Source organism: Maylandia zebra, unplaced genomic scaffold, assembly GCF_041146795.1.
Source record: "Maylandia zebra isolate NMK-2024a unplaced genomic scaffold, Mzebra_GT3a scaffold02, whole genome shotgun sequence".
NCBI classification, from domain to species: domain Eukaryota; kingdom Metazoa; phylum Chordata; class Actinopteri; order Cichliformes; family Cichlidae; genus Maylandia; species Maylandia zebra.
This window is the reverse complement of record NW_027490032.1, coordinates 3534034-3677856: the sequence shown is the minus strand read 5'-3', so window position 1 is coordinate 3677856 and position 143823 is coordinate 3534034. Positions and strand designations below refer to the sequence as shown.

The window sequence follows — 143823 nt, the reverse complement described above, 5'->3', positions numbered from 1 at the left end:
TATCATGGTTCCGAATAGGTAGATATCTTCAGCGTCCTCGATAGACAGTCCCGCCAGGCACAAGATCCTCCAGGTCTGCCACCCATCCATCGTGTATCTGGCAGGGAAAGTCCCTCCAGGGCACTCGGGCTCTCCCGAGCCCAGACTTCTCGTTGAGAAGAGGGTGTCAATATCATTCAGAGACCAGTTATCAAATTCATAATTCTATTAGGTTTTAGAGAACGACAGTGAGAGACTGTTCGAGGGAAAAGTAATGCACACGAGACAAGACAAGGACACAAGAGGCTAAGCAGGGAAGATAAGGGGAAGAAGGAGAGGAGAAAAAGTGCGACCGCCTTCACCGTTATTACATTATCAGGATGTTCTTTTTTGTGTTGGGACACAGGCAGGATGCGATGGCTGCTGTTTTATCCATGTGTGGATGCACATACCCAGCTCCCAAATTGTACCCAAATACTGTACGTCCCTCCATCCAACCACACACTTTAGGGACTGTGACCACCCACTGCACATGCTCCACCGTGGTATCACTATGAATGACATCATCCAGGTGGCAAACAGCATATGCAGTGTGAGGACGCAGCTATCGCTACAGGAGGTGCTGAAAAATGCCCGAGTCTTCAAACAAACCTAACAGAAGTGTGATGAATGGTACGAACCCTGCACTCACTTCTTAATTACCTGGAAGCACCTTAAAGACAACCGGCCCCTCTCAACTGCGACAAATCATCTGGAGAAAAGGTAAGCATAGGAGACCAAACACTGAGGAACAAATCCTCATTTCATCCTATGATAACAGCATTTTCACCATTTCAGCCAATTCCTTTTGCACAATTTGTCTCTTGTGCTTAGGCAACCTGTAGGGCCATGAACGCACTTTCCAGGCTGCGTTTCAAATTGGTGCTGCATGAGAGTCTTGCAGATGGTCGGGGGATGAACACATCTGCAAACTACTGTTGCAATGCAGGAACATCTGCTTTATTGGAATGTGTGAGATGCTAATCACAATGCATCTTAAACACACTCATGTTCAAACTTCATGCCCACATCTTGTTTTTAAGAAAAATTAATCATCTTTTCCTTGAAGATCATTTCAGAGTTTTTAATGAGCTGCAGGAACCGTGCCGAGAGCAGCCAAGTCTCCTCCTCTGATAAACCTCCACATGTACCACTAAAAACATTTAAATTAGTTTGAATCGGAAATCATGGCTCAAACTACTTGCTGTGAGACCATTTCTTTATTTTTCACACCAAACTGTTTAATAAACTTTACACAGAGTTCATCAATTATAACTGATGCTTTAACAGTATCAGGATTTCATAATGCAAACTTCAAATCAAAAGGCAAACAGCTGCAGAACATGTGGATCAAAATGAATTCATTAAAAAAACAACGTGGACTTCAAGGATACAGTAAATACACTAAAGTGAAAGGAGGAGCCAAAAATAGATGTTTAATAGGATTTGAATTAACTAAAAGTAGTCACCTGTAATCTTTAAAATGGTTCTGATGTGTGCTGCTGTTTTTAACTTTTAACAGTTCTTTGCTGCCACTGTGAATATTGTGTTCTTTCCCTAATTAAATAAAGGTTACACAGCATCACTGCTCCATCTTCTGGGAAAAAAAAAGGTATTACATGGAAATACAGCCCAAAACCAGTTCAGCTTGAGTTTCTTTTTTCTGGACATAAAGTCACAGCAGGTGTTGTTTCAAAGCCGGTGGACAGATTTAGTTCATTTTGGAAGTTTTAAGAGCAACTGCTGTGAAAATATTTGCAGTTTTGGGAGAAAAGGATTTAAGAGAAGATTTTACCACAGCAAAAGTTTAAATATGAATGAAGGATTGAAATTTAACTGAGGTGAAACATGCAATGAATACATAAAAAATAAGTTAATTTTGGAAAAGCTAAAAAAGTTCAAATAAAAGAAATGATTTACATATCCATATTTGATTTTTGATAGAATACCAGTTTGGTTAAAAAAAAGAAAGAAAAGACATTCCTATAACTTTAATAGTACAACTACTAAACACTACTGTGTCCTAAGGGAACAAAGGTTAAAATGTAACTGGGATAACATTTTAGAGAATTAAAATCCCTCAAAGGAAAAAAACATAAACTTGATATACATATCTATACATGCAGCTTCCTAAATGTAACATTCAGGATTATTCACTGCAGGGGTCCGTTCTTCGTACCTCGCTAAGTAAGTTAGCTGGATTTGATTGTTGACGATTTCGCGTGATCCTGGATCGTTCGGTTCCCCGAAGCTCATCCGGGACTTGCTGTCATAGCAACAGAGCCGTAAGCGTAAACCTGCTCTGGAGCAGGTTTACTTTATGTAAACAGGATTAGATCGTGGCCACGCAGGTATGTCCGCTTCATTTATACGAAAGCAACAGCGATATTCCACCACTGTTTCACCATAAATAAATAACATCAATGTAACTAAAGATAATGCAGCACTTGATCCTTGTATTGATGTCACACAGATACATACAGGTCATTTCCTAAAAAAGGGAAATGTACTATTAACATTCTATTACATGTATGTGATTATTACAGATGCAATTCATATTTCAGAGTAGTAATAGTAAATTACTTCGTGTAATCAAGATGAGACCATGGCTATAAAAGCGAAGGTGGATTTGGGAAGCCTGTCGCAGCCATGTCCTGTCCGTATACGCGAGCCACCCATTGCGGAAGGTGCAAGATTGATAAGGAGAGTTTTCTGAATCCAGCGTATATTGCGGAATAGACAGGATCCTTTAGCTCAGCGTGACAGTGCGCTCATTGAGAGATATCGATTTTCCCGTGAGGGTATTATTCACTTAACCAACTTGTTGACGAGGGGGTGCAGGACCACCACCTGTCTTTTTTTGCTCTGCCCTTTTCTTGGTTGCTGTTATGAACAAACAAACAGAGTATTCCAGGGTCTCTTTCCAAGAGACGACAAGCAATATAAGTGATAAATATTACCATTCTGTAGAATATTCTTATATTTCACTTTTACTTGTTCCCATGTTCTAGTGGGTCCTGTTGTGGCTCTAATGTGAAAGGGGATATAATATAACATATTATAATATAATGTAATATAATATTGGATAATATGGTGTGATATGATAAATCTACCCTACCGCCTACTGGTGTTGGCCAGAGGGGCCGATGGCGCAATATGGCAGCCTGGCTTCTGTCAGTCTGCCCCAGGGCAGCTGTGGCTACAACCGTAGCTGCCTCCACCAGTGTGTGAATGTGAGAGTGAATGAATAGTGGCATTGTAAAGCGCTTTGGGTGCCTTGAAAAGCGCTATATAAATCCACTCCATTATTATTGTTATTATTGAATTACTTACGAGTTTGATTTGTCAGCAACTTTCTGCCAGCCCTCTCTCCTTGCTTTTGCAGCCTTTGCAGTGTTCCCTTGCGTTTTAATTAAACTCTGAAACTCCTGAAATCCCTCACTCAAGAGTTCTTGCTCTGCTGCCGAAAAACACCGAGCGCGCCCCTTCGACATTTTCGCTGACCAATCAGAGGGTTGCCGATCAATGTTTCTACTATCGATGCGTATCCCCTTTTACGGCACCCAGTGATCTCACATCATTTCATCCAGCTGTACTAATCGTCAACAACAGGTGTGTTCGGGGAACCGGAATAGCGAGCTCACGGTTAGCGCGATGATTTGGTCTTGGATGTTTCATTTGATCTTGGATGTAGTAAGCGACGTACGAAGCACAGGGCCCTGTGCTCAGAGTGAACCAGCTCTAATCTGTGAAGACAACAGGACACCTCATGCTAATCAAGCTGCATGGTGCTGGTCATTCCACCTACACTGAGTGTATTTCAGAAACAAGTTACCTGCTGGGGGTCATTTTGTAGCACTCTGGCAGTACTCCTCATCTTCCTCCTCACACAGAGGGTCAGACATTGGTCCACTCTTGAGAATGTGCTGGGAGACACAGGAACTCTTGTAACGTTGCACATGTTTATGCCATCCTAGAAGAGCTGGATTTCCTGTGTGGCCTGAATAGGCTGTAAGTACTACCCTGTGATAGCAGCAGTGACAAGGCCTCTAATAAAAATCTAAACTAGTCAGAAATTCAGAGATACAAGAAGAGATCCTTGGCCACCACTGGCAACCGCTCCCTTTTTGAGTGTTATCTTGTTATTGTTTGGTTAACATCAAAGCAAGATAAACGAATTCACAGTGGTTTATGCTTCTTAACTGAGCAGCCTTTTGTTTTAGCTGCTACCTCGAGCACATTCTCTCCAGGAGGCTAACACACCTGAAGAGTATTACCTATTGTAAATCATTTAAATTGGACTTTTCCCCACCTGATTCCTGAGCCTTCACTCTTATCTCCAATATGTAATTAAAGCAATGTTTAATGACCACATAATACAGTATATACATAATCGTACTGTACAGTACACACAGTACAGTACATAATTACCAGTACATGATGAAGAACAGATACAAGAATTAAACAGATGTCTTAAACAACTTAAACAATACTTTTGCTGCAGGTATTATTTTTGTTCTTTGTTTAAATCTGCAAAAAGCTGAAACAGTTACAACAAATGAAACAACTGGGACAACAGGGGGCAACACTGTGGGGCTGCTCTTACAAACAGACATATTTTGAACTGCTCTTTGTGTCTTATCCACGCTGAAAGTTATCTGAGTGAAAGAATATAATACAGAGTGTGTATTGTGCAGCTCTCACAAACATCAAATAAACATGAATAAATGAGGGGAATGCAGCTCGGTAGGTTTTGGATGAGTCAGCCTCTCAAACTTGCTTGAAGTGAAGGCATGTGGCCTATTTTGTTGTGGCTGAATAGTTTTGTCCAAATATGTCCCCATACTGCTTCCTTCCTGTTTCTGTGTCTACAAAACAAGTAGAGAGTATACCTCTTATATATACAATGACTGTTTATATATGAAGTATAAGCTTCCTATTTATTTATTTTTTCAAGATTTCTGTGACCTTCTGTGTACACGTCGATTCAGATTCTGACACTTTTTGATCTCTCCAAATCCAAAATAACGTCTAACTTATATGTAGTGATTCATAACAAAACACAACTGTACTGTATAACCCTCAGTACCTCAGTGCAACAATCCTGAACCCTCATGCTTTATAAAGCAAGCAAACAAAAAATGCGTCCTCCACTCCAACAAAGCACCATCAGGAACAAAACCACGTGCACTGTTCTTCTTCAGTTTTACATAAAGCGACTATAAAACCACAGCAACACCCACACACCTCCTCTTGGGAGTTCCCGATTTTGATATTTGGGTCCCTTTCTGTAGTTTTATGAATTTTCAAGGAACCTTCTCACTCACCCTGACTTAACAACCCAAGACAGCAGCAGTGAATGTAAAAGAACATTAAAACTGCAAACCCTATTCTTTACTGCCAGTGTTGTAGAGAATGCAAAACTCTGACCACAGGGCTGCACTATGAAGTAAGTTCCACATGCCTAATCTTGATTCACCTCAGCAGTCAGGAGACACTTCCAGGCTTTCCCCTGCACGTTCATGTTAAAGGGGTGACAGTGGCTCCAAATGACTAATCACAAACTAGTTTTAAAAGTGAAGATAGCACCGTATGTGCTATCTTCATATATATATATATAATATATATACATATATAGATATATAGAACAAAAAAAAAAACAGGACACTATTCAGTAAGACAGGACAACAGCTGATATATTTATAATGATGAGGCTATTTAAAGCCAGTAAAGACAGTAAAAACTGCCAGCACTGCTAGTTCACAGACTTGTGATTCACGGCTCATTTCAATTTCTCATTAGAGAAATTTTGTTGGATTTAATCAAATGAAGTTTGAAGGGCAGCTTTAGTTTTCAGCTTTATCTTTGGGTTTTAATGCTCTGGAAGTAAAAAATTAACATAAAAACTGAATTAAGGGAGTGTCCAAATTCATAAGCTGCATCCACCTGAGGACTCTGCCTTTGCGGCCTATGTGGGCCGGGTCCTCAGGAGGATGCAGCTTATGAATTTGGACAACCACAATAAGAAGGTCAGAATTTGATATGAGGACAGCAAGCACAGTGTTTTGCCCTATTTTATAGTTTGCTGCCAAATGAAACAAAACACACAGTATTATCTCAAAATTGTGATGTCAGTTTCCGGATCGTTCCATGATTGTAGTGATAGGGGCTACAGCCGGTATAACAGGCAGGTTTTTCTGTGATTACTCACTGACTTGTGTTCTGACCGAAGAAGAAGTCAGACAGACTTAGATGTCAGCGAATTTCATCACAATGAAGGCGATTTAAACTAAAAGAACTGCACAAGGTAGGCTAAATGTCCTGTCCTCCTCATCTGCTGCGTGCAGAGTGACGACTATGACACCCCGTGTCGATGCTCGGGTCACTTTTTTAGATCGTGGCTGATAACATAGATGCTCACTACATCCATTCATTCTGAAATGAGGTGATTTTAGGAGGCGCTTAATTTAAATGTTTATATTGGTATATGAGCTGTAGAAAGGGTTTATATATATATATATATTTATATATATATTGCATATATATTTTTAAAAGGACGTTAAGTGTTCTTATGACTGCTTTATTGTACTTGATCTGCGTTCTTTATTAGCCTGTAATCCAAATCATCCAGAACAGTTATGGTATATTTAAAATTTCTGCTGCCATCTTAGCCACATCTCACTGAAAAAGAAATAATATTAGTAATGATAATAATAATAATAATAATAATAATAATAATAATAATAAATTAATATCACTGAGACGCTTTACTTCAATTAAATAAATTTTTTGTAGAGTTAGACGTTTTTCTGTGGTGTGACAAGAATGTTCTTCCTCACTTAATATTATAGATTTTATGTCATTTATAGCAGTTTAAATATAGTACAGAAACATGTTGTTGCTATCATACATTACTTTTATCTTTTATTTCTCAGCGTGCGTTCCAAAAATGCCCCTATTCCTAACCAGTGATGGGAATAATGGCGTTACAAGTAGCGTTGTTATTAACAGCATGATTGCTGCTGTTACTGACTGAGGAAGAATAAATGAGTCGTGGTAAGCCAATCCTACGACCACTTTAAAATGACAAAGCAACAAGGTGATATATACCAAGTTTTAAATTGTGTTGATGGGCCACGTAAAACCAGAGTCATGATAAACAGTAAAAATATAACGTTTTCTACTCGGATTTTGTGTTTGTCTGATTTTAGATCAAATGTGTTAATACAGTATGTCAAAATAATAACATAACCGTAAATTCAGACACGTGAGGTTGTGCTGAAAAGAATGAGACCAAACAAGGCAAGTAAATAGTTTTTAAAGGTGAAATGTAGAGGTCAAATCAAAAGTAGTTAAAAATGGCCAATTATACCCTAGGCCCCAGAGGGTTAAAGATTTTTTTTTAAGTAACGCAATAGTTACTTTTCAAGTAATTAATTACTTTTAGTATCTTGTAACTCACTAACTCAGTTACTTTTTTGTAGAAGTAACTAGTACCTATAATTAATTACCTTTTCAAAGTAACTTGTCCAACACTGTTCCTAACCTCTTTTTATTGATCTCAATACAAGCACCATAGAGGTCAAGGAAAAGTGCATACGAGAATTGCTAAGGACTTAGGAAAAGAGAAGAGTTGTGTGTTGAGGTTTGGAACTACCTTACTCTAGTCTATCCCTATAAATGTGCTGCCGTATGTTTTGAAAATGCAATGTGCAGAAGATGAACTGCAAGACCAAAGGTTTCTAAACCGGAGGTCTTGTAAGGTCATGCAACGAGAACAGCCTGTGAAAAATATCCTTCATTATGAACGGTGGAATTTTAGGGGCCAGATTTATTAAATGCTAACTCTGCCTCTTGATTGACTGAAGAGGCTCATTGTCACTTTATGACTGACAGTTGTGAACAGGAGTATTTTTACAGCTGAACTTGTGTCGTATATGTTTTTAAGAGTTTCATTTCACAAGAAGAATAATTCAATTTCTTGTTTTATTGCCAAACGTTTGGCTCTGTCCTAATAATCTTAACTCAGTCCTCACACCAAACATTTAGATCATCTTGTTGTTCCTCAGTAACGCTGGGAGTTTCATAAAACAGAGCAGAATGAACTGAATGAGCTAGGCTGTTGTTCAATTTATACATTTCTTCCTTCAGGTCAGGTTGCAGCAACTCCACTGTCTGCACGACCCGTCATAGATGAATCCTCTCACTTTCCTTCTCATTTTGTCTCTGAGTTCGGCATCTACAGGTGAGTCAAAAAGGGGACGTTGATTTTAGTTCGTTCAAAACAAAAAACTCATGAGGAAAAAAGAGAAATGTTCTAAACAGTATTTGTGTATCTAACAGGGTTGTGTGTAGCTTGTCTGTCATAATGATATGATTGGAAAAAAAGGTGTTGTTTTTCTACTTGTTTCTGCATTTATAACGTCACAAAGACTGTGTGTCCCACTTCCTCATTCTGTCTTTTGCTCAGGCTTAAAAGAGATAGATGTGCAGGCAGACAGGAACGCCCAGCTGGAGTGTCAGGGTCCTAAAAAAGCCAAACTTGTCCTGTTAGAGTGGAAAAGACTTGATCTGTTGTCGGATGGATACGTCTTCTTCTACCGAGATGGTCATCTTCATAAAACCTTCCAGCATCCAACTTTTAGAGATCGAGTGGAACTGAGAGATCCGCAGATGAAAAATGGGAACATGTCCATCATTTTGTCCAACACCACAATTAAAGACACTGGAACGTATGAGTGTCGTATCATCGCACAAAACATAAGAGACAGTAGCAGCTCTACCTTTGAGATCAAGCATGAAATCAAGCTGACAGTTGTTCCTCCAGGTGAGTGAGGAGAGTTGAGTGTGTGTGTGTGTGATCAAGCAGCTGGTCTGAGTGATGTGATCAGAGTGCAGTAGATAATGTCTGACAGCAGCTTGAAGAGGAAATGGATTCTGTTCTGTTCTTCACTCATCACCTACCTGACAGCTGACACCTCACACCTGTTTCTCACCTGCAGGTCGGCCACAAGAGGTCACCGCACTTAGAGATGAGGAGAATGGAGGTATGGACGTTGGGAACAAGGATGAAAGAGATGGAGGATTTATTGGACTGGCAGGTGGTCTGTTAGCTTTGGTGGTGATTCTTGTTGTTGTGTTCTCTTCCTCCTGTTGGAAAAGAAAGTTCATAAAGCACAACAGATATGTTTTTGGGAAGATATGGCAAAACGGTCGCGAAAGTGACAAACTAACAGCAATTTTTTAATTGCCAACATGCATTTAAAATATTATATGAATCATGTCATTAAAACACACATTGCGTGCATCTTCTGTTTTCTTCTAAGAATGTGCAGTCGTTTGCATTTTTTGTTCCATCACAGTATTGTTTCCCCCAACACAAGCCCGTGGGGAGTAGGGTTGCTGAGGTTTGCTGCTCCAACCCTTGTCGCAAAAACAAATGTCTTCAGAAATGTTTTATTTAGGAAGTGGAATTAATTAATGAAACAAGTAAAAAAAGTCCCCCCCCCCCCCCGTAAAGCATTATAGTCAAATAACATGCATACTAGATACAAGTACAAGTGGTGTATTTTACAAAAAGAGCTAACAGACAACAACTGCCACCAGCTAAATGCTCTCCCTAACATTTTGAACACTTTGGACATCACTGCTCATCCTGAGGAAATTTATCACCAAAACTTAAAGTCACATTTAGAGTATTAATAGCACACACTCAGACAAAGGTTACACTTTAGCTTATTATGAGATGTCATCACAAAGTTTAACATTATACTTACGCAATAATTTCACCTTCCCACTTTTGTTTCCAAAGGGTTCTTGACTATGTGTGTAAATTTGACTTTTGGCTGAGTGAAATATCCATATATGACTTGGTTCTGTTACATTTTGGCTCTTTATGTGAGCACCGGGATCTGTAACTGGGGCTACACTGACTATAGTACAACAATCCAGTATTGAGTAGCACAGAGCTGTTGCCTTAAGTAGTGGCAGGAAAATGCAGGAACACGAGTTACTTGCAGGTGCATAGGTCAAATGCGGGAACCTGTAATGAGGAGTGGAAGAGAGAGAGAGAGAGAGAGAGAGAGAGAGAGAACAACATAACAAAAACCCAGCTGACATCAATTTGGAGGCAATTTGGAAGGATCATGACATCTGCCTGTTCATCACTGGGATGAGAAAGTGTTGCAGCTCTCAGTCTGACAAAACCTGCAAATATACACATTGTTCAAATGACTTGATATCTTCCACAAAAGATATGTTCGACAAGTTATGGGCCATACTGGAAATCACTTTTTGGCAATTTGATAAATAAATTAATTTTTGGGAAAACTGTGAACTATGAGATTTATTTTAACACAGTTAGATGCTTTTTTTAAAAATAATTTTATTACTGGTCCTGGTGGCAATAATAAACTTCATAAACTTACCTTTCTAAATGCTGTAACACTTTCATTTGTGGGCACTGACTCTTAAAATGAAAACACAGCTACCTAAAACTAATGTTATTCCTTTTGTGTTGGAATTGCAATCAGCTGGATGCGTGAATCATTTGAAAGTTTGTGGCTGCTATAATTGCAGCTGACCACCAGATGTCACTGGTAGGGCCTGTTTTTGACTCTTGGAACTTTCATATCTTTTACTTGTACAATGAGAAAGAAGTCACAGAAGCTTCACAAGGCTTCATGGGCCTATCTCTAATATGCGGAAGAAAGTGAATGGGTTACAGCATTTGTAAATTATGTGCACTTGCGACATTCATTCTCCTCATTCATTCTGATTGAGAGGAGGAGTGTCTGAAAGTGAAAATATGCAATCCTGCATCAGATCTGACGCACAAACACCCACAGTTAAGCTGCTTTTACGTCACTCTGACATAGTTCATCTGTCAAGGAATGCATTTACCCAGTTTGTTTTTCAAACCTTGTCTCATGTGATGAGGCACATGATCAATTGTGGGTCAATGAACCTCTTATGGGACAGACCCACAACAGTTTGAATAACTAGGACCATTTGATTTTTGGAGTTGAGGAAGCCTCTTGGATGAGAAGTGAAACATCTTCAAGAAACTTAGAGAACTCCAGCTGCTTTCTTTCCAAGCTCCTTAGACACTGAAACAGAGTGAACTTCCACTGCTGGTTTATGTCCCTCACTCAACTCACTCACACTTATACACCAATCACCATAAGGCAAATACGTATTTTCAAAATACCATCTTTTAAAATGACAAATATTTCAAGATTAATTTTGCAGAATAATGAAATCTCCCTTATTCAGCTTATAGCTTCTCTCTGATTTTTTTGCTGTAGAAGTGATTTTTTTCCACCATAATTTCACACTGGATAAATTGAAGGTCCTGTGCTTCCACCTGGTGGCTGCATATATACAACATTTTGATTTAAAGGCCTGACAGTGTGTCTCTGATTCACACTCACAGCAGATATTGTTAACCAAGATTTAACTGATAATTAAAGGTGCACTTCAGACGCTGCAGGAGGAGTAAGTGAGGAGGATGTGTTTTCCGCCACTGCCACTGTTATCAAACCTTTTGGGGGTGACCATTCTACTTCAATATCAACTTTCATGATTTTCTGAAGTTCAAGTTCCCTACTTGATAAAGCTCCTCTAGAAGTCTTACAAACAATCAGGCTGGGAGACATCTAACTGATTTAAATGTCACCCCTTTGAAAATTTTCACTTGTCTGACCCTCAGATTTGTGAATGTGATCTGAAGTTTGTGGTGGGTGATCGATCTCCACGTGAGGACACTGCTGTAAGTATCTCTGTTTAAAAACAAACAAACAAACAAAAAATCATCTTTTAACTGACCGCTTTATTATTTGACTCTCATTAATATGAAACAATAAGAACATACAATCAAGTATGTTTGTGTCTGAAGACGTTACATTAAAAATTGACATTATAAAGATTGCACGTTTAGAGTATTCCAATGAAATGCACATGTTTTTCTTATTTCTCTTTAAATCAATGAAGACCTTCAGAAAAGCAAAGAACACATACTTGTCACAATGTTGTCACCTATGACAATAGTGGTCTCAACATGATCTCAACACTTAGAAGATTCTTTAACCATTCAACCAACCATTTAGAGTTTGATATGAGTTTGACAATCAACTCTTTGAACCTAATTAAATTATATGTTTGTTAAACCTGCTGTTAACAAACAAAACAGCTACATCAAAATAAAAGTCTCAGTTAAACTAACTTAAAGAGTTAAGGTGGGCTATTTATATGGATACACCGTAATAACATGGGAATGGTTGGTGATATTAAAGTCCTGTTTGTGGCACATTAGTATATGTGAAGGGGCAAACTCCTCAAGATGGGTGGTGACCATGGTGACCATTTAGAAGTCGGCCATCTTGGATACAACTTTTGTTTTTTCAATAGGAAGAGGGCCATGTGACACATCAAACTTATTGGTAATGTCACAAGAAAAACAATGGTGGGCTTGGTTTCAAGCAAGAAATTCAGAATGCTGAAGACAAATAATGAGCTGCAACAAGTTAAAGATGATTATTTTCGTGTAAAGTGGGGAGCAAATTTTCCACCAGTAATGTTTTTAATTGTGACGGATTCTCTGGCTCAGCATGCAAGAAGTTCTGAGACGCTGAGGCAACCATTCTCCGGTTCATAGAATATTTTCTGTAAATCAAAAAAATAAGAAAAAGAACAGCAGAAACTACCAGACCCACTCTCAGTCCAACAGATCCATCCTCTGTGTGTCCTCCTGGCTGAGCTGCAGGTGAGAAACAGGTGTGAGGTGTCAGCTGTCAGGTAGGTGATGAGTGAAGAACAGAACAGAATCAAACTGCTGTCAGACATTATCTACTGCACTCTGATCACATCACTCAGACCAGCTGCTTTCTACAAAGTCTCATCAACAACATCTTTAGAAACAAACAACAACAACCAGGAAGCAGCTTCACCTCTGATCACACACACACTCAACTCTACTCACTCACCTGGAGGATCAACAACACTCAGTGTAAAGCTGCAGATAAGATCCAACGATTGTGTTTCCTCCATGAAGACACGACACTCGTATGTTCCATTATCAGCACTCGTCACATTCTTCAGAATCAAAGACACGTCTCCATCCTTCATCTGTCTGTCCTGCAGATCCACCCGATTCTGAAAAGATGGATGCTGGTTGCGTGGCTCAAAGTGCCCGTCCCGGTACAAAAGCACATATTTATCTCCCTGGTCAGCTCTGCTCCACTCTACAGCTATGATGTTGTTGTTTGGAGCTCGACATGTCAGAGTGACGTTCTGTCCAGACTCAGCTTTGATGTTTTTCTGGTCTGAAAGAGGAAACAACACAGAGCAGATATTTCTATGATATATTTCTGGAGATTTGGGGAGATTTTCATACACCTGTTAGAAAAGAGCCAATCAATCAGAAGTAGGAATTATGAGCCAATTATGGTGGTGCGTTAATGCACAGTGGACGTTTGGGACAATGTCAATTACTGGTTATTGTTGGGTCTGTGTTTCCACAAGCCCCGATAATTCTAGGGACTTATTCATCATGAAAAAAACAAGACAGTCGATCGATCGATTATTTGCGCAAGGGAGGCCTCGTCTGTGTCCACCACGAAAATGACCTCCAGATCTGACCTCCTCCTGCTGCCTTTTATTGAGAGACAGTTCACACAAAACACGTCAGAACAAAGCCACGCCCAGACAAGGCATTGTATGTATATGTGTGAACTTCTGTATCTAAGTAAGAATGTGTGTGTGTGTGTGTGTGTGTGTGTGTGTGTGTGTGTGTGTGTGTGTGTGTGTGTGTGTGTGTGTGTGTGTGTGTGTGTGTGTGTGTGTGTGTGTCAGACCTCCTGCTGACCAAAGGGTCGTAAGTGCAGGAAGCTTACATCAAAAGCACAAGGATGTGTCTGTAATAAAAGACTACAGCCCCCCACCTAGAACCTCGAGAATCTGGGGGGAAGGACAGTAGAATTTATTTCATCAGAGTTAAAACAATGTACAAATGGTAAACATAAAAATGACAAACATTTAACAATTCACTCTAACTCACAGTTATGGTAATAAAGATGTCGTGGAGTACTTATTGGAGGAGCAAACAAGGAGGAACCGTTTACATGTCAACTAAAACTTGTCACACAAGATTCAAGTGTAACATTCTTAATCCTTCTGGTAAAAAAAACAATCTCATTGAGATTAAAAATTGCATTTCAAAGAGAGACCTGCATGATCAAAATAAAAATAATAAAAAATAATAAAATGTACATAAAAATCTATCAGGTTTTAATGAATAAAACGTGTAGAAAAACACAAAAGATCAAGATGTAAAATAAATTAAATAAAACAAAAGCCTTACGATAAAAATGAGACTGAAGTAGCGATGCAAACGAAGACAAGTTGCACAGTTGAGCTCTAAGAGCAAACGCTCGATCGCTGTGCGTCTTTACGCGTGAGGTGGGAACAGTGAACAGGTTTCTGTCTGCAGGATCTGGGGATAGACGCGGTGGCTGTTACGGGAACAGCAGCTCAGGTACAATATTCTGGAGCCAGACCATGAAGGACTTTAAAAGTGATAAATAAAACCTTAAAGTCAGACTGCCTTCTTTAAGTTACCTCAGCATTATTGAGAGATATTACTTTGTTTCGATCAGTCAGGTATAAGTTCAGGTCTGAGGCTCGGCTGATGTCAGAGCAGCAGCGCAAACCAGGACGCAGACGCACAGCACGCCCCGGAAAAGTGACGCAGGTTTAAGATGTTTCATTCCTGCTAACAGTGAACCAGAAAAACCGTCTACTTCATGCCTTTTCATCCACATTTAGTCACGAAATCCCGAATAACGTTGAGGAAAGCCTTATTTTAAGCTTTGGCGTGGGTGGCTTCAGCTTCTGACAGTAAGCTGAAAACTCTTTTGCATTTTTCATATAAGATTTTAGCATTTTATATACTGGTGTTAATGTGATTCAACTCACATTTGGCTTTCTGTGGGTTCACACCGCAGACATAAACACGAATCTTACATTTTCTTTTGTTTTTTTGTTTATTTCTTTGTGGGTTTTTTTTGTTTTGTTTTTCTCGAGACAAATTCCCTTCCCTTTTTTTCCAGTGATGACGCTTTTTAAATCTGACTCGTCTTATATACGGGCTGACTCGTGTCCGTACATAAACTAAATTTCACCTTTAAACGGGGAAAAAATCCGCAATTTGGGGTTGAAGGGCTTGGTGGAGCCGTTTACATCACGCACAACCGTTCGCATTTGGACCCGATTTTCCCAAATCATTTGCATTACTTTACAGAAAATGAAAAATAATACAACTGAGAAGTGAAAATCAAATCATAACTGACATTTTACGTTTTACGTTAAGACAAAAAACAAACAAACCAACATGAAAACCTAAAGTTTGAAAAAGGTTCGCGTTCATCAGCGATACTCTGGTGCAGTGTTGAGTGTGCTGATGTGGAGCTGTGCGCATCGTTGCTCACAGTGTGAAGAAACGCAGAGCTCACCTTCGGCAGCGCAAATCAGGACGCAGGCGCAGAGCACGGCCCGGTACAATGAAGCGGCTGTAAATGTTTCCATTGTGGCTGAAAGCAGATGAGGAGAGGTGTCGCCTCCATGCGTTTTACCAACCAAATTTCGATCAACGTTACAGAGTCGGTAAATTCTCGGCTTTGGCTTCGGAGTGGAAATAATGGTTTGTCTGTGAGGGTATGCTGAAAAGTACTAAGTATAGATTCATGTACTTGCTATAAATATTTATTGTAGTATAAATGACGTTCAGAAGTTTGAACTTTTAAAAGTTAATTTAAAAGAAACAAATGCTAAATGATTGAAACGTTTCTGCAAAACTAAACACAAAAACGATAAAAAACTAAATGTGAAAATCGTCACTTCATCCTTCTGCATTTTTTTTCTTGAATTCATAGATTCTTTGTTTGGATGGGAGGTTGATTATTTTTATATTAGTCACATTTTTCAATGGTAAAGTGAATGTATTTGAGGAATACATCCTAAAGAGATTTGTATTTGGGATAACTTGAAATGCAGCTGGGGTAGACTTCATCTCCCTGTGAACCTGAGCTGGACGTGCAGAAGCAAATGAAGAGCGGACTTGAAATATCTCTTCAGTAATTTATGTGAATATGAGGAGTACCTGAGCCACCGTTAGTTTCTGTTGTACAGACGTGATTATAAAAGCTGTTGTTCTGCTCTGTGTTCCCTCTGGACTCCTGTTGAATCATCAAACAACACACAGCTCACCCTCCTGAGCTTTGCTCCAAGCAACCGACAGTGGAAACTAGAGGGATCACTGATCCTCCTCCTTAACCACAGCGCACTTTATGAAAGCAGTCTTAAATGTCTGTTTGATAAGCTTTTATCAATCAGGGACAATCAGACTCATTGGTTCTGTGTTCACTTTTAAATCACAAAGATTAAACAAAATATAAGCTCTTTACTGTTATTGTTAACCTGTTATTGTGTGCCTGGGAATCAAAGATGTGATCTGGCTCTAATTGGCTGCTCTCGGCCTTTGGCTGTCATTAGAGGCACCAAAATGAAGCTGCTGTTACAGATTTCAGCTGTTACACTTCTTCCTGTGATCTGTCACTAAGTCAGTTTAACTAACTTTTGCAGGATGTCACAGGTTGTTTTTAAGTGTTTCAAAAATACTTTGTTTTTCTTTTTGTTCTCTCATTTTTAAAACTTGTATGGCTTGTATGGCTATGATGTTGTTGTTTGGAGCTCGACATGTCAGAGTGACGTTCTGTCCAGACTCAGCTGTGATGTTTTTCTGGTCTGAAAGAGGAAACAACACAGAGCAGATATTTCTATGATATATTTCTGGAGATTTTCATACACCTGTTAGAAAAGAGCCAATCAATCAGAAGTAGGAATTATGAGCCAATTATGGTGGTGCGTTAATGCACAGTGGACGTTTGGGACAATGTCAATTACTGGTTATTGTTGGGTCTGTGTTTCCACAAGCCCCGATAATTCTAGAGACTTATTCATCAAGAAAAAAATAAGACAGTCGATCGATCGATTATTTGCGCAAGGGAGGCCTCGTCTGTGTCCACCACGAAAATGACCTCCAGATCTGACCTCCTCCTGCTGCCTTTTATTGAGAGACAGTTCACACAAAACACGTCAGAACAAAGCCACGCCCAGACAAGGCATTGTATGTATATGTGTGAACTTCTGTATCTAAGTAAGAATGTGTGTGTGTGTGTGTGTGTGTGTGTGTGTGTGTGTGTGTGTGTGTGTGTGTGTGTGTGTGTGTGTGTGTGTCAGACCTCCTGCTGACCAAAGGGTCGTAAGTGCAGGAAGCTTACATCAAAAGCACAAGGATGTGTCTGTAATAAAAGACTACAGCCCCCCACCTAGAACCTCGAGAATCTGGGGGGAAGGACAGTAGAATTTATTTCATCAGAGTTAAAACAATGTACAAATGGTAAACATAAAAATGACAAACATTTAACAATTCACTCTAACTCACAGTTATGGTAATAAAGATGTCGTGGAGTACTTATTGGAGGAGCAAACAAGGAGGAACCGTTTACATGTCAACTAAAACTTGTCACACAAGATTCAAGTGTAACATTCTTAATCCTTCTGGTAAAAAAAACAATCTCATTGAGATTAAAAATTGCATTTCAAAGAGAGACCTGCATGATCAAAATAAAAATAATAAAAAATAATAAAATGTACATAAAAATCTATCAGGTTTTAATGAATAAAACGTGTAGAAAAACACAAAAGATCAAGATGTAAAATAAATTAAATAAAACAAAAGCCTTACGATAAAAATGAGACTGAAGTAGCGATGCAAACGAAGACAAGTTGCACAGTTGAGCTCTAAGAGCAAACGCTCGATCGCTGTGCGTCTTTACGCGTGAGGTGGGAACAGTGAACAGGTTTCTGTCTGCAGGATCTGGGGATAGACGCGGTGGCTGTTACGGGAACAGCAGCTCAGGTACAATATTCTGGAGCCAGACCATGAAGGACTTTAAAAGTGATAAATAAAACCTTAAAGTCAGACTGCCTTCTTTAAGTTACCTCAGCATTATTGAGAGATATTACTTTGTTTCGATCAGTCAGGTATAAGTTCAGGTCTGAGGCTCGGCTGATGTCAGAGCTCACTTTCAGCAGCGCAAACCAGGACGCAGACGCACAGCACGCCCCGGAAAAGTGACGCAGGTTTAAGATGTTTCATTCCTGCTAACAGTGAACCAGAAAAACCGTCTACTTCATGCCTTTTCATCCACATTTAGTCACGAAATCCCGAATAACGTTGAGGAAAGCCTTATTTTAAGCTTTGGCGTGGGTGGCTTCAGCTTCTGACAGTAAGCTGAAAACTCTTTTGCATTTTTCATATAAGATTTTAGCATTTTATATACTGGTGTTAATGTGATTCAACTCACATTTGGCTTTCTGTGGGTTCACACCGCAGACATAAACACGAATCTTACATTTTCTTTTGTTTTTTTGTTTATTTCTTTGTGGGTTTTTTTTGTTTTGTTTTTCTCGAGACAAATTCCCTTCCCTTTTTTTCCAGTGATGACGCTTTTTAAATCTGACTCGTCTTATATACGGGCTGACTCGTGTCCGTACATAAACTAAATTTCACCTTTAAACGGGGAAAAAATCCGCAATTTGGGGTTGAAGGGCTTGGTGGAGCCGTTTACATCACGCACAACCGTTCGCATTTGGACCCGATTTTCCCAAATCATTTGCATTACTTTACAGAAAATGAAAAATAATACAACTGAGAAGTGAAAATCAAATCATAACTGACATTTTACGTTTTACGTTAAGACAAAAAACAAACAAACCAACATGAAAACCTAAAGTTTGAAAAAGGTTCGCGTTCATCAGCGATACTCTGGTGCAGTGTTGAGTGTGCTGATGTGGAGCTGTGCGCATCGTTGCTCACAGTGTGAAGAAACGCAGAGCTCACCTTCGGCAGCGCAAATCAGGACGCAGGCGCAGAGCACGGCCCGGTACAATGAAGCGGCTGTAAATGTTTCCATTGTGGCTGAAAGCAGATGAGGAGAGGTGTCGCCTCCATGCGTTTTACCAACCAAATTTCGATCAACGTTACAGAGTCGGTAAATTCTCGGCTTTGGCTTCGGAGTGGAAATAATGGTTTGTCTGTGAGGGTATGCTGAAAAGTACTAAGTATAGATTCATGTACTTGCTATAAATATTTATTGTAGTATAAATGACGTTCAGAAGTTTGAACTTTTAAAAGTTAATTTAAAAGAAACAAATGCTAAATGATTGAAACGTTTCTGCAAAACTAAACACAAAAACGATAAAAAACTAAATGTGAAAATCGTCACTTCATCCTTCTGCATTTTTTTTCTTGAATTCATAGATTCTTTGTTTGGATGGGAGGTTGATTATTTTTATATTAGTCACATTTTTCAATGGTAAAGTGAATGTATTTGAGGAATACATCCTAAAGAGATTTGTATTTGGGATAACTTGAAATGCAGCTGGGGTAGACTTCATCTCCCTGTGAACCTGAGCTGGACGTGCAGAAGCAAATGAAGAGCGGACTTGAAATATCTCTTCAGTAATTTATGTGAATATGAGGAGTACCTGAGCCACCGTTAGTTTCTGTTGTACAGACGTGATTATAAAAGCTGTTGTTCTGCTCTGTGTTCCCTCTGGACTCCTGTTGAATCATCAAACAGCACACAGCTCACCCTCCTGAGCTTTGCTCCAAGCAACCGACAGTGGAAACTAGAGGGATCACTGATCCTCCTCCTTAACCACAGCGCACTTTATGAAAGCAGTCTTAAATGTCTGTTTGATAAGCTTTTATCAATCAGGGACAATCAGACTCATTGGTTCTGTGTTCACTTTTAAATCACAAAGATTAAACAAAATATAAGCTCTTTACTGTTATTGTTAACCTGTTATTGTGTGCCTGGGAATCAAAGATGTGATCTGGCTCTAATTGGCTGCTCTCGGCCTTTGGCTGTCATTAGAGGCACCAAAATGAAGCTGCTGTTACAGATTTCAGCTGTTACACTTCTTCCTGTGATCTGTCACTAAGTCAGTTTAACTAACTTTTGCAGGATGTCACAGGTTGTTTTTAAGTGTTTCAAAAATACTTTGTTTTTCTTTTTGTTCTCTCATTTTTAAAACTTGTATGGCTTGTATGGCTATGATGTTGTTGTTTGGAGCTCGACATGTCAGAGTGACGTTCTGTCCAGACTCAGCTGTGATGTTTTTCTGGTCTGAAAGAGGAAACAACACAGAGCAGATATTTCTATGATATATTTCTGGAGATTTTCATACACCTGTTAGAAAAGAGCCAATCAATCAGAAGTAGGAATTATGAGCCAATTATGGTGGTGCGTTAATGCACAGTGGACGTTTGGGACAATCTCAATTACTGGTTATTGTTGGGTCTGTGTTTCCACAAGCCCCGATAATTCTAGAGACTTATTCATCAAGAAAAAAATAAGACAGTCGATCGATCGATTATTTGCGCAAGGGAGGCCTCGTCTGTGTCCACCACGAAAATGACCTCCAGATCTGACCTCCTCCTGCTGCCTTTTATTGAGAGACAGTTCACACAAAACACGTCAGAACAAAGCCACGCCCAGACAAGGCATTGTATGTATATGTGTGAACTTCGTGTGTGTGTGTCAGACCTCCTGCTGACCAAAGGGTCGTAAGTGCAGGAAGCTTACATCAAAAGCACAAGGATGTGTCTGTGATAAAAGACTACAGCCCCCCACCTAGAACCTCGAGAATCTGGGGGGAAGGACAGTAGAATTTATTTCATCAGAGTTAAAACAATGTACAAATGGTAAACATAAAAATGACAAACATTTAACAATTCACTCTAACTCACAGTTATGGTAATAAAGATGTCGTGGAGTACTTATTGGAGGAGCAAACAAGGAGGAACCGTTTACATGTCAACTAAAACTTGTCACACAAGATTCAAGTGTAACATTCTTAATCCTTCTGGTAAAAAAAACAATCTCATTGAGATTAAAAATTGCATTTCAAAGAGAGACCTGCATGATCAAAATAAAAATAATAAAAAATAATAAAATGTACATAAAAATCTATCAGGTTTTAATGAATAAAACGTGTAGAAAAACACAAAAGATCAAGATGTAAAATAAATTAAATAAAACAAAAGCCTTACGATAAAAATGAGACTGAAGTAGCGATGCAAACGAAGACAAGTTGCACAGTTGAGCTCTAAGAGCAAACGCTCGATCGCTGTGCGTCTTTACGCGTGAGGTGGGAACAGTGAACAGGTTTCTGTCTGCAGGATCTGGGGATAGACGCGGTGGCTGTTACGGGAACAGCAGCTCAGGTACAATATTCTGGAGCCAGACCATGAAGGACTTTAAAAGTGATAAATAAAACCTTAAAGTCAGACTGCCTTCTTTAAGTTACCTCAGCATTATTGAGAGATGTAGATAACCTGCTGTTAGTTTGGTATTTTGTCCTAATCCGCTTGCCGTACCTCCGTGTAGGTGTGTGTATGTTTTGAGTGGTATAGGCGCCATTCCGTTATTGAATCCAAGCATGTAAGTTCTCTGCTGCTGTGCTGGTTAATAAAACCACGTTAACTGAGATTACTGCTTCATCATTATCATACTGGTGAACATACAACATGGTGTCAGAAGCGACGGAACACGTACTTCGTAGTTGACGGTGTTTTTTTTCCCCGTCTCAAGTCTATTTTGTGGGTGCGTTTTTTGTATCCGGACTGCAGACAACATGGCGGAAGGATTCAGGAGGCCCGACCCGCTTGTTTTCGATGGTAATGTTGCTGAAAATTGGCGCATTTTTGAGCAAGAGTATGACATTTTTATAGCGGCGGCACACTCTGACAAGCCAGCGCGCACACAAGCCTACATATTGCTCAACTTAGCAGGTCCCGAAGCTGTAGAACGGGAGCGGTCTTTTGTTTACGCGCCAGAAGTGAGAGAGCCCGGCGAGGGAGGACGAGTCCTCATTCCTGCAGAATCGAAGGAGGATCCTGAGTGCCTCAAAAGGAAATTCAGAGAAACGTGCAGCCCTCAAACCAATGTCACGATGGAAAGACACAAGTTCAACACGCGGAATCAGAGGACTGGCGAGACTGTTGAATCCTATGTAAGTGATTTACGGATTAAAGCAAAAAGCTGCAGATTTGGTGATCTGAGTGAAGAACTAATAAGAGACAGACTAGTTTGTGGCATCAACAATGACAATTTAAGGAAAGTGCTACTGCGTGATAGTGATTTAACGCTAGCAAAAGCCATATCTGTCTGCCAGATTCATGAAATGACTGAAGAGCATAATAAAACACTTGCTTTTCCTCAACAATCTGCATCAAATGTTGATGTGCTCCAGCCCACATTTACGAGAAAGCACAGAGGAGATAAAAAGAAAATACAAGGAGACAGGTCTGAAACACAGCATGTCACTAACTGTACTAACTGTGGGGGTGCTCATGCTGCAAAAAAGAGCAAATGTCCAGCTTTTGGGCAGCAGTGTCATGCATGCAAAAAGTGGAATCACTTTAAGAAACGGTGCAGAGCTGTTCAGCCTACCCAAAACGTAGCAAGACACAGAAAGTCAGTTCATCATGTGGAACCAGACCAAGCTGATGACAGCGGAGACGACACATTCTACGTTGATGGTGTAAATCTGCAATATGCAATCCATGCGACTGATGTGGATGTGGAACACAAAGAGGAAGTTTTTGTCACCGTGCAGATTAATGGGATTCCTGTTGAAATGAAGGTGGACACAGGTGCTAAATGTAATGTGCTTCCCAAGAAAACGGTTAACATTATAAGAGCAGATAAACAAATGAAAGCACACCCCAAGTCCGTTAACCTAGTAGCATTTGGAGGCAGCAAGATTCAAACCTCAGGTGTAATTAAGCTGCAGTGTTTTCTGCATGGGCAGCCACATGTGCTATCATTCTTTGTTATTAATGAAGATGTTCAGCCAATACTTGGACTATGTGCATGCAGAGAAATGGGACTTGTATCATTCAGCAATGACGTCCACCAATTGAGCATGTCTGCAGATGACCTGTCACAACAGCTTATCACAGAATACAGCGACTTATTTTCTGATGAGCTTGGGAGGTTGCCAGTCACCTATCGCATGACACTGAACCCAGATGTGAAACCAGTTGTTCGCCCAGCACATCGCATCCCTTTGGCCATGAAAGACAGGGTCAAGGCAGAGCTGGTCAGGATGGAGAAATTAGGCGTCATTACTCCCGTCTCAGAGCCGACGGACTGGGTGTCTTCCATGGTAGCCACCAACAAGAAGGGCAAAGATGAAATCAGGATATGCATAAATCCTCGAGATTTAAACACTGCTCTGAAAAGACCACACCATCCCATGCGCACAGTAGAAGAAGTGGCTGCAATAATGTCAAACGCTACTGTGTTCTCTGTTTTGGATGCTAAGAACTCTTTTTGGCAGGTGTCATTGGATCAAAAATCATCCATGCTAACCACCTTCAGCACTTGTTTTGGTCGTTTCAGGTTCCTCAGAATGCCTTTTGGTCTTAACGCTGCCAGCGAGGTGTTTCAGAGAGCCATGGAGCAGATATTCGCTGGGTATCCATGTGCCATCATTGTTGATGATATACTCATCGGCGGAAGAACCATGAAAGAACATGATGACAACCTGAGAAAAGTCCTTGATCGTGCCAGAGAAGTAAACCTGCGACTAAACCCATTAAAGTGCAAATTCCGGCTGAATCAGGTCAGTTATGTCGGACACATTTTCACAAGCGAGGGGCTTAAAGCAGACCCTTCCAAAACAGCCGCAATCAGAGAGATGCCAGTTCCAACAGATGTCCAAGCCCTGCAGAGGTTCCTGGGGATGGTCAATTATCTTGGAAAATTCATTCCAAACTTCAGCCATCTGTCAGCTCCTCTGCGACAGCTCACACACAAGGACAGCGAGTGGATGTGGGACACACAGCATCAGACTGCGTTCAAAGCACTTAAAGAGCACATGTCTAATCCACCTGTTCTGTCATATTATGATGTCAGCAAACCTGTGACACTAACGTGCGATGCATCACAGTATGGTCTTGGTGCAGCTTGCTTACAGGAAGGGCGACCTGTGGCATATGCTTCACGTACTCTGACAGACACTGAAACCAGATATGCTCAGATAGAAAAGGAGCTGCTGGCTGTTGTTTTCGCATGTACAAAGTTTCATGACTACATATATGGCAAGCCTGTGGTCGTAGAAACAGACCATCAGCCACTGGTCACCATACTAAAGAAACCTATTCACGCTGCACCAGCCAGATTACAGAGGATGTTGTTAAGGCTCCAAAAATACAACATCACCCTCACATATAAATGTGGAAAACACATGTATCTGGCTGACACACTGTCTCGTGCTCCCAACAGCTCCACTTTCCAGCAGCCTGAAGAAGAGGACAACTTTGATGTCATGACGGTGAGCTGCATCTCTTCTTCACGCCTGGAGGAACTTAAAGGACACACAGCTGAGGATGAGACACTGCAAGTGCTCAGCTCGTTCATCAAACATGGTTGGCCACAACGACTCCACAACCTTCCCACAGCAGTTCATCCATATTTTCCTTTCAGGGATGAGCTGATTGTGGATGACGGCATCATTCTTAAAGGTTCCAAAGCTGTGATCCCAAAATCACTGCAAGGAGACTACATCACCATCATGCACAGAGGACATCCCGGCGTAGAAGCTACCAAGCGGAGAGCACGGGGGATCGTCTTCTGGCCGTTCATGTCAAGAGATATTGAACAAACAGTTACTTCCTGCTCGGTGTGTAACAGCACTAAACCTCATCAACAAAAAGAGCCCCTTCATCTGCATGAAGTTCCAGAGCTTCCTTGGTCAACTGTGGCTACAGATATCTTTGAGTGGCACTGTCAGCACTATTTAGTAGTAGTCGACTCATACTCAGGCTGGTTTGAGATTGACCTGCTAAAGGATTTGACATCAGCGACAGTCATCAAAAAGCTGAAAAGACACTTCTCAGTTCGTGGTGCTCCACACACTCTGATCTCAGACAATGGCAGGCAGTTTACAAGCCAGCGTTTCAAAGACTTCGCTTCACAGTGGGACTTTCAACATGTCACCAGCAGTCCAGAGTATCCTCAATCCAATGGGCTTGCTGAGAGAGCAGTGCGCAGTGCTAAACAGCTGATGGAGAAGTCACACAGAGATGGCACTGATGTATTTCTCAACCTGCTGAACCTCAGGAATGTTCCACGTGATGTGAACCTGGGTTCCTCTGCAGAACGACTTCTATCCAGACAGACTCGAACTACGCTCCCAATCACAACGAAACTGCTCGAACCACAACACCTTGAATCTGAGAGAGTGAAAGCCCAACTACTCAACAAGAGACTGACTCAGAAGGTCTGTTATGACAGATCCAGCCGACCACTTCCACCTCTCAACGAAGGACAAGTAGTGAGGTTACAGACCCCACAGGGTTATGACCGCACAGGTGTGGTAAAGGAACTTTGTAAAGAACCTAGATCCTACCTGGTACAGTCAGATGGAAACACTTACAGGAGAAATCGCAGACACATATTGCCTGTGTCTGAGCCTATTACTGTTCAGAAAGACACTGATCATCATCATTATGATGGACTGCAGGTTGTGGGTGAAAACAATGATGTAGAACAGTTTAAAGACAGCACTCATGTTGAGAGCTCTTCTGATGTTTTGCATTCTCCAAGACCTTCCAAGAGTGATGGTGTTTACAGGACACGCTTTGGTCGTGTGTGCAAACCAAATCCAAGATATAAGGATTAATTGGGTACTAGTTAAAACACAGAACATTTTCAGGTTTGATGTATGAGCCATCAGTAACTGATGTCAATGCTTCAAGTTAAATTCTGTTTGAGGTGATTTTCAGTAGTAATCATATTTAACTTTATACAGCAAAATGATATTCTTGTCATGTTTATTTCTTCCATCTGGTTGCAAATTTAAATGTTCCTAAGGGTCAGCGTATGTCACCTTTTATGCTGTGATTATTATTATTCAGTATGCATTAAACTTTATGTCCGGTTGGGGATGTACTAAAGAAGGGGGATGTAGATAACCTGCTGTTAGTTTGGTATTTTGTCCTAATCCGCTTGCCGTACCTCCGTGTAGGTGTGTGTATGTTTTGAGTGGTATAGGCGCCATTCCGTTATTGAATCCAAGCATGTAAGTTCTCTGCTGCTGTGCTGGTTAATAAAACCACGTTAACTGAGATTACTGCTTCATCATTATCATACTGGTGAACATACAACAAGAGATATTACTTTGTTTCGATCAGTCAGGTATAAGTTCAGGTCTGAGGCTCGGCTGATGTCAGAGCTCACTTTCAGCAGCGCAAACCAGGACGCAGACGCACAGCACGCCCCGGAAAAGTGACGCAGGTTTAAGATGTTTCATTCCTGCTAACAGTGAACCAGAAAAACCGTCTACTTCATGCCTTTTCATCCACATTTAGTCACGAAATCCCGAATAACGTTGAGGAAAGCCTTATTTTAAGCTTTGGCGTGGGTGGCTTCAGCTTCTGACAGTAAGCTGAAAACTCTTTTGCATTTTTCATATAAGATTTTAGCATTTTATATACTGGTGTTAATGTGATTCAACTCACATTTGGCTTTCTGTGGGTTCACACCGCAGACATAAACACGAATCTTACATTTTCTTTTGTTTTTTTGTTTATTTCTTTGTGGGTTTTTTTTGTTTTGTTTTTCTCGAGACAAATTCCCTTCCCTTTTTTTCCAGTGATGACGCTTTTTAAATCTGACTCGTCTTATATACGGGCTGACTCGTGTCCGTACATAAACTAAATTTCACCTTTAAACGGGGAAAAAATCCGCAATTTGGGGTTGAAGGGCTTGGTGGAGCCGTTTACATCACGCACAACCGTTCGCATTTGGACCCGATTTTCCCAAATCATTTGCATTACTTTACAGAAAATGAAAAATAATACAACTGAGAAGTGAAAATCAAATCATAACTGACATTTTACGTTTTACGTTAAGACAAAAAACAAACAAACCAACATGAAAACCTAAAGTTTGAAAAAGGTTCGCGTTCATCAGCGATACTCTGGTGCAGTGTTGAGTGTGCTGATGTGGAGCTGTGCGCATCGTTGCTCACAGTGTGAAGAAACGCAGAGCTCACCTTCGGCAGCGCAAATCAGGACGCAGGCGCAGAGCACGGCCCGGTACAATGAAGCGGCTGTAAATGTTTCCATTGTGGCTGAAAGCAGATGAGGAGAGGTGTCGCCTCCATGCGTTTTACCAACCAAATTTCGATCAACGTTACAGAGTCGGTAAATTCTCGGCTTTGGCTTCGGAGTGGAAATAATGGTTTGTCTGTGAGGGTATGCTGAAAAGTACTAAGTATAGATTCATGTACTTGCTATAAATATTTATTGTAGTATAAATGACGTTCAGAAGTTTGAACTTTTAAAAGTTAATTTAAAAGAAACAAATGCTAAATGATTGAAACGTTTCTGCAAAACTAAACACAAAAACGATAAAAAACTAAATGTGAAAATCGTCACTTCATCCTTCTGCATTTTTTTTCTTGAATTCATAGATTCTTTGTTTGGATGGGAGGTTGATTATTTTTATATTAGTCACATTTTTCAATGGTAAAGTGAATGTATTTGAGGAATACATCCTAAAGAGATTTGTATTTGGGATAACTTGAAATGCAGCTGGGGTAGACTTCATCTCCCTGTGAACCTGAGCTGGACGTGCAGAAGCAAATGAAGAGCGGACTTGAAATATCTCTTCAGTAATTTATGTGAATATGAGGAGTACCTGAGCCACCGTTAGTTTCTGTTGTACAGACGTGATTATAAAAGCTGTTGTTCTGCTCTGTGTTCCCTCTGGACTCCTGTTAAATCATCAAACAACACACAGCTCACCCTCCTGAGCTTTGCTCCAAGCAACCGACAGTGGAAACTAGAGGGATCACTGATCCTCCTCCTTAACCACAGCGCACTTTATGAAAGCAGTCTTAAATGTCTGTTTGATAAGCTTTTATCAATCAGGGACAATCAGACTCATTGGTTCTGTGTTCACTTTTAAATCACAAAGATTAAACAAAATATAAGCTCTTTACTGTTATTGTTAACCTGTTATTGTGTGCCTGGGAATCGAAGATGTGATCTGGCTCTAATTGGCTGCTCTCGGCCTTTGGCTGTCATTAGAGGCACCAAAATGAAGCTGCTGTTACAGATTTCAGCTGTTACACTTCTTCCTGTGATCTGTCACTAAGTCATTGTTGAGTCAGTTTAACTAACTTTTGCAGGATGTCACAGGTTGTTTTTAAGTGTTTCAAAAATACTTTGTTTTTCTTTTTGTTCTCTCATTTTTAAAACTTGTATGGGAGGATTTTGAAATCCAAAAATCACATATTGTGGTAATGCAGAGTTAGAGAGGTAGAGGACTGGCTGAGGTGACCTAATTCTCTGCTTCTAAATTCAGACAAAACTGAGGTTATTGTAGTCTGTGCTAAAACTCAGATACATACTTTTTACGGCATTAACTTGCCATGTAGTAAACGAGTATGGAGGTGCAATCACATTTCCGGTCCTGCATAGGTCAAACACAGCTAGATATAACAGAAAAAAGAAGCAGTTGTGTGTTACACAACTAAACCTATGACCACACTGTTCATCGCTTTTCTCTGCAGTCTTGTTAAATGTTAAACTCAAACTGCTGACCTCATTGTTTACCTCCCCATGACTCTCTTGCTTTAACCTCTGTTAAAAAAAATTCTGATCTTCCGCTTACAGGAAGTGACTTCATCATCTCCATGGCAGCAGAACCACCCAAGCACACTGAGCAGAGATTGGCTGAGGGGTGCTGTGACTGCTCAGCATCACTTTTGAGCTGCACAGACTCAGAGTCACAGAGTTCATGTTCAGTCAGCTGGGTGTAACTTGAGCTTTATTCACTGAATTTAAATGAATCCTGCCTTGTTCCATTTTAATGAATTCTGAAAGGAATACAGCTCTGAGCTTCAGGGTCTCTTAATCTTTCCTTCGTGGAAACATGAACTTCCAGTAAGTATCTGCAGTGAAGTGTAGTGATGGATTATCTTTAGTTTAGAAGAGCACATAATGTCGAAGCCTCCACAGGAACAGAGGGAGAGACTTTAGGGATCGCACTGGAACTGTTTTTACAGCATCAACCAAGAAGGTCAAACTTTTCTGCTACAGAAACTGTTTAGTTTTAATCCTTCAAACATTTAACATTTGCTAACATGGATTTTATTTTGATTTGTATTAAGTTAAAGTTAGTAACGGTCTATAAATCATCACGGTACAGTTGGTCTATTTTCCACCTCGTGGGTAACAAACGCAAACACCTGTGTGGTCGTCCAGGTTCAAGTTTCTGATCCTCAATCTTAGTGTCATGTGCCTGCCTAGTCAGCCCATCATGGCAACAAATGTTTTGGTTTTGTCTCTCTCTCCTCTCTCTTGCTCCTGTCACTCTGCCTGCTCAGACTGAGGTCCCGCCCTTGCCTCACGCACCTGCAGCTGATCACCGGTGATTCCTCACTATTGTTTGCTGGCTCTTCATAAGGCAGGGGCGCGGGCTACACGTCGCTGGGATATTGAGTAACTCAAGTTAGTGTTTGCCCAGCTCTGCAGAAAGCTGTCATTTGTTGTGTTTGCTTTGGAGTAATTCTCGTCTCTGTATGTAGACTTCCCTGATCCCTCTCATACCCTCACCCCTGAGCGTGAGTATGGCTCATTGCATGGAGTTTTGTGTGGGAGGGATACCCTGTGAAGAGCGAGAGGAGTGGAGCATGTGTGAAGATCTTGTTGCTCCATGACCCTGTGGAGCCTTGGAACTTTTTCCCCCACGTGTATCTAGTGCACCCAGTGTGGATTAATAAAAGACTGTTTAATTGTATCTCTTAGTCTGCACCTGAGTCCTTCCCAATTGCCTTGACTCTTAGCCAGTTTGAATCTACTTTAGCATCTATATTTTAAATAATTTGGAGTTCACGTTCCACTCACAGTGAGAGATGTTGACATAAACGTGGAGCAACAAGCAGCTCAAACAATGATGCACATTATTAGCAGTAATTTTAATATAGGAGACACTAACAGTATCTCCCATATTATACATGACACATGCTGCTGCTTTGTGAAAACTTGTTTATGTGGGAAATGCACATGATTAATAACATGCCACCCTGAAAACAAGGGTCAGGAAAGGTTGCATGGTTTTAGTTAAGAAGCAGTTTTAAGAAATTTCCAACAGGGGACAGCAGATCATCTCTTTAGTTCCTTTTTTTTTTTTTTTTTTTTTTTTTTTGTTAATCACTTATTTTAATCAATGAACAAAATGCAGTGAATAAACAAAAGAGAAATCTAAATCAAAACAACATTTGCTGTGACCACCCTTTACCTTCAAAACAGCATCAATTCTTCTAGGTGTACAGCCCGTGTAACATACCAGTTTGCACTCTCACAAACATCTCCACGTATTTATAAATCATCCAGTTCAATTAGACTGTAATATACAAGTTTAACTTTTAAACACGAAAGAAACACTAATGAAAACTAAACACTCAAAATTAACACTCATTACTCACTCACTTATTACTCATCCCTCTGAAATTGACATTAAATATTCTTCAGGGGAATTAAATTTGCATTGTTTTTAAGTGTCAAATCTAACCTTACAATGGAAGTGGTAAGCCTGCATTTTATAATTTTATAATTTAAAATAACCTTGCATGAGAAGTGACTGAGGATACCTAATGTAAAACTTAAAGGTACAGAGCTTTAGACACCATTCAATATAACATATCCACTACTGAGAGGCTTGAAAATGACCAGAAAGTGGAACCAAAGCCTCTCTTACATAATGTAAACAAAAACTGAAATTTTTACGTTTAGGACAGGTTGCTGAAATACATTCGATTACATGGGTGCTTCTGATGTCACATCATCATCACATCACTTTTTATTGTCACATCACATGTGCAGGTACATTGGTACAGTACATGTGAGTGAAATTCTTGTGTGCGAGCTTCACAAGCAACAGAGTTGTGTAGAATTTGTCAAACTGCTTTTTAAGCAGTAACTGAGCAACAGCTGTGATGGAGTGAAATGTTACAAAGAGCCATCAGTCTACTCAGATACTTTCTTCGCTGCTCACTTGGAACATTTAAGCAATTTCTCTCAACTACTAGAGTGCGACTTTATCAGTGTCCCTGCCCAGCCGGCTTCAGTGCGTCACCACAACCCCTCAGTAATGAAGTCCGAACATCTAAGGCAAGATGACCTCACCAAAAAGAGCCAATCTGCCACAGCTAAAAGAGTGTAACGAGGTATCTGTCATGGTTATATGAGCGTTATATGTTGAGATATAGTGTTGTAAAGTCTTCATTTTCATGGAAAGGCAGCACGAAAAAAATCCAATTTTATCCAATATAATAACAGCTTGTGCAACAATTCTTTCTTGGATTTGTTCTTTTGTACTCAGCAACACCTTAGAAGGTTGCGCTGCAGTAGAATTTACATAAATCAACTCTGTTACTACAACTTTTACTGTTTATATAGTTTTTCTTAGGGCCAAATAAGTCAAGCTGATATATGAAAAACACATTCTTATTTATAATGCCATTGAATTTAATGATCCTTGTCTTTTTCTAAATGAGGAGACTTTGTTCATGACAACAAAATCATCAGTTGAAGTTATGAAATTTTGTGTGTTGGTCGATTAATAGATGACCCTTGAGAGTTAAAAACTTTTTCCTCCCTAAAAAATATTGTATTAGTTAGAACTTAGGAATGAGTCATTACTACATTTTTGCTAATTAATTATTGTCCAGTTACTTTTGAGAGTCTGAAAATGGGAGACTGTACAAAAACCAATGCAATTCCTAAACATTTCATATGACAATATAAGATTTATTAAACCCACTGCAATGAATTAAAGCTGAATCTTCACTTTCTTTACATCTTGATTGCCCGATTTAAAATCAGTGTGTTGGTATACAAATGCAAAATTACAAAAATTGCATTTTTGTCCATGTATTTAAGAATCTACCTGTAAACATTTTACAAGGGCAACAACCTGCCATGGAAGAAGAAGAGGAGAAATGATGTGGACTGCACATTCTTTTAGTATTAGAAACATGCTTATAAGTCCAAGCTTGTTAAGCAAGTGGGTGCCATGGTCTTCAGTGTTTGACCCAGTGTTTTGAGTTTGTTATTCTTTGTTCTTAGTTAAGAGTTTTTTCTCATTTATGATTTCCTGTGTTCTTGGAATGAAGGAGTTTTTTGGTTCTTGGTTGTAATTTAGTCCTCAAGTTTCAGTTAATGTCTATTTTCAACAAGCATTCTACTTAAGGTTATTTGATTTAGTCTCTTGTTATTTTCTTAGCTTTCCTGTTTGTGTCAATTTTGTATGTTATTCATTGTCTCAGTGTTTTTATCTTTTATTTTGCTGGTCACTTGTCGTGTTAGTTAGATTCTGTGGCTGTTTCTTTGCTCCCTAACTATACCTCATATGTGTATTTAGTTCCAACACTGAGAGAGATAGAGATTCACTATTTAAGTTCTGTGTAGAGCAGGGGTCCCCAATCCCAGTCCACGAGGGCCAGTGTCCCTGCAGGTTTTAGATCTCACCCTGGGTCAACACACCTGAATCACATGATTAGTTCATTACCAGGCCTCTGGAGAACTTCAAGACGGTTATTTATCTATTTAAATCAGCTGTGATGGATCAAGGACACATCTAAAACCTGCAAGGACACCGGCCCTCATGGACTGGGATTCGGGACCCCTGGTGTAGAGTCTAACCCAGTCAGAGTAACAGACACTGTAAAATGAGGTTGAAGGCTCTGAAAGCTGTTTTTTTTCCTTGTAGCTACAACTTTGAAACTGACACACAGAGTCATCAATTCTGGACAAAAACAACATAGGAAAAGCCCAACACGTCTCTACACTGCAAATCTATTCCTGAGTGTCCCTCTGTGGTTAGTTTGAAGTCAACTCATAGTATCTTTGTTTTAGTATTTGGTGCCTTTGAAGTCATTTCTGTTGCCAGTATTGTAGTTTTCAGATTAGAGATTTAGTCAAACACTTTTTTAAAAGTTTTTTTTGCTTGTTATTTTTATTTTGCTGTTTATTCTTTTTATTTTTAGTATATGGTGAGAAGGCAAAAAATGAAATGGCTGCTCAATTCTTAATGTCAGAAAAATGAATAATAAAAATAAACATTATAGAATTTATTTATTGTTTGCATTTTAAGCCACTTAACAGTGACCTCTGAATTATTATAGTGTAAAAAGCCACCACAAACAAGGGAAGAACTGTATGCTAGCTACACATAGAAGACAATTTAGAAACTGAAACATGTTTTAATTGTACCTTTGCATTTTTTTGTTGTTTTTTTTCTATTAACAGCCTGCAAAAATACACGAACTTTTAGAATGATTTTTAACTGAAGCTAGAAAAATACCCCAAGTAAGATCTCATTGATTGTTTTACACACTTGGTGATTCTCACAGAGCTGTTAGCTAAAAATGTTTCACAGCATTTTCTGCAAATCTGAGGAAACTGGATACGCAGAGCACAAACTATCCACAGCAGATGAATAAACAAAAGTCACTTTTTAAAAAATATTTTTTCATCATGGAGTTAGAAATGATTGAAACATTGGGAATACCAACACCAATAAGGATGTTTCTTCTCAATATTCAAAGTTCAGTATTCAAAAAAATTACAGAAAATGAAGAAGAAAGTATAATCTCTAAATTAAAAAGTTCAAAAGCAAGGGATGATTTCCTGATTTCCTGAAGCATTGTAAATCGTGTCTTTTGGTGCCTGTGACCCATCAATCACACACGTAGTCATTCCTCTGAGTTGGAAGGTGGAAAAAGTTACACCAATTTATAAGATAAGATAACCTTTATTAGTCCCACACGTGGGAAATTTGTTTTGTCACAGCAGGAAGTGGATAGTGCAAAAGTTAAGAAGCAAAAATTAGAATACAATAAGAATAAATACAGTACACAACTGTACAGAATAGAATAGAATAAAATACTATATACAGTAGAATAAAATATACAATAAGATAAAAATAGAATAAAAATGCTATATACAAGTGATTAAAAATACAACGATGCCAGAAAAGATTATTGCACATGTGTGGATGTGTGTGTTTGATCAGTTAAAGTCTTTATTGTGGAGTCTGACAGCAGTGGGGAGGAAAGACCTGCGAAATCTCTCCATCCCACACCGTGGGTGCCGCAGTCTCCCACTGAAGGAGCTGCTCAGTGCTGTCACAGTTGCATGAGGTGGGAGATGTTGTCCAACAGGGATGACAGCTTAGCCGCCATTCTCCTGTCACTCAGGTGGCATCCTAGAACAGAGCTGGCCCTTCGGATCAGCCTGTTCAGTCTCTTCCTGTCCCCGGCAGAGATGGACTGGTTCTTATATGGACTGGTTCTTATACAGCGCTTTTCTACTCTTCTGAGCGCTTTACACAACTTGTGCATTCACCCATTCACACCCATTCACACAAGCACATTTTTCCTAGGTGCTTTCTAACTGACATTCACACACATTCATACTCCGATGAATGCATCGGAGAGCAATTTCGGGTTAGTATCTTGCCCAAGGATATTTGGCATGCAGACTAGGGGAAGCCAGGAATCGAACCACCAACCTTCCGATCAGTAGATCACCTGCTCTACCACCTGAGCTACAGCCACCCTTCTGAGCTACAGCCACCCTTGATGCTGCCACCCCAGCAGACCACACCATAAAAAATAGCAGAAGCCACCACAGAGTCATAGAAGGTCTTCAGGAGTGGGCCCTCCACTCCAAACGACCTGAGTCTCCGCAGCAGGTACAGCCTGCTCTGCCCTTTCCTGTAGAGGGCGTCTGAGTTATGAGTCCAGTCCAGTCTGTTGTTCAGATGAACACCAAGGTACCTGTAGCTGTCCACAGCCTCAATGTCCATACCTTGGATGTTCAGTGGTTGCAGTGGAGGATGTTTGTGCCTGCGGAAGTCTACCACCAGCTCCTTGGTTTAACTGGCGTTGATCTGGAGGTAGTTCAGCTGGCACCAGTCCACAAAGTCCTGAGTCAGTCCTCTGTACTCCTTGTCGTCCCCATCAGTGATGAGGCCGACTATTGCAGAGTCATCAGAGAACTTCTGCAGGAAGCACTGGGTGGAATTGTGGGAGAAGTCTGCAGTGTAGATGGTGAAGAGGAACGGAGCCAGAACCGTTCCCTGTGGGGCCCCCGTACTGCAGACAACCCTGTCCGACACACAGCCCTGAGTCCTCACATACTGTGGTCGGTCGGTGAGGTAGTCCAAAATCCAGGTAGTGAGGTGATGGTCCACTCCAGAGTTCTCCAGCTTGTCCTTCAGAACCGAGGGAAGAATAGTGTTGAAGGCACTGGAGAAATCAAAGAACATGATTCTCACAGTGCTTCCAGCGGTCTCCAGGTGAGCGAGGGAACGATGTAGGAGGTGAATGACGGCATCATCCGCTCCAATGCCAGGCTGGTAGGCAAATTGAAGTGGGTCCAGTGATGAGCTTGTTAGGCACCGAAGCTGAGCCAGGACCAACTACTCCAGGGTCTTCATCAGGTGGGATGTCAGAGCCACCGGCCTGTAGCTGTTGAGGTCCTTGGGACGTGAAGTCTTTGGCACTGGTACAACATAGGAGGTTTTCCAGAGCTGTGGGACTCTTCCCAGCCTCAGGCTCAGGTTGAAGAGGTGCTCCATCACCCCACACAGTTGGTCCGCGCAGGACCCTCGAGCTGATGCAATCTGGGCCCGCTGCCTTCTTGCCATTAATCCTCCTCAGTTCCCTCCTAACCTGGGTGGTTGAGAGAGACAGGTTGGAGCCTTGTGTTGAGTGTGTATTGGATGCTGTTGTTGGGGGTGGGGAGGAGTGAGCAGGGTGAATAGAGGAGGTGTGAAGTGTCTGAGGTGTCAGAGGTGGAACAGCAGCAGTGGGGGTGGGTGAGTCTGCAGCCGATGTTGGAGACTGCCTCATGGCTGAATGAAATCTGTTGAAGAAATGATTCAGTTCATTTGCCCACCTCACATCCCTCCCAGGCAGAGAGTTCTGATGTTTGTGGCCCGAGATGGTTCTGAGGCCTCTCCAGACTTCACCAACGTTGTTTTGCTGAAGCTGGTTCTCCATCTTTTGCCTCTAGCTTTCCTTCCCATTCCTTATCAGTCCCCTCAACTCTCTCTGCACCCTTTTCAACTCCTCTTTGTCTTTGGATTTGAAGGCCCTCCTCTTCTGATTGAGGACAGCTTTAATTTCTGGGGTAATCCAAGGTTTGTTGTTGGAGAAACACCGTACAGTCCTGGTAGGTACGGTGCTATCCACACAGAAATTAATATAGTCAGTAATGCATGTAGTAAGGCTGTCGATGTCCTCTCCGTGGTCGTCACAGATCACCTCCCACACAGTCGACTCAAAACAGTCCTTAAGAGCCTCCTCGCTCTCCTCTGACCATCTCTGCACTGTGCGGGTGGCTGGTGGCACCCTGCGCACTAAGGGCTCATACACAGGGACAAGGTGCACCAGGTTGTGGTCAGATTTGCCCAGTGGAGGGAGAGGTGATGAACTGCATGCCTCGTCTGCATTGGCATACAGTAAGTCCAGTGTTTTATTGTCTCTGGTTGGGCAGGTCACATACTGGGTGAAGGTGGGCAGTGTGGAGGCATGATTGAAATCCCCTGATATTATGAGAAGGGCTCTCGGAGATTGTGTTTGCAGTCTGCTGACCACTGAGTGGAGAGTGTCACAGGCTGCATCCGCGTTGGCCGAGGGGGGGACATATGCTGTTATTGCGATAACATGCGAGAATTCCCGGGGCATGGAGTACGGACGCATGCTAACGGCTAACAGCTCAATGTCTCTGCTGCAGAGTTGTTCTTTCACAGTGATGTGCCCAGGGTTACACCATCTGTCATTCACAAACACTGTCAGTCCCCCTCCTTTCCTCTTACCGCTCTCTCTCGTCCTGTCCGCTCGCAGCACAGCATCTGAAATCCCGGTAGTGTCACGCTCGTGTCCGGAGTTAGCGGTGTTAGCCACGACTCCGTTAGCATCATGATGCTACATTGTCGGTACTCCCTCTGTGACCAGGTTAGCGACGTGAGCTCATCCATCTTATTGGGCAAAGATCTTACGTTTCCAATAATTACAGAAGGAAGAGATGGTCGATAACGTCTCCTTTTCGGGCGACGGTGCTCCTTCCCAGCACGACACCCCCGTCTTTTCCTCCTCAGCTCGCTGGAAATGTCGGGTCTGTCCACTGGCAGTACCGCTGCGGGACGCAGCGCTAACAGCTGATCCTTACTGTAAACAAAGGATCCCTGCTCTGGGTCCCCAGACACCGGTGAAAAAAGTAGAAATAAACTAAGAAAAACGACCAGAACTAGCACAAAACGGTAGAACATGGTTGCAGAGTCTAATTACTAATACATTAGTTATAAAAATTACGAGAAGAAAAAGATAAGAAAGAAAGAAACTCAGAATGAGCAGAGCTGCTGTAACAGGCTGCCGCACACGGGGGGCGCCGAAATAAATCGGGTGATAAATAAGACCCTCCTAATTATCGACCTATTAGCATACTCCCTAGCTTTTCAAAGATAGCAGAAAACTAGGTTGCCAATTCTGTCATTGAACATCTGACTCCAATCCGAGTTTGCACCATATGCAAATACCAAATGCAATTTTGCACTCTTCATTCAACTGAAACGGCTGTCTGTATTTTTTGTTGAGAGAGTGAAATCTTACTTAGACAAGAGCAGTTATGTTGCGGCTATTGTTCTTGATTTCAAGCGTGCGTTTGACACTGTGAATTATCTTCAGCTCTTGTCTAGACTGTCAACATTTAACTTTAGTAATCACACCGTTAAATGGATACAGTCTTATCTATCAGATAGAAAACCATGCATGCAAATAAGTAGAGCAAGTCACCCGTTGTTAATGTAAGCAAGGTGTTCCTCAGGGTTCAATTCTAGGCCCCCTGTTATTTTCACTTCATGTAAATGACTTGCCCAATCTGGACACGATTATCTCAACACGTTCTCACTCCCAAAGCGTAACATTTTGCGCTAGGTGACAAATCATCAATATATTACGTTTTCTGCTACCCAACACGTTCCTAAATGACAACCTCGGAAAAATGAGGAAATATGAGAACCGTTTGGACTCAATCTACACATGTTCACTCTTTTCCTTCAAATAGCTTCGAAACACGCTATTTAACGTCATTAAAGTCCTGGTTAATATCAAGAATAAGGTTATGGTTTGGGCTAGGGATAAGGTTAGGTTTAGGGCTGAAATACAGGGCTGGAACGTCTATTACCGCGGGAGCGTCATTGCACTGGATTTCAGCCATAACCCTCCGCGTACCATAAGAACGCTGAAGGTCTCCTTTCGCGTTCCCCAGGAACGCCGCGGGACGTGACAAAACGTCGACATGTTACGCCTCGGGAGTGAGAACGGGCTGTAAAAGGAGTTAGCTTTACAACCACAACCACAACCACCCACACATGCAGGGCCTTGGAGTAGGGGTATGTCACCAGGGTGCAGAGGAGGCTACCCCCCCCCCCCCCCCCCCCCCCCGTCCCCTTCTGGCTGCCTCTGCCTCAATTTTATCCCACAACTTAGACATTCACATTACTCACACTCTCATTACACATACATATGGGGGTGTATGGGGGGTGGGCACGATACACGGAGTCCAAAGTACCATCAGGGTGTACACCCCACCCCTGGCATCGTTGCCCACCTCTCAATTTTAAATACACGTAGACATTGAGGGCTAGCAGGAGGGACCATGCGCTTACCTGCTGCTCTCTGGCAGGTAGCTCCAAGCCCTCCTGGGTTTTAAATGCACCTTAGAACACACATGCATCAACATTACAATGAGCGGGTGGAGGGAGGTTCGAAGTCTTCTCTCACCCCCGTTCTCTGCGACCTGCTGGAGCAGGGGGGCTAGGACTAGGAGGAGGAGTTGGCCGTCCGACTGCGGTCTGGAGTGTGGAGCCTTCCTGCTGCTGCGGAGTCGAGGCGGTCTGCCTCCCCCCACCGCAGGGAAAAGGGAAACACCACCTGGGTCTGGGTGCAGTTCCCCCCTCCAGGGGCGGGGGCACCTAGACCCGGTTTGTAGAGTACGCTTGGGGAGTGTGATCATGTGTACAACGTCTCTTTATGTCTGTCTCCACGTTGGTTGAGTGTGGAGTAAGTGCATATGAGAGCATGAGGGTGGGAATGGATGTTTGTATCTATGTGTGCCTGTATGTCTGTGTCTATATGTCAGGTTGGGTGTCAGGCGCCACCTCCAAGGTTTGGAGGCCTATCTCCCCCTACCACCACTTCCCCTGCCAGTGGCGGACCCCCTCAGACATCGGTGCGTTGGTGGTTCTTTGTGTCCGGGGATGGGCGTCCAGGTACACACCGGCTCACTCCTTGGCGGCCGCTTATCGGGGCCTGGGGCCTGGGGCTCGCTCGGGCCACTTCGGAGGTGGGGTGCCCCCGGCCTCTCGGCCTGGGGCTCGGTCACTCAGGCGCAGCTGGCTGCCGGCGGAGCTCACGGGCGCGTCACTGCAACTCCCCCTGGCTTCTGCTCCGCGGCTGCTGAGTGAGCCCTCATCTGGGACTCTCCTCAGCTCTTTCCGGGACAGTGGCGCAGCTGCCCCTCTGTTGGTCTTCCTTGGTCTCTTGTGTTCTGGGGGCCTCTGGATGTCTGGAGTTTTGATCTCCTCCACACCTGCTTCACGCCCTGGAGGACGGGGCTGTGGCCCCCCCCACACCCTCTAGCAGATTATTACATGAAGGAACCTTTTAAAAAAACAAAAAACAAGCGCGTCCATGCTCACAGGTGTACACACGGGTGATCACACCCACAAACTACACCCTTTTTGGCTCCTACCTCAAAGCACACTGTGTTCTGTTGATCTTATGTGCTGCACAATAATGTTTAACATTTAGTATTTACTGTCATATTCCCATATATCATTGTGATGTTGTTTATTCTATTACTCTTGTTCTCTTCTGCTTGCTTTCTTTTTTCTTTCTCAGCAGGTGATCCAGGTGATTGATATATGCATTTTTTTTTCTTATTTTTTTTTCTGCCCGTTCTGTTGGTTTTTGTCTTTTGCCCTTCTCCCCCGTCCCTCTTCTCAGCTGTTTCTCTTTCCCTCTTTCTTTCTCCCCTTCTTTCCCCCAGTCAAGTCTGTCCCGTATTCAGTAAGTGAAAATAAAATAAACAATAAAAGGTGAATCAAATGGACCATTACGGCAAGGCTGGGATGGTCAGTTTGGTAAAGTAAATCCGTTGGGCATCTTTCTTTGCCTTTAGACAACAATTCTGATGGCAAAAGAGCCAAACGGGACAGGCCAAAAAAAACAAACAAACAAAAAAAAAAAACAAATGAAGAGGAGGACATTTTTTGTGAAGCTTGTGTTGAGGGCAAATTATCAAGAAAACCTTACAAATCAGTGGGAGAATTACGAGCAAAACGCAAGTTGCAATTAATGCATAGTGACGTTTGTGGTCCTTTTCAAACTGAGTCACTAGGAGGAAAAAAGTACTTTGTTACTTCCATTGATGACTACTCCAGATAGTTGTAAAGTGTATTTCATAAGAGAAAAAATGGAAATCCTGAACAACTTCAAAGTGTTTGAAAGAATCTTCTCGAATGAATGTGGACAGGGAGTAATAAGACTCAGAACTGACAATGGTGGGGAATACACATCTAAAGAGTTTCAAGAATATTTGAAAGCTCAAGGCATCCACCATGAAATGACTGTACCACATACACCACACCAAATTGGTGCAGAGAGAAAAAAACAGAACTCTTGTGGAATCTGCTAGAAGTATGCTGTCACATACAAAGTTGCCAAACACATTCTGGGCAGAAGCTTACTGTACACACAGAATAGGCTCCCGACATCTGCTTTAAAGAATGAAACACCCTATCAGAGATGGTATGGGAAAAAAACAGAACAGACATTAGCCATATGAAAGTATTTTGTTGTGTTGCTTATGCTCATGTTCCAGACACAGAGAGAAAGAAGCTGGATAATTGTAGCTGCTAGCTATAAGCTAGCTAGCTATCCTGCGCAACGTTAGAACTGGTTACCAGAAACCGACCATCACAGTCGGGAATACAAGTTAGTATACTGGTAAAAACGGCTTTTTGCCTAACTAGCTAGCGTTACCACGATGCATCGGTGGTGGATAAAGCTAGCTAGCATAAGTTCATAGTTCATAACATTCATAGTATAACTCCGTGCTCCACTTCGTTTGAATTTTTCTGGTGAGCTCGCGGTTTCTAGACACAAGCTTGTGTTTGTGCGCGCACGTTTGTCTCTCTTCATATAAATATCTGTGTGTTATGTGTGTGTACACCGAGCGCAAAAGATAATTATTAATGTGCATGATTTAGAGACAGAAATAACATGCCAGCATATAAGATCAATGACATAAGACTAATTCCTTCAATTGACTTTCAGGCGCGGCTCGGAAAAATGTGCATTTTCTGAAGAAATTGTAATTTTAACAGCAAAAAATTGACCCTATGCCAAACTTAGTCGCTAATGGCTGGTCTGTAGACTGTTTGGTATGTCATGTTACGTATTTCTTGGTTTTTCTATGTAATGTGTTTTATAGAGAAGTAACATTATTCTTTTTTTTCTGTATGCTTTCAGAACCACAGATCGCTCCATCCATTCCATGGCTGAAGCATACATTTTCATTTAATCTGAACAGGTATCATTTTGCATTTACACTACACATCCTTTTTAAACATTTCATAATAATCTAGACTCTCCCTCATTATCCTCTCATTCACCTTGCTGATGTGTTGAGGACTTGATAAAAGAATACATGGTATGTCCATATCTGTTCTGTCTCTACATGAGATGCAGTCTCTTGATGTAAATTTGACAACTCTGCTATTAAATGCAGTGATTAATGTAGGACAGCAACGATTAATCAACTCATCAAGTTAATATCTTAGGGTTCTGTATTGTTTTCTTTTTTTTTTCTTGGGCTTTGTGGAACATTTATGAAAATGTTCCACCATTGATTTAATTTAATGATTATGCAATTCACAATCTGATTAGTCAAATAATTGTTCTAATAGTCTGTGACCAAACAACTATCAAAATAGTAGTTTATTATGGTCAAAGATTTATCAGGTGTGCCAGACTTCAGTTCTTCACTTGTACATTTTGTTCCATATTTTACCTCAAGATATCCCAGAAAGATGAAGCTGAGGAAGAGCTGCAGAGTACCACCATGGCACTCTTCGTCTTCAGGGACAACTCAAGCCTCCTACATCAGCCTCGAGACATCGGGATAATCATTGATGGTGTGGAAGTCCTGAATGAGTTGCCTTCTGTGGCAGCTGGAGTGGCAATGGTCTTTGGACTCTGTTATGCTCTTAATATGGAATATCCACGAGGATTCAGGTTCACCTTTGAGGCTCTTCAAAAGATTATGATGGAGCTTGACTTTAACAAGATGACCTCTAAGATTCGCAAACTTAATTGTGAACTTAACACTGCACAGTAGTGTGTTTGCATGCATGTGTGCATGTGTATGTGCACATGCATGTGCATGTGTGCTTGGTTATTTTGCTTGGTTGGCCTGCAGTGGTATTCTACATTCAAAATTTATAAGAACACCCATTTGAAAGGGAGATTTAAGTTGATTTCATTGATACATGTGTAGATTTTTTTTTTTTACATTGTACAGGCACAGTGCACATATAAACATTTTTGAGTACTTGCAAATTGGTTTAAAAAGAGTTTTTATAATGGTTTTATGCCAGTTTTAGACAGGTTGCAGGTTTTATACTGGTTTTCAAAAGATTGCAGGTTTTATAAAACAAACATTTCTCTAATCATTTCTGCCGTAGCACTAAATCTGTATATTACTAATCCTCTCTATTGATTATAGTTAAAATGGTTTGGAACAATAAATAATTTTGAAATAATTGGTTGGCCAACTGTCTTGTTTTTTATAGGAAATGCAGAGCATTTTTGAACTGAAATAAAATGAAATGTAAAAAATATAGTTTGAATATATGTAAATCAATTACCTGGCTTCAACACAAACATATTAGTTCATGTTAATTTGGTTCGATGTGAATACATTAGGTTGGTTAAATTTCAATATATTAGCTTGGTTCAATAATTAAAATATGGTTCTATGTAAAAAAATCAATTTGGATCAATGCAAAATTTAACGTTTCAGTCAAGTCTAGTAATATTGTTTATATCAACATAAAAGTATCAGGTCATATCAAGTGACTCAATTTGGATTCTATAAAGCCAAATATTTTGGATGTGACAACTGGACATCATTTTTTTTAATTTGAATAGGGTTATTCTTTTTACAGTGTAGAGGAGTTTGCTGATGTAGCTACAGTTGATCATTATGCAAACATCTGTTGTGTCACAGAACCAAATACACTGGAGGAGGCTATGTCAAGTCCAAATGCAAAGGAGTGGAAAGAAGCAGCTGATTTGGAATAAAGTTAAGCATCACAGTGATGGACAAGTGGAAAGATACAAGTGCAGACTTGTTGCCAAAGGCTATTCATAGATTTATGGTGCAGACTATGATGAAACATTCTCTGCTGTTGTACGATTTGGTTCAATTCGTACATTGTTATCATTTGCTGTGCAAAACAATCTAAATGTGCATCAAATGGATGTTGTGACTGCATTCTTGAATGGACACCTGGAAGAGGAAATCTACATGGAGCAGCCAGAGGGTTACATCAAACCTGGTCAGGAACATCTAGTGTGCAAACTAAAGAAGTCAATATATGGACTAAAGCAGTCTCCACGTTGCTGGAGCAAAGCTTTTACAGAGTTCATGAAAAGCATTGGTTTTACACAGAGTACTTCAGATCAGTGTGTGTTTGTTAGAACAGGTCAGGAGTTGGAAATATTGGCTTTGTATGTTGATGATCTGATTTTGATTACAGAATCAGCAGAGAGCATGAAGACCTTAAAGGACACTCTGAAGAAACACTACAAAATGAAGGATATGGGTGAACTATCCTAATGAAGAATAATAGTTTTGTCTAAGATGGACACAGTACATTTTTTTTGTAAGTTCAAACCAAAAGAGAAAATGTTTTATTTTATTTTTTTATTTTTTTATTATTTTATTATTATTTTATTTTATTTTATAGTAACACTGTGATATAGGTGCATAATGTTGTTGTTTTTTTGGAAAGAAATAAGCAATGGCAGTCAAGTAAGTGAACTCCATGGTAAAATTAAGTGGGAGTGTTGTAATAGTAATTTTACAATGTATGTTGAAGGGATATTACTGCCCTCTGTTGGTGTGTCTGTGCATTACAAGCAATAAAAGGTGTTGGTTAAAAACATCATAAACTTGTCCACCCCAGCTGTAAAACACAGAAACCAGTCTTACTTGTTATCATCTATCGTCCACCTGGGCCTTACACAGAGTTTCTGTCTGATTTCTCAGACTTTTTATCTGATTTAGTGCTCAGCTCAGATAAAATAATTATTGTGGGTGATTTTAACATCCATGTAGATGCAAAAAATGACAGCCTCAACACAGCATTTAATTTGTTATTAGACTCAATTGGCTTCTCTCAAAATGTTAAAGAACCCACCCACCACTTTCATCACACTCTAGATCTTGTTTTAACTTATGGCATAGAAACTGAACATTTAACAGTGTTTCCTGAAAACCCTCTCCTGTCTGATCATTTCCTAATTACATTTACAATAATTGATTACACAGCAGTGGAGAGTAGACTTTATCAAAGTAGATGTCTTTCTGAAAGCGCTGTAACTAAGTTTAAGAATATAATCCACCCACTGTTATCATCTTCAATGACCTGTACCAACACAGAGCAGAGCAGCTATCTGAACGCTACCCCAACAGAGGTCGATTATCTTGTTAATAATTTTACCTCCTCACTACGTACGACTCTGGATATTGTAGTTCCTGTGAAAAATAAGTCCCTAAATCAGAAGTATTTGACTCTGTAGAATAATTCACAAACACGTAGCCTAAAGCAGATGACTTGTTAGCTTCTAAATACAAATTTAGAAGATCATCATTTAGCGTGGAGAAATCATTTGTTGCTTTATAAGAAAGCCCTCCGTAAGCTAGAACATCTTACTATTCATCACGGATTGAAGAAAATAAGAACAAACGTAGTCTCCAAAAGTTGATTCTGTTCATATGGATGTAGCGTTTTCAGTGGGACAAACGTTTCGTCACTCATCCAAGTGACTTCTTCAGTCTCAGCTGACTGCAGGTTTCCCCAATCTTATAACCAGTACATTTGCATAATGACTGAAACCAGCCCACTGAAGGAACAATGGGCTGGGAGGTCAGTTACTTCGTCATAATTATGCAAATTATGACGAAGGAACTGATAAACAACCACTAATCAAAGACCACTGATCAGGTTGTTTGATTTCCAATCATAAAATGATTATGTTTGTTTTTACATTAGAACATTAGTATATCTGTGATGTACTTGAAGTCAGCCAGTTGAGCCTCCATCTACATGTCCTCCAACTTCTCTCTAAGCAGCCCAGGCTGGATCGTATTAAACAAACTGTAATGCTGGGTCTACAGAGGGAGTAATACGCTCCCTGCAACAGATGTATCACTGCATTGTCCACCCCCGAGTGGGACTGGTGTGCAAACTGCTAAAAGTCATGTGACTTGCTCACCAGGGGTCTGAGGTGTTCCATGATAACCTTCATAATATGAAGCCACAGTACATCAGTCCTTATGCAAGATACTAACCCCATGTTGCTCTCCGATGCATCCATCGGAGTGTGAATATGTATGAATGTTAGATAGGCACTAACAGTGCCTATCTACTTAATAAAAGTGCTGTGTGATTGGATGAATAAATTAGTTGTATAAAGTGCTTTGAGTGCTCAGAGTAGAAAAGCACTATATAAGAACTGGTCCATTTACCTCTTTGGTGGGAATTGAGTTGTCAGTGTCATATAGACTCTGTTAAACCATCAATGTCACTGCCATGTGTTTCATCATTTGTTTATATGACTATAATACATTTATTAATAACCTGAGAGTTTATCCACTTGTCACTGATGGGTCAGTCTAGCACAACCCCTCGCTAGAACGAGACAATTCAACAGTTTCTCTGTTACTATCAATAATTAGCCGGTCTTCGTTTCTTCCTCTGTGAAAAGTTTGGGTGTCATCCTCGATAGTACTCTATCTTTTAATTCACACATTAATAATGTCACTCGGTCCGCATATTTTAAATTGCGCAACATTAATTGTCTCCGTCTTTTTCTCACCCCACATGCCACTGCCATTCTTGTCCATAGCCGTGTTACTTCCCGGATTGATTATTGTAATTCACTTCTTTTTGGTCTTACTCAAAAATCCATCCACAAGTTCCAACGCGTCCAGAACTCTGCTGCCTGTATCATCACTAGGACCCCTTCTATCCATCACATCAATCCTGTCCTGCAGCGGCTTCATTGGCTCCTGGTACGGTGTACATTTTAGGACATCGTCAGGTATCAGACAAAAAATTGTCAGGTGTCAGTTGTCAAAAAAAAAAAAAGTCAGGTATCAGAAAAAAAATTGTCAGGTGTCAGTTGTCAAAAAAAAAATTGTCAGGTATCAGACAAAAAATTGTCAGGTGTCAGTTGTCAAAAAAAAAATTGTCAGGTATCAGAAAAAAAATTGTCAGGTGTCAGAAAAAAAATTGTCAGGTGTCAGTTGTCAAAAAAAAAAAAGTCAGGTATCAGACAAAAAATTGTCAGGTGTCAGAAAAAAAATTGTCAGGTGTCAGTTGTCAAAAAAAAAAAAAAGTCAGGTGTCAGAAAAAAAAATGTCAGGTATCAGAAAAAAAATTGTCAGGTGTCAGAAAAAAAGTTGTCAGGTATCAGAAAAAAAATTGTCAGGTGTCAGAAAAAAAATTGTCAGGTGTCAGTTGTCAAAAAAAAAAAAGTCAGGTATCAGAAAAAAAATTGTCAGGTGTCAGAAAAAAAATTGTCAGGTGTCAGAAAAAAAATGTCAGGTATCAGAAAAAAAATTGTCAGGTGTCAGAAAAAAAGTTGTCAGGTGTCAGAAAAAAAATTGTCAGGTGTCAGACAAAAAAGTTGTCAGTTGTCAAAAAAAAAATTGTCAGGTATCAGAACACAAGGTACCAGAGAGAAAATCTTCCTGCAGGTGGCGCTGTTGTCATGTCCCACCCGAATTGATTTCCAAATATGTCATCAACGTGTGACCGTGGGAGAGCGTAAGGTCATTGACCTCACCGGAGTTTTACCGTGGTTCAGGCTCCTAACGACACAAGGTAAGTTTAACTTTTTCTCCCTTTTGTTCATATTTTTGCCACAGTTGTGTTATATTAAGTTGCAGTTATGTTGTGAAAGTTACATATCAGAGACGGAAAGCCAGTTTTGTACGAAACCAAATCAGTACTATTTTTGTCTGGCTAATTCATTCTAGCTAGCGACAGTGGTGAAACGTGATTCAAATTTAAACTGTTCAGTAATTGTTTTGTATACATTTCAGCAAATGGACAAGCTGAAAGCTCACGAGCAGCCTGCATCCTTTCTGTCGCTCTTTTTCTTTATTTCTCTTTTCTATATTGCTACTGTCGGGATATTTTTTGATCCCGATATGTTTTTTTCTGTTGTTGTTTTTAGACTTTGCTGCAATATGTCATCTGACGATGATGAAAGGAGTATCCGACTCTGGCTGGTTCCCATGACTGTACCAAAAATACTTTTTTTTTTTTATTAAAAAAAGAGCATTAAAAATAAATGACTAAAGTACAACTTATTTATTAACTACTGTTCACCTCTTTCATATCAAAGAAGTGTATTTTTTGCTACACATGTTTTATTTGTGGGCACTGAATAGACGATGCTTTTAGTGTAATTGCCACATAAAAAGATTTAGTACTTTACTGGTTAATTACTTATGTTCAGTGTAAGAGGTGGGTGATCAATTAGACTGTTGTTGTTACACTTAACCTTTCAAGATATGATGATAATAACATTGTTCAACAAAGGCTTAAAACAAAAGGAAATCAGCTGTGCACTGAATTCATATGGGCATAAAATAAGGTAAGTCTGCATTTCAACAGTTTCCGTGACAACTCTCTAAAATGACAAAACATGCAGTTTGCATTTAATATAATGTAAGTCTGTGTTGTCTTTTAACAGTGAGAGGCATCTGAGACGAGTTTTAAAACTTCTAGGGTTGAAGCGAAGATGCCCCCAACGACCTTTTACTGAAATCCACAAAGCTGTGGAGGTAAGCGTTAAAACATCAGTGCAAAAAATATATATTTTCCTGAAGTCTGTGTCATGAGCTATTGTAGAAACAATAAATGTTATTTTCTGTAGTGATTTAAAAAAAAACAAACATTCAATTGTCTGTTTGTTTGTTTTTTAGAGTGAGATGAAACAGTGGTCTCCTGAACAAGGAATCAGGGCAATGGTAAAGCGGGTAAGGGATGTCAGAGGAGTGCGGCCTTGTTATAGGTTGGTTAAATAGTGTGTATATGATCAAGTGTTCTCTTGTTTTACTGTTGAGCTCAGAGTAAAATCTATTGTTACTGTAGAGACGATGTTGCTAATATAATGAGGTATATGGATGCAAGTGGTCTTCAGAGGAGATCTCCTGGAAAGAAGAAAATTCCCCGTCGGAATTACATCAGCCGTGGTCCAAATGACACACGGCACATTGATGGTATTTATTTTATCTTTTCAATTAACCTTCCAAACATGTTTTGATGGTACTTCTGTTGAAACAAATTGTAATTATTATTTGTTGTTTCATATAGGCAATGATAAACTGAAGTTCTTTGGAATGTGGATACATTTGGGGATTGATGGGTAGGTTTGAATATGGCATTCGCTACTTAATTTATTATATTCAGTGATAGTACAAAGTTGCTTCAAGATAAGGATGTGCGGTAAACTGAGGTGTTATCTCTCCTGAGTAGTCTAGGGCAGGGATGGGCAAGTCCAGGCCTCGAGGGCCGGTGTCCTGCAGGTTTTAGATGTGTCCTTGATCCACAGCTGATTCAAATGGCTAAATTACCCTCACAACATGTTTTGTAGTTCTCCAGAGGCCTGGTAATGAACTAATCATTTTATTCAAGTGTGTTTACCCAGTGTGATATCTAAAACATGCAGGACACTGGCCCTCGAGGTCTGGATTTGGCCAAGCCTGGTCTAAGGGACCAAGATAAAGTATGAATAGTGAAGGAGGATTCAAGATGGCGGTTTTTAAAAGGCTTATTTCCTGCTAGTCTTAAAGTTCCATTTCAGACTGGCAGTTAATTTCAGGGAGGGCCAAGACCAACACAACAAACAAAACATCCCTGATATAAAGTAAACAGAATTTAACTCCAAAGAAAATAAAATGTACAATTTACGATAACCTACCTAACCAACACATAAACAGGAGAATACAAGGGATTACAAAACAAAAGGCAGCTCTCCCCTCGCGTCAGTCTGAACACAGTCAAGAGTCACATTCAATTCCAAAGGCATGTAAGCCTACACAACTATGGCAGTCAAAATGGCCGGAGGAACCAGAAACAACGCCTAGACATAATACAATGGAAAACCAGCATACTCTTGGGGAATGTAACAAAAACCAAACATAGTGCCAAAACATGATTAAATCATATGTACAAGTGGCCACTTTTCTGTTTCTTTCTTTTCAGATTTTCCAGGAAGGTTCTATGGCTAAAGGTGGGCACATCCAACCGCAAGCAAAACTTTGTGGCCAGATACTTGTTTGAGGCTGTTCAAGAACAGGGTGGTATGCAATATACTAAAAAATGGGGGGTTAAAAAAGATTACATTTTGTTAATAAATTTATTTTTTCATCATTCACTAATTATCTTCAGTTTGTGTCTTTAGGCTGTCCTCAAATGATTCGGGGGGACAGAGGAAAGGAGAACCTTGTTGTGGGTCAAATGCAGATGGCATTTCACATGCGAGATCTTGGGAATCAGGCATGGAGGTGCTTCAGAATGGGGACATCAGTGCACAACCAGGTATGTCTTTAAGCTGGTAAATGACTATTTCTAAAGTAACAACCTGACAACAAAACTGATAATGTCATGTTTCTGTTGTTTAGAGAGCTGAATGTTTCAACAGTATTTTAAAGTGGACATGGATTAAGAAATGGCTGACAACATTTGAGGTAAAGCAAATCTTTCACCTGTAAAACCTATTAACAAAGAGTAGCCATCCAAATTTCGTTAAACATACGATGGATTAGTTTATCTGAAAACACAAGGCCAGAATCTGTGTTTATGTACATCTGTACCTTTTCACTAATGAAATTCTCACCTTCACAACTTATGTCTTTTTCAAAACAACATGCGTAGGCCATGATGGAGTCTGGGATCCTTGAACTGGACAATCCTGTGCACATGTAAGTCAATATTTTTAGACATGAAAAATAATCAAGCAGCAGTATGAAAGTATGTGGTCTAGGAATGCCTTTGTTTTTTGAGTACTGATTAAAATTTAGCTTTTACTTATTCTACCTCAAAGAAGCAGATGAACATATTAATTTTTTAATTCTCCTTTTTCATAGCAACTGCTTGCAGTACTCACACTTGCCACTGCTTCAAAGAGACTTAAAAACGGAGCAAACAGTTTGGAACACCCATGACATCCGCAAGCAACGCAATGCACCTGGTCCATTTGGGAAACCCGACCTTCTGTTTACCTCACCACCTCCTGATATGTCATTTGAAAGCCTGTGGGGTTTTATTTTTTTGTTTGTTTTTTAACTTTCATTAGTTTACTTTTACTTTGATATAGCACTCTTCACAGGATAAAAACCACAAAGTGGCTTCACAATAATATAAAACAGATAAACATAAAACAGCACAATCGAACATACAGAATAAATGCAATCAAGGAAACGTAATGATGGAGGCAGAGCATTCCATGACCTGGGAGCCACCGCTTTGGAAGATCTCTTGCCTCTGGTCTTCTGGTGGGACTACTAACAGCCATTGATTAGATGATCACAGGCTGGGAGAGGGAGCGTGGGGTTCTATAAGATCAGAAATTAAGGCAGGAGCTTCACGATTCGGAGCATTGAAAGTCATTACTAAAATTTTAAAATGAATTTTCTAAAATATACTGGAAGCCAGTGTAATGAGCGTAAAACTGTTATAATGTGCTTTCTCTTTTGTGTCTTCCGAAGAAGCCTACTTGTAGTACAATAAGAGATTTCTGAATTTCTACTGTCAATACTAAAATGGCTTCATATTGACACCTTTAACTAAAAATTTATCTAAATGTTTGAGTGATATTTCCATCTTTAAGTTTCTGTAATAACATCTGTAAACACTGACTGCTTCTTATACAGGTTCTAGAACAGCTTTGTCATTATTCATTTATTTTTAACATTCAAAGTGAACATCTTTTCAATATTGTCTTTCATTCGCAGGATATGGCAATGTGCTGCACATTGTTGACCCAGACCTTTTAGACTATGCCAAGCAATTAATCTGTGAGAGGGAAGAGCCTTCACTGGTAGCAAACCAGGAATTCAGAGACATGTGCCAGAACATTTTAGAAAACAGCCACACCTGATGGTTGCCTTGCTGCATACCTCATGCTAGTCCAAGAGCTCACAACTGCCATGAACAGAAATGCAGTTCCTACACTTTCTACGTTTGCCGAGGCAAATGACATATACATCTTTCTGAAGAGAGAGAGGATGGAAGGTGCACCAGTAAACATTTCCAATGACCAATAAAATCATACAACAGTGTTTGTTAACATTTATTTATCCTTGTTTAAAATCAACAGGTAATTTGAAAACTGTCTGACCAACAAAATGTACAATAAAATGTTGAAATACAATTGACAAGGTGCCATCTTTCATAATGATTCAGTGTTTCATTTACCACAACTTTTGTTAACAATAATGTAGAACATAATTCACATTGAAAGACTTTTGAACTGCAGACTGTAGCAACATTACCACTTGTAGCCATATCAGCTCGTAAGATCAAGGCCTGACTTGAGAAACTTAACAACATCAGATGCGGAAGGCCTTGAGTCTGGGTCATAGCTCACCAAACCACCAAGAAAACTGTTTTTGTCACTGAGATGTGATAGGGCATGTGGTGGGGTTTTGGTGGCCATTAGTGCAGCCAGTTCTCTTTGTTTTTTAACCATCCACGGAGCGGAACCCGTCAGGATCTCCAGATATGTGGCTCCGAGGGACCACATGTCTGTCTGGAACGAGGCCTCTTCAAACATCAGTATGCATTCAGGGGCCATGTAAAGATATGTGCCACCAGCTGGACCAGTAGCCTGGGCAGTGAACTTACTCCCTTGACGAAGCATCACAGTGTCTCTTATGTTTGCCATGCCCCAGTCTGTCAGGACTGCCTTCTTAGAAGGGTGGTGAACCTATAAGGTTGAGAACTTACCAGGTTGTCTAAAATTTCACAAATGTTATCAAAAATGTCATTCCAAAGACCACAGCTCATAATTGGGGAAAAAAAAAACCCCTCAAAGCTTTTAGCACCCAGATCACCCAATCACTGCAGATTTATTCTGAGATTGTTTATTATACCCAACATTAAAATTAACAGATTGGTTAATGATCCAACCCGGTTTTATAGTCCTGTGCATTTTTTAATCCCCATTCCACTTAAGCAAGTGGTACAGACTAATAAAATAATAGAAACTTTCAGTTTGTAAAGCCTAAACTTACAACATGTTTGGGAATTTTGTAGGTGTGCAAGAACCAACATATTAAAGAAAAATTGGACTATTAAAGAAACAATGTAAGGCTTCTTACTTTAAAAAAAAATCCTTTATATGAATATGCCAGGAAAGTTTCTCATTTTTCAAATGTAGTGTTTAATAGACTGAAGAGAATAAAGTTAAATAAATAATATACTATTTTTATTTTGATCTTCAAAAACAAAGTGGAGAAAAAGAAAAATACAATATGGCTTACCATGACATTTGCTGGCTTTATATCCTGGTGAATGATTCTCTGTGCATGGATGTACTCTACTGCCATGGATAAGTCCAGTGATATGAAACCGGCATCATCCCCTTCAAGCTATCAAGACAATATATAATATTAATAAAACAATGCATAGCCAGGTGTGACAATCTAACATGTCTACCACTGGAAATGTATTACTTCAAATAGGATTAGTATTCAAATGCAACTGCTCGTAAGCTTTCAGCTTGTCCATTTGCTGAAATGTATACAAAACAATTACTGAACAGTTTAAATTTGAATCACGTTTCACCACTGTCGCTAGCTAGAATGAATTAGCCAGACAAAAATAGTACTGATTTGGTTTCGTACAAAACTGGCTTTCCGTCTCTGATATGTAACTTTCACAACATAACTGCAACTTAATATAACACAACTGTGGCAAAAATATGAACAAAAGGGAGAAAAAGTTAAACTTACCTTGTGTCGTTAGGAGCCTGAACCACGGTAAAACTCCGGTGAGGTCAATGACCTTACGCTCTCCCACGGTAACACGTTGATGACATATTTGGAAATCAATTCGGGTGGGACATGACAACAGCGCCACCTGCAGGAAGATTTTCTCTCTGGTACCTTGTGTTCTGACACCTGACAACTTTTTTTCTGACACCTGACAATTTTTTTTCTGACACCTGACAACTTTTTTTCTGACACCTGACAATTTTTTTTCTGATACCTGACAATTTTTTTTTTGACAACTGACACCTGACAATTTTTTTTCTGACACCTGACAATTTTTTGTCTGATACCTGACTTTTTTTTTTTTTGACAACTGACACCTGACAATTTTTTTTCTGATACCTGACAATTTTTTTTTTGACAACTGACACCTGACAATTTTTTGTCTGATACCTGACGATGTCCTAAAATGTACACCGTATTCTGGTCAAATATCGTATCAATTTCAAAATACACTTGTACACATTTAAGGCTATTCATCATCTCTCCCCTCCATATCTCTCCGATCTGGTTGAGATCACCGCCCCATCTCGTTGTCTCAGATCTACTTCTTCCCTTTCACTCTCCGTCCCCTCCCCCCGTCTTGCCACCATGGGGAGCAGGGCTTTCAGCTGCTCTGCTCCACGACTCTGGAATTCCCTACCTCCTCTCTCTTTAAGTCCCAACTCAAAACTCACTTGTTCAAAATAGCTTATCCCACATAACCTCTTCATTCTGCTATTTTAAATTTGTTTACGTCTTGTGCTTTTATGATTGTGTAAACTGCTTGCTTTTATGTTGCTTTTTATTCTGTGTACAGTGACCTTGAGTATTTTGAAAGGCGCTTTCAAATAAAATGTATTAATAATTCAACTACAACAGCAAAAAGCAAGACGCAAGTCACCAGAGTTCTTTGTGTTACTCGTGCACCAGGGAGAGAACCGCGACAGTGCCGTTCCTTCGGTTGACCCCAGTTGCTCTTGTCTGCTCCCTCGTAACACTGCTCTTTTATTGAGGTTACATGAATATGCATAAGTTATGTACATAAGTTTTGTAAAATATGACATTTTACATTGGCGTACACGTAAACAAAGGGTACCTTGTCTGTGTGTCATGTAGGTGTGTGTGTGTGTGTGGGGGGGGTTAATCCAGCAGTTCATTTAAAAAAAAGGAACTTATACTAAAACAGACATAGATGTGTTTATCCTACCATAAAACAATAAAATAAGGTACGACCTTAGGATCTGTGTGTGCATGCCAGTACACTCTGGAAGGCACACAGAGTCTTTACAGACTGCTAAGGATCAAACCTCTATCATTATGCAATCAAACTCTATGCATATATGGGTAAATATTTCTAAGCATAAATGACAATCCAGCAATATAAACCTGACAGTCATTTGACATGAACTGAAACAGAATAGTTTTAATTATATTTGGTGGTGGTTTAAAAGTCTTCCTTCTTATTCCCGCTCTGCCAACTCTCAGCCTCATTCTGTCTCTGCGCTTCCTCCTAGCCTACAACAGCTAGAGCTTCAAGTCAGGGTCTTCTCTTTCATGTTCCTTGCAACATTCTCCCTTTCTTTACGGGTCTGGCTCTAATACCTATCACTGCCGAGATGGGCCATCGGAGTCTGCCAAATATCTCTATAAAAATTGTGTACATCAACAAATCATGTTCATTCTTTGTAATGATCTCTCTTTATTTAAGTGGCCTCTAGGCCACTTTTGACAAGCTCAAGCTTTTTGGAAGCTTTGTGTGTTTTCCAGACTTACCTCAAACACCCATATTGTATGGAGTTATGGAGATCTCAGTTATTTACTTTATAAATTTCTCATTTTTATGTAGTGTATTACAATTATGGGGTGTTTTTGTTACCATTTTTTTTTCTTTTGTTCCTTCTGTTTTGTTTCCTTGATTATAGTCAGAATAATTTTTGTTCACCCAGGGCTTCCATGTCTCCCTAATTGCCTCATGCATGTATTTATGGGCTCAGTCTCCCTTTGGCCTTTGACAGAGCATCTGGTAATACAGGAAACTAAAACAACTTTAATAATAAACATTTACAAAACAAATTTAGAGGATTCATATTTTTCCACTAGTCTTAAAACACATCTTGGAAATTTTCAGGGAAATATAGAAATTAAATTTCTTGATTTCAGACTTTTGATGGAACCATGCTTTTCACTCACACACAATGTAACACATACAATGATTGCGATGGTTTTAACACTTGAACCAAAACCACACTTTCAGTACAGTGGATGTCTAGGTCTGGGGTCTTAACGTTCTGTTGAGGGAGTCATTTCCAATGTCAATGATGTTTCTCATGGCGTTCATTATTATAGCATCAATGTCAGGATTCAGTTCTCTTTCTGAGTGGTAGTTCTTCACTGGAAAAATAAAGTTAATAGGGATGCCCACACGTTTGCTGAACTGCTCAATCTAAATTAAAAAACAAACAAGAAATATAAAAAATATGAGAATTATTTTGACAGTTTAATTATAATGCATTCCTGTATACAGTTCTATTAAAATAATGTACCCTTTGCTGCAGACATTCGCTTCTGTAGACATTTGTCACATCATGTTTTATCTCAGGAAAAGCCTCGTCAATTTTGGTGAAAATTGCCACTTGTGGAATCTCTGACAAAATAAAATACAAATATTGAGTAAATGGATTGTGATGTGAGATAAGTTTTTCCTAACACTTCTAGTTGTACATAAAAGACGGTGGTCCAATTTCTATCTGTAGTGATGTGCGATACCACTGATTTCCTTTCCAATCCGATACCAAGTAACATTCAGGGTGGTATCGACGATACTGATTTGATACCGATACTTTGTACAAAAACTTATTTTATTTATTGTATCTCAAATGATAGCATCATAATGATTACAGGATATCAGATTACTTGTTTTTATCACTTAATAATGCAGAGTTCATCATATAGAAATAAAAAAACATGAAGTTGCTTTGAACACCTTGCCAGCCTACATCACTAAAGGACTCCATGAGAGACGTCTGTCTCGCCCTAGCAGCACCTGTCCCTCTCTTCAGTTCGCCTCAACATAGCTCGTCATATTCTATGATATGATTTACTCTGAGGTGTTTGACAAGGTTAGTGATGTTGCTGCAACCATACATGCCGACCCTCTCGATTTTTCCGACAATCCCGAATTTCAGTGCCCCTCCCAAACATCTCCCGGAGCCACCATTCTCCCAAATTTCATTTCTCCCGATTTTCAACAAAATTGAAAAACCATATCGCAGAATTCAAAGCGCGGCCCGGCCAATTCCAGTTTCCAACAATGACGGCAGCTACTTAGTTTTAATATTACTCTTATTTCTCTTTCTGGGTTGCAATTTTTTTAAACATATTTTCAGGTGAGAATGTAGCTGTGTAAACTTCAAATATCTGAGCCGATCGACACATCGTCTTCAAACCCCGCGGTCTTTCGCTACTCGGGTTAAACATGATATATAAGTCACTTTGATAATTTAAAAATGTTATTGTTTGGCTTTTTCAGTGTTTTATTTGTTCGTGAGTAAATCGGTTTGGCTGATATTAAAGTTAGATTAGATGACATTAAATTTAACTTTATTAATCCTTCGGGTGGGTTCCTCCGGGGTTTTCACACAGCTGAATAAACGTCAAACAGAAACTGATTAAACAGAAGAGTGAGGCGGTCGAGAATTTACGTCAGCGCCCGGTTATATTTTAGATAGCAAGGAGCAGACGGCAGAGTTTCACTCCACCGAGGGAGCTCGTGACGTACTACCCGGCAGGGCCGTGCAGAGAGGTTTAAAGGGGTGGGTGCTCAAAGTTAAAAAGGGGCACATTGAACCAGGCTGAATAACAACAACACACATTCATCAAGAATCTAATACGGGAAGGGCAGGGCTGTGTTGATCTGAGACTGTAGACATTAAAACGTCCATAAGAGAGATGGTAGCTGATTAAACAAGTGTCATGAGATAATAACTAAATGCAAAGATTGGTGACAGCGCTTGGAACCATAAGGCAACAAAAAACTGTGAGAAATAAACTCGGCTCTGCCTGTGAATCACTCTTTGCTTCTCTTCTTCCTTCCATCCCATCTTTTCATATATCACTCTCCACTTGCTGTCTATCTGAGAACAAGGCACAACTTGCTATTGCAATAAACTATAATTTAATTATCCACACCTAACAACTCTTGCACTTAATCTATAATAAAATGATGACAGAAAATGTTATAGCCCTGCCTTTAGTAGCCTCAAACAGCTCCTACTGTTTCCTCCTCATGTCCTTACCAGGCATGTCTGGACAATGTTATATCATGAGTAATAATTTTTTTTTAATCCATCTAAATAAAACACACACATGCACACACAGGGACATTTTAGACCTTCTTCAGAATACTGTATATACTATGGGCATCACGGTGCTGATCCAGAATCCTTACATTATTATTTATTACTAGAGCTACAATAATAAAGCAATGAGGAGGGGGAAGTAATAAATATGAAATAATGTATTTATGATGATTCCATTTGTTTCACTATCCACTCTGTGCAGGGCAAAGCTTATTACATTTTTAAACTGTAGAGATACAATAATTTTACTGCTGTAAAATCCAAATTTTGTCTTATTTAAAATATAAATCTAATATAATCTGCGTCTTAATGTATGTTCTTTAAAATACAGTGTGTGTTTTTTAATATATTATAATTATAATAATGCATAATTATGTGGACATGCATATTAGATCGTTTTTTAGTGAAATATAATCCCTCCAGAAAGGCAGGAAAAGCCCGGAAACTTACTTTAAAACTAAATATGTTTCTTAATACCTTAAAACTAAATATTTTCCCTAAAACGGTGACAGAGCTACAGACCCATGACAGCCTTACACAGGTAGCCAGCAGCTATGACCAGCACTACTTGTGCAGTTAATAAAAGGACAGGTAATGTTTGTCGCGCTGTTGCACACACAGCACGCTCGTTTGTTTCAGTTCGTCAGTTGCCACAAGACAGCTTACCAACGTGTACGTAATAAGCTAATAATAATAATAATAATAATAATAATAATAATAAATTTTATTTATGAGCGCCTTTCAAGTCACCCAAGGACACTTTACAATAGAATAAAACACTTAGTAAAACAATGGGAGAATAAGAACAATAAAATACAAGCACAAGATAAAATGAACAAACAGTGGATTCACAGTGAATATGCAGATTTGAACAGATGAATTTTGAGTTGGGATTTAAACTGGGGGAGAGAACCAATATTTCTTATTTCAGGGGGCAGAGAGTTCCACAGCCTGGGAGCAGAGCCGCTGAAAGCTCTGCTTCCCATGGTGGTGAGGCGGAAGGAAGGTACAGTAAGCTGGATAGAAGAAGAAGAACGAAGTGAACGGGCAGAACAAGTGGTGGTTAACAGGTCAGAAAGGTAAGAAGGAGCGAGGTTATGAAGGGCCTTGAAGGTGAGCAGAAGAAGTTTGAAAATTATCCGGAATTTCACAGGGAGCCAGTGAAGTTCCTGAAGAACAGGGGTGATGTGCTGGTAGGAGGGGGTTCTGGTGATAATGCGAGCAGCAGAGTTCTGAACCAGTTGAAGCTTATGGAGGGATTTTTGGGGGAGACCATGCAGAAGAGAATTGCAGTAGTCAATACGGGAGGTAACAAGACTATGTACAAGAATGGACGTAGACTGGGTGGAAAGAGAAGGAAGCAATCTGTTAATGTTACGTAGATGGAAGTAGGCAGAACGGGTGAGATTATTGATGTGAGATTTATAAGAAAGTGTACTGTCTAGGATGACACCAAGGCTCTTAACCTGAGGAGAAGGGAGAACTGTGGAGTTATCGATGGTGAGTGAGAAATGGTTTGCCTTCAAAAGGTTTGGATTTGGTGCCAATAAGGAGGATCTAATACTCCTGTTTGCCACACACTACAGTGTACGCTGTACACCTACTTACTGGTTTTGTCGTCTGTGTCTCTGAGTTAACTTGTGTTTCTCCTACAGCTCCGGACCGCTAAAAATGCGCGTGCTCTTTGTGAGCTCGTTCCTGGCTCGTAACCAGCGCGTTCTGCCGTCAAGGGCGATCGTTGGTTAAATGTGATCATGTGACTGATGCAAGCCAGATCCTTTTATTTAGCAAAACTGTGATTAATAGTATATATTATTCACAATGTGAATAAGTGTTATTCTTTATTGATGGGTGTTTACACTGAAATGGCAACAAACAATAACAACTGATGGCTTACATTAGATTTTTTAAGGCAATTGGTCCCATTGTAAAAAGAAGGAGTGATTTTTGCTCACCCAGCTCAGTGGCTTCATCTCTGACGTCCTGTATTGCTTCCACAGTGGCATCATTCATCAGAGATGCAGTGTTGGCATCAACAACACAAACCAAAACGTGCACTTTGTCGTTCTCAGTTGGAGTTCTGTTGTAGTATCTATCGCCTTTTGACAGTTTATTTTCAGGGTTGAACTAAAAGATAAAGCGTAAACATAAAACAAATAATGTAAAATGATGAATTACCTAAAAATTACCAAAAATAATATGAAAATCTTTTCTTTTAACTGAACGTCAGAATTTTAAAAATGCAGTAACTCTACCACGTAACCATCCTTTATGTGGCCCTTCAGCGCCTGTTTGACATGTTTCACATGAATCCTTCTGTTTCTTCTGCTGGTTGTGAATTTCAACCCTACCATGTCATTTAGGAAAAAAGGGTAAAAGGCATTTCCCTTTTTGATCTTGTAGGTTGTATACTGTGGATCACATATGGAGAATACATTTATTTATTTTAACATTCAAACACTCTCAGAAACAGGTCCCATAATGATTATAAATTCAGAAGCAATTTACAGTCTATTGAGCTCTTGTTATTTTTATAACTTGTTGCCACCACAGCATCACCACTGGGTTAGTGGAATTTCATACCAAAACTTCAATGTGAAGACTTAAGTTATTATTTTGGCCTTTTGAAACCAGAAGTGGTGAGCAAGGGGCGAATCAGATAGAGAAACTAAAGTGCCACTACTACTAGAAAGCGGCATTGGTACCATGAGCTGGTGAGGCAGGAGGGGCTAACAAAATTAGACAACAATAGCTATTGTATATAGTAATAGCTAGCTAATTAGCACTAACTATTTCCAGGTTAGCTCATTGACGCTACTGATAGGATAGGAACAGGGTGCATTCATTTATCCAATTCTAGTTCTCCACCACAAGTTAACTTCACATACATGACAGTAAAAGATAGATAATAGCCTTCACCAACTTGCACATTCATGGATAAAGCCAGATCACTGCTCTGCCTACAAGTTATTTAGTGAGTCACATATTAACTGTTACTGGCATAGTTGTACTTTGTCCATACCTTTTTGGTGAAACAGTCACAAGAGTTAGCCACCAAAGCCTCGCAACATACTCTCTTTTGTAAGACGCTGTTTACAGAATTGATGAAACTAGATTTTCCAGCTCCAACTGGACCATGAAGAAGGATCCTAAGATTTTGTTCTTCAACCTCAGGTTTGTAGTTCTCCACAACATGCTGATCAGTTGGGTTCTCTCTGCTCAGGAAAGGAAATATTACATTATCTCACACCTTACATGGAAAAAATGAATAGACATGGAAAATCTGGGTAGTTTACTGACTAAACAGAGGAAATAATTCAAATGTATTTTTTTTCTGTGAGCTTCACTCACCCATTGTTAATTTTCCTCCATGGTTTTTCAAGAACTGACAAGAAACAATTTAATGAGAAAATAACATCAATGTATAGTGCATTTTTTTATTGGATGACAACTCGTATAGCTTTTGAATAAACTTACGTAGAGATGGAGCAGCTGTTGTTGAAGACGAAGAACCCATAACTGAAACATGAAGTATTTATTCTATTTAATTCAAAGTTTACAGAAACAATTTAATTTTTGCTTTGGATTAAAATGAACCTACCTTTGCTGGAGAAAGCCTGCCACCCAATGCCAGAATGTGAACCTATCTACAGTTTTAAAGTCTTCCAAATCTGTTTTTACTTTCAATTTGACTTCTGGGAATTCCCCTTGATCACAGTTTACTTTAATTTTCATCCTGTTTATAGATAACATCAAAACAGCAACATGTTGATGTTTCCACTCTCACGTTCACTGAGAATATTTAATCTCACATTTCATTTGGTTGAGTTTGATATACTTCCATTATATAAAGTCATGTATACCCACAAGGGGTTCTGCAAATTGTTAGTTTTTTTATCTTATAAGTAACATGTTTTATACAGTACTTTCTAAATAAAAGATCACAAAATGCTTCTCACAAGGATAACAAATCATAATTACTTTGCTAATAGTTGAGCTTGTCATGGGCGACTAGGCTTATTCAGGGTTAGGATTTAAATGCAGACATAAACAGAACAACCATTCAAACTTTAAAATGTTCTTAAAGTATTGGGTTATTCATGTACAATTCAGATTTTTCATATCTGTTACCATTTTCATCCTATCCCTCTTTAAGTTTTCAGTTTCATCTTTGTGATTTTTTAGATACAAATACATGCATTGTTATGGTTGCTATGCACTTGGCTTTGAGTGGGCCTTTCGCAATATTCTCTTCATGTCCAAACAACTTCTTGTTCAGCTGACACTTGCGAGACTTTATCAAAGGTGTAAGAATCACAGCAGATGCCTTTGTGTCAAAGTAACTAAGAATAGAACACAGGAAAAACATAAATTTTTAGATGGGAAACTGTTCTTGAAGTATACTGTGTGTGTGTGTGTGTGTGTGTGTGTGTGTGTGTGTGTGCGTGTGTGTGTGTGTGTGTGTGTGTGTGTGAGACACCAACTCTCTGCCATCTATAATCCAGTTTTGAGATCCCTTCCCAGACGCCTTAATGCCCACTCACATCCTGGGCCATCTGATCTCAGGAATTCGCATGATAAGATGGGGCCAGGTTTCACAATGAACTCACCCGAAACTGTTCTTGAAGTATACTGTGTGTGTGTGTGTGTGTGTGTGTGTGTGTGTGTGTGTGTGTGTGTGTGTGTGTGTGTGTGTGTGAGAGGGAGAGAGAGAGAGAGAGAAAGAGAGAGAGAGAGAGAATGAGAAGTGTGCATGAAGTGTGATTTTATCGTGGTAAGTACTGCTAAGTACAAGTCTGCCACTGTTTTCTTCCTTTTAGTTACTTCCGAAAAGAAAACCTAATTTCTGCCGTTAAATAGGCTTCTGAACAAATTTAAACTTTTTAAAATCATGCAAAATGCAAAATGCAAAATACATGCCCCAAAATGTATTCTGTAACGTATTCCGTTACGTTACTCAATGACAGTAACGTATTCTGAATACTTTGGATTACTTAATATATTATCATGCTTTTTACAACAACGTGAATGTACTATTGCTGTGTGATTTATTGCCATTACTGAAGGTACGCGACTCCGAACTGTAGTAAAGGGACCTCTGACTAATACGGCGGGGTCCCTGTCGGCTCGTAGCCGAAAACTAGCTTTACTTTGTTGTGTGGGTCAACTTTTCTTGCGAGAGCCAGAGAGAGGCGTTGAAAGGCTGCTCCGAAGCAGAAACCCGCATTGCAAAGCTGGAAGACCGGGTCCAAAACGCGGAACAGGTGATGCTAAAGATGTTAAAAATTATCAACGAGCAAGAAAACAAAATTGTGGATCAGGAAAGCCGGGCCCGGCGAAAGAATCTGAGGCTGTATAATGTCCCTGAAGGAGTGGAGGGGTCTTCGATGACAGTTTTTGTGGAAAAAGTATTGACGGAATGCCTCGACCTCCCCCAGGGCACAGAGCTTGGTATTGAGAGATCACACCGGGCCCCGGGAGCAGTGAGGAACCGAGAGGGAACCCCACGTTCGATATTGATTTGTTTTGCACGTTACAACACCAAGGAAGAAGTTTTGCGTAAAGCGTGGGCCAAGAGGACTGTTCTGTTGAACGGTCAGAAAATATATTTTGATCAGGATTATGCACCAGCTATTCTGCGAAAACGTAAAGGCTACGCTGAAGCTAAAAGAGGTCTGAAACAACAGAACATAAGGTTCCAGACTCCTTATCCTGCTAAATTAAGGGTCTTCTATCAAGAGGGAACCATGCTCTATGCGACGGCGGAGGAAGCAACCGCGGACATGCGGACAAGGGGATTTCAGATTGATAAAGTTGCCCAGAAGCAGACCTTAACGGAACAGCTGTCAAATTTGACGTGGGCGAAGATTGGAAAGTCGCAGCGGTGTGACTCGGAGGGACATAGAGAAAGTCCCAATAGTGAGCAGCTTCAGCTATCTAGAAGGTGCTCTCCCTCTACGACAGGAGACTAATGGAGATATACTGTGCGGCCGCAATGGGTGAGATAACAAATACTTTTCCCTTATTAGATGATTAAGATTGCAGAGAGACTGTGGAGAAATGCACCTTAAAGGAGCTAGCAGGGGCCCTTGCCCTCCAGTCAGGGGAGGTTTCCCCCTGTCTATGGGATATACGTGCCAGGGTCTGTTAGGACTGACCCCAACCTTGGAATCACATATTATTTTTGTTTTTTTGTCTTGTTTTGTTTTTTCTTTGTCCGATTCTGGACGATTGTGGTTGTTTATTATTTGGGTTGTTAAAGGGAGTTTACCAGTTGATAAATTAATTAAGTCTGGATATTTTATTTCGGATAAATGACTACTAGAGGAATTAAGGTTATATCTTTTAATGTGAATGGGCTCACGAATCCCATTAAACGAAGTCGAATCTTGAATAAAATGAAGAAAGATCGAGCGCAGATAGTATATTTACAAGAGACACACTTGAATAATAATGAACATGAAAAACTCAGGAGGATGGGTTTTACAAATATGTTCTCCTCAGCGTATGAATCAGGCCGCAGACGGGGCGTGGTAATCTTGATTTCCAGGGCACTGAACTTTGAAAAGTTATTTGAACTTAAAGATAAGGATGGGAGATTTATACTGGTACGGGGAACAGTTGATGGTAATCAGGTTACTCTAATGAATGTGTACGCCCCACCAGGAAGTGACCTAAGTTTTTTTAAGTACATTGTTAACATAATGGTGACAGAAACTCAAGGCCCTTTAATTTGCGGCGGTGATCTGAATATACGCCTACAACCGGACCTAGATAGCTCTAAAAGAAAGAAGCCGGGATCGAGTACATTATATAAAAGAATCTCAGCACTGTTCGATGAGGTGGGTTTAATTGATGTATGGAGAAATCGCTTTCCTACAAGGAGGGATTACTCTCATTTTTCAGCCCCACACTCACTTTACACGAGGATAGATTATTTTTTAATGTTTGGAAGAGATAGGGATAAAATCTTAACATGCGAGATGGGCTTGATAGATATAAGTGATCACGCACCGCTGTACCTAACGATTGATATGAATGTACACCCAAAAGTTTCAATTTGGAGATTGAATTCATCCCTGCTTAAAGATGTAGAATTTAGGAAAGTAATAAAGGCAGAGCTCAAAGATTACCTTGAAATTAATGATAATGGGGAGGTTTTACCCCCGATACTATGGGACGCATTAAAAGCTGTTATGAGGGGGAAGATTATAGCATTTGCCTCCTTCCAAAAAAAAGCAAGAGAGAAAAAAATGGAAGATTTACAAGCGATTCAAAAACAATTAGAAAGTGAGCACAAACATAAGCCTTTAGCGGGCACCTTGCAGAAACTAACAATGATTAGAAATGAAATAAATACGCAGAGTATACAGACGATAAAGAGAAAATTGTTATATTTGAAACAGAAACATTATGATGGAGGATCGCAATCAATGAAAATTTTAGCATGGAAACTTAAGAAGAAGATAGCGGAGAATACTGTAACTAAAATCAAACACCCAGAGACGGGGAATATAATGACTCATCCTTGCAAGATACAAAACGCCTTTGAGTCATTTTATAAAACATTATATGCGGGAGTCCCAGGGGGGGCTGAACAGGAAATGGACAACTTCCTGAACTCTTTATGCCTACCAAGCTTTAACGAGGAACAAAATAAAACGATGATAGCGGAGGTGACGGAAGCTGAACTTATGAATGCCATCAATAGGCTGAAATCAAATAAGTCACCAGGCTCCGATGGTTACACCGCGGAGTGGTATCGGGAATTCAAACAGGACTTGATCCCTACACTACTTACTACTTTTAACTGTGTGTTAAAAACAGCGCAAATTCCACCGAGTTGGAAGGAGGCAATTATTTCGGCTATTCCGAAAGAAGGGAAAGACAAAATGGAGTGTGGCTCATATAGACCTATTTCTGTCCTTAACATAGATTATAGATTGTTTACTTCGATAATGGCCAGGAGAATGGAAGAATTTTTACCTGACTTAATTAGCAATGATCAAACGGGGTTTATAAGACGACGACAGACCCAGGATAATATACGTAGAACTCTTCATGTAATACATCAGATACAGACATCTAAGAGTACAGCCATGCTTATGAGTATTGATGCAGAAAAAGCCTTTGATTCTGTAAATTGGGACTTTCTATATAAAGTCCTGGATAAATTCGGCTTACATAAGGGAATTGTTGATACGGTGAGGGCACTATACACTAACCCCACCGCAAGAATTAAAGTTAATGGTTCTCTCTCAAATAGCTTCGTTCTGCAGAGAGGAAATAAACAAGGCTGTGCTTGGTCCCCGCTCCTGTTTGCATTGTACTTAGAACCCTTGGCACAATCAATTAGACAAAATAAAGACATTAAGGGGATCACTATTGCAGGACAGGAACACAAGCTCGCTTGTTATGCGGATGACATATTGATCTATTTAGATCAGCCCACTAACTCCTTGCCTTCGCTGATGAATCTGTGTCAAAAATTTGGGAAACTCTCTGGATATAAAATTAATATGTCTAAAACTCAAATTCTCAGCTATAACTACAACCCCCCAGCTCACATGGTTGTTCAATATCCAATGAATTGGCAAGCACAATCATTGAAATATCTAGGAGTTGTTATTCCCAAGGATTTAACTAAACTATCTGAGGAGAATTTTGGTTCTCTACAAAGGAGAATAGTGGGTGATATTAGGCGATGGAACATGATCCCCTTTCTTTCTTTACACTCACGAGTTGAATCTATTAAAATGAACATCTTGCCAAGAATATTATATTTATTCCAAACACTACCAATATCCATTGATCCAAGTCGTTTCAATGAATGGGATAAAATAATATCGCGGTTTATATGGGGGGGGGAAGCGGCCGAGGGTTTGTTTTAAAACTTTACAATTACATAAGAAGGTGGGAGGATGGGGGTTGCCATCACTAAAAAATTATTATCGGGCTGCTCAGTTGAAAACGGTGGTTAATTGGTGTGATACAAGCTACCAAGCACACTGGAAGACTATAGAGGAGAATATGTTTTCCTCCCCAATACAAGCTGTCCTGATGGACTCGAATATTCGAAAATATATTGACCCTGGGTGTCGTGCACACTTAATATATGGAGAAAAGTCGTGAAAGAATTCAAACTTGAACAGGATTTGGCTTTATTCAAATGGTATGCATATGATTCTGACTTTGCCCCGAGTAAATTGGACTCACGTTTTAAAAGCTGGCCTGCTAAAGGGTTATCTACATATGATAGTTTGATAAAGGATGGGAACCTTATTAGTTTTGACACGCTGAAACAGAGACACAATCTAGAAAAACAGGATTTTTTTCGATACTTGCAAATAAGACACTATATAAAGACAACAATCGGTCAGATGTCAAATACTAACGTGGAATTGGTAACTTTATTTAGACAGGCGTACAGTGGGGATGTTGACACAAGACTCATTTTTTTTTGGTACAATTTTTTTATGAATAAGCTTCCACACTCAACTGATTATGTGAAGATGTTATGGGAAAAGGAGGGAGGGATGTGTATTTCTAGGGAAGAATGGACTCAGATGTGGGAATGGCAATGGAGGAGTACTTCCTCCAAAAGCTGGAGGGAGTTCGGATGGAAAACTCTGATAAGGTTCTTTATCACTCCATGTCAAAAGGCTCACTATGATGGGAATCCTCCCGTGTGCTGGCGAAACTGTGGATACCAAGGAGCCCATCACACCCATATTATGTGGGACTGTCCTGTGCTACGGACTTACTGGAAAGACATTCATGGTATATTACAAGGCATTTTTAACTGTACATTCCCTCAGGATATGAAGACAATTTTTTTTGGCTGTATACCGCAGAACTGGTCCAAAAATGACATATGTCTGTTAAGAGCTTTATTGGTTGCAAGTAAGAAATGTATAACAAAGAAATGGTCCTCGCAAGACATACCGACTTTGTCATTATGGTGGGAAATTACGTTAGAGATATATAGGATGGAGGAAGTAACAGCTCATGTTAATGACAGGATGGCCTGGTTCCATCTGTGCTGGGATAAGTGGGTCCAATACGTTAATACCTATAAACCGAATTTTCTCTTTAAAGCTTGAAACCACCAATTTAGTTAATTGTTTACTCCCGACAGAGCTTTCTCCTTTTATTTTATATATATATAATTTTTTTTCCTTTTTTTTTTTTTCTTTCTCTTTCTTTCTATCTGTCTTTCTTCTCGTTTTGTTTCGTTTTTCTCTTGTAAACTGTGTTAATTAATGCCTGTAATCATCTTTATGAGGTAATATTGTAGAAATAAAGAATATAAAAAAAAAAAAAAAGAAAGGCTGCTCCAACAGAACTTATTGTTTTCGGAGGAAAACACGAACACGGTGTACAGTCGAGTCTTAATAGCTTACTTACAACTGGGCTCGTCAGGCACTCTTCTTGGCTGCAGTGGTTATTATTATAGTTACATGCTTCCAGCTCCCGTTTTTCCTCGACGACAACTCGTACCTTTCCACTCCCCTTTTTCTCCCTCCTCGCGCTCACAGACCCATAACGTGTATGGCAGTCCATTCTCCCTGTAACACGGACTACACTGCCCATGATGCTACATTCTAAAGAGCTATGCTTGTAGCAGTCTGCCTGTTAGCTTAGCACAACAACAACGAAAAGGTGCTCTCTCACCCAGGAAACACACAGTCGCAGAGAGAGAGAGAGCGTCGCCCTGTAACCATGGCAACCATAACGCTGCCGCCTGGAACAACAGAACGTAGCTGTCAAACAAAACCCAAACAGTCCTGACCCGCGACAAAATGAAACAGGAAAGTACCGCAGTGTAATCCATTTATTTCAACAAAGTAACTGTATTCTGAATACCACCTTTTTAAACGGTAACTGTAACGGAATACAGTTACTCATACTTTGTATTTTAAATACGTAACGGCGGTACATGTATTCCATTACTCCCCAACACTGGACAAAAGTATATGTATATGCATGTGTGTGTGTGTAAAACACTAATACCTCTGGAGAATTTATATATTTCTATTTTATATTTATTCAGTGACATAAATTATTTATCTGACATTGAAAGTGAGAGGCATTTAGTTTCTGTTCTGAAGAAATGAAAATGAGAGATATGAGTGAAGTTGGCCCCCCCACCTTCTTCAAATACAACAAAAGTGGTATCAGATGTTTGTGCTACTTTTGTGCTGCAAAAATTTTCATTTGTGCTCCTGTCATTTTAAAGATATTCAAGAAAATTTCTAGAGGTCATCAGAGGTCAACCAGCCCCCCACATTAATGGAATCAAACAAAACTGGTGTCAAACACAAACTGGTTCACCCGAAAGACAAAACTCCTGTTACGTTTCAGTGTTGTCAGTGTGTTGTTTTTGGCGTGACTGTTATGTGTTTCCTGTTTACTTTGAAAGTCTGTGTTATCTTAGTGTTTTCAGTTTACGTTTCCCTGTCTCGTCAGTTCTAATTTGCCCCAGCTGTGTTTCCCTCCTGTTGTCCATTTTCCTGATTGCTCCCTCTATGTATTTAAACCCTGTGTTTCAGTGTGTCATGGTCGCGATCTCCCCCGTGTTGTAAATAGTTTGGTGTTTTGTTGTAAATAAATAGTTTGTTGTAAATAGCTTTAAATAGATTTGTCGATACTTTCGTTTTGGGATTTTGGTGGTGAGCTTTAGTGGGGTTTTTTGTGTGGTTTTTTTTTTTCTTTATTTTTACTTTTTTTCGTGTTGCACTCCGGTTGCCTAGGCCGGGGTGTAACATATGGGGGCTCGTCCGGGATTGCCTTCGCTGGGGGGTCCGGGGACCGCCCCAGCCTTTGTCGTCTGCTGGAGGGTCCGTGGGACCGCTCCAGCCTTCATTCGCCTTCGCTGAAGGGTCCGAGGGACCACTCCAGCCTTCATCCGCCTTCGCTAGATGGTCCGTGGGACCGCTCCATCCTTCGTCGTCTGCTGGAGGGTCGGTGGGGCCGCTCCAGCCGTCATCAGCTTCGTCTGCCTTCGCTTCAGCCGTCTGTCTCTGCTGGAGGGTCCGAGGGACCGCTCCAGCCTTCATCCGCCTTCGCTGGAGGGTCCGTGGGACCGCTCCAGCCTCCGTCGTCTGCTGGAGGGTCAGTGGGACCGCTCCAGCCTTCATCAGCTTCGTCTGCCTTCGCTGAGGGGAGGGTCCGTGGGACCGCCCCAGCCTTTGTCGTCGCTGGAGGGTCCGTGGGACTGCTCCAGCCTTCGTCGTCTGCTGGAGGGTCAGTGGGACCGCTCCAGCCTTCATCGGCTTCGTCTGTCTGGATCAAACTTTTCACTTGGTGTTAAATGTTTGATTTTTGGGTGGGGGGAACTGTTACGTTTCGGTGTTGTCAGTGTGTTGTTTTTGGCGTGACTGTTATGTGTTTCCTGTTTACTTTGAAAGTCTGTGTTATCTTAGTGTTTTCAGTTTACGTTTCCCTGTCTCGTCAGTTCTAATTTGCCCCAGCTGTGTTTCCCTCCTGTTGTCCATTTTCCTGATTGCTCCCTCTATGTATTTAAACCCTGTGTTTCAGTGTGTCATGGTCGCGATCTCCCCCGTGTTGTAAATAGTTTGGTGTTTTGTTGTAAATAAATAGTTTGTTGTAAATAGCTTTAAATAGATTTGTCGATACTTTCGTTTTGGGATTTTGGTGGTGAGCTTTAGTGGGGGTTTTTTGTGTGTTTTTTTTTTTTTTTTTTTTCTTTATTTTTACTTTTTTTCGTGTTGCACTCCGGTTGCCTAGGCCGGGGTGTAACACTCCAAAACACAGACAACACTAGGAGTCCCAGGCTTCTACCGTTTCTACCTTTAAAAGCCGGAGAGCAGTCAAATGATGGAAGTGGAAGCTAAATTGGCTAGTCATTCATATGTAGATTAGGCTGTTACGTAGGAATTCTGGAGGGAGGGGAGTGGGGGTGAGTGATTGAGGGGGTGGGGGAGTGGAGTGTTTCAGTTTGCCATCTTAGGGAGAAATCAACACACATGGGTGTATGTCCTTTGTTGCTGACATTTATTGATGAAAACAGTACAAAAAACCCACCATTTGTACACATATTTACAAATAATGATAAAAAGTGAGTGAGTATATTACAACATTATCAGAAATCACTCACAATCCTGGCACTGCCACGGTATCTGTCGTCTGCATTTACCACATGTGTATCTGTAGCAGTGAACACATCGCACAGTGACCTGATTTCTCTTGCATTTGTGTTTGACCTGACACGTTGCTCTTTTTCCAGGGCTCGGTGTGGAGGGTTGTGTCCGAAGCAACTGTTCTTTTCTTGCCTTCTTCGCAGCTACATGAGAGCGAGCCAATTCTGTTGCAAGCGCCACCAGGAAGTCCACCCGTCTTTCCTTCGTCCCGGTGCATGCTTGATACAGCACATGTGCATTCAGTGCTGCCATGTCAATCATGTTATAAAACATGGCAACTGGCCAGCGCCGTGTTCCTTTGCGGACAGTGTACTCCCGAACCATCTGGTCCATCACATCCACGCCACACTTTGTTTTGTTGTAAAAGGGTGACAGTGTTTGGCTTCCTTTTGGTAGTGTTATCAGTCTGAACCACGCTGTGCATGCTGCTAAGAATGGTAAATGGCCTGCATTTGTATAGCGGTTGTATAGCTTTTCTAGTCCATAGGACCCCAAAGCGCTTTACACTACATTCAGTCATCCACCCATTCACACACACACATTCACACACTGGCGATAGCAAGCTACATTGTAGCCACAGCTGCCCTGGGGCGCACTGACAGAGGCGAGGCTGCCGGACACAGGCGCCACCAGTAGGCAAACACGGGGTTAGTATCTTGCCCAAGGATATTTGGCATGCAGCCAGGATGCAGCCTGGGATCGAACCACCGACCTTCTGATTAGTGGCTGACCTGCTCTGCAACCTGAGCTACAGCCACCCATATAGACTGTCTTCTTCCGTTTGGCCGCATACGCCGTCAGCGTGGCAGCAGAGGTTGAAAACACCTAAGAAATAAGATAAATTGTTATTTCCATAGCCCTTTTACACACAATGAAACACATAAACATAAAACCACAAAAGACCTGCAACATACCTGAGTGGTGAATTCATTGCGATCTGTCTGTCTAGTGGATTGGGGAATTTCCCTGCGAATCTTGTTGACTGTGCCGAGGATGGTGGTTTTCCGTCCAAGAAGTTTTTGCGCAAGTGAAAGCGATGTGAAGAAATTGTCCGTGGTAACATTTCTGCCCTTGTCTAGGAATGGTTCCATCAGCCTCATTACGACATTTTCAGAAAGTCTCTCCCCAGTGGGACGATTGGGGTCCTTGCCAAGATATGGGAAGGCATTGCAAATGTACTTGGATTTTAGGTCGCAAGCCACCCAAAACTTGATCCCAAACTTGTCCGGTTTACTTGCAATGTACTGCAGGAAACAGCACCGAGTCTTTGATGGGAAAAGCTGTTCATCAACGGTGATATGTAGACCAGGGTTTTAGCACGTGATGCAGTTGGTGACAAATGATCCCCACACACTGGAAATTGCAGCGAACTTAACAGTCTTTGCTCGATCACTGCGGGTGGACTTGTCATCAAAGCGTAGGTGTTGCATGATGTCTTGGAAGCGGTTTCGTGCCATAGTTCCAATTATCTGTGGGATTCCCAGGTTTGCTGACCAGCAGTCATTTACAGATGGAACCTTGTGAACCCCCCGCAAGATGACAATTGCAATAAATGCCATTAGTTCAGGGAGGTCCATGAACCAATGAACATGCTCCGTTTGCTGTGCATGTTGAATAGTCCATTCTTGAATGCTATGAAGCATGTCAAGAGTGATGTAAAGAAAGAGTGATATAAAGAATAAAGTTATGTTGAAATCAAGCTCACCATTGTTTTTCTTGTGACATTACCAATAAGTTTGATGTGTCACATGGCCCTCTTCCTATTGAAAAAACAAAAGTTGTATCCAAGATGGCCGATTTCTAAATGGCCGCCATGGTCACCACCCATCTTGAGGAGTTTGCCCCCTCACATATACTAATGAGCCACAAACAGGACTTTAATATCACCAACCATTCCCATGTTATTACGGTGTATCCATATACAGTGGGGCAAAAAAGTATTTAGTCAGCCACCGATGTGCAAGTTCCCCCACTTAAAATGATGACAGAGGTCAGTAATTTGCACCAGAGGTACACTTCAACTGTGAGAGACAGAATGTGAAAAAAAAATCCATGAATTCAGATGGTAGGATTTGTAAAGAATTTATTCGTAAATCAGGGTGGAAAATAAGTATTTGGTCACCTCAAACAAGGAAAATCTCTGGCTCTCACAGACCTGTAACGTCTTCTGTACGAAGCTTTTCTGTCCCCCACTCGTTACCTGTATGAATGGCACCTGTTTGAACTCATCATCTGTATAAAAGACACCTGTCCACAGCCTCAAACAGTCAGACTCCAAACTCTGCCATGGCCAAGACCAAAGAGCTTTCGAAGGACACCAGGAAAAGTATTGTAGACCTGCACCAGACTGGGAAGAGTGAATCTACAATAGGCAAGCAGCTTGGTGTGAAAAAAATCAACTGTGGGAGCAATCATCAGAAAATGGAAGACATACAAGACCACTGATAATCTCCCTCGATCTGGGGCTCCACGCAAGATCTCATCCCGTGGGGTCAAAATGATCATGAGAACGGTGAGCAAAGATCCCAGAACCACACGGGGGGACCTGGTGAATGACCTGCAGAGAGCTGGGACCAAAGTAACAAAGGTCACCATCAGTAACACACTACAACGGCAGGGAATCAAATCCCGCAGTGCCAGACGTGTTCCGCTGCTGAAGCCAGTGCATGTCCAGGCCCGTCTGAAGTTTGCCAGAGAGCACATGGATGATACAGCAGAGGATTGGGAGAATGTCATGTGGTCAGATGAAACCAAAGTAGAACTTTTTGGTATAAACTCAACTCGTCGTGTTTGGAGGAAGAAGAATACTGAGTTGCATCCCAAGAACACCATACCTACTGTGAAGCATGGGGGTGGAAACATCATGCTATGGGGCTGTTTTTCTGCCAAGGGGACAGGACGACTGATCCGTGTTAAGGACAGAATGAATGGGGCCATGTATCGTGAGATTTTGAGTCAAAACCTCCTTCCATCAGTGAGAACTTTGAAGATGAAACGAGGCTGGGTCTTCCAACATGACAATGATCCAAAACACACCGCCCGGGCAACAAAGGAGTGGCTCCGTAAGAAGCATTTGAAAGTCCTGGAGTGGCCTAGCCAGTCTCCAGACCTCAACCCCATAGAAAATCTGTGGCGGGAGTTGAAAGTCCGTGTTGCTCGGCGACAGCCCCAAAACATCACTGCTCTCGAGAAGATCTGCATGGAGGAATGGGCCAAAATACCAGCTACTGTGTGTGCAAACCTGGTAAAGACCTATAGTAAACGTTTGACCTCTGTTATTGCCAACAAAGGTTATGTTACAAAGTATTGAGTTGTATTTTTGTTATTGACCAAATACTTATTTTCCACCCTGATTTACGAATAAATTCTTTACAAATCCTACCATGTGGATTCATGGATTTTTTTTTCACATTCTGTCTCTCACAGTTGAAGTGTACCTCTGGTGCAAATTACTGACCTCTGTCATCATTTTAGGTGGGGGAACTTGCACAATCGGTGGCTGACTAAATACTTTTTTGCCCCACTGTAAATGGCCCACCGTGTAGAAATTAGTGACTATACCCAGCCGTAGTGCTGCCATCTGCTGACAGCAATTATCCAGTACTTTAAACAGATTCAAAGTCAGTTGATTCACATCTGATTCACCCACTCTGGGCTGTGCTGGGAATCTTGCATACAGTGGGCTGGTGTAAGCACTGACGGTTAAATGTTTATTTCTCTGTAGCATGTTGCATCCATCCAAGTCTGTTTTCCGTATAAGTTTGGTATGTCCTACATTATTGAACTGATTACTTTAACTGACGCGCCCTTGAACGCACCACAGGTGTGTGGAATGGCATGCACTGAATGTTAGTCTACTACTACTCCCGACACGTGTATCTGTTCCCCTTGATCATTTTACTGTCAACCTGCTGTGTGTGAATGCCACAGCAGAATAATTCAATCCTAACTGGAAATCTGCATCCGTGTCCTTGACTTGAATGCAACGCCCCAAACCTTGCCACGCCAAACCTATTAAACATCCTGGAGACAACGACTGATCCTTTTTACTGACGGCAGCCCATTGGTTCTTTTTCATCGCTGACACTGGATTGCCCAATCAAATATCCCTGTGTGCGCTAGAGTTTAGAGTGGTTTGGAAGTGGCTCATAAAGAAGGACAAACAAAAGTGAAGAGGCAGAGCTAAAGGGGTTAGAAAGAAAAATAAACTTGAAATAGATCCAGCACAATGTGCCAAATTAAGCGACACGTTAGCGTCTCACCGTCAACAGTAGAACCAGCAACAACTATTAAGAAGCCCTGACTGCAGCAGCCCCTGTTTAATGCCTCCTTTTACCATGAGCCAGTGCTAATAGCTAAAGTGTAACTTTTAATTGTTACAGTGCGGGGTAATTATCCCAACAACTGTACCAACCTGATCAGTTAGAAAAAAAAAACTGCTTCAGTAACAGTAATCAAACTCCAGGACTGATTTGTATTCCCAGTCTTACCTACTGTGCATCAACATTAAAGGTGCAAAATAGATTTTCTTCAGAAGCTGCAGGGAGAGCAAGCAAGGAGGATGCATTTTGGCTTTCAGGGCCCCACAATTATCAAACTTTTTGAAAGTGTCCTTTCTACTGCAATTAAAGGTTTATGAGCGTCCAGTTAAAGTTAATTTGGAAAACATCAGATTAGGATAGATTGCCTTTGTGTTGAGGTGGATCAGGGATCTTGTCCGTCCATGTAGAAAGACATGACAGTGAGTAGACTGCACTTGAATCTATAAAGAGATCCAAACTCCAGTTTCTAAATTCTAGTATTCATTCACACCCCCAGTAAGTATAAAATTATTTATTATTATGTCAAATTATAACTATCTGGACCTCCTGGATCTGGCTCTGGTCCAGTCTCAAGCTGTAATTTTATTCACTTTGGATACATTCTGCTCTTTAAGTGGATTCGGATGAAGACCCAGTTTGTTGAATCTGTTCAGATTCAATTGTGTGTAAATGCCCACAGCCTTTGGAACACCGAGGTTACTTCATTGATATGAATATGATGCCAGGCATATGTGGCACTATGATAAATATGCCAGTCACTTTAAATCTCAATTGTAAATTTTAGGTTGTTATTAATCCTTTTGCCCTTAAAGTGTATATTTGTTCCTCAGTCTCAAAGTGTCTATATATTTTATTCTTACTCTTCCTATATTTATTGTGGTTCTTTTGCACTGATATCACTAATCTGCATCATTCTGGACAAACCAGTCAATGCTTTTCATCAGCACCATGAAAGAAGAGATACAAGGTTTTTGCTATTTTTTTATTTGCAGGTGTGTATCATTTACTTTTTACTGACTTTGACAGAAAGACCTCTTTCTACATATAAATGTGTATAAAAGCTTCCTAAAAATAATCCAGATGACTTGTAAGTGGATTTTTCTAACAGACTATTAGATTCTGTAAATTATCCATAATAATTTGCATGTGAGTTGAAAATTTAAAATGCATTTGCGTCAGAAAATAAATAATTTTATGCTGGACACTTTCTTACCAAGAAACGGTTTGACTGTCAAAGAAATGAAACAAAAACTAAATTAAAACCAATGATGCCTATCAAATTCTTTCCATGACAAAGAAGTTTGCCAAGACATGCCATGACTTTAGCCAAACAGGACACACCCACAAATTTTGCTTTTAACTTTCATGTCCTGCACTGCTGAGCAGTGAATCCGGTAAAGGGGAAGCGGAAAGTTTAAGGCTGACTCGACAACTGATTAAAACGATTATAAAACTGTTAATCAAATTATTCCTTGTTGGAACAATCACCGTTTTGCTCTACAGATGTGCACTGTATAACTTATTCAAAGTAAATATCTTAAATTACAGTAAATGCAAATCATAAGGGTAGGCTTGGCAGGGAATTCCCTTGTGACGGGGCAAGGGCAGGGTTTGTGAAAGAGAAATCCAAGGGGCAAAATAAAAGCACTGAACCAAATACAGAGAGAGCCAGCAGATCACCAGAGTCTTCACAAATGCACATCATCTGCAATATTTCTCATCATGTACAACAGGTCAGTAATAGATTTCAAAAACATTGCATGAAATATGAATAGAATAAGCAAGTTTCAGCTGCTCGCTTGTCACAAAGAGTCGCCAGAGCATTGTGTCTGTACATGTTTGATTTGGCTTTGAGTTTTCACACTGAAAGGAGATTGGCATCCATCATTAATCAAACCAGCAATCTTTTCCTTACTAAGCAAATATATTGAGAGAAATGTTGTTACGTGTGTTAGATTATGATTGTCATTGTAATAATACAATGGTGCAAATAAATACAGCCTGCCTGGAAGTTTGTACAAATTGCATTGTGTATTTTCAGAGTAACAATCTCAACACATTTTTAAATGTGTTTTTGAACAGATTTTTCTTATCTGATTAAGAAAATGGATGAAGATGAAGAAATTCTACTCAAGAAGCTGAAAGCACTGGTTACAAATATCAAATGGAGCCCAAAGGAGGTCGCTGACTTGTTTGATGCTCTTTTGAAGAGATTTGAGTCATCAGTAAATGACAAATCACATCTCCTCATGTGGATGATCAAAATGTTGCACTGCATAGAGATTCACTTTATTACTTCAGACTGGAAAAATGAAGATGGAAAAACACTTCTGGAACTGCTCCAAGACAAAGCTGTAACAGATGAAACCTTGAAGGAATATTTAGCCAATGACAGAGAGAAGACTCTGGAGGAAATACTTGATGAAATTCGGCAAGAAAAGTTGAACCAGATTGATGAAAACATTTTAAATAATATCAAAGATATTGTATCAACAGTTAATGAAGGGCGTGATATTCCTGAGGACGGCTCACAGAAGAGTGAACTGAAAACCATCTTAAAGAAGCTCTGTTTGGCAGTGGAAAAAACTAAAACTAAAACTATTAAAAAGCCATTTCGGCCACGACTGACACAGATGGTGAGCTGGTGTCTGATGGCTCTTTCAGAAACAGGGCGATTGATTCAGGTTGGCACAGGAGAGGGGAAGTCTTGCATTGCGGCCATGTTTGCAGCTTTTCGAGCTCTGAGAGGAGAAAAAGTCGACATCATGTCAAGTTCATCAGTTCTTGCAGAGAGAGATTTTAAAGAATGGGAAGGATTTTATAAAGAGTTGAATATCACTGCTGATTATAACTGCAACAGGCCTGATGTAGAACTAAAAAAGTGCTATGAGTGTCAAGTTGTTTATGGCACTGCAGAAAACTTTGCTGGTGACTGGCTTCGGCACCACTTTCAGAGGTTGGACATATTAGGGCAGAGGAAATTCCAGTGTGCAGTAGTGGATGAAGTGGATTCCCTGATGCTAGACAAGGGTCATCATGTAGTCTATTTAAGCAGTAACATGCCAGCTTTACAGCATCTCAACCCACTCTTGGCATGTATATGGGCCACTGTTAATCATTACAAGAAAACTGGCACAGATACAACAGTAGGACCAAAATATCCTTTTTATCAAGTGCTGGAAAACATGATGGACAAAGATGGTGATGAGTCCATCATTTGTCAGATAGCAGAGGACACAGGTATACTGTCAAAAGGATCAGTCAAGGACCTGAGAAAGAACCCGAGCCTCTTAAATGAAATGACTAAGAGTGCGACTGCTGACCAGCTGGGTGAGTTCTTTAAAATGATGGAAAGGAAATTTCCATCTTCCCAGTTTGCTCTCCACCTCATAAACAGCAATGGTGAAATAGACAAACTCAACAAGGAGCAGCTGAGTGAAAATGTGGAAAGCAGAAGAGTGTCACTGCTTTTACTTGATGGTGGCTTCTGTCAGTACATGTACTCTGATCACAAAAGTGTGGTGAGAGCTGTAGAAGAGGAAGTAAAGAGATCAATTCATTTTACACCATGTGAACTGAACCAAGCTAAAAGCAGCTGCTACGTCCCAGGCTTCTTTTCAGAGCTGGTCAAATCTAAACTAAAGGTCTGGATTGAAAATGCATTTGAAGCTCAAGTCATGACAGAGGACCATGAATATGTGATGGAGAAACATGGAATCGTGCCTGTGGACTACAGCTGCACAGGGGTTGTTGAAAACTACATGAAGTGGACAGATGGACTTCAACAGTTTATTGAAATGAAACACGAGTCAAAGATTAGTGACATGACAGCCATCACAAACTACATGTCTAATGTGGGCTTGCTTCAAAAGTACAAAAACCAGTTTGGAAGTCAGATCTATGGGATGTCTGGAACTCTTGGTCAAGAAAAAGAGACTGAGACTTTGCAAAAGATTTATGACGGTATCAAAACCTGTCAGATACCTTCATTCAAACGTAGAAAGCTGTTTGAGGTTGAAGGTGTTGTTGTAGAAGATGAAAAAGAATGGATTGAAAAAATCTGTGATGTTGTCATTGCACAAACCAGCCCTACATCATACAGGGATCCTAGAGCTGTGCTCATCATCTGTGAGACCATCAAACGAGCAAAGATGATCCATCACAGTCTAGGAGACAGAGTCACAAATAAAACTCTTTATATAAACAACAACATGGACAACAGTGTGATCATTTCCAAGGAGTTTAAAGCAGGAGAAGTAATCATAGCAACAAACCTCGCTGGCCGTGGAACAGACCTTCAGGTTTCTGACACAGTAAAGGAAGCTGGAGGTTTGTTTGTTGTGCAGACCTTCCTGCCAAAGAATGCTCGTGTAGAGTTGCAGGCATTCGGTCGAACTGCCAGACAAGGATCTCCAGGATCTGCTCAGCTCATTGTCTGTTTGAGTCATCTGGCAGAATCTCTTCAATTGCTGCTTTCAATAAGGAAACTTTATTCTTTATTGAGAAGTCTAACAGATGTCAGGCCACTTAAACAATTTAGGTTTGTGATGCAATTAAGGTTGTATAAACAAGTCAACAGTAATAAAGCATCTGCAGAAATGTCTTCAGTGCTGAAGGATATTTTGTCTGGAGCATCACAGCAGGAAGTAAAGATAATTAAACAGGTCAGAGACAGCACAGTGGCTGATGAGCTATCAAGCTACTTGGAGTCTCAGATCCCAGACATGAAGAAGAAGGAAGAACTCTTCAATGATTATCTGGATGTACTGGATGATCTGTATACAAGCAGCAACAACAAACCAGGAGCTTCAGATTTGTCTGCTCTGAATGAGTTTTGGGGTGTGTGGCTACTCACAAGCTTCAGTGCAAAAGATTCTACTGAAGAGTTGAAAAGTCGACTAAAAACAGACCTGGACACAGCGAGGCAGAAACTCAGACGGAGAGAATCACCATCATCAAACCTCTACCACTACATTAGCTTTGGTAACAACCTGCGTGAAAAGGGGAAGTTTGCAGAGAGCATCAACATGTACACTAAAGCCATTCAGAAGGATCACTGTTGGGGAGCTATTGCATATTACAACCGTGCTCTTACATCTTTGAAGCAGCAAGACAGGAGTCAGAGTCCAGACTGCATCAATCGAGCTCTAGAAGATTTGCAAAATGCACTCAAGTCTGTTCAGCTTCACTGTGACCAACTCGAAGTCACTCACAGGTTCTTAACACAGCACACCAAAAACAACAACAGTGCTTCACTCACAAGACTTGACAAACACTTCATGGCTAGATGCACAGTGTTGGAGTCATTCAAGATAAACATTACAGAAGCCATAAAGAAAGTGGACAGAGCCAGAGATACAGGTGGAAATGTAAAAGTGGAGGAGAGTCTAGTTTTCTTCATGGTTCCACTGGTGCATTTTTTGCCTTTTATGATCCATTTAAGGGAATTAGTGCCTGTTATCCGCTCTAGAGATCCTCTGATGTGCCGCCAGCTAATCAGCCACCCCTCCCTTGATATTCTAAATGAACTTGAGTCTCTTAAATCTCTGGGCCTCACTCATGTCTATACATTAGACACACTGTTTTCACTAGGAGGCTTTTTCTCAAAGATTACTAGAAAAATAATGAAGACAAGTTAGGAGGCAGGTGTTTAAGTAAACAAGAGCTGCTCTAAAGAATATTTGTTAGGTTTTGAAGAATGGGAGTAAGATAATGGCAGCAACCAGTTATACCCATCAGCCTCCTAGTAAATACAACTATGGCATAAGTTTTAAAATCTTATGTTGCCATCTCATGTTGTTAACTCTCATAATTTCACATCCATAGCTATACTGTTAAGTAAGTCACCATTGGTCCAACTAGGTTTAGTTATGTTTCTTTGTACAATGTCACTGCAATTCTGACAATTAATCATTAAAATTAAGTGATGTACAATATGTGTCTGGGCTCATGAATAAAGTAAAGGCAATAACACAGTCAAACATTAACAAGTGAATGTACTCTGGTCTGATTGGTGGATGAGACCTGAAGAACCATCACACACCTGCTACTATGGTCAGACTTGCAGTTCTATAGAAGCTTTTGGTAGCATCAGTGACCTGAGCACTATCTGGGTGACTTTATTGGCAGGTTTGTGGTCATATTAAGTAAAACACTAAGTCCAGGATATGAGTTATGGTCATTCTAAGAGATGGAAATGAATCAGGGTGAAAAAGCGCAGCTGTTTGAGCACTTCTGAGTCAGTAGATGGCAGCACCAGACTGTGTTTCTATCAAAGCACGGTAAGAAGATTATGGTTGGTAATTCATCATCATATCAGATAATTTAAGAGAAACAATCCGCATCTTTCTGTCTTCTGATTTCTTAGATTATGTGTGAGAGCTTAGTGTATAAACACCTTACTGTATACTGAACCATATCTATTCCTTTTGAATGGATGAAGGGACGTGAAAGATTATGATGAAGTTTTTTACACAAAATCAGCTCGTTCCTGTTTATAGACAGAAAGGTTTAGGTGGAAAACAGAAAAGGAAGATTTTATCAAACTGTGGGAAAACTGGGCAAAATTCATCACTTAAAAATGAAACACAACTTGTGTGAGCATTTGTTTGGCAGAATTGACTTTAGTAGAAATAATTTTTGAAGGAGTTCAAATTTAGAACTACTGACAGAACTGAGGAACCATGTGGATCCAAACTAATGACTCAAATAAGTTTAGAATAAAATCTGTGAAAACCCCGAGTTTGTCTACATTTGTCTGCATGAAACAGCAAATTAATGTTTGGGTAAAATATTCATTTTTAGTCATTAATTTTTTTTATAATTTTTTTGTTTCCACATATACCCTGAAACATCATGAAGTAGTGTATAAACCCATGATGTGAATCCTGTTGATGAGGAAGAGGCTGAGCTCATTATTGGAGCTTTAGTTTACCTGATCAAATCCATACAGAGTGTTTCTATTACAATTGGAATTGTATCTAATATGCAGACGACACTGAGATAAGAGATCCCACTTACAATTTAACTCAATAACTTTGTGAAAATAATGAGATGTTAAATGTCTCCAACTCATCTCTGACTGAATGAGGACAAATGTCAAACATGTCCTCATTTCATTATGAGGACATCAACACAGCCTGAACCATGGAGGTAAAACCATCACCTGATGGAGGAACATCATTCGTTCAAACAGCGCCTGTAATAAATTATCTGAAGCTTTCCTGCGAAGTTTTAGGCCCCTGATTAATGTTCCTGCTGCTTCTATTCTGCGGCTGCGGGTTTATATGTGTTTGTTGTTGTTCCTGCTCAGCAGTCGGTTAGCCACATTTCACATTTGTCCCCAGCCCCCAGCGCTCTTTCTGAAACCCAAAGAACCTCACGAGAAGAAAAAGAAGTGAGAACAAACTTTATTGTTCCTGCGAGAAAGCAGGCGACAACAGTCTTACACTTGGAAATAAAATATAACCGGAAACAGTAAAAATATTAAAGACAGTGCATTATGCATTATTTATAAAATACATAGTATCATTTCTATATTGTGGAAGAGATATTGCCAATATGGCCATAATAAGACAGTTAAGAGCAGGTTGAGGACAACATGCTTTTGAACATACAAAATAATGATTTTTAAAACGTTTGAGACCAGCAGCTGGTTCCAGTGGTTGGACTGGTGGGTTACTTCAGTAAGGAGTAAATATCTGGCTCTTGTACAAAGTCTGAAAACACAAAATACACAAAGTTCAAACAGCATAAGAAAAGTATAAAACTAAGCCTGTCTGTTATATTTATATGAAGCAAATTGACAGAATTGTATCAAATCAATCATAGTGAAAATAACTTATCCAAAAAACATTTTCATTAAGGAAACATTTCTCAGTGGGTTCAAACTCATGTAATTCTGAAATTTGACTACACTAATGACTTAAATCCACAACCACTTTAGCTAAAAGTGTTTCAGCCAGGCTGTCGCAAATAAGGTTTTGATGTGAAAGAAACCCAGCAGGAAGTTGCTGGTGCAGTAGTTTATGTCAAAGGAGAGAGTGTCAGCAGAGCGGTTAGTGTGTGACACATCGCTGAGCTGCACTCGTACACTAAAAGCAAAAGGGTTGTTTCTAAAAGGTAACATGTTCGCGTCTCTTATTTCCTTTGTGGAGTCAAAATCAAAAGATATTAAAGTAAAGAATCTGAAAAGACTGAGCTGCTCAAAATGTTCTTCAGCAGCTGATCAAAAAGAAGCAGCAACAAACAGGAAGGCAGTGGCCTCCCTCTTGGCAGTCACAGTTCTTCACACCACTTCCTGTGCTCACACTGAAGGTTAACATAGGACTCATAAGTCCTTATCATAACCAATGTGATGAATTGGTTATGTCATGCGGCAAGTGTGACACCACAGCTCAACGTCTGCTAGACACACTGCAGTCATCTCCTGAACAACACTGCCATTAGGAAAAAATAAATAAAATAAAATAAAAATGTAGCATAGGAGTTAAAGAAGTCAAATGAAATCGTGGAGACTTTTTCAAATTTTTCTCCAGAATGTCTCATCTTTTCCGTCTTGTCCTCAGTACAATCTCTCCACTGATATGATTGGAAACACTGATATAATCCTGTACTCGTGTCTTCAACCCAGGTGCACCACGCTGTCAAATGCAACAAGCTAAAAAAAAGATTTGAGAGGTCACAGAGAAGCCGAAACAACATCAAAGCTCGTGGTGCACCAACAGCTGTGACATCACTTCTGGTCTGTGTTGCTGTGTTAGACGGTGATAATGGCGAGCATGAACAGGATCAGATATCTGTGGGAACCATCATAACTTTCATCTTGATAATTCTGTTGATTTCCGTTGACCTTTACCGATGATGGAGGAGGCCAAAAATTGTTATTGATACTTTTAGTCTAGTAACAGATGTAAGTACAATTTTCACTGCTGGTGAAATCTATTGACTTTTAGTGCGTCTATTTGAACGAGAGGGCTTTGCTTCTTCATGCTTTCCTGGCTCATGCTGCTTACACACTTTATATTTTACAAAGAGAAAACTTTTCAGGAAGTAACCTTGTTTTCTTTGTACTGAACAAAGAGCATGTTTACCTCCAGATCTGTTTGATCGGATTTCTGTTTGTTCATAATTGATGTCTTCAGTTCTCACTGCTGTGTAGACTACAGCTGAATCACTCCCTGCACAAGAAAACAAACACAGGTCATCAGTGCAAGCAGTAAAGCTTATAAAAATATTGTCAGTATGCAGGGTGCATGTTAAAGAAAGAGTTATGATTTCCTATATAAAAATACTTCTTAGAGACCGTTGGGGGTTTCAGAACCTCTGTGGCTGGATTTCCTGTTTCACTCAAAACACCCCAGTGACATTTCGACTTTTGGCATTAAGTCCAGTTGAAATCCCACAAAGACACCCACACTTTGTTACACCATGTACACAATATCATCAACGGTGTGATGAGAACTCACCTTTTGTAGTACACTACTGGTTTGGTATGTTTTAAACTTTAATGCTCTCAACTGCAGCAGTTACTTCCTTCTCTTGTTGTTTCACCTGAACATATTTTAGGGGATACTTTGCGATACAGAATTAGAATTTCACTGAGTTTCACGTAGAGCTTTACTGGCATGTTGTGTAATTAATAAAGAGCCATTAAAGTTTTGTATAAATATTGATCATCCAGTGGTTGCTTATTTAAGGTAAAGTAGTCCAGCTGAGAAGTAATAAATGCAGAAGCTAGTTTTTCAAGGTCACTCTGAGACAGTCCATTTAGATAGATAGCATATTTCTAAGATTTTCAGGGCCAAGTACAATAACATCAGTTTTATCTGAATTTAGAAGGAGAGAATTAGAGTTCATCCAGGTTTTTATGTCTTTATTCCTGCAGTTTAACTAATTGGTTTGTGTTACCTGGCATCATGGATACATTTTCAGTTTGTTTTTTGTCTGTTTGGGAGCTGACACACATCTGGTCCCAACTCTGGATAGTCGTATTTTGGGAGGTTTAATAAATTTGTCCATATTTCTAGAAATGAGAGCTGCTCCATCCAAAGTGGGATGGATGCCGTCTCTCCTAACAAGACCAGGTTTCCTCCAGAAGAGAAATTATCTATGAAGCCCACATCGTTTCTGGGACACCACTCAGACAGCCAGCAATTTAAGGAGAACATGCAGCTAAACATGTCACTCCTGGTCTGATTGGGGAGGGGACCAGAGAAAACTACAGAATCTGACAGTGTTTTGGCAAAGTTACACACCGATTCAATATTGATTTTAGTGACCTCCGATTGGGTGTCATTACTGCCGGCGTGAATTATGATTTTACTGAAATTACCCTTAGCCAGCAGTTTTAAATTTCCCTCAATGTCGCCTGCTCTGGCTCCTGGAAGACAATTGACTATGGTTGCCGGTGTCTCTACACTCAAAAAAATCTGTTGTTGGATGAACACAATTTAATCATGGCACCCTTTTTGCACACAATTTAACCAAGTACAATAAACCCTTTTCGATCATGTCAAACCAACACATTTAGCATTTGGTGGTTTAATGTAATCAGATTACGTTGGATCAACATACTATACTTACATTGATTTGAAGTGATTTATTTAAGTATGTAGAGTGAAATTTGTTTTAATTCATTCTACACAATTTAAAAAGTTTAGGAAAACAGAATTAAATCTTGTTGTTTCAACAACTACTTTGTTAATCAAGGCAATGATTTCACTCATTTCAACCAAATTATTTCAATTAGATTTGTTTACATTTGTTACACATTTAGAAACCCACTACTTTACAAAAAAAGTCAAAATCAGATTATGATAACATTATCTTTATTAACTGGATTTAGTGGACAATATAAAAGCTTACCATTTTTGTACACCTGCAAGCATATACTTCAAAAGGTAAAATGTTAGAATACTTATTTACATAGGTAATATGTTGGAACCAAAGCTTCCACAACTAAAAACAGATGCAAAATTTGCTCAATATATCGACTGCATTTTAAAAAATTAAACTAAAAGATAAAAATACATCTCCCACTTGGCAAATTAAAACATGTGACAAAATCGAATTGTGTGAATTTGGAAAAATAAAATAAAATAATTAGAAATATTTTGGGGGCAATACAACAACAACAAAAAATTCCATAGGTGATGAAAATCTATATTTGTTTGGTGTATCTCATTGAAATAATTATTAGTTTGACCAATTTTTATATTTCTGTATTTATTTTTTTAATTTTGGTTGCAGTCCTCCACAGCTAGCAATATAGTTTTGCTGTGTTTTAAAACATGCTAGCAAGCAAAATGGAAACAATAATACAGTGAACTTAACAGGTGGCAGTGGTCTTAAACTTTACAGGACCTTGATACATAAACACAACATAGTACTTCTGTCAGTACTTCTGATCCATTTTGAGCCATCTATATAAGGACAAACAAAAATCATCTGCAGTGCTGTATAAAAGGTGAATTGCCCAACAGAGAGAATCCAAAAACTTAAAAAAAAAATGTTTTAAATGAAAGAAAAAAAATATAAACAACTCAAATATTAACATTATATATTGGAAATCACCATTGCACCAATGAACCATTCAAGACCTATCAGTCATTTTCAAGTGCTCTCACCCCATAAGCTTGTTTTTCAGAAACTGTACCTTTGAAGACAGCTTTTGTCCATCAAGATTTAAAAGTATCTTCTGGAGGACTTCAAAGGTGCATTTAAGTTCTGGTGGGTAGCTCAGGTTCAAACGGTATATGAGTCCAAACAACAGAGCACATGCTTGTGCAATGTTACCCAAATCAGTGTTAGCCTCCACACCCTCAATCACGACACCAACGTCCTCTGGGTCATCTTCAGGTTCAGCACCCTCCTTCTGGATGACGTACACCCCCATCACAGTTTGCTCCATGCAGCTTTTTGCCTCGCTGTCCGTATCCTACATGAAAAAGTATAAGACAACAAAGTAAAATTTAAGAGATTGTTTAAACAACTGTTTCTATGCTGTTCATAAAATCCAAGTAGTCAAAGTAATAAACAGAAAATTACACCACTAAAGTAGTTGTTAGTAATTACTCCAATACATAAATTATAAAATACACCTCTCATGTCAAAAGAGGTGGCATAGTTGACCTCTCACCGGCCCCTCCCCCGAAAGGGCCATTGTCCAATTACACATTATAGCAACCGTTACTGTGTCTGACAAACATTAACCTCAAGCAAGATGGAGAAGCGGTGTGCCCACCGATACGCCGAGAGATTGTGTCTGGAGGAGTTGTGTTCTTTCCATTCACAAAGTCAAAAACAACGTGAATGGATTAAACAGTGTGTATGGCCCCATTCCCAGGTAAATGTACCGAACATTATGAAGCATGTCTGCTCGCACATTCGGGTACCCATTGGTGCGCAGAGGAAACCATTTGTTTGTCGGACGTAGCAAGAGTAACTTAGGGGGACAGGACTCGAGAAAAGGCTAACTCAGCTGCTAAAATAAAACAGGTATAGAAGTAGGGCTGCCACAAACGATTATTTTGATAGTCGACTAGTCAGCGATTACTTTTGCGATTAGTCGACTAATCAGATCATCATCCATTGAACATACAGCATACAGCTTATTGCACCAGCAGCATCTGCTCTTATATAACTATCATTAGCTTTCAGCTTTAAGTGTTTAAGGTATGTGCTAACTAAAAATAAAGACAAGATGATAGTTTATTAAATTTTAATGACATTTGCAGAGTGTTTCGGTGGAGTTTAATAAACTCCTTGCTATCTAAAATATAACGGGACACCGGAGTAAATTCTCCAGCATCTCACACTTCTGATGATCAGCTGTCTGCTTGACGTTTATTCAGCTGTGTAAAAACTATAACTTTAATCTCATCCAAACCGATTTACTCAGGAACAAATAAAACACTGAAAAAAGCCAAACAACATTTTGAAGTTATCTAAGTGACTTATATATCATGTTTAACCTGAGTAGTGAAAGACAGCGGTGGGTTTGAAAACGAGCTGCCGGGAGTCCGGTGTTCTCACGGCTCTAGTTAGCCTAGCCCCCGGCTAGCTATCGAGCTAGTGGGTAACAGATGCCTCCGAAAACGTCGGAGCGCTTTTGAAAATATGTGGTGTCTTGATAAACTGAGCAGATATTTGAGGTTTACACAGCTACATTCTCGCCTGAAAATATGTTAAACGTTTATTTTGTGACCCAGAAAGAATAATAAGAATAATATTAAAACTAACCAGCTGCCGCCATTGTTGGAAACTAAGCAGGGCCGCGATGGGCCGCGCTATGAATTCTGGGACACAGTTTCTTCTTCTTCGGGGTTTAACGGCAGCTGGCATCCTTGGACATGCAGTGCTGCCATCTTCTGTTTCAGTCCATTATTACACTCTTAAATCCTACTGATTCCTGCGTCTTTTGTGATCTTACAAAGCTTCAAACGACGCGTCGACTATTAAATTAGTCGTCGACGATTTTGATAGTCGACGTAATCGTGACTAGTCGACTAATCGTGGCAGCCCTATATAGAAGTGTTAGTACTAAACAGCTCAAAGTTCATAGACATTTCTATTTACAAATACTGATGACCATAACAATGAAAAAACAACAGGACTTGTTTTAATCCAAGTACAGATTCAAAAGCAATATAGTCTTGATGCATGTTAAATGCATTGTATGTTTGTGTATCAAGTTTAAGTAGGCATAAATTTCTTTCCTTCCAATACCAAATTCCAGAAATTCTTTATTGCAACGCTTAATACTGTTTGGTATTCAAGACATCCTTTCCCCAATACCAGGTGTCTTGTTGCTAATCTCAAAATTTTAATTTTAATGATTTGCATTTGAGGCAACGTCACAATTTGTATGAGAATGTTACAGACAACATGCTGTCACAATGGCTCACCAAGTACTCCTTTATTAACTTCTCATAGTCTTCGTTTAGGTGGATGCACAAAGACTTCAAGATGCATGCTCGTCTGGTATGGATGTTGTCATGCTGGAGAGGAGGAGGAGATAATATGAGCCAAAACCAGTCTGTTTTTCTTAAAGCTAGGGTAATCAGTTAACTTGCATAATTATTCTTTAGGTTAGAACCTGGCATGTACCACTTGTTAAGCCGAAACAAAATTGACAACTTCATCTCCAAATAAAAGTTATTTTTGCTGCCTATGACAAAGTCTACTCAATCCTAATACAAACCTTGGAGATGGCAAGCATGAGACCTCTTATTTTCTTTCCACGTGTCCCTCCTTTGGTCAGAAAGATTTCCATTAAGCGTGGCGCGTATTGGTCAAGCTCGGCAAAGAAAGTAGATAGCAGAGGCTTTGTGGTGATTCGCAGAAACTCCTTCTCAATCTGCAATAGAGAACAAATACATTGATTAAAAACGCAACTGTATATTTCACTCACTTCACATCTAAGCTGACTAAAGCTGCTTTTAGAAGACCATGCAGACATCAGTGCTGTCTGTGTAGGACATGAATCAGTCTGTGTCAGATACTGAATTTGAAATTTCCACTAAAGTCACAAGTAAGAGGCAAGTGGAACCAAGATCTAGGCCATTTGCTTTTTGAAGTTTGCAAAGACTGCTAAATTGCACCAGTGGTAGTTCACTCTTTGCAACACAGTATGCTGTTCTAAACAGATTTTTCAGGTTTATTTTTAGTATATTATTTGCAATTGGTGTTTGTTCTGGGAAAGATATTGCAGACTGAGCAATAATCCATTTCTAATGGGGGCCTTTCTTAAAATGACTGGTCCCAGTAACAAAGGCGCTTGTCGACTCAGAAATCGAGGGAAAACCAACAACACACCCGGCAGAACATTATGTTATTTACACGGGTGCACATAAGTGGTCCGCATGTGCGCATTCGCTGTCAAAATAAAAGACGCGCAACAGATAAGAAGTTGCAACGCACGTTTGCATCCATATAAAAGGCACTGTTTTTGTCCGCTAGAGTGGGATTTTCACGGCACATTCTGCACCACATCTGTGTGTTCATCATTTGTTTGAAGCCAGCTCACCTCCTGCAATCACTTTTGCGAGAATACGCGCTTCTTTTGTGGTTCGGACTCCTTCTGACATTTCTTTGGAGGTGGAGGAAAACCAAAGTAATTGCTTAAAGGAGCTTCTTCGACATATTTAAGAGTTCTAAACAAATATGTCCTCCTCCAGAAAATCTTATGTATGCAAACACGCGTTGCAACTTCTTATCTTGTGCGCGTTTTTTATTTTGACAGCAAATACGCACTTGCGGACCACTTATGTGCAGCCCCGGTTATATAGCTCGTCATGTTGCAGCCACAGAAATTCTTTTGTCCATGAAACCATAAAGCTGCACTTTCTTTTTGCCTTATAGTCTGATTTGTCATAACTTTTCCGTTTTGTGGTAAGCTTTTCTTTGGCTGTCACTTCTTCACCCTGACCTGTCTTATTTGGCTCAGCAGAACTACAATTAATATCCTGCTGCTTTTACACACGCACTCACATAACACTCAGCGATTGTCTGCGCGATCAACCTCTCACATGTTTAAGCTGCGGGAGATTTCACTTGTCATGTTTGCATAGTAAGCTAACGATTGATAAGACGATGTCAGAGGAATTGGTGCACAAATTATCATCACTCACAGATCAGTGCTGTCGCTCTCTATACACAGGTCGCGCGATTGCAAAGTGAAAGCAAAAAACAAGCGCAAATTCAAACGCGATTTCAATATGTCACATATTGACAGTGGCTCACCGATGCCAATGACATAATTACCCAGCTACATTTCCGAAAGAATGCAGAAGCATTGACATATATTTTTCCTTCTTATGACAGCCCGACGGGCAGGGCAGAGATAGATTTTGGTAGCCCGACTGGAAAAATCGCTAGCCCTGGGACGTCGGGCTAGCCATTTTGCGAGCCCTGTACAGTGTTTCAATAATTGTACCTACTACTCTCCCTGATGGAACAACGCTTGCACTGCCACATACAAGTCACTGAAAGAAAAAAAGAAAAGCAGTTTTAAGGATAGTTTTATTGGCACCTTTTTTTCACTTTGATTAAATCATAAAACTATCATAAAAAATATATGATGGTAAAAGGCTTACCATGTATTAAAGAGGAGGCACAAACAATCAGAAAAAGGGGTCAGCTTTCTTTGTGGTGTTACTATGGTAAAGAAAACAGAAAAAATTATTTTATAAAAATTCCACAGTGGATTTTTTTTTACTTTGTTGCAAATGTATAAAAAAAATACAAATACATATAAATACCTCTTGCAATATAAAATTCACAGATAAATATCCAATCTGTTGCCAAATGTAATAGCAGTGTTTCACACTATGCAATAAAGATGCGGGTAGTTGCGGTAAAGGTCCGACAGGCAATTTTCATAACTATCCGCCATTGCCTTTTCCTCTGACCTCGTGTTTATGCTCTTTTTCCCATGCACTAGCATCAAGTCAATTCGAAGGATGCAGCCCCTGAATTTGGACACAGCTAATATTTAGCAAATCGCGCATGCTAGTTTAACTTGCATTACTGTGAGAGGCCGAATGCTTAAAATAAAAGGAGAGAGAAAGAAAGAAAGAAGAAAAAATGCAAATGATAATAAAAAAAGTGAACAAAGACCATGTCTTGCAATAACCGTCATTTAAAACCAAAGTGAATGCTAACAGAGCTAGGTAGAAGTTCAATGAGACAACCATACTAGCTTTAGCTAACTTCATTTACTTTGAAAGTGAATTACAAACGTGTTAAATATTGAATTAAACATATCAATAACCGCTAAAAACACTATAAGACTAACTGCAAAAACGGGTAAAAAAAAAAAAAGAAAAACAATGAAGTGGAAATGCTAATAATAGTATAAATATACCCAGAGCGGATTATAAATCAGGTATTAGACGGTACCGATTGGCACCGTCTAATACCAGATTTTCACTGTATTTGCTCCACTCCCGCTGTCTAATGACAACTTACACATTTGGAATTAAAAACATTGTTAAACAATTAATGGACAAAACAACTTCGTTTGACTAAGATATTTTGAGTTATTTATTACTTACCTGTATTGTGGAAGATTCCGCAGAGGGAAATGGCAGTCCACTGAACACATATAACTTCTCCGCGTTCCCGCCTCTTCACTTTTGGGAAGTTTGAGCATGCGCACTAGGCATCGGTTTTAGAGTTGTTGATTTAAAATAATTACATTTAATTGAACTGAAGAATTCAAATCTAGTTCATTAAACTTTTTGTTATTTTATGTTAAACCAACAACTGATAATGATTTAAAAACCTAAACTCAATATGTTCATGTTAAATAGACAAATGTCTATTGAATTAATCAAACAACTGCCTTAGTTGACTTTTTTGAGTGTAGCTTCACATGTCTGAGAACAGAATTGCCAATTACCTGAGTTTGACCCTCAGTGGGTGTGGCCGAGTGGGGGAAAGACGGGTACTAAGTAACTAAACATCTGACACAATGAGCAGGAAAGTGCAGGAGGGACAGGTGAAGAGGCCATGCTGCTAGCAAGTCAGCTAATAGCTAAGCTAAGCTATTAAACCCTAAAGACACATTGAGTGAAAACTTTAAATATAAATTAGCGAGTTAATAAACAGAGCGTGTGCTTTGGATGAAATATGTGAAGATTATACAATGCAATAAGAAGTTATCTATGTTTTTTTTATTAAATTGTTGTGTGTTATAACAGGAAGTGACACTCAGAGATAACGCACATAACAACAGACAACATTTAAACTAGTTTACCTTCCTGTTAGTGTTGAATTCAACTGTGAGCTGCAGATGAGTCATTTAATCTCTTCATCTCCATTAACAGCTTTATCAAAACACATCAGTGTGAACACTGCTAAGCAGCTTTGCAGGTTTCTGGAGCTCCAACTATACTGCAACGCGTGAGCAAAGTGCAAACAAGACCGACCACAGATAATCGAACAGCATCCTAGTATTTACAACACATATAAACCCAATGAACTACATAAAAACTTGAGAGATATGAAAAAAGACCCAAAGTCTTTTTTTTCTTATCTTTAGCTGTTGGACAAACGGCCTCACATTTGGCTCTAGAATATGTTGAAACAAAGAGGACTACACTGCCATGTCTAAAGCTGGTATGAGGTGTTGATGTGCACATTCTGGCCAGTAATCTCCAATGCGTCCCTGTCCTATGTTAAAAAAAAAAGACATTGTTCCTGAAGTCTGTGCTATGCTCAGACACAACTTAGCAAACTACCCAAATGTCTGCCTCAGAAGGTTATAGTTTGTTTTGCATAGGATTGCATAGAGCCCTGTAAAAACTCTCTTTATCACGTGACAGTCATGTGAAACACTGAGACCCTCAACAGTTTTATTTCTTCTATTGGTACTGCTGTGAAAAACAAAAACAGAACTGATACAGAATGTTATATGTGAACTGACGGACTGTGGTTACTCTATTCACATGTTAACTACAGGGAAATGTGTTATCTGGTCAAAAGGTCAGTATATCACGCAAACTATAAAATGATTAACTACATAAAACTAAAACTCAGAATTTGGATACAGGTGACAAGAACTATGAGGAGATTTAATTTACTGTTTGTACAAACTGTTCATCTACATGTTTCCTCTTTTCTTAACAGGCCTGCAGTAAAACCTGAGCAGAGACATCAAACTGATTGACCACAGGCTGTTAACCTCTGTTACACACAGTATGACCCTGGTTTTATTGTTTTAATCTAATATGCTAATTTTATTATTTTAAATGTCATTCCAATTATCATTTTATTTTTATTTTTATTTTTTTTACCTGCATGTCAGGTGTACAGCTCTTTGTTTTCAGCTGGGAGTTGTTCTGAAAGTTCTATATAAATAAATTGCTTGCTTGTCTAAAACCAACTTTGAGCTAATAAAGACACAGACCAGCAGTAAGAGAACAAAATTCACCAATCGTCATCTACAAACACAGAACAACTATAGTGTGATCATTTTAGAATTGAACTGATTTAAGTGAATAGTTTAAGGTGCATGTTAATGCAAGGAACAGGCAGAAGTGTCCGTCAGAACCAGCCGCAGATTTTACTGGAACCTGAGCCTTTTTTCTGCATAACTTTCCCAGAAGGTACCAATAACTCTTAACACCTGAAATGTACTAGCTCGCCTTTTTAAAATTGTATTAAGGATCAAAGTGTGTACTATTAGGGGTGTGGTCTGCTTGCCTTCGTTTAGCCAATTGAAATAACTGAATTGGCCTGAACTATAATCCAATTATCTGACAAATAAAATGGGTTATGGCTAATTAGCAGGTATTAGCAGCGTAATAACCAAGCTAGATAGCATTAGCTGTTAAATTAGCAAAACCTTCTCTTCGAATTATAGTTACTTCTGGCTCCAAACAAACGAGACAACAAAGGTTAAAACAATAACAATGACACTTGAAAATGCCTTAAGATGTATATGGAAGAAAATGTTGTGTGACATTACACATTGCTCTCTTTTAAACACAATTTATAGTCTCAGCCCAGCTGAAGATTTAACCATTATGGATATAAGCAAGGCTTAGATGAAAATACTAGAAAGCAAATTCTGTAAATGTTGTTTGTGAAATTGAAGAACTCCCGTTTCCTAAGAAAAAGACTGTTATCAAACGTGTTTGCTTGCATTAAGACCTTTTATACTAAACCAAATCCTTACCTTTTGAATAAAATGTCGCATACAAGTATATACTGTACACACACAAACACAAAGTACATAAAAATCTACCTGTGTGTAGTTTAACTGACTGTTGTTGGTGATGTAATTCTTTGAGATCACTGTATGTGAGGCCATCTTCAGCTTTTTCCAAATCAACTGAAACAAACCAACACGAACACCAAATTAATTTAGCACAGTGATCTTAACGAATACTTGTTAGTAGATAACATGTAACAAATAGTTTACATAACTCTCTACGTTATATTTCTCATTCTCACCTGCAGACTTCCTACAAACACGTTGTCTCACCAATAGAACCACTAACACCAGCAGAACCACAACACACACTGATCCAACAGGCAACAACACAGAGAGAAGCAAGAATGAATCAGGAGGAGAGGTAATAATGGAGACTGGTGTCGGTGTGGATGTAGGTGGAGGTGTGGTGGTGTGTTCCCCTAAAATAAAGCAAACACAGTCATTAAGTTGTCGTCACATTGTGAGTGTTGAAAGCTGCAGAAACACAGACAGGTGAGTGTGTCACCTGTGACAGTGATCCAGCTGGATGGAGACTCTCCATGACCGCTGATGTCACACTTGTAGAGGCCTTCATCAGACCTGGAAACATGCTGGATGGTCATGTGACCTGTAGTCTCATCCCCAATGAGGGAGCCATCTTTATAGAAAGCAGCTGGGAGGTTGGAGGGAGTGGTCTTTGTTGTACAGAGCAGAGTGACGTCATCTCCCTCCATCACAGGGAGGACAGGACTCTGCAGGATCACTGATCCACCTCAACACAGAGACAAACTACAGCATTTCATCCATTTACACACAGCTTCATCAACACTAACTCCACACACTCAGCTTACCAGTGACTGTCAGGTTAACCATGTTACTGATGGGACCCTCTCTGGACTCACACCAGTAAACTCCACTGTCTGATTCATATAGTTTGCTGATGTTACAGGAAGAACCAGCTGGTTTTCCCCACCCATCTCTTCCACACTGAGTCCTCTGTTGTTTGCTTGTGTTTCTCCTCAGAGTCCATCCAGCAGAGCTGTCGTCCTCCTCACAGCTCAGAGACACAAAGTTTCTTTTAAAGAACTGAGAGCTGCTGGGACTCACAGTCAGACGAGCTGTGAGGGTTAAAATGAAATAATGTTGAGACTTTTGTTATTGTAAAAAAAAATACATGATATATTAAATCATTTCATAAAACAGCTAAATCTAAATACATGAAACTTTGTGTGGCTGTAACTAAATCTCAACAGATTAAGAGCAGGTTATTTGATTCTGTGGTGTACTGTATCTAACCAGTTGCTGAGTTCATGAGAAGAGAAAAACATTTATTTTGTGTTGATAACACAACTTCATTCTGAGCATTTAACAGATGTAAGCAGACACAGAAGAAGGTCACTGACCTTGGTGTGTTGCACAGCTCAGCAGTGAGATCACAGCTGGAAACAGATGGTTATAAGTTTAACACAATAACCCTGAAGAAAAACATGACAAACCCGGGTCGTACTGTATGCCTCACTGCTGATTTTGTCTCTACTGCTGTGCAAAATAGAGAACAGTGGATGCTGTAGTTCATCTCCATACCATTAGAGCTTCTGTGGTAGGTAATGTTAAATATTAGATTAGCAACTTTGGATTTGATTTCTGGGTTTATTTCAAAATAAAACAACGACTCATGCAGGTGTATGTGTTACTGACACGAACAGGCTGTCCTGCTCTCAAGCATTGTTTTAGAAGAAAGATAAAAATGACAGTGGTGTTACTTAGACGGTGATGGTATTTATGCTTTATTAATACATTTATTGGAAAGCAAAACATATGATCATTTTTACTTTTTGTTGTGATTTTGGATGTTACCAATGTAAACATTGCAAACTATTCACGACTCACTGCCTAATTACTATCAGTTATACAAAGTTTCCAGGTAATATCGCTGTTAACTCATTTTTTAATTTCCCTTCCCTTTTTTCTGTGGAAATGTCTGTCATCTGTTATCACTTAGCAACAAAGAAGACTTTAAACAATCAAGAAAAATAAACATTGTTAAAAGTGAGAGATTTTACTCACAGAGCAGACAGCGCAAACACGTTTCCTCCATTGTCCTTCGCACTAACTTCAAGTTTTTTTTCTTTTATTGATTTTTGTCAGTTGCCCCAATTTAAGCCCTCCCTCTTCCTCCCCAGCAAACCTGGTGGAAACCTTAGCGTCATTTCCCCTGTTAAAACCGATAAAAAGAAAGAAAAAAAAGAACAGAAAAATGTACATGTACAGTTAAATGTTAACCGGATTTGTTCATAGAAACGAGGTCAAGCCACACTGTGTCCTCCTAACATCAGAAAGTTGTTTTTGTTGTCTCAGCTTTTCTTCTTGTCAATTTGTTTTCTTGTGTGTGGGTGGTTTGCAGTATGGATTTTAAATTGGAGCACTTTACTTAAGGTCAGACTAAGAAGAAGTTTAACAGGACAATAGAAGACGATGTGATACTTATGAATTTATGTAATATTTAATAATATGTGAAGAAAAAATAAATATTTGGACCGTTTCCCAGCTACCATTTGTCCCGTTGCTGTAAACATACGTTTAAATAAGATCAGGATACAAGCAGACAGAAATATTGTGCAGTCCCAGAATACTGCACTTTAAAAACTAGAGCATGTAACGTTTACGAGTTTGTAAATGCGCACAATAAGCACTTCATTCTAACGCCATCACCAGTAGATGGAGACATTTGCTTGGCTGTGGTTTATAAAGAGTGTGGCTGTAACTGCTGAGGTCATGATCTCAGGGTTTTTGTGCTTTTTCTATTATTAGGATTTTAAGAAATTGTGATTATTTACAGCTTTGCTGTTAGATCTTTTTATAGTTTAGTATATTTTCTTTTTATACTTCTTGTTAAAGTTCCCTCATCTTACTCTTTCTCCTAAAGCACTTTATACAACTTGTGCATTCACTTGTGCACAAGCACATTTTTCTAAGTGCTTTCTAGCTAACATTCACACATCGGAGAGCAATTTGGGGTCCGGATCCCTCATCTTACTGTGTGCCCTTAATGATGATTACTATCACATTAAATATGGACAAAGGTTGCATCTGGTCACAAAGTAACATCCACACCTCTTGTGTTGACGTGTAGTTGCACATCCTCATCATCGTAATTGCTTTCTGATGTGCTGACATGTGGCACCCTGAATATTTTAAGTGTGTAATAAAACCTGGCCACCTTTTTTTGCTTTTGTTGTTACAATAGTTTACATCAGGGGTGGGCAACTCCAGGCCTCGAGTGCCGGTGTCCTGCAGGTTTTAGATGTCCTTGATCCAACACAGCTGATTTAAATGGCTAAATTAACTCTTCAACATGTCTTGAAGTTCTCCAGAGGCCTGGTAATGAACTTATCATGTGATTCAGGTGTGTTGACCCAGAGTGAGATCTAAAACCTGCAGGATACCGGCACTCGAGGCCTGGAGTTGCTTACCCCTGGTTTACATCATTGAACAGAGCGAAATTTGCTCCCATCTGATGTGGTGTTAGGGTGATATTAAGTTTCGCCAGTAGGTGCCAGTGGCGGCTCAGACAAATGAGTGACTGGCAAAGTAATCCCTTACAAAAGTAATGCAGGCCAGTCATTGTAATGGAAGCCGTCAGTGACACAGAGCTGCTGTTTTGCCGTGTTTCAGAAAAATAAACCTCAACATGCACTTGGATGAGCCTTGGCTTCCTTCAGCTGTGTCTGCAGTGTGTTCAGCTGTAGCTCATTATACAAAACAAACCTGAATCAGGCTCGTTCCAGCACAACAGGTCAACCAGGAAGCTTTGTTTAAATGTTATAACGACAAAGCTGCCACATGGAAGAAATTCAAGAAGATCAAGTTGTATTGCCTAAGTTAAAATTAATGTGAGGTGAAACACATTTAGCTTGTATTTGAGACCACAGGCCTTGGTTTACAATAGAGACAGACAAGGCTGTAGGTCCACTTTATTCTGATACTGGTTGAGGGTTCTGAGAGGGAAACATACACATGAGGAATATGTAATGCCGGCAAATCACAACCTCAAAGCCATCTTCACTGAGACTGTCACTATTTTCCCTGATTCCCTCCTTAGCTCACCTGCTCGGTCTGACCACAGTGACCTTTTCTCACACCTGTGCTGTGTTTTCAAGGATGTTTTCCACAAATGAAGCCACTTCTATGTCACTGAAAACACCTCATTAAATAAAATTAGTCAATTATGAAGTAAGTCGTGCACACTTGTTAAGCTACTCATCTTTTTGATTTCCATCCACTATCACAATCCACAAGTACAAGCCCTGCTCTCCATACTTCTTCTCCCTTCATAACAGCGAATTAGCCCTAAAAATCAGCTTATTGGATAAAATAGTATCTGCTGTTTCCTGAGACTGCATAATAAAGGGAGTGTTTGTACAGAATTAATTAAAAAACCTTCCACATAAAACAACTCTATTAACTCATTCACTGCCATTGACATCTATAGCCGTCAATTGCAGTGCATGAGTCAATGGGTTTAACTCATTCACTGCCAATGGCTGGCAGTGAATGAGTTAACAGCCTTTTTAACTTTATTTGGTCTACAGATACAAGAGCTCTGTATTTTTGTATTTCCTTGAAATCTTCCAAAGAAAAAACTCAGGTCACTTTATCTTAGTTTTGGTTGTGAAATGAAGCCTTTAATAAAAAATAAGGATTTTTTTTTTAAAGGAGGACAGTGTAACCAGATGTGTGTGCAAATGTTTTCTAATCAGTCTTTTTTTCTTTTGCTAGATATGTTGATGCCAGGTCTCTCCTGAAAATGAGATTTTTAATCTCAATGAGATTTTTTACCTGGATAAATAAAAGACAAATAAAAATAAAAAGTGTTCTTTAGTTGAGAGATGAGAAAGTGATCTGTTTTCAAAGAGATTATTTTTCATCTTTAATGTTTGTTCAGAATTATAACCTCCCTTTCCTGTTAAACGTGTTGAGTGAGGAAGAGTTCCTCCCCTCCTGTTGACCTGAAGCCAGAACCGTTGAGCTTCAAATCAACAACTTGAGAGCATGGAGCGAGGACGGCTGCTGTCGCACTGCTGGGCTTTGTTGTTTCTCCACTCCTCCCTGACTGCTGCTGCAGGTGAGTGTTTCTGAGTGTGCAGAGGCAAGAAGTGAGCTTCAAATACTTTTTTACTTAAGTAGAATTTTCATGTAGCTGTACCAACAGAGCTTATTGCATGCAAAGAGAGTAAAGAGGCTAAAGCATTACATTTATGTATCATTTATATAGTTGTACTCAGAGGTTAAGTATCTGTACTTTTACATAGTAAATCATTTCTGCACTGTTGCTATCTGTGTGTGTGTGTCATTTCAGTTGTTGTCAGTAATTGACTGATTAATGTGTATGTCACTTAAGCTTGAAGCTGCAGCTTATTTCATTCACTGAGTTAAGACTTTCCAGAATAATATGAAATCATTCATTGGTAGAGTGACTAATAATTATATTTTTAAGTGACACATATTTGTTTGTTTCATGAATATAAAATCTTGAAGCAAATGTATCACCTTAACAAACACAAAAACACCGACACACACACACACACACACACACACACACACACACGCACATACACACGCACACACACACACACACACACACGCACACACACACACACACGCACACATTTACTATAAAGGAACATAGCTTCATTACTGAAAGAGGATACAGGAAGAGGATCTGTGTGTTTTCTCAGCAGAGACCTTTAGCAGGAACAGGTTATTCAAGGTGCCTGTGACTACGTGTTTGTCTTCGGAGCTCCCCAAGGGATTTCCCAAATGGGTTTTTCCTTTTTTAACTCTAACAATTAGGGAGATCCTAACTATGTGACCTCATAGATTGTTGTATCCATACCTGTATCACATATTACATGTGGTGATCTCTAATTGCAGGATAACAGAATTTGTCTGCTTAATACACACCAGTTGTCTCTTTTGTCCTGTAGACCTCGTAAACATCACAGCTGAATCTGGACAGAACGTCACTTTGTCATGCAGAGCCAACAACAACAACCTCGTCACATTTCTTGAGTGGAGCAAACATGGTCTTAGGAAAGGATATTTACTTTTGTACCGGGATGAGCGGTTTGATCTAGAGAACCAGCATCCATCGTTTAAGAACCGAGTGGAGCTACAGGACAGACAGATGAAGGATGGAGACGTGGCGTTGATACTGAAGGATGTGACGCTTGATGACCGTGGAAGTTACGAGTGTCGTGTTGAGACAAAAATGAACCGCAAAAAGAGAGCGAATCAGGATGACGACCCCATCATCATCATCAGCCTGAATGTTGTTCCTCCAGGTGAGTGAGCAGAGTTGAGTGTGTGTGTGATCAGAGGTGAAGCTGCTTCCTGCTTGTTGATGTTTGTTTCTAAATATGTTGTTGATCAGACTTTGTAGAAAGCAGCTGGTGTGAATGTCTGACACCTGTTTATAACCTACAGGGCAGCCGGGAGGTGACGAGGAGGATGGAGGGAAGAAGGGACAAAGAAGTCGTAACAGTATTCTCATTGTGGCAGTTCCCACTGTTCTTGTCTTTGGTGTTCTTGCTGTACAGATCTACACAAAACGCAAAAGACAAATTCAGGGTCCAGATGACTACCAGCCTCCTTCTGAAGTGATGACTATTTGAAATGTCTCAGATTCTACAGCTTCTACAGTGTCCTGATGATGCTTCAAATCCTCTCATCAACTGTGTGTAGAAAATCAGCCCGACTCAGTAAACATGCTCAATGGACTGTACAGTCCATTGAACATGTCCCATGGTACATATTGCAACTCCCTTATTCACCAAGGGTCGCTAAAAATGTCATTTCTACACCAGCTTCTCTTCCTGACACCACCCATAAGGGACCTTTGTTTGGGCTCGCCCTTTTGGGCCATGGAGACCCTGAAGGGGAATTCTGCGGACACATGTGAGCACATATGTTTGCTTTGAAATGAGATGCATCTGATACAGGGATAGTGGGAGGTCTTTGTGCTCACAGTGGGGTTTATGGTTTGAAGAGAGGTGTAAGCAATGGAAACAGCTGCTGTGCAGACACCGTCACAAAGTGCTAACTGACATGTTTATCGCTTACTGACTGACATGAAAGTCCAGAGCAAACCCTAGTGTGGGAGTCAAATGTCCACCTGAAATTATTTTGTTAAACGACAAATAACAATACGGCCGCATAATAGTGTTTGTTCTGAGCCATGTACACATGTCAATAATGCAACTGTGTCCTGCCCATTAAACACTCTGTTTATAGTTACAGTGAAAACATTGGTTGCTAGGGTGAGGTGGATAATCTGCTGTTGTTCCTGTTACTCTACCTCTGTCACATGAGGTAAAAACTCAAGACAGATAAACAGATTTTCTCACTAAGATTTCCTGCTGAGAAAAACTACAGCAATATGACTTATTTGAAGTCTTTAAACGCAAACTAAATGAGCTTCAGTGTTTCCTCCCTCATGAATTAAAAGTGATCACGTTGTCGCTTAATTCATAGTGACCAAATAGTCAGCATGGCTGAGGAGCTCATTATGTAAATTAATATTACATGTGTACATGTGGGGCGATCGTGGCTCAAGAGTTGGGAGTTCGCCTTGTAATCGGAAGGTTGCCGGTTCGAGCCCCGGCTTGGACAGTCTTGGTCGTTGTGTCCTTGGGCAAGACACTTCACCCGTTGCCTACTGGTGGTGGTCAGAGGGCCCGGTGGCGCCAGTGTCCGGCAGCCTCGCCTCGCCTCTGTCAGTGCGCCCCAGGGTGGCTGTGGCTACAATGTAGCTTGCCATCACCAGTGTGTGAAAGTAAAGTAAACTAGCAAAGCGCTGGTAAACTAGTAAAGCGCTATATAAATGCAGGCCATTTACAGCAGAACTGGATAATATGCTCGTATGTTTTAAACTTGAAACTGTTTGCAAAGCTCACAGGTGAACTCTCACTGCAGTGTAGCTCCATCTGTCTTCAGTTTGGCTGGTCTAATATTTCTGTTAGCTTAACTGGCATCAGATATGCTGAAGGCTTTTAAACAGGAAGGAGTAAAGTTGATCATGAGGAAGAGAAAAAAATTGTACTTATTCTTTTTTTTAAAACATTGTGATGAATTTTATTTGTTTGAAATACCCTGGAAGAACTACATCCACCATCACAATCTTAATCAACACAGAGTCAGAAGAGTGTGTTTTGTTTTGTTTTAAATCAGACATGTTAAACTCATATATTACTGATCTGAGAGATGACAAAAAACTTGCACAATTTAATAAAAAAAAATTAAACATTGCAAATCCATCCACTCAAAAAAATATGTTCCATCTCTACATACATGTTGTGTTGTGATTGTCCTGTGGTGCTCTGGAAGAGAACCAAATACATATTTAAATGAGGTAAACTGGGGAAAAAATAGTCCATGAGTCCATGGGATTTAAGAAAAGAGACGTGATGTTAGTTCTAGACCTCAAACATGTCAGTTTATAAAAACGTGTTCATTTCTATCTAGAGTGTAAAAACTGTGGAGATAAATATAAATCTGAAACTAAACAGAAATCCTGTGTCCTGTGTGAAACATCAAAATGTACTATTTATATGAATTAAAAAAGAAAACCATATTTTCCATGTACATGAGCATAATTAAAATTAACAGCTGCAGATGATCTCAGAAATGCATCCTGAATGAAAATAAGAAAATAAAGTAGGAAGAGCTTCGTGAAGAACTTCCTGTACTCTGCAGCTTTAAGAATGCAGTGAACCATTCAGGTTTGGATGTTTCTCTGTAATGTAAACAAGCAGGAAGTTCTTATTACTCATAATTCCTTTTTAATCGTATGATCTGTGATTGCAGTTCAACCACAGAACCCTGCCTTGTTTCTTTTTTTTTCCTTTTTGTTTTTGCTTCTTGATAACAAAAGGAGAAAAAACTTGCCTATGTAGAATTTTTAAACCATTTAAAATCACAATTCATAGTTTTATATGTGAATTATATAATGTTAAATTACTATTAAACAAATGACTGACTAAGTATTTTAGACTTCAGCCATATTCCATTTAAATCAGGTATCATACAAAAATAAAAATAGAGTCATGACAATAAAAGAATATGACTTTAAGGACTTAACAACATTACTTCAGATATAGTGCACCAACATCTCTGATACATTAGTGCTAAGGGAACACTGAATGACCTGCTGGTTTTCTTTTTTTTTATGAAGAAGCAGAACATTTGCACAAAATCACCAACACACCACATGAATCCTGCCAATTCTTCACTTCCTTATAACCCACTGAATCAGGTACTGAAGCAGTGATGCACTGAATGAAGCTTCGGACCTCTGTGATCACGTTGCCCTGTTTAAACAAACCAGGGCTTCTGAAGCAATGCACTGATTTTTTAGACGCATGCGCTGGAGATTCAGCTTCAAACAGACAATCATTAGCTATTAGTGTACTTCTCATGTTTCTGAGTTCTTTATTTGGGTCCCACCTGTCATGGTCCTGGGTTATGTGACCCAGTGCTTTGCATTTCAATGTATTTTATTATTCATTTGTTTTCCAGTTTCATTTTAGCTTATCTCGTTAATTTCTATCAGGCCCCGGTGGCTGTTTTAGTGATTTGTTTATTGGATCCTCTCGTGTCATCAGCCCCTGTGTTTTAGTCTCCCTTGTTGGTTCATGTTATTAAGTTCATGTCATGTCTCTCTCGTCAGGTTTACTGTTTATTTTGAAAGTCTCGTTTCCATGTTTTGTTTTACTTCCCCTGTGGCATCACTATGTTCATTCTAGTCAGCTGTCTCATCGTGTGTTTCCACTTCCCTTGATCACCTCTTAGTCTGTGTGTTTTCTTTCAGTCTTCGTCGGATCGTCTGTGTTGCCTCCCTCCATGTGTATATAGTCATTGGCATAGTTGTTTAGTGTTACATTTAACTCTTGCCCCTGTTTGCCTTCGTTTCAGTTGTGTATTCATGTTATCAGCCACAATAAAGGCTCGTTTTTTTGTTTGTAGCTCAGTTTCGTCTCCCTCCCTGTCTGCCTTTGAGTCCCTGGCTAAAACACACGGGCATACCTCGCCATGACACTACCTCTGCCAGCCACGCAACCACCGTGACAAGTTGTGCGTTGTCAGCACTCATCATTGTTGATGGTGATGAGAGCATTCTGTCTTCTGCTGTGAGAGCATTGGAGATATTTGTTTCTCTGGTAGTGATGGCCAAATGAAGCCTTGCGATTCCTGGAAGCTTTACATCCAATTGGTTCAAAAAATGGTTAGTTTTTTGAGGCTTCATATGCACATAAACCCCCTCTGCTGGTCAAAATCTTTACTGTTATTTCAACTATTTGTCATTCCGGACACATTGAGCCCTCTGTAATTTGCATATCAAAAGAATCCACTGAAGATGCCGTTACTGCAGCCATCCACACAGCCTTCTCACACCTCGAATATGAGGACACCTATGTTTGAATGCTGTTTATAGACTACAGATTCATTCAACACCGTCATCCTAAACAGACTGATGGTCATATCAAATTTTTTTTAGTTTTTAGTTCACAAATTATTTGGATTATGAAAGGAGCGAGCTGAAAGATTTCCATATGTCCTTAAACTCTCCCAGAGAAAACACGCAGATCGCTTAATATGTGTTGTAAAAACCTGATTATTAAAACAACATATGAGATCATTTTTAAAAGTACAACATTGTCACCCGATGTGACTACTGTAATCAGTAGTGCATCTTTTTTTGGCTAGAAATATACGTTATTTAAGAAAGATGGGGGTTAACCTGGCTGTTTTCAAAGCCTGGATTATATTTTCATATCTAATGTTTTTTTTGTTTTTTTTAATGGGCTGTAATTATGATGCCTGTAATCTCTATTTGGAAACTAACGTCATAAGAGCTCCTCCCATTTGATGTCAACAAAGAGCCGTTGAAATTCTAATCTACTCAGCTTGAGAGCATGGAGAGAGCCGGGCAGCTGTCGCACTGCTGGACGTTATTGTTTCTTCACTTCTGCCTGTCAGCATCTGCATGTGAGTGTGTGTGTGTGTGTGTGTGTGACTTTTTGGACAATGTGGGGAATCTCCAACACATATGTACATACATACATATATGTATATTTGTCCCTTTAATGTGTATGTCATAATCTTAAATCTGGAGCTGATTTCATTCCCCTTGTTAAGATTGGTGGGATTTAATTCAAAATAATATGACATCATTTAATAGATTTATTAGTAGACTGACATTTTATGTTGGGCAGCAAGTCTTTCTGTGTGAAGTTTGCATGTTCTCTCCATGTTTGCATGGCTTCTCTCCACTTGTTTTGGCTTCCTCCCACAGTCCAAAGACATGCAGTAAGTGGGGTTAGGTTACTTGATGATTCTAAATTGCCCGTAGGTCTGGGTGCGACTGGTTGTCTGTCTTTATGTTCAGGTGATTATTTATAAATCATTGAACCAAATGTATCTCATAACCAAATGTATCTCATAACCAAATGCATCTCATAACCAAATGCATATCATAACCAAATGTATCTCATTAACAAGCATGTTTCCTGTATAGGAGCATAGTATCTTAATACCGAAAAACCAAGAAGAGTTGTGTGGGTTTCAGTTACAGGTTTTTGCCTCAGAACTGTTTTGCAGCCTTTAGCATGTGGGTGTGGAACCTATAACCATATCCTGTTTATAAGAGTTTTATATCTGATGGATGTCACTGGGAAATCACCCTCATGTCACCAAGAAATGTCTAAAGAGTCTTTTTCTTTCTTTCTTTTTTAGCTCTAATAATTATGGGAGAGCCCAACCTTGTGACCTCACAGATTGTTATATCAAAACCTGTATCACATATTACATGTGGTGATCTCTAATTGCAGAATAACAGAATTTGTCAGCTTAATACACACCAGTTGTCTCTTTTGTCCTGTAGACCTCGTAAACATCACAGCTGAATCTGGACAGAACGTCACTTTGTCATGCAGAGCCAACAACAACAACCTCGTCACATTTCTGGAGTGGAGCAAACATGGTCTTAGGAAAGGATATTTACTTTTGTACCGGGATGAGCGGTTTGATCTAGAGAACCAGCATCCATCGTTTAAGAACCGAGTGGAGCTACAGGACAGACAGATGAAGGATGGAGACGTGTCTCTGATTCTGAAAAGTGTGACGCTTGATGACCGCGGAAGATACGAGTGTCGTGTTGAGACAAAAATAAATCGCAGGAAGAGAGCGAATCAGGATGACGACCCCGTCATCATCATCAGCCTGAATGTTGTTCCTCCAGGTGAGTGAGTAGAGTTGAGTGTGTGTGTGATCAGAGGTGAAGCTGCTTCCTGCTTGTTGATGTTTGTTTCTAAAGATGTTGTTGATGAGACTTTGTAGAAAGCAGCTGGTCTGAGTGATGTGATCAGAGTGCAGTAGATAATGTCTGACAGCAGTTTGAAGAGGAAATGGATTCTGTTCTGTTCTTCACTCATCACCTACCTGACAGCTGACACCTCACACCTGTTTCTCACCTGCAGCTCAGACAGGAGGAGACACAGAGGATGGAGGGAAGGAGGATGGAGGGAAGGAGGAACGGGGAAGTGAGAAGATAGGGAGGCATAGCTCTGTCGGTGTGGCAGTTTCTGCTGTCCTTCTTTTGGGTGGTATTGTTGTGTTTTTGATCTACAGAAAACATAAAACAACACATAATCTGGACTCATACCAGCGTCCTGCTGAACTACAAACGGTTTAAAATGTGTCACATGTTTCTACAGCTGAACCGTCAGTGCCTCTGCTGCTGTTTCCTCAAACCTTATTTATTTGTTTTTTATACTGTTTTGCATATTAGAAGGTTTCAGCTCTATTTATGGTTCTATCTCTGTTCTGCCGCTACAGGAAGCTGAGAAAGGCATAATGTGGTAACTTTATCTCTGACTGACTGATGTGAAAGTCCCTAGCATTACATTTTCCCTGCAGTGTTACGAGTCAAACTTCCAAAATTAAATTTGAATTAGATTATCAATATGTGTTTTTTAAGCTTTAAACAGTTTCCAAAGCTCATGATTGAACTATGGATGTTACTTCTGTTGAGTTTGTGTGGTTTGATATTTACGTAATTATGAGCTTAACTGACATTGGAGATACTGAAAGCTTTTAAACAGGAAAGATTAAATTGCATTAACAGGGAGAGAAAACACGAGTGTTTCTTTTTTTTAGCCTTTGTAATGATTGTTGAATAAATCTGCCTGTAGATGTTAATATGAACTGCACTGTAAGAACTCATGGGGTGAAGTAGAGAGGAAGAGCTTGCTGTGCAAGTAGTTACAGCATGGTTTAACTACATTTATAACATCCACCGTCACATTAAGGAGCAGCCCAGTGTCAGAGCAGTCAGATTTTAATGATATACATTAATACATATAAATACATACCATACATACATTTTTCCTTCACCCTGTGATTTATTTTCCTTAAAAGAAAGGCAAAATGACTAACAAAAGAAAGCAAAGATGAGCTTTTTGATAACTATCTTAGTCTGTTGTCTATTATCTCATGCCTCGAGCTTCTTAATGTCAGTCACTTCTCATTTGTCTTTCAGTTTCAAACAATGAAGTGCATTCTTGCCACAGAGGTCTTTATATAACACACTGTCCATATAAGAAGGGAAACCTGCTGCTATTAGAGGAACTGAAGTCTTAAAACACAATGACTATGAGTCCACAGACCAAATCCTGAGAACACAGGAGGTGAAGGACTAGTTAAAAACAGGCCACGTACCTCAAACTGATTTGAATTGATTTGAATTTCAAATGTCTGCTCGTCATCTGTGTACACTCTCCTCTGTGTTTGCTCTGTTTTATTTACTCTGTGCTTCAGGATTCAGTATCGAGATAAACACAGAGCAACAAGAACCAAAGAAGCCGAACTGAAACTGTTTGGGATTCTGGATAATTCGTTGTTATATTACAAGTCCAAGTTATAAGTAACTTGAACTTTAAAAAGAGAGAGAGAGAGTTTTGTTTGAAAAAGGATCGTAGCCAAAATAAAGATCCCCAAACAGATTTGAATAAATGGAAAATAATCCATACAAAAAAGTGTACAGAGAGAGAGAGAGAGAGAGAGAGAGAGAGAAGAGAGCAAGCAAACAGAAACACGCAGGTGAAACCCCCGAGCTGACAAACAGCACTATGCAGCAACTCATCAAGGAAAACTGAGGCCTTAAATACACATGTGAGGTAACCAGGGAGATGGAAACCACCAAGGACACACCTGAACGAAAACAGGGAAAAAATAAGATGGTAAACAAGACTATATAAAATGCACAAGGACAAGAGAAGCCACTACACAGGGGCTTTCTCATACAGCGATGGGGACTTTACATGATACCTGGATAAAAGGAAAAAAAGAAACTCAGGGGAATAACAAGAAACGATAACTACAGTTACAGAACATGAAAGAAAACTCAATCTTACCTGAAAATAACTCAAATAGGAACAAAAGTTAGAATATGAAACTGTAACTAACCAAGAACAGAGCAAGTAAAGGTCAAAGCATCCAAAACTGAAATGTGAAAACCAAAAATAAAGGGTCACAGAGAGCACCCTAACCATGTACAGGTTTACAACATTTATTTTGTGAGTTTAATGCTTTAAAACGAGTTCATGATGTCAAGATCTGTGTGTGGATGTAACATCTTTGTAGGGACCAAAAATACTTGTGGCGACCAACAGCCGTTATAGGAACCAGAATCCCATCTCCACGAGTTTGAAGGCATTTTTGAGACTCAAAATGTGGTTTTATTGTCAGGGTTACAATTAGGTTAGGGTTAAGTCTTGGTGGGAAAAAGTATGGTGGGAAAAAAGTATGAAGATTTTTAATGTGAAATGAAAGGCGGAAAGGAGGAGGAGATTTTTAATTAGAATGACCTGAAATTTCTTTTTTTTTTTTTGTAAGTAATTTATGTGCTATTGAATGTGAGCAGTCCTGCTTGAGCCACGGTTAGTTTCAGTTTTGCAGAAGTGATTATAAAAGCTGTTTGCTGCTTTTGTTTGGCTCATATAACCCATAATCACTCAGGTATCCTGCTGAACCAGAGATAAGAATACGCAGCTCGCCCTCCTGAGCTTTGCTCCAAACAACCGATGGTGACAAATCAAACAGTCGCTGATCATCTTACTAATAATAACCTTAAATAACCTTTAAAGCACATTTTGAGAACAGTCTTACATGTACCTTTGGAAAGCCTTTATTATTATCAGGTACAATAAATCAGTAACACAATGAATAAAGCGGGCTTCAAGCGTACTACATAAAATTATATAGAGATTTTGTTTGTTTTTACTTTTGACTCTGACTGACCAAGTGAATTTAAACCAAGCACCCTAAAATGTAATTGGAGCACAAAGTCCAGTGTATGCTATTCCAGCTAGCATCTCCCCCTCCCACTGTATGTGCTACACAGTCTCAGTCAGGTTTTTTGTAAATGGGCACCTGTTTATGATGTCATGTTGGCTGTGGTATACCCTCTTTGGATCTGGTGCTCAGGGCCTGTTCCTGTCACGATCAAAGCCTCTGTGCTGGCCTGTCCAACATTAATCAGCATCAGCCAGGCTCAGAAACCTTTTGAGCCTGGCTGATAGAGGTGTGCTGTCCGAGATGACGTCTGCCTTCATCTAAACTGTTTCTAAACTTTATCTAGATGTTTCCTTGCTGCGTTGAGCTTATGAGGCACAGATGCTCCACGGTGTGGTTGAAAACACCCACATCACCTGACCATGAATGATTGAGGTTTTGGACAGGTGCCAGGATTGCCATTTTGACGCACCAGTCATTTGTGCTGGAGCTTCTAATCAGTGAATTACTGTTTGAATACTACTGCTTCAATGCCCGACTATAACTGGCCCAGAGATCAACACGTCACCCTTTGCTCTGTTTCTTTTTTTAGCACAGACAACAAAGTTTAAAGTTAAATCAGCAGTGGAGGTGTTGTTGCCGTTCTGTTTTAGTCTGTGCTTCACAATAGCTATAACAACTCTGTGGTTGTCATGGCTCCCATTTCTGGTGAAACTAAGTCGACAGAAACCAAAACATTTAATACATGACAAAAACATACTTTGGTTCAGCACAGCTCCCGTCTAAATGTAAGATCTGTAAGTATCTGAATACATCTTTAATACTTAAAGTGCACTTTCATTGTTAATGTAGCGACTTCCACAGTCGTTAGAGGCCGGGGATGGAGCCTGCCTATTTGCCTGACACGCTCAATACTCAATAATGCGAGAGGTTGAATTGCTTGTATATTAAAGTGCTTTGAGAGTTTACAAAGTAATGTGATGAGCTCCCGATTCAGACTCTTAAAACATCACAGGCTCTAAGGCAACAAGGGAAAACTCGTCGTGCAGCGTTCAACAAAAACTACAACAGACAGAGGTGTGAGAGTGAAGATATGAAGATATTACACAAATTAAACATATTTACATGTAGAATGAAAAGAACCTTGTAGCTTGACTGTCTAAGTTAGTACAAGTACAATGAGACTCATGAAGGAGGCTGAGATTACATAATTGTTGTTGGAGCTGAAAAAGAAGAAAACTGTTAGAAAATGCATCAGATCCACATCTATTTGTGTTTGAGCGCCCTCTAGTGGAATTTGGTTTGATATGACAGACTTTAAATCAACATAATAAAAATCAACTTTCTGTGCTCTGTGGACAGATTTAAAACTCAATTACTTATGTGGTACCCTGGAAAAACCCCAATCTTTGAGGGAAGCTTGATATTAAATCCAAATATTCTGAAAATATGTCAGTAATTGTGATTTGTGTTTTAAAAATGTCTCAGACAGTGACATTTTTCAGTTTCAATCTGCTCACAATTTATGAGGAATTCTTTATTCATAAATTTAAACTTAGTAACAAGAAACTTCAGTTTAAAATTTTCATCAACCAGCTTTGAGCACAACTCCAAATCTGCAACAGACAACAGTTTTTAATTTATATACAACTTCTTCTGTGGATTTAAAAAATACATGTCTCGTCAATAATATTGTTGTCTTAATGTCAACCTTTTTGTTTCTGTCTCCCTTTTTTATATTGTGCAAATATTATTTCTGCTGTTTGAGCCTCTGGTTAATATTGTAAATGTTATTTGTCTTATTGTTTTGTTGTAAACAAACAAATAATCATTTGCAAACGTTTGCTGTTGAACTTAGCAGCTGTGATAAATGCAGTATTGTAGGGAAACAATGCATGAGTGCTCTGTGGTTCTGTGCGTGAAACATCTTATTTTACACTGACAGCATTAAAAATAGTCAAAATAAATCTGCATCACAGGTGAGCTCTGGTCTGCAGGATTATCTATCTCTACCTGCTTGAACGTAGTGAAGATGTGCAATAGTTTGCTGAATGAGACTTTTAACTACCTTTACTGTGTATATGCTGTATTAAAACAGTTGAATTACAATCCCACCATCCACCCACCGCAATGTGGTTGATGAGAATCAGCGTTAGTTCAAGCATTGCGCCTACATTCTCTTAAATTGACCAGCAGAGGGCGACTTGTGGTTGTGAAAAGGCCTCTGAAGTTCACAGGAAGCAGCTCCCTCACTCATGGTGGTAAATGGTAAATGGCCTGTATTTATATAGCGCTTTTACTAGTCCCTAAGGACCCCAAAGCGCTTTACATATCCAGTCATCCACCCATTCACACACACATTCGCACACTGGTGATGGCAAGCTACATTGTAACCACAGCCACCCTGGGGCGCACTGACAGAGGCGAGGCTGCCGGACACTGGCGCCACCGGGCCCTCTGACCACCACCAGTAGGCAACAGGTGAAGTGTCTTGCCCAAGGACACAACGAGCGAGACTGTCCAAGCCGGGGCTCGAACTGGCAACCTTCCGATTACAAGGCGAACTCCTAACTCTTGAGCCACAATCGCCCCCATTATATATATATATATATATATATATATATATATAAGGCCTTGGGGCCTCGCATCTCCCAACCACAGTCAGGAGACTGACGGCAATAGATAATACTGGCGACCACGATGTTACCCTAAAAAGATTTAAAAAAATATTAAATAGTGACTTTAAAACAGCAAATTTAAGCCCTTTATTGTGGTCAAACAAGCATTCATAGATGTTGTACAAGATCATTATGATACAGGGCTTAGTTATTATTAGGGGAAAAATCGTTTAACTTTGGAAGAAAAAAGATCAACATTTTAGGATATTTTTTCCCCAGATTTGATGAATGTAGTTTCTTTTATGTCCCAATTGCCATTCAAATTAAAGTCGAAATAATAGAAGTAATACTTCTCAGTAGCATAATCAAAACCTTGTTCTATATGATTTTGGTTAAATTATTTGGAAATTGTTGACTCACTGGGTAGATTGTAAAACCTATATACAGGAACTATATACCGATAAAAATATAGAAAATTATACATTTTAAAAGATTTTAAATAAGCAAAGTATTTGGACTGGTACAGGTTAGCATTTTTATGAAGAAAAGAAAGGAAGAAATCAGAATTCCAGGTGCGTCAAGATTAGATTGAATCATACAGTTTAAGTTTATTTATATAATTTGGGGATGTCCGTGTCTACTTTACATGGCTGTAAGAATGATCTGTACATTTTTCAGTGGTAATAAAACAAAAATACATAGCCACTGCACACAGGTTCTCATTAGATCTCATAAGAAAAAGTTTTCACTACTTGTGTTAATTTATTCTACTTAAGGACATTGATCAGCATTGAATCCCCCCCCCCGGTTTTTTTTTTAACAACAATGCATTTATTTGTTTGTCTATAATGTTTCATGAAATCATTTCTGCCACACGTTGTTTCTGATTGATCTCATTGATTTAGCCATGAAGTTGAGCTCAGTTTTAACGGTTGAACCTGAATCTACATCTACGGCTGTGGCCGTCATTTCTGTGGCACCAAACTTGATTTGTAGTTTGATTTCACGATCCATGCCGCGTGCTGTGTCAGGTGACTCAAGAATAATAGAACCAATGTTCTCTACTCCCCACTCATCCACATACATTAGACCTTGGATATTTCTCTCTGTGCGATAAAATGCAAAGATAACTGCTGTCTGATCTCTTTCTACTGGAGTGAAGCTGTGCTCACAGGTTTTATCCCAGCCCACTTCCTCATTTTCCTTCACCAGTACACAGAAAATACCATCACACCACTCGCCTTCTTTGTTTGTGTATCTCTTGTCTGGCCTATGCTTGGATGCATCAAACCTATGAGACAAAGAAACCCCGTAAGTAAAGGCACTTATTCGAGATGCCACCAATGCTGGGTTTCTTCCAAACATCACAGCTCCCTTCATGATTGCTTCTTGAGGATGAGAAGGACACAGAACTTTACACTGATCACCAAACTGATTGGTAATATGCTGACGCAGAATCAGGCTTTGAGCGTAGCCCCCCAATAACAGAATGTACTTAATGGTGAAACCTTTCTTCAGGATTTCTCTGAGACTCTTTGTGATGCCATTCAGACTCTCAGCAAAGAAAGATCGTACTTTCTCTTTTGAGATTTTGATGGCTCCTTGATTCCAGGAAACACCTCTCAGCGATTCAAAAAACTTTTCCATTTTCTGCTTTTCTTTTGCCATTTCACCCAGGTTATATGGGCAGCTGATGTCCACATCATCATCATTCTCTTTTAAAACTGAGATATCATACATCATCTTCTGCAGCTCTCCTGGATGCTCTTTTTCATATTCATCCCACAAACTATCACTGAAGATTTCTCTGAGAAACTCTTTGAATTTTTTATCCACAGTTTGTCCCCCCAGATCATTTCCTGAGGCCTTGTGCAGCTCTTTCAGGGCTCCTCCCTCCAGGACTTCATGAACAGTGATGTCAATTGTTCCACCTGCAACACATAGAAAGTAATTAAAAATAAAAGTGACAAGTGATAGCATCTTTACAAATCATTCTCTCCTCTTCTGGAAAGGGATGTCAAAACTGGATTATAGATGGCAGACAGCTGGTGTCGTAAACCCCTGCCTCTGTTCAATGATGGTCGCTCACAGTGGACATAGATGGCTTCTATCACTCCTCTTTCAAACCATAAAAACATAAAAAAGTAAGAAAAACTGCACAATGAAAACATAGAGTACCTCCACAGTCCACCACAATGTATTGTGTTCCTGAAGCCTGTTCGAATGTGACTTCACTGTTATTTTCTGTTTCAAAACCATCAGCTGGCAGCTTCATACACCAGACTGAGGCTGCCTCTGCTTCCAGTGCAATAACCAATCTGTCTTCCTTGCCTGCGGCCACAATTCCTGCCTATAAATCAAAGGTAAATAAATTCTTTTTCTCTTTAAAACAGCTGTACAGTACATCTGTTTATTGTCTTTGTTACCTGTGTCGCAGCTTCTCTCATGAACTGTTTTGCTGAAGGATCCCAGATGGCAGGTACAGTCACCACCCAGGTGAAGTCAGAGGCTACGAACTGCTTCCCACCAGCATTTTCTGAGATGAACTTCAGAGCATCCTCCTTCAGGTATCTCAGAGCTTCTGTGAACACCTTCAGTGCCTTCATTGACCGTCCATTTGCAGCTTCAATTGCCACATCACTATTAACTTTCTATGATGGCAGACTGGATATTAGTTAATAGGTTTGTAATAGAAGTGGGTTTTGATAATCAATTCATCGATTAAAATCAATTCTTACTTGGATAACGTGATATCGATTCATTAAAATCCCGAATCGATTTTTAATACAAATGCATTTTGCCCGAAACGTCAGAATCTCAGCTTAAACTTCACAAAACCATTTTGACAACCACACAAAGAGCGGATCTGTCGACGCATTAGAGTCAGTGACCGACGGCACATACACCGTATGCCATCGGGGCTGAAAGCCGACAGCTCACAGATCCTGATGCGTCGGTGGAAACGCGCTCTGTATTTACGTCTTTTTTGCATCTTTCTGAGCTGCAGTTTTGTCTGTCCCAACAAAATTCACTGAACCAGCAGCAAAAGAAGATCCAAACTACACTTTGCATTTCGCTTTACATAACCATCATGAATTCGTTCTTACTTTTGCTATTTTGCTTCCACCACGATAAAATCTGACTTCATGCAGAGCTCTCTCTCTCTCTCTCTCTCTCTCTCTCAGTGCACTTAAACAGTTTCCCATCTAAAAATCTCTGTTTTCTGCATTATTCTGCTTATTACCCACCAGTCTACCGTTGTTTACAGCGCTGTTATTTTACTTACTTCCGACAAGAAAGACTAATTTCTGCTGTTCAATACTGAACAAATTTAAACTTTTTAAAATTATTTAAAATTGCAAAATGCTTGGCTGTGTCTCTAATAAAACCTCTGTAACTCCGCTCTGCTTGAATTCAGCAGCATCCGTTAATGTTTATATGTTGATCATTCATGGTTTTCTTCCGTTTTTTTTTTTCTGTTGCAGAATTGTTTTAAGGTTATCTACTATAAAACACACACACACACACACACACACACACACACACACACACACACATATATATATATATATATATATATATATTTATATAAAGACAGAGAGAAAGAGAGATATCAGAATATTGATATAATCAGATTGTTACACTTACTTTGCCATAGAGGGACATCTTGAAGCATTCAAAGAAGAATTTCTTTCTGGCTTCATCACCTCGTGTTCTAAAATAAGCTGACTGGGCTTCATAACCAAAGCTGAGAAATTTTTCATGTTCATCAAAAAGGATGCAGGTCGGAGTCTTTGGGGTCCTCAGTGAAACCTGTTGACCCCAGTACTTTAAACGAGGTTCAATTTCTGCGTCTCTTTTTGTCAGACTGAAAGCATATCCACTGTACGCAGTGCCAAAGTCTATCGCTATGATGTATGAGTTATCCATTGTGGAAACAGTGCTGCAGAGCAGCAGTTACAGAGTATTTATGAACTAACCAGGGGGCGGACCTCACTGAACTCCACCCCCTGGTCTGTGGAGTTCAGTGTAACAGTCGTACTTGTGTCAGACTGGAAAAAGACTTTCACTAAACAAGACAGGAGACACCACGATGACTACTCAAAGCAGGTAAGTGCATTATATCAACATTTATCATCTGCATAAACTGGCAGATTTAAAGGTTACACTAGTTAAAATTATTTAAACGTGAAAATGCCTAAATGTAATTTAAAGTTTTGTTCATCAGTTTTCCTTAGTTTGAAATGATATGACAGAGAAGTACACAGCTAAGTTTTTGTTATTTTCCTCTCTGGACATTTATCATCTGGCTAAATATCTGTGATATCAGTTTTTCATTTTTACCTTGAAAATAGAGATTGCAATCAAGCAGCAGCTCCACAGGAGCTGAGGAAAGGATTCATTGATGTTTCTGATCAGAAATGTTTAAAATTGCTTCATTTACATGGTTTTCACAGCTGGACACAGCATAGATTGCATGAATTATACTCTATGTTGCTATATGATCATCTTATCATAAGATTTTACATTTTAAAAAAGCTCAATAAACATTAATACTCTGAAATTAATACTTCAAAATTGTTGTGTGTATTGTGAATAACCTCTCTGTTTTCAAACAGTTTGGCAGAGATGGGGGAAAAAATTCATGATGAAGCAAAGTAAACATTTGTTCTTATCTTTCGTAAATGCCTCAAATTTCTCATTGCTTCTTTTAATTTCATCCTTTTTTCAATCTGTTCACTGAGACTTTTGTTTTACATGCTGTATATTTGTCTCACAGGCCTGTGGTGAAACGTCTAGAGGAGGAATTGATTTCAGTCATAGAGAGGTACTGTTGGTATATTCTGGTGGAACATAAAAAAGTCTACTGTACAAACTCATATAATTACATTTATATTGTTAAAGTATTATTTTAAACAGGGAAATGTAGCAGACTTTTGCAGAGTGGTATGCTTGATAATACATATGTTTAATTAAACTAAAAACATGAATTTTCTCTCACAGGTCTGTGAAACGTCTAGAGGAGGAACTGAATCCAGTCATACAGAGGTACTGTTGGCATATTCTGGTGAAACATCAAAGTCTACTGTACAAACTCACATAATTACAATAACATTGTTAAAGCATTATTTTAAACAGGGAAATTTTAGTCTTTTGCAGAGTGGTATGATTGATAATACGCATCAACTGAAAACCTGCTGGGATTAAATTTTCAAAATATTTTTTCTCGGTTTCAGTGAGTAAAAATCTCTCAAAAACAGTCAAAAAATCCTATGCAACACTGGTCGCAGACCTGTGTTATTGATCATCAGCAAGTGTGAGCATATCTATAACCTGAATAAGGGAGGTTTTAGCTGTTTGTTGGTCATGAAATGTAGGTTTCTCTAACCCACACCTACCGCCTGCAATGACCTGAGCACAGAGTAGCCTGCTGAGCCACCTCCTGGTCAAGGCTCTTAGTGGAATCTGTCGGTAGCTCAGTGGACTGGAATAGGTGAAATTTGGACCTTCTGCCTTCAGCAGAATCGCTGGATTGAGCCAGATGACTATCCTTTTCCCATCCAGAAACTACCTTCAGTAATCCCTTTGGACCACCCTTATCCCTGTAAACCAACTGAGCATGGAGTTCACTAATCCTTCAGTGGCTCACCACCATTCTATGTAGGATCACTTCCTCTATCTGGGACTGAAGGAACTGCAGGATGCGAGAGTGTGAGACAAGGCACCAGCAAATATTATCACTGCAGCTTCTGAGCTTTTTTTTTTTTTTTGGGGGGGGCGGGGGACTGGGAACAACAGAATCCTGGGAGGCTGCCAAGACAGACTCCCACACCACAAAGGTAGACGGACACACAATGCCACAACATATGGTACCACACAAAGCGCAAGTGGTCAATGATCGCTGGTTTTACGTCTGTACAGCCATTTTATATGCACGCTTTTGGGCATGGATGGGCTAGCTGGAGTGTCTTAAAGGGGTATTCAGGTGCCATAACCAGGGGCGGAGCGTGGGGGTGGCTTACTGGGCTTAAGCCCGGGTTGTTTTTTCAGAAGCCCGGGGTCTTTTGGAGTGTAATTTTTTCATAGTTAGATGCCTAGCTGACAACTGTATAAAACAAAAAGTACACACAATAGTCGAAGCACATAGTGCACACCGTGGGAATTTACGACTGTGCGTGAATCCCCCCTGATATTGGTATGATCCGAGCTCAGGCACTAAGCGACTGAGCGAGGGGGCGGGGCAGCTGCTGCCTGTGAGTGCACTGTTGGAGAAACGGAGCCAGCCATACTAAGGAAAGCTTAAGTTTGAGCAGGTACCAAAGCAAATCATTCGTACTGTACAAATAATGTAAATGTAGCCAGGTGGAAGTTTGATATTATGGGACATGCCACTGGATGGCGCTGTTTCTTTTGGGGTACCCCTGAGAGCGCAAGGGATCATGGGGATCTACAGAGACATTCACGGGAGTGCTAGCTTGCATTGGTGTTATGTGGGTGTGCAATGCCTTTTTTCGCTGCGTGATCTGTTTTGAATGCAAAGTGTGCAACAGTTAAGGCACCAGGAGTGGCTGCAACCAACTTCGCCATTCATCTCAGAGGGATCCATATTCCGTTTTCTGCTGAATTAATGCACTGTATGTATTTGAGTTCACACTTGTATTATACTATCTCTGTGGGTAAGAGGGAAATGTACCTTGTTAACTGTTTAATCTTGGCTCTGTATCTTAGCAGGAGAAGCCACAGTTATTTTTGCACTGCTAAGTTTTGTTTTATTTATGTTTGGGTTTATATCACACGAAATGACGCTAGACGTCCTTGAGTTCCAGATGCTGATAAAGTTGGGGAAATAACCTGCAGTAGCAGTGGGTTACCAGTGCACAAAGCTGTTACTGGATAAGAACTGTCTGTAACAATTTTATTTCTTTATTTTTACAACCTTTTTATTTTATTCTGAGCACTTACTTTATCATTCAGATTAAAAGAACCCCAAAGATAATCTGTGTTCTGGGCTGGTTAATTTAGCCAGGCTACACAAATATCAGAATCAGAATCAGAATCAGAATGGGTTTATTGCCAGATGTTGAGGTTTACAACATTAGGAAATTGCTGCGGTGCTTCAGTGCAGACAATAAGAATTAAAGTGCTATGTAGAAAGAAAGATATGTGCATGAGATATACATGAGATATATACATGAGAATAAGAATTATGAGTGCTACGTAGAAAGATATATACATGAGTGCAGGTGGTGATCAGTGCCAAACATATATACATGAGAATAAGAATTATGAGTGCTACGTAGAAAGATATATACATGAGTGCAGGTGGTGATCAGTGCCAGACATGAAATGATGCAGTGACACAGCGTAGGGTCATGTGTTAGTGGCGGGGACAGTCATGTGGTTATTGTTCATGTGTCCAACAGCAGAGGGGAAGAAACTGTTCTTGTGGCGAGAGGTTCTGGTGCGAATGGACCGGAGCCTCCTGCCTGAGGGGAGCAGGTCAAACAGACTGTGTCCAGGGTGAGAAGGGTCAGCTGAGATCCGGGCTGCACGCCGCAGTGTCCTGGAGGTGTACAGGTCCTGCAGAGATGGGAGTCTGCAGCCAATCACCTTCTCAGCAGAGCGCACAACACGCTGCAGTCTCTGTTTGTCCCTGATAGTGGCTCCAGCGTACCACACGGTGATGGAGGAGGTGAGGATGGACTCGATGATTGCAGTGTAGAACTGCATCATCGACCGTGTTGGCAGGTTGAATTTCTTTAGCTGCCTCAGGAAGTACATCCTCTGCTGGGCTTTCTTGATGACGGAGGTGATGGTGGGCTCCCACTTCAGGTCCTGGGTGATGGTGGTACCCAGGAAGCGGAATGAGTCCACAGAGGTGATGGGGGTGTCAGTCAGGATGATGGGGGGGAGTGGGGCTGTGTGCTTCCTGAAGTCCACAATAATCTCCACTGTCTTCCGGGCATTCAGCACCAGGTTGTTGTGGCTGCACCAAGACACCAGACGTTCAACCTCCCTCCTGTAGGCAGACTCATCCCCGTCAGAGATGAGCCCAATGACGGTGGTGTCATCTGCGAACTTGATTAGCTTGACAGACTGGTGGGTGGAGGTGCAGCAGTTGGTGTACAGGGAGAAGAGCAGAGGAGAAAGAACACAGCCCTGAGGGGAGCCGGTGCTGATGGTCCGGGAGTCCGAGACATTCTTTCCCAGCCTCACGTGCTGCTTCCTGTCCGTCAGGAAGTCAGTGATCCACCGGCAGATGGGATCAGGCACATTCATCTGGGAGAGCTTGCCTCGGAGATGGTCTGGAAGGATGGTGTTGAAGGCAGAGCTGAAGTCCACAAACAGGATCCTGGCGTAGGTTCCTGGGGAGTCCAGATGCTGCAGGATGAAGTGTAGGGCCATGTTGATGGCGTCGTCTACAGACCTGTTGGCTCTACCCAGCCAACATGTATATATGGGCCCCACCTGGTTTTTGCTCGGGCTGGATGGGTACCATATGGGCATGGGCTCAAACTGGGCTTTTTGTATGGGGCCTACTTGGGTTCTTCACATTAAACCCATATGGGCAATGCCAAGTGGGCACTTTTAGTAGGTCCTAGCTGGGTCAAACATGGGAAACACTTAACTTGGTCCAAAATGGGAAACACATGTAGGACCCACTTGGGTTTTCCACCTGGGATAGACATGGGCAAACACAGTAATTTAAGGATAGGCTGTTGTTGTGTGCCCCAGGTGGGGCAAAGTGAGGTAATCAATATATGTTTTTAGCACTGATGACATAGGTGGGGCCCACCAGGTCAAACTATATGGGTCACACATGGGCAAATGCAAGTCAGACCCTGAAAACATGTCTATGTGGGCCCCAGGTGGGGCAAAGTGGGGTAATCAATATTTTTTTTTAGCACTGATGACATAGGTGGGGCCCACCTGGTCAAACTATATAGGTGGCACATGGGCAAATGCAAGTCAGACCCTGAAAACATGTCTATGTGGGCCCCAGGTGGGGCAAAGTGAGGTAATCAATATATATTTTTAGCACTGATGACATAGGTGGGGCCCACCTGGTCAAACTATATGGGTCACACATGGGCAAATGCAAGTCAGACCCTGAAAACATGTCTATGTGGGCCCCAGGTGGGGCAAAGTGGGGTAATCAATTATTTTTTTTTGCACTGATGACATAGGTGGGGCCCACCTGGTCAAACTATATAGGTGGCACATGGGCAAATGCAAGTCAGACCCTGAAAACATGTCTATGTGGGCCCCAGGTGGGGCAAAGTGAGGTAATCAATATATATTTTTAGCACTGATGACATAGGTGGGGCCCACCTGGTCAAACTATATGGGTCACACATGGGCAAATGCAAGTCAGACCCTGAAAACATGTCTATGTGGGCCCCAGGTGGGTTATGTTAAGTTAATATGGGCATATATTTTATGTGGGCTCAAGATTGTTTATTATATATGGGACCCACTTAGGTTTCTCACATTAAAGCCATTTGGGCAAAACCAAGTGGAAACATATAGTAGGTCCTGGCTGGGTCAAACATGGGAAACACTTCACTTGGTCCAAAATGGGAAACACATGTAGGACCCACTTGGGTTTTTCGCATGGGTTAGATATGTGCTAACATAGTCTTTTAAAGAAAAGCTGTTTTTGTGTGCCCCAGGTGGGGCAAAGTGAGGTAATCAATATATGTTTTTAGCACTGATAACACAGGTGGGGCCCACCTGGTCAAACTATATGGGTCACACATGGGCAAATGCAAGTCAGACCCTGAAAACATGTCTATGTGGGCCCCAGGTGGGGCAAATGTGAGGTAGTCAAATATATATTTTACCACTGATGACACACGTGGGGCCCACCTGGTCAAACTATATGGGTGGCACATGGGCAAATGCAAGTCAGACCCTGAAAACATGTCTATGTGGGCCCCATATGGGTTATGTTAAGTTAATATGGGCATATATTTTACGTGGGCTCAAGATTGTTTAGTATATATGGGACCCACTTGGGTTTATCACATTAAAGCCATATGGGCAAAACCAAGTGGAAACATATAGTAGGTCCTGGCTGGGTCAAACATGGGAAACACTTCACTTGTTTCAAAATGGGAAACACACGTAGGACCCACTTGGGTTTTTCACCTGGGTTAGACATGGGCAAACACAGTCATTTAAAGAAAAGCATTTGCTGTGTGCCCCAGGTGGGGCAAAGTGAGGTAATCAGTATATATTTTTGGTACTGATGACATAGGTGGGGCCCACCTGGTCAAACTATATGTGTCACACATGGGCAAATGCAAGTCAGACCCTGAAAACATGTCTATGTGGGCCCCAAATGGGTTATGTTAAATTAATATGGGCATATATTTTACATGGGCTCAAGATTGTTTAGTATATATGGGACCCACTTGGGTTTCTCACATGAAAGCCATATGGGTGGGTATCCAATGTAGGTCCTAGTTGGGTCAGTGATGGTAAATGTGTACATGGGTTTAAAATGGTAGCACATGCTGTGCATTTTGAATGTGAGGATTCTTCTTCTGTGAAGAGCCTGAGAAAGTGTTATTTGAATAAAGGAGGATTTATTCCAAACAAGCCCATCACAGATTGCACACAATCCAGGGAGTTGTGAAAGTCAAATTTTAAAAAGAATCTCAAAAGGAAGTAAGAACATAACTCTCTTTTATAACCTGCAGACGGCACCCATGAGTACCATTCTCTAACAAATCACCCTAACTTTAAAATATTTGGCACAACCTCAGTCTATCACTTCTGATATCCTTAGGCACAGTCAAATATTCTTTACTTTTCATTTTTGACCCTCTCAGTTTTTAGCCTCAGTATTTGAACTTTCAGTGCTCTGCATGGTCAGGCTCAGATAAGATAAAATAAGAACTTAATTGATTCCTCTTGGGGATATTCACTTGTCACAGCAGCAATAAAATGTGATGAAAACGGACATAAGAATAGAAAAAAAAACATTATAGCATGCAATATCAAGAAAAGCAAAAAAATACACATTAAAACCTAAGATATAAGTGAATTATACAGAGAAAAATACAGATTTGCCATTTTGTGCAAATTCAGGATTTCCAGTTGTTCAATTAGGACTGTTCACATTAGCAAACATGCAGTTGACGATTTCCAGTAAATCAGACACACTATACTGCATTAGAGAAAAGACCATTAGCTACATATGTGGAAGCATAATTCACTTGAAAAACTAAAAAGACTGTAGAAGTTGAAAGTTTTGGTTGATCAGATCCAATATGTAAAAGCTCCTCAGTATAAAGCTTACTCTTCAACCTCACCCTGGACACAGTCTGTTTGACCTGCTCCCCTCAGGCAGGAGGCTCCGGTCCATTCACACCAGAACCTCTCGCCATAAGAACAGTTTCTTCCCCTCTGCTGTTGGACACATGAACAATAACCGTATGACTGTTCCCACCACTAACACATGACCCTACTGCATCACTGCATCATTCCATGTTTGGCATTGATCACCACCTGCACTCATGTATATATCTATCTACTTAGCACTTTTAATTCTTATTCTTATTTTTATTTTTAAGCGTTTATGACAGTATGTTTGCACCAAGCACCGCAGCAATTTCCTAATGTTGTAAACCTGCTCAACATTTGGCAATAAAACCCTTTCTGATTCTGATTCTTTTAAGTGAGGTGTTGCTATTGTTATCATTATGATATATTCTGTCAATTATGCTTTTATTATTATGTTGTTTTATTTTTATGTTATTTGACAATAATTACATATGATTTTTTAAAACATATTAACCATTCCTATACTTAAAAACTAAAATTTATCTTTTTAACTTGTGCATGGTTTGCCTTTTAAAATGTTTGTATCAGGCATAAAATGACTTTTTAAATAAAGTTGTTTTTTAAAGTGAGCGGTTCCTATTGCAACCAGTCTTCGCGGTCTTTTTTGTTTAAATGAGGGAGGAGCAGATTGCGCCGCCTATGAAAAAAAAACTTTTTAAATAAAGTTGTTTTTTAAAGTGAGCGGCAACCAGTCTTCGCAGTCTTTTTTGTTGAAATGAGGGAGGAGCAGATTGCGCCGCCTATGGACTAGTGTGGTCTGTCCTCAGTTGTGAGCAGATTTTTGACTTGCTGGTTCCTGGAGTACGTGGAGGACATCATTTAAAGGAATTTAAAACTAACACCAAGGTAAATACTGAAGGTTTGATAAGTTATCATCAATGGTTATTTTAGTTGCTTTCTATACTTGTCCTAAACGGTATAAGGGAGAGAGGCATATAACATCCTTAGCTAGCAGGTGGAACTGGGTTAATTTGCTGTCATTGTCTTTGGCGAATATAATTAAAAGTTACTCACAAAACTCCTACTGCCTATATATTATACTCAGTAAAGTACATTTTATCTTATCTTATTCTGTTTCCATCGCACCAATATCTCTATACAGTTTGTGAATTTACGTAATATAATGTACACCGCGTTTTTTCTCCCTCTGTGCATCTGCAACCAGCTATTTTTAATTAATTCAAAAAGTAATGATTTTTTTATTTTTTAGTACTGTGCTTTAGTGGATTCCCGCTCAGGTAATGCGGCCATTATGCACTACTCAGTAAACAAAATGGCAGTTAGTCGTACAGTACCACGTGACATACATGTGCAATGTGGCAAGCTCACTTTATAGGGGTGTAAAATATGAGATGTTTGTTTAAATTACTGCAGTAGATGCTTGCAGCTTAAATGGTAATGTTATCAGATATGCATTTATGGTGTGCAAAAAGAACGGGGGATGGGGGACAAACACAGCTTTTTCAGCCTAAACACTGCCTGGATCACTGTCAGGCTACGTCCACACGTACATGGGTAATTTTGAAAACGGACATTTTCTGTTTTCGTTAAAAAAAAATTTTTAAAAAAATCCCGTCCACTCGCAAAAGCCAAAACGCTGCTAGGAACATGCCAAAGCAGCAGGTGGCTGTTGTGATATTTTGATACCACGGTTAGCATTTACAGGATATTGTTTTATACAGGAAAACTGTTACTCAATAAGGCCCATCTACTAGTTGTTTTTCTCTTTCTCTGTGACCCAAGAATTAATGTGTAAGACTCACAAGCTGGTACCCCAAGGTCGAAAATACCACAGAGACGAGACCACTTCCTTACTCCCATCCTCCCTTTTTCTTTATCTCTTAGAAAAAGGCTCGTTAAAAGCCAGGTGGTTTGTTTCAGAATTCACTAATGAAAGAACTCTGTATTCTATGTCTAGGAGTGTATTTTGCTGGGATGATCATAAATTGTAGCTGAACTGATAAACTACACACAGGATACTTCTTTGCTCACAAGGCAGGAAGACGTTTCCTTATTTGGTCTGTACCGGTTTGAACTGAGAACTTGCTGACACACGAACCTTTTTTTCTCTATATAAGCTGTTGTATACTTAATAAACCTTTGAGTCGATTGGGAAGGCAACCTAAAGCAGTCTCTGTTTTCTTGTTCTCCCAAGCTGCTCCCGAGCTCGTACTAACACGCTGAATGGCATACCTGAGTGTTACTTTAAATAATTAGGAATCTTAGAAGGAAAGGACAGAACTCTGCTTATCGCTCGTGCCTTGGAGGGAAAACCGGGATGGACATTTTTTCCTTCAGTGGCGATATATTCCTAACGTGTAGAAATGTCGGCCAATCAGAAGTCATGAAGCCTGGGTGGGAAAGAGTAAACAAAGATGGTGCATAGAAGCAGAACTGAGTCCTATGTGTGGAGGGACAGTAACTGTGTATATGTAAGCATTGAAACACTGCATAGAGTAAAATTAACAGTAATGGTATTTTTTCTAAGTCATTGTAGAAATTCATTTCACCGAAGCAATAACCTGGCACATGGTGTGATGTCAAAAAAGGCACAGACCTTTGATGCTGCGTTTCCTCTGTTTCCCTCATCCACACCTAAACGCAAAAACGGTTTTTGAAAATCTCCACCCTGGCATGAGTTTCAAAAAAGTCTCCGCTTTCAGTAACCGTATGCCGTTTACGTGTGGACGAAAGGTGAAAACGCACAGAAAAATCTGCGTTTTCAAAAATACCCGTGTACGTGTGGACGTAGCCTTAAATACTGTGCTGTTCCATCTAGTTATTGGTCCAAGGCAGTTATTAATTTAATAAGTAAGTGCAGATCAGATGGTGATGTAGGAAAATGCAGAACATGTTACTATAGCTGAATGCTGTGTAAAACACTAGTATTAAATCTAACTCCCATTGATGGCTTAATTAACTATTTAATAAAATTAAGTCTTTCACTAAATATCCCCCTATGCATAGTTAAGTAGTCTATGTAGCAGTCTACTGCAGGATGTCCAAAGTGCAGCCTGCAGGTCATATGTGCCCCCCTAAGTGATTTTGTGTCATTCAACTGTAAATGAAACATGTTAAAATTTTATACTGCTTGTACAGCACACAGTTGCTGAAGATAGACAATTAATAATATTTTTATGTTCAGATTTGTTCTGGGATATGTCACCATTTATATATATCTTCCCGTGACTTTCAAGTTTGTCAGCTAGTTAGGTACATTTTTGCACTGCCAGTGTTTGCTGTTGGAGTTGATCAGTTTACCATATAAACACTTGCAGTGCATTTCAAACTTATAATTACACTGTTCATTTTGTGCATTAGTAAGTAAATCTCCTATATTGAATTATCCTGGAAAAAATGGAAACGTTTGCAACTTTTTCTTTCTCATGTACTTTCTTTTATTTCCTTATGACATTTAGATTCTTTGGGATCTCAAACACCATCTTTGACATGTAAGTCATTTTCATATTATTTGTATTACTTATTAGCCATATTCAATAGCTTGCACGGATTATTTTGAAAAGTGATGGTTAATGGTACATCTGTGAAAGGAGTGCATTACTATTTTTTTTCTTCTGGTAATCGGTATAAATGTTTATTTAGCTGCAGGAGTCAATGACCAATTTCATAATTAGACATCTACTGAAATTTCAATGTTTTGTGCTAACATAATGCCAACAGTGCTCTCTTCACATGTCCCACAACTCTGACAGTTTTGCTCCTCCCCTCACAATTGGAGTTCTCTCTGAGCTGCTGCTGTCAGGTGCATCAAAACATTTTACATTCCCTTGTTATTCGAATCTCTATCTGAGTTTAGGACTCCAAACATTCACACCTGCTGTCAGTAACCAGAGCTCACAGGACTGTAAGTAGTGCAGCTCATTAAGGTGAGTTGAATTGAAATCTATACTTTATAGGAAGGTTTTTACTGATAAAAGTGGTAATAAACATGGTAACCAATAAAAATGCAGTGCTGCTTTAAAAAAAAAAAAAGAAATTACTCCTGTAATTTCTAACAGTTTTTTTAACAGCAGGTGTGAGCATCCATAGTCGTTAAGCTTTGGTAAAGATTTAAAAATAACATAACATTAAACATTAAATAAGTTTGATGGTGTTGACAGCAGCAGCTCAGTGTTAATCAGCGGATGGTGAGGGGAGCAGGAAAGCGTTTTTCGTCGTAGTTGTTGGAGTTGTTTAAGATGCTGATATTCATAGGAACAAAAATTAACTGAGTTGTTTTCCATTCTATAGAAATTGTGTATCTACTTTTTAATAAGTCTTTATGCTGATGTTCTTAATTATCATGTATTACAGATTTTATTTTTAAGCAACAACATTTTAGCATGCAATCAGAGCATGCCTTACAGTACAGTTTTGTAAGCTGTGCACACAAACAGACTGTTAATTTACAAAATTGATCATTCAACAAATGTAAATCACTGCAGATTTTTTGTTTTAGGTGCACTGTATGGGCTCAAAATGTGGTCATAAATATTTTGTACTTGTAAATCAGGATTTGTATGTGTAAAAAGTATTTGTGTGTGGCCAAAAAAACCCTGCACGTTACAAGTACGAATTTTGACCCTATTTTTCTTCCTTTCATCTGATTGGTCAATGTCATGTCAATCACAAATGTAACAATCCAATCAGAGAACAGATGGGTTTGGCTGTCGGAGGGGAGCTTTTTTGAACTGCAGGTCCTTGAAGGGTGATACAGTTTGAAGCTGGAGGATCTCTATATAAATATCCGATAGCAGCTAGGTCCCCTAACTCTCAGCAGCTGTTGAAAGGATAAAGTTGTGGTATATCACTGGTTAGAAATACCATTATTACTTTAGGATTAGTTTAACACAAAGTCAGGGCTGACCCGGGACCATTGCTGTGAGTCACAGTGCGCAGCATAAAAGTGCTTTCACATCAGACGCAGGATGTGCTGCTAATGCTAACTGCTAACTAAAAGCAAAGGATCCAGAATTTGTAGCGCTGGCTGCTGGGCTCTGTGGGTTTTTGCAGCAGCTCTACCTGTACTAGATGCATCTGCTCCTTGTCGTTTCTATCTCTGACTTTATGTCCTCTACAAGAGTTTCTGGTTTTTTTTGCTAGTTCTTCAAATGTTCAATAAAAACATGTATGCTAATTCATAACGGAGAAAGCTTTGTAATGAAAGCTGTCATTTCCAAAACATTGCCCCCCCCCGCAGCGCTGTTGAAAAGGCTGTGGAAGTCCCTGTATTAAGCACGTAGACCTGTGACACAAAAATCACCAAAGTCGGATGACCACAGACTGTTTTCCTTCGTGGTGATGAAGGAAAACGCTGGGTTGGCATGTAAAAGGGCATTTATTCCCTTCAAAGACCTGCAGTTCAAAAAAGCGCCCCTCCGACAGCCAAACCCATCTGTTCTCTGATTGGATTGTTACATTTGTGACATGACATTGACCAATCAGATGAAAGGAAGAAAAATAGGGTCAAAATTCATACTTGTAACTTGCAGGGTTCTTTTTTTTTGCACACAAATCTTTTTTACGCACACACAAATTCTTTTTACACATACAGATCTTTTTTTATGCACACACACACACAAATCTTTTCTTACACACACACACACACAAATCTTTTTTACACATACAAATCCTGATTTACAAGTACAAAATATTTATGACCACATTTTGAGCCCATAGCACTGTAACAGCTAGAAGGAACTCCTCAAAATTAAAGGCAGAATAGGGAAATACATGGAAATAACCATTTTCCTTCAAGCACATCAGCAAAGTTAAATTGGTATACTTGATAACTGTTGTTATAAGTATCACATGAATATGAATCCCCACAATTATAGATTTTAATTGGGAAGCAACATGCAGATGTACAGAAGGACTATAAACAGCAATTTCTATCACATACAACTCTTTGAGAAAATACCAGCAGTGAGAATTTATCACTTGCTGATTTATACATTTTACAGTGTAGATTGATGGAAAATCTCCACTCTGGCTGAAGTGTTTTTTACAAACAATGTTTCCAAATACAGTGGCTTGCAAAAGTATTCGGCCCCCTTGAACTTTTCCACATTTTGTCACATTACAGCCACAAACATGAATCGATTTTATTGGAATCCCACGTGAAAGAAGAATAGTGGGGATGGTGTGTTCAGAGTGATGTGCAGTGTTAGTTTTCCACCACACATAGCGTTTTGCATTTTGGCCAAAAAGTTCCATTTTTGGTCTCATCTGTCCAGAGTGTCTTCTTCCACATGTTTGCTGTGTCCCCCACATGGCTTGTGGCAAACTGCAAACGGGAGTTCTTATGGTTTTCTGTTAACAATGGCTTTCTTCTTGCCACTCTTCCATAAAGGCCAACTTTGTGCAGTGCACGACTAATAGTTGTCCTATGGACAGATTCCCCCACCTGAGCTGTAGATCTCTGCAGCTCGTCCAGAGTCACCATGGGCCTCTTGGCTGCATTTCTCTCTTTCTCTGCAGCGCCCTCCTTGTTCGGCCTGTGAGTTTAGGTGGACGGCCTTGTCTTGGTAGGTTTACAGTTGTGCCATACTCCTTCCATTTCTGAATGATCACTTGAACAGTGCTTCGTGGGATGTTCAAGGCTTGGGAAATCTTTTTGTAGCCCAAACCTGCTCTAAATTTCTCAATAACTTCATCCCTGACCTGTCTGCTGTGTTCTTTGGACTTCATGGTGTTGTTGCTCCCAATATTCTCTTAGACAACCTCTGAGGCTGTGACAGAGCAGCTGTATTTGTACTGACATTAGATTACACACAGGTGCACTCTATTTAGTCATTAGCACTCATCAGGCAATGTCCATGGGCAACTGACTGCACTCAGACCAAAGGGGGCTGAATAATTACGCACACCCCACTTTGCAGTTATCTATTTGTAAAAAATGTTTGGAATCATGTATGACTTTCATTCCACTTTCACGTGTACACCACTTTGTGTTGGTCTTTCACATGGAATTCCAATAAAAATGATTCCTGCTTGTAGAGCAGGGCGATATGGCCAAAAATATTTATCACGATATATATTTGAAAATTTGCGATAACGATATAACCGACGATATAATTGATGCGAGACAAAATACAACTCCACAACATTACTAGTGCAAAAAGACAACCTTCCATTTATTTTCACTTAAACAAGAAGCTGGTTTTTATGTACATTAAAGCTTTATAGAAATGTAACAGTGCAAATGCAAATTCCTTGCTGAAAGTTTAACCAAAAGGCATTTCCAGTAGAAATGGGCTGACATATCCTGAGCATAACCATGTATAATATCCACTGAAGTTAAAAAGAGGTGCTTTGCAACATTAAACTGCAGTGTGCAGTACGCATTTTTCGGACCATAAGGTGCACAGGATTATAAGGCACATTAAGCGAAACAAAGCAGTCAGATAAATCAAACTTTATTAAACTCATTCTTCTTGCTTCCTCCACTTCTGTACCATTGATTCATTAATGTTGAATTCTCTGGCAGCGGCTCTATTCCCATGTTGTTGCAGTATATTAATGACTAACCTCGTATTGTGGATGGATTATCTCAGTTGTTCTCCTGACTGAAGTTTGGTCCGTTTACAGCATCCTGCCATGCGATTGCATTTGTCTCTAACCATGAAGAACCTTCACATTAACTTTTATAAGTGGAAAAGTGTTAGTGTTCGTCCTCCAGCTTCACTGCTTATGTTATGCTAACATAGCTGTGTCGCTAGCGATCACGTAGCACATCATTATATACCAGCTAGCCCAACTTCAGTAACCCTACAAACGTCACTGCTGTTTAGTTTCCTGTCTTCATTTATGTTGGAAGTGATAGCAGAGCTGTACGTTTGATTTTTTTTCAGAAATCTCTCAGTCAGAACATGCTATATCATGCTTAGGTAACTAGCGAAACTAGCGAGCTAACTTCCGCTAGCTTCCTGCTAACTTCTAACTCCGTTAAATGTAATAACTTTTGTTTTCATGGATGCCTGGAAGTTAAACTTTATAGTTACACCTGGTAAAGCAGCAATGCTGATCGTTTTATTAAAGATGAAAGAATTTAGACAGTTTTTAACTCTAAGTGATGCTGCAGTGTTGTTTGACATGAAGCATACGGAGCTTAGGACCCAGATTACTCCCAGATTTAAGAGCATCTTAGTCCGACAAATACGACAATAACGATGGCCGCTTGCATGTTCAGCAAAAAAATGTGCTTTGTTGTGTATCTGACGGACAAACACCAAACCAGTTCCACATCACTGAAGTTGCACCATTTTTACAAACCAATTCTGGTTCATCTGTTTCACTCAACGACCGGCCATGTGCGTATGAAAACAAAGGCACTGCGCATGCGCGTTTTACTCCCATTCTATCGCGAGGACAATGTAGAGGAATATTCGAGTAACAGCTTGGATGAAGATTTACCTCTGGATTTTAATAGTAATGACTTTTACATGGATAGTGAAGCGGATGAAGAACAAAACTGTGACTTTCCTGATGTGGAGTCAAACTCTGATGCTAAGAGGAAACTTGCTGAATGGGCAGCAAACCGAAATGTGTCTCATTCTGTGTTGTCAGAGCTCTTAACCATACTTTTGGAGCTTGGTCTCGATTTGCCAAAGGATCCCAGAACTTTGCTCAGTACATTAAAAGACTGTGAAGTGAAACAAATTGGCAGGGGAAGTTACTACCATTTTGGTCTTGAAAGTGCAGTATTGTCAGAACTGAAAATGATAAATCAACATGAACTGAAAACTGATACATTAACCATTCGTGTGAATGTTGAGGGTTTGCCTCTCTTTAAGAGCTCTAATATGCAACTGTGGCCTATTTTAGGTAAGATAGTTGAACTGCCACAAGCAAATGTTTTCATGATGCTGGTCCCTGCAAACCTGAGTCGGTGAACGACTACATGCATGATTTTATAGAAGATGTAAAAAAGGTCACAAAAACTGGTATTGTTTTCAATGGAAAACACTTCAATGTACCCCTTCCAGATGCTTTTATCTGTGACACCCCAGCTAGAGCTTATTTAAAATGCATCAAAGGTCATGGTGGCTACAGTTCTTGTGAGCGCTGTACACAGTATGGTGTTTATGTTGATGGGAAAGTTATTTTTCCAGATATGGATTCAAGTCTCAGATCAGATTCTCAGTTTGAAGAAATGTTAGATGAAGATCACCACAACTCCAAATCACCTCTTCAAGAGCTAGGCATTGGCATGGTTTCAGCCTTTCCCTTAGACTATATGCATTTAATTTGCTTGGGTATTGTACGTAAATTACTTGCCCTGTGGATTAAGGGACCATTGCAGTGTCGGGTTCCTACTTCTACTCTGTCTGCCATTTCAGATCACTTAAAACAGTGTAGGCAAAGTCTGCCACGCACGTTTTCCAGAAAGCCACGGTCCCTAATGGAGTACAGACAATGGAAAGCTACAGAATTAAGACAATTTTTGTTGTATACTGGACCAGTTGTGCTTTTCCAGAAACTGTGCAATCCACAGTACAAGAACTTCCTGGTTTTGTCATCTGCTATGAGGATACTTTTGTCTCCTTTGTGTAAAGAGTACTGCTATTATGCAAAAAAATTATTGAGATGCTTTGTTGCCAACTTTGCTAAGATTTATGGGACTAAATTCTTAGTTAACAATACACACAGTCTTTTGCACCTAGCAGATGATGCTACAAAGTATGGCCCTCTGGATTTGGTTTCATGTTTTCCATTTGAGAATTATTTGGGACAGTTAAAAAAGATGGTGAGAAGACCACAGGATCCTGTACAGCAAATTGTCAGACGAGTTTGTGAAAAGCAATTGTATCCTCACAGGTCTTGCAAAATGCCAGAGGGTGTACTCACACAGCCACATACATCTGGACCTATGATGACTGAATTTTTTGTCCATCATTCTTTTCAGTACAAGATGTACAGACATGGAAATCAAATAATCTCCACCTCCAGTGGAACAAATTGTTTTGATCTTGAAGGCAAAGTTGCAGTTGTGCGGAACATTGTGCTGTTCATCGGAGAAATACATGTTTTGTTTGAACTGTTTGAGACTGGAACAGCGTTTTTTAACTACCCTATTGATTCAACATCTCTGGGTGTACATTTGTTGTCAAAACTGTCAGGTCATCTTGCTAGTGCTCCTGTAACTAAATTTACAAAACCAATTATTTTGTTACCTTTTCGTAATGCATTTGTAGCTTTGCCTCAGCTACACAGCATGTAACTTAATGGCGTTTACAGGATGTCTTCATTCAGTGTGGTCGAGTTTGTGGATGAAGTTGACTCTGATGGCTGCAAGAAGGTAGACATCATTCCATCAGAGTGGTTCCATGACGCAGAGAGAAAATTATGCTGGTGGCCTCCTGCCTCATTGGTGAATGTGACAAAGGCTGTAAAGGAAGGAACACCACCAACCAGCAACTGGATACTCTGCAATGTCCGTGTCATGGGAAATGCAGGTAAGTTTGACTTTATTTGTACACTACATCTGTATTTCCTTTTCTTTAAAAGTTTATACATGAACTTTTTTTTTTTTTACTTGGAGGCTTTTGAAATTGTAAGGCCCTGTATTACTGTATTATTGTATGTTTCTGTTCTGTGTCCTGTGTACTGTTTGTTTCTATATGTGTCTTTCTGGCTGCTGTTACAACCAAATTTCCCCTTGTGGGACAATTAAAGGATTATTCTATTCTATTCTACTGGAAACCATTTTTTCATTGTCATTGTTTTTGCAGATTTATTTCTTCTTTACATTGTATCTTACATGTTGTATTCTGTACAATTTATGTTATAGCAACTTATGCAAATGCCAGGGCAAAGTTGCATCAAGCAGAGTATTCATCAGACTTGACGGACAATGAGAATGGCATAAGAAAAAGAAAGTAAGTGGTACTAGCATACAAACAAGATGAAGTTTATTTCCTGCAGTGTCATAAATGTTCTGTGCTTAACCTTTCTAGGCCAAGTGTTAAACTGATCAATCAACTGAGCAGCCACACTGAATCAAGTGAGCCTTCTGATTCAGATGAAGAACTTCCACCCACGCCTCCAGAACAACTCCTTCAGCGACCCTCTGGAAAAAACAATAGTGTAGTCGCCAGCCCCGCTGCCCGGAGTGCCGCCAGCCCCACTGCCCGGAGTGCCGCCAGCCCCACTGCCCGGAGTGCCGCCAGCCCCACTGCCCGGAGTGCCGCCAGCCCCACTTGTGAAGCCATGTTCTCGAAAGTACTTGCCATTTTAGAGGAAGTGAAGGAGACTCAACTGGTTCATAGCAAGATGTTAAATGCCTTGCTGAAGCAGAAAAACGGTTCAGTTACGGAGGTCCCTGAAGGGGTTGTTTTACCTCTTAAAACCCAAGACGATGTTGAGGCTCTTAATGGAAAACTGGAGGACTCCAGTCTCATGTCTGCTGTAGTAAGTTTTTTTTTTTCCTCCCCATTCTGCTTGCCACTGTTCTTTATACAGTAGCCAGAAAAATTCTTTGATATATTTTCTGAAAGACATTCTCCTTCATGATTTTTTTTGGTATACAGCATAATTGGTTTCATTTAACACAGCAAGTCTTACTGGTCCTGAGGCAGCAAAGCAGGCCAGAGACCATCACATCTGCTACCATGTCTTTCTGTTGCTATGATTTTTTTTTTTTTCTGAGATGTTACTTTTATACCACATTAGGGCTGCCACGATTAGTCGACTAGTCACGATTACGTCGACTATCAAAATCGTCGACGACTGATTTAATAGTCGACACGTCGTTTGAAGCTTTTTAAGATCACAAAAGACGCAGGAATAAGTAGTAGAATTTAAGAGTGTAATAACGGACTGAAACAGATGATGGCAGCACTGCATGTACAAGGATGTCAGCTGCCGTTAAACCCCGAAGAAGAAGTAGCTCTGTCCCAGAATTCATAGCGCAGCCCAGCTCAGTTTACAACAATGGCGGCAGCTACTTAGTTTTAATATTACTCTTATTATTCTTTCTGGGTCACAAAATAAACGTTTAGCATATTTTCAGGCGAGAATGTAGCTGTATAAACCTCAAATATCTGCTCAGTTTATCAAGACACCACATATTTTCAAAAGCGCTCCGACGTTTTCGGAGACGTCTGTTACCCACTAGCTCGATAGCTAGGCTCACTAGAGCCGTGAGAACACCGGACTCCCGGCAAATCGTTTTCAAACCTACCGCCGTCTTTCGCTACTCAGGTTAAACATGATATATGAGTCACTTAGATAACTTAAAACTGTTATTGTTTGGCTTTTTTTGTATTTTATTTGTTCCTGAGTAAATCGGTTTGGCTGAGATTAAATTTATAGTTTTTACACAGCTGAATAAACATCAAGCAGACAGCTGATTATCAGAAGTGTGAGATGCTGGAGAATTTACTCCGGTGTCCTGTTATATTTTAGATAGCAAGGAGTTTATTAAACTTCACCGAAACAATCTGCAAATTTCATTCAAATTTAATAAACTATCATCTTGTCTTTCTTTATTTTTAGTTAGCACAGACCTTAAACACTTAAAGCTGTAAGCTAATGATAGTTATATAAGAGCAGATGCTGCTGGTGCAATAAGCTGTACGTTTTATGTCCAATGGATGATGATCTGATTAGTCGACTAATCGCAAAAATAATCGGTGACTAGTCGACTATCAAAATAATCGTTTGTGGCAGCCCTATACCATATGTTTACCTTCCAGAAAGTTACATTTTTTTTATTCTAATGAAGCATTTGATTCTGATTTTGATAACGGATAGATTTCTTATATTTGTTCTGCTATGATAGTTTATGCAAATTCTGGCCAGTTCCTATTTATTTTAACCTTTTAGCCCCCAACCCGTCGCCGATGACAGGTTTTTCCAACCTGTCTCTTCCAACCAGAGCTCTACCAGGGGCCCAACACAGCTGGACTTATTTAGAAGAAAAGAGATGCCCAAAAACAAACCACAGGGCCAAAGGTCACAAAATTGTTTTTGTTCTGTTTTACAATTAATAATTCAAATTGCCTATTCGAAATCTTTTATTCATGTACATTATGAGTCCCTTTTTCAGTTAAAACAACAGTAAAATTTTAAGTTTGTTTTTTGCCCTTTTCTGTTATTAATCCCCGATTACACTCTTATAGTATACAGTAGAGAAAAAAACCTAGCAGATGTGGAAACTAGAAGTAATCCTGAAAAAATGGAAAAAAGCACACACACTCACAGCTGATTTTATGACACTTTTACAGCTAAAACAACAAAATATTCACAGGTGTCCTGCTTAACATTATGGATAAATGATAAAGGGGTAAGGAATAGGGGTGGGTTTTGATTATAGATTTATCAAATAAAACCTATTTTAGTTTGGAGAAAGTAAATGAGAGCAGGCACACGCATTCTGCACAAAGATGTAAACACAAAGCGCGGACCCGCTGACAGATCAGAATCAGTGAGATGTGGCCTTTCTCAGCCGACGGCACTTTGTGTTTTTTGTGCTAGATTCTGAAGCTGCAGGTTTTATCTTTTTTCAAACAATATTGACTGAACCAGCAGCAAAAGAAGATCCAAACTACACTGAAAATTTCGCTTCACGTAAACATCGTCATGAATTCCCTCTTACTTTTGCTGTTTTGGTTTTCCACCATGGTGGTTTTCCATGACGGTACTGGAATATTTCTAACATTTTGAGTTATTTTCCAGTATTAGAAAATCAGCACTGCTCAGTGTTAGCCATTGTTAATCTTCAAAACTGACTAGGTTACTTTTAAACATATAACACTGTCAAAAGTGTTAATTTAACACTCAACAGTGTTGTATTTAACACTCTGAGGTGTGGACCCATATAGACACTCTCCAGTGTTAATTTAAAACTGGAGATTTTGCTGTGTAGTATTTTTTTATCTCCACACAATTAACATTAAGTAATATGTAAAGCGTCCATTTATCCTCCATTCCTGGTCCATTATATTAAGCTTAGGCTGCTCCCCCTGTGACCCAATCCGGTACTAAGTAGAGAGGCCCAGACTTCGCTCTCTCCAGTCTCTTGGCCCTGCTCCTCCAGCGGAATCCCAAGGCATTTCCAGGCCAGCAGAGAAACATAGTCCCTTTTGCATGTCCTGGGTGTTCCTCTGGGTCTCTTCCTGGTTGGATGTGCCCAAAACGCCTCCCCCAGGGAGGCATCCTACCCATCCTACCCAGATGCCAGTATCTAATCCAGGGGTGTTAAACTCAAAATTCAAAACTGGAACAAAGTCGCGGGCTAACGTTAATATTTATTGAAATATATTTATTCCTCCAGATATAGGAATGAATCTTTTCTTATGGACTCAAACACATTTTTCTGAAAAACTGAATATGGAACAAGCAAAGCTTAATACTAAACAATATATATATATATATATTAGCTGTATAATACCAGTAGGCCAGCTCTAATAGTAATTTGGTATGGCTTCGCGGGCCAAATATAAGTAGGCTGGGGGCCAAATTTGGCCCGCAGGCCAGAGTTTGACACCTATGATCTAATCTGTCCTTTTTGTATGTTCCCCTCAGGTTGCCATGGTAGCAGATATAGGGGGAACAAGTGTAGATGATGCTACAAGGAGAATGATGAAATTCCTCATATCACCCGAGCTTGCCGTGGAGTACAACTTGCTTGGCCGACATGGGAAGAAAAAGTTCCGAGATTTGCGCCTCTTTAATGTTGTGTATGGTAAGTTAATTTCACTTGAGACACTTTTTTTAATAAAGTGTTTGAAAGTGTAAGTGAGATTGGTTATTGTGCCATCTTATATATTTGAGGCAAGAAAGTGAAATAAACATTGTTCTTTGTAAATCATTACCAAAGGAAGTAAGCTATGGTTACCTTTACTTTGGCTTACCCATTTTTCTTCTTCATTTGCAGAGGCACTGAAGAAGAATTCTTTGACTGCAAAAGTCAACCTGCAAGAAGCAGAGAAAGCTCTCTCCAAATGGTTCACTGGAGCTAGAGACAGAGGAGGACTGAGGGCTGCTAGGGGACAAAATAGACTAACGGCTCTGTAAAAAAACATAACAGACACCTCTGCTGATTCAAGACAAGGTTCTGAGTTTCCCTTCTTATTTTTTCCCATGTTGCTACAGTTTCAACTCTAAGCAATTTGAATGTAGTTTGATATTTCTAGTTTTTTAAGTTCACACTCCTTGGAATACAGTTACTTAAACCCACAGTTGTGTGACAAAATAAATGTGAACAAAATGTGTTTTGTGTCCCCTCTTGATGTTTCTATTTGCAGTCAGCTTTAATATATTTAGTGTCTTTGTGTCACAGAAGCCGTATTGGCCGTCTGTTAATTTGATTTTGTGGCTGTTTTTCTACATGGGACCCGCCCAGTGCCAGAAATTAGCCAATTCAAACAAGAAGTAAGATGCAACTACAGAACCCACTGATAATACCATTCCAACTTTTTAGCTCATGTTTTCCTCATCTTGTACACACTAAGAACTTGAAAAATGGGGCCCAGGTGGGTTTCTGAGTACTTTGCCCAGTTGGGGTCCATTTAGTTCCCAGATTTTACCAATATAACACCAAGATGGGCATTTAACATGGGGCCATTATGGAACCCGCGGACAATCCCACTTAAAACCCACTTTTTAGCCTATGTGGAACCCACATGGTACCCACAAAAAACTTGAAAGATGGGGCCTGGGTGGGTTTTTGTGTACTTTCCCAGTTGGGTGCCATTTAGTTCCTAGATTTTGCCAATATAACACTAAGATGGGCTTATAAAATGGGGCCATTATGGAACCCGCGGACAATCCCACTTAAAACCCACTTTTTAGCCTATGTGGTGCCCACATGGTACCCACAAAAAAACTTGAAAGATGGGGCCTGGGTGGGTTTCAGTGTATGTTGCCCAGTTGGGGCCCATATAGTTCCTAGATTTTACCAATGTAAAACCAAGATGGGCTTATAAAATGGGGCCATTATGGAACCCGCGGACAATCCCACTTAAAACCCACTTTTTAGCCTATGTGGTGCCCACGTGGTACCCACAAAAAACTTGAAAGATGGGGCCTGGGTGGGTTTCTGTGTATGTTGCCCAGTTGGGGCCCATTTAGTTCCTAGATTTTACCAATGTAAAACCAAGATGGGCTTATAAAATGGGGCCATTATGGAACCCGCGGACAATCCCACTTAAAACCCACTTTTTAGCCTATGTGGTGCCCACGTGGTACCCACAAAAAACTTGAAAGATGGGGCCTGGGTGGGTTTCTGTGTATGTTGCCCATTTGGGGCCCATTTAGTTCCTAGATTTTACCAATATAAAACCAAGATGGGCTTATAAAATGGGGCCATTATGGAACCCGCGGACAATCCCACTTAAAACCCACTTTTTAGCCTATGTGGTGCCCACGTGGTACCCACAAAAAATTAAAAGATGGGGCCTGGGTGGGTTTCTGTGTATGTTGCCCAGTTGGGGCCCATTTAGTTCCTAGATTTTACCAATATAAAACCAAGATGGGCTTATAAAATGGAGCCATTATGGAACCCGCGGACAATCTCACTTAAAACCCACTTTTTAGCCTATGTGGTGCCCACGTGGTACCCACAAAAAACTTGAAAGATGGGGCCTGGGTGGGTTTCTGTGTATGTTGCCCAGTTGGGGCCCATTTAGTTCCTAGATTTTGCCAATATAACACCAAGATGGGCTTATAAAATGGGGCCATTATGGAACCCGCGGACAATCCCACTTAAAACCCACTTTTTAGCCTATGTGGTGCCCACATGGTACCCAAAAAAAATTAAAAGATGGGGCCCGGGTGGGTTTCTGTGTATGTTGCCCAGTTGGGGCCCATTTAGTTCCTAGATTTTACCAATATAACACCTATATGGGCATTTAACATGGGGCCATTACGGAACCCGCGGACAATCCTATATGGGGCCCATTTTTCAGCCCATTTCCAAACCATATGGGCCCCACATATAAATGTTGGCTGGGTATATGCAAACTGCAGGGGGTCCAGGAGGGGGGCCGTGAGGGTCTTGAGATGGGAGAGAACTAGGCGCTCAAAGGACTTCATGATCACAGATGTCAGAGCCACGGGTCTGTAGTCATTTAGTCCAGTGATCCTAGGTTTCTTGGGGACAGGGATTATGGTAGAGGACTTGAAGCAGGCAGGCACATGACATGCCTGCAGTGAGGAGTTGAAAATGCCAGAAAACACTGGGGCCAGCTCGTTTGCACAGTGTCTGAGGGTGGCAGGAGACACACCGTCTGGGCCGGGAGCTTTCCGAGCATTCAGGTTCTTAAACTGCTTCCTCACATCTGCTTCATGAATATGAAGAGTTGTGGTCGGAGGAGGTGGTGTGAAATCCTCTTTTGTGTGGGGTGAGGGGGCGGGTGTTGCAGGTGAACAGTTTGAAGGTGGTGATGGCTCTATGGAGGGGGGAGAGGTGGGGGAATGAGTGTCCAAAGTGCCTCTATTGTTGGGGTCGTTGGAGGTGTGAAGGCTGCCTGATGGCTCGTCAAAACGACAGTAGAAGTCGTTAAGGGTGTTGGCTAAGAGCAAGTCATCAGTGGAGTGGGGGGTTTTAGGCTTGTAGTTTGTAATATTCCTAAAACCTTTCCACACAGAGGCCGAGTCATTCTCTGAGATCTGCTGCTGCATCTTCTCAGAGTGCTGATGTTTGGCAATGTCCACTTCCTTAGTGAACCTGTACTTGGCCTCTCTGTAGCAGTCCCTGTCTCCGCTTCTGAACGCCTTACTCTTTTCCAGCCACAGCTTTTTGAGTTTAGGGGTAAACCAGGGTTTGTCATTGTTATAACTCACCCTGGTGCGTGATGGCACAATGCTGTCCTCACAGAAGTGGATATAGGAGGTGACAGTGTCCGTAAACTCGTCCAAGCTGTTAGAAGCAGCCTTCATTGTGTCCCAGTCTGTGGTCTCCAAACACGTGCGAAGCTCCTCCACAGCCTCGTTGCTCCACAGTTTTTTGGTCCTCACGACAGGTTTGGAGAGCTTCAGCCTCTGTCTGTACGCGGGGATTAGGTGGATCGTGACGTGGTCAGAAAGTCCGAGTGAAGCGCGCGGCACCGCTCGATAGGCCCCGCTGATCGTGCTGTAGCAGTGGTCCAATGTCCTCTCCTCTCTGGTCGGGCATTTAATATACTGCTTGTATTTCGGAAGCTCATGGCTCAGATTGGCTTTGTTAAAGTCCCCAAGAGCAATGATGAGAGAGTCCGGGTATGTCCGCTCCGTGTGGAGAATCTGCTCTGCGAGTGCGCACTGAGCTGCTTGCGCATCCGCGTCTGGCGGGATGTAAACAGCGGCCAGGATGAATGAAGCAAACTCCCGTGGAGAATAAAACGGTTTGCAGTGAATAAAAAGATATTCCAGAGAGGGAGAGCAGTGCTGAGCAATCACTGTTACATCTGTGCACCAGCCACTATTGATGTAGAAGCAGACACCTCCACCTTTGGTTTTACCGGAGAGAGCGGCCTGCCGGTCCGCGCGCAGCAGATGAAAGCCCTCCAGGTTGAGCGCGCAGTCCGGGATGTCCTCACTGAGCCACGACTCCGTAAAACATAAGACACAGGAGGAGGCAAAGTCTCTGTTCATGCTTCTCATCAGGGCCAGTTCGTCTATCTTATTCCAGAGTGAGCGTACATTAGAAAGGAAGATCCCAGGAAGGGCCGTTCTCAGTCCGCGTTTCCTCAAACGCATGAGTACGCCGGCTCGCTTACCTCTCTTTCGACGTCTCACTTTCCTGATCAGAGTCAGCAGTAAATCTGCCGCAGATGCGACAAATATTGGAAATAAATCGACAGGCGTTGTAGTCCTGCAGTTAAGGAGCTCTTCTCTGGTGTAAGAATATCCAGAGGAGTGCCCAGACACAGAAGAAATGCACAAAAACAAGACAAAAGTAACGCACTGAAGCACCAGGGCATCCATACGCGGCGCCATCTTGGTTACAATATGACGGTGAATCACGAAAGATTGATATCAAACTGATCACTTGACCAATATTACGTTACTTGCTCTTCAAGTGAATCAACAAATGGCGAAATGAAAAGCCGAACAACAACAATGCTGTTTCTTTAGAGTCTCAGCTTACATGTGTGTTTATTTCATATTTTCAGTTGTTTCCCTCCACGGCTAAATAAATCGGTTTCAGTAATGCACTGATATATAAAAATGGACATAAGGAGCTTCTTTCAAAGAAAAACCTCTGGTAGTATTTTATATTTTATGCTTTGTATGTTGTTCAGTATATTTCTATGCAAAACAAGAGGAACTTCAATACACAGCAGTATATTCACATTTGAAACCAGATATTTACACTTTATGGAAAACACAAGAACATTTTTTTACTGTACAACATCAATTTAGAGTAAACTTGTTTTGTTTTTGAATAAATA

At 40.1% G+C, this 143823-nt stretch overlaps 7 protein-coding genes and 4 long non-coding RNA genes across 12 annotated transcripts; 7 read left to right on the top strand and 4 right to left on the bottom strand.

Annotated features, from left to right (window-relative positions):
• Positions 1–6243: 6243 nt before the first annotated feature.
• LOC143415699 (V-set and immunoglobulin domain-containing protein 1-like) lies at positions 6244–9460 on the top strand. Its single transcript, XM_076881086.1, has 4 exons — positions 6244–6325; positions 8170–8263; positions 8489–8845; positions 9021–9460. The coding sequence occupies exons 2-4, from the start codon at positions 8212–8214 to the stop codon at positions 9263–9265; spliced, it is 654 nt and encodes a 217-aa protein (XP_076737201.1). The 5' UTR covers positions 6244–6325; positions 8170–8211; the 3' UTR covers positions 9266–9460.
• Positions 9461–41589: 32129 nt separating this feature from the next.
• LOC143415687 (uncharacterized) lies at positions 41590–43061 on the top strand. Its single transcript, XR_013096116.1, has 2 exons — positions 41590–41830; positions 42317–43061. It is a non-coding gene; the product is annotated as an uncharacterized LOC143415687 (long non-coding RNA).
• Positions 43062–47345: 4284 nt separating this feature from the next.
• LOC112434437 (uncharacterized) lies at positions 47346–48606 on the top strand. The gene is made up of 5 exons (XR_013096127.1): positions 47346–47414; positions 47770–47807; positions 48108–48192; positions 48292–48382; positions 48524–48606. It is a non-coding gene; the product is annotated as an uncharacterized LOC112434437 (long non-coding RNA).
• A 1650-nt stretch (positions 48607–50256) lies between these two features.
• LOC112434439 (uncharacterized) lies at positions 50257–50836 on the top strand. The gene is made up of 3 exons (XR_003024065.2): positions 50257–50290; positions 50478–50524; positions 50690–50836. It is a non-coding gene; the product is annotated as an uncharacterized LOC112434439 (long non-coding RNA).
• A 1284-nt stretch (positions 50837–52120) lies between these two features.
• Positions 52121–53663, bottom strand: LOC112434438 (uncharacterized). Its single transcript, XR_013096137.1, has 3 exons — positions 53558–53663; positions 53087–53194; positions 52121–52530 (listed from the first exon to the last, which is right to left on the bottom strand). It is a non-coding gene; the product is annotated as an uncharacterized LOC112434438 (long non-coding RNA).
• Positions 53664–54492: 829 nt separating this feature from the next.
• On the bottom strand, positions 54493–61476 carry LOC101471003 (interferon-induced protein 44). Its single transcript, XM_004576181.4, has 7 exons — positions 61414–61476; positions 61288–61321; positions 60959–61151; positions 60192–60347; positions 59892–60063; positions 56122–56222; positions 54493–56021 (listed from the first exon to the last, which is right to left on the bottom strand). The coding sequence occupies exons 1-7, from the start codon at positions 61451–61453 to the stop codon at positions 55845–55847; spliced, it is 873 nt and encodes a 290-aa protein (XP_004576238.2). The 5' UTR covers positions 61454–61476; the 3' UTR covers positions 54493–55844.
• Positions 61477–82812: 21336 nt separating this feature from the next.
• On the bottom strand, positions 82813–97227 carry LOC111501135 (uncharacterized). Its single transcript, XM_076881054.1, has 8 exons — positions 97191–97227; positions 96527–96562; positions 95975–96241; positions 95650–95895; positions 95384–95563; positions 95175–95261; positions 84514–84600; positions 82813–83139 (listed from the first exon to the last, which is right to left on the bottom strand). Exons 1-8 carry the CDS (start codon positions 97219–97221, stop codon positions 83099–83101), a joined length of 975 nt encoding a protein of 324 aa, XP_076737169.1. The 5' UTR covers positions 97222–97227; the 3' UTR covers positions 82813–83098.
• Positions 97228–100107: 2880 nt separating this feature from the next.
• Positions 100108–103755, top strand: LOC101485270 (uncharacterized). Its single transcript, XM_004574001.3, has 3 exons — positions 100108–100248; positions 101111–101467; positions 101610–103755. Exons 1-3 carry the CDS (start codon positions 100176–100178, stop codon positions 101795–101797), a joined length of 618 nt encoding a protein of 205 aa, XP_004574058.1. The 5' UTR covers positions 100108–100175; the 3' UTR covers positions 101798–103755.
• A 2341-nt stretch (positions 103756–106096) lies between these two features.
• On the top strand, positions 106097–110000 carry LOC106675846 (uncharacterized). Its single transcript, XM_076880947.1, has 3 exons — positions 106097–106169; positions 107065–107421; positions 107660–110000. Exons 1-3 carry the CDS (start codon positions 106097–106099, stop codon positions 107872–107874), a joined length of 645 nt encoding a protein of 214 aa, XP_076737062.1. The 3' UTR covers positions 107875–110000.
• A 3953-nt stretch (positions 110001–113953) lies between these two features.
• Positions 113954–115698, bottom strand: LOC111501136 (heat shock 70 kDa protein 12A-like). Its single transcript, XM_076880946.1, has 3 exons — positions 115519–115698; positions 115271–115442; positions 113954–115023 (listed from the first exon to the last, which is right to left on the bottom strand). The coding sequence occupies exons 1-3, from the start codon at positions 115696–115698 to the stop codon at positions 113954–113956; spliced, it is 1422 nt and encodes a 473-aa protein (XP_076737061.1).
• A 9459-nt stretch (positions 115699–125157) lies between these two features.
• Positions 125158–139656, top strand: LOC143415729 (uncharacterized). 2 transcript variants are annotated; one of them, XM_076881124.1, is made up of 7 exons: positions 125158–125290; positions 127864–127896; positions 134684–134901; positions 135237–135324; positions 135403–135856; positions 138974–139133; positions 139326–139656. In XM_076881124.1, coding segments are annotated over exons 2-7 (1062 nt in total). In that variant the 5' UTR covers positions 125158–125290; positions 127864–127894; the 3' UTR covers positions 139466–139656. The 2 variants fall into 2 exon arrangements, with proteins under 2 accessions (XP_076737239.1, XP_076737240.1); XM_076881125.1 differs by lacking the exons at positions 125158–125290; positions 127864–127896 and having other exon boundaries at positions 134200–134901.
• Positions 139657–143823: the final 4167 nt, after the last annotated feature.

What these genes read in the sequence shown, in the direction of transcription:
- LOC143415729 (XM_076881124.1), top strand. An exon ending in CCGTGTCATGGGAAATGCAG is followed by an intron (nt 134,902 to 135,236) that starts GTAAGTTTGACT and finishes TTTATGTTATAG; the next exon opens with CAACTTATGCAAATGCCAGG. An exon ending in AATGGCATAAGAAAAAGAAA is followed by an intron (nt 135,325 to 135,402) that starts GTAAGTGGTACT and finishes TAACCTTTCTAG; the next exon opens with GCCAAGTGTTAAACTGATCA.
- LOC111501136 (XM_076880946.1), bottom strand. Translation starts at nt 115,698, where the DNA reads ATGAAGGCACTGAAGGTGTTCACAGAAGCTCTGAGATACCTGAAGGAG. An exon ending in TGAGAGAAGCTGCGACACAG is followed by an intron (nt 115,443 to 115,518) that starts GTAACAAAGACA and finishes TTTGATTTATAG; the next exon opens with GCAGGAATTGTGGCCGCAGG. An exon ending in CATTGTGGTGGACTGTGGAG is followed by an intron (nt 115,024 to 115,270) that starts GTACTCTATGTT and finishes TATGTGTTGCAG; the next exon opens with GTGGAACAATTGACATCACT.
- LOC111501135 (XM_076881054.1), bottom strand. Translation starts at nt 97,221, where the DNA reads ATGGAGGAAACGTGTTTGCGCTGTCTGCTCT. An exon ending in GTGTTTGCGCTGTCTGCTCT is followed by an intron (nt 96,563 to 97,190) that starts GTGAGTAAAATC and finishes ATCTGTTTCCAG; the next exon opens with CTGTGATCTCACTGCTGAGC. An exon ending in CCGATCAAACAGATCTGGAG is followed by an intron (nt 83,140 to 84,513) that starts GTAAACATGCTC and finishes TTGTGTTTTCAG; the next exon opens with ACTTTGTACAAGAGCCAGAT.
- LOC101471003 (XM_004576181.4), bottom strand. Translation starts at nt 61,453, where the DNA reads ATGGGTTCTTCGTCTTCAACAACAGCTGCTCCATCTCTAC. An exon ending in TGGAGGAAAATTAACAATGG is followed by an intron (nt 61,152 to 61,287) that starts GTGAGTGAAGCT and finishes TTTCCTGAGCAG; the next exon opens with AGAGAACCCAACTGATCAGC. An exon ending in ACATAAAGGATGGTTACGTG is followed by an intron (nt 60,064 to 60,191) that starts GTAGAGTTACTG and finishes TTTATCTTTTAG; the next exon opens with TTCAACCCTGAAAATAAACT.
- LOC143415699 (XM_076881086.1), top strand. Translation starts at nt 8,212, where the DNA reads ATGAATCCTCTCACTTTCCTTCTCATTTTGTCTCTGAGTTCGGCATCT. An exon ending in TCTGAGTTCGGCATCTACAG is followed by an intron (nt 8,264 to 8,488) that starts GTGAGTCAAAAA and finishes TCTTTTGCTCAG; the next exon opens with GCTTAAAAGAGATAGATGTG. An exon ending in GCTGACAGTTGTTCCTCCAG is followed by an intron (nt 8,846 to 9,020) that starts GTGAGTGAGGAG and finishes TCTCACCTGCAG; the next exon opens with GTCGGCCACAAGAGGTCACC.
- LOC101485270 (XM_004574001.3), top strand. Translation starts at nt 100,176, where the DNA reads ATGGAGCGAGGACGGCTGCTGTCGCACTGCTGGGCTTTGTTGTTTCTC. An exon ending in CTCCCTGACTGCTGCTGCAG is followed by an intron (nt 100,249 to 101,110) that starts GTGAGTGTTTCT and finishes TTTGTCCTGTAG; the next exon opens with ACCTCGTAAACATCACAGCT. An exon ending in CCTGAATGTTGTTCCTCCAG is followed by an intron (nt 101,468 to 101,609) that starts GTGAGTGAGCAG and finishes TATAACCTACAG; the next exon opens with GGCAGCCGGGAGGTGACGAG.
- LOC106675846 (XM_076880947.1), top strand. Translation starts at nt 106,097, where the DNA reads ATGGAGAGAGCCGGGCAGCTGTCGCACTGCTGGACGTTATTGTTTCTT. An exon ending in CTGCCTGTCAGCATCTGCAT is followed by an intron (nt 106,170 to 107,064) that starts GTGAGTGTGTGT and finishes TTTGTCCTGTAG; the next exon opens with ACCTCGTAAACATCACAGCT. An exon ending in CCTGAATGTTGTTCCTCCAG is followed by an intron (nt 107,422 to 107,659) that starts GTGAGTGAGTAG and finishes TCTCACCTGCAG; the next exon opens with CTCAGACAGGAGGAGACACA.